The sequence below is a fragment of the Opisthocomus hoazin genome, chromosome 6 (assembly GCF_030867145.1).
Source record: "Opisthocomus hoazin isolate bOpiHoa1 chromosome 6, bOpiHoa1.hap1, whole genome shotgun sequence".
Taxonomy (NCBI): domain Eukaryota; kingdom Metazoa; phylum Chordata; class Aves; order Opisthocomiformes; family Opisthocomidae; genus Opisthocomus; species Opisthocomus hoazin.
The window spans coordinates 55,244,971-55,387,002 of NC_134419.1; the positions used below are offsets into that span (position 1 = coordinate 55,244,971).

A 142,032-nucleotide genomic window follows, 5' to 3' on the forward strand; every position below is an offset into this window, starting at 1 on the left:
AACAGCCAGTTAGAAAATGTAGAGAGGGCTAGGGAAGCAACATAGCACAGAATTCTGAAAAAACTTTTAATTTATTAAATCTGCAGTTTTCCAAAATATCTTTATAAAACCCCTGGAATATCTGAAAAACACCTGTAGAGCTGAAGTGCAAAGAGCTTTAAAAACAGCAGATGGTTTGTTACAGAAGAAATGCGTGAATAACAAAAAGATAAGGTTTCCAACACAGAAACCACAGGAATCAGCATTGAAGACTCGTGTGGGATTACTTTGTTTTACCATCAGCTATGCTGATACCGGTTAGGTGTTTGGAAGGAAGGTGCTCCAACACAAGGTTAATAAACACCCAGGCATCCCAAACATCTCACTGCTTCCTTACTGTAACAAAATTTAGTTGAGAATCTCTCTCCTCTTAACTGAAGAGCACCCAAAGGATTTTAAACAGTAGCACCAGAATGCTTTGTCCGTCTTGTTCATGATGTGTTCTGTATCATACCTCCCAAGTCACAGCAAGTTGATGCACACGCGCTCCGCAACAGTAGTCCAGAAAACCCCCGAAATTCTCCCAAATCCACATGTTCCCACAGAAAATTGCACCTGATATGTCGGTCTACACAGTTCCTTATTTCTTTCCTTTCTTGGCTGCAGTCTTCTTTCTTCCTTTTTTAGCATTGTTCCCGTATTTTGCTTCCAGGTGGGCCAAAAAGTCATCCATTTCCTTTTTTCGATCTTTATTTCTGCTCTGGGGGAGAGGAAAAAAAAAAACCCAAAACCCAAACCAAAAACTTTTACTACTTCCCAACACAGATAATTCAAAAGTCAGATAACTACGTATCTCAGAATATATTGAGCAGGGAACACAAACTACAAGAGGTATAGTACTGTCAAGCAAAAGCCTACTTGTATGCTCTAGACTCTATACACAACTTCCAGAAGTACCAAGAAAGAGGTAACGAGTACCGATAAAAAAGGTCATGACAAGGCTAGGAAAAGCAAAACAATTTCTAGTCTGGACCCAAAACTCTATTACAATTTGAGGAATGAGTAAGCATGAACATTCTAGGAAACTCACTGGACAATAAGGAGAAACAGAAAACATTCCAAACGTACACAGTATGTTTCTTTCCTCAATCCCCAAGACAAAAAAGCAAAATAGTAAGACCTATCAACTTCTATATACTTGTGGAATCCCTCAGAAAGAAACAATCATTAACACTCTCTGTCCAACTGCCTAAAACTAGAAGTTCAATATTTTTACTGGATATGCAGAAAAGATATTAGAATAACTTTAATTTTTAAAAAGACGCAGGTAACAAAATCCATACCATGCTCTATTAACTAAAGTACACAGATAGTTAACATTAATGTCAGTTTTCAACCTCAGGAACTCAGAAGAGTTGCAAGGATCCAAAATACAAAGATGCTCAGGGAAAACACAAGTATAAGTCACTACCATAATTATCTTCAACAGACACAAAATGCCTTACCTGAATCAGCGCTTTCAAGTCATCATCTCCATCACCAAGGCCCAGTTCATCTTTACTCTTTTCTGCCTCTCTAGCTTCTTTTTCTGCCTAAAATAGCAAACTAGTTTTTTAAAAAAGTATTTTGCACATCATTTGACAAAGTCTTATAGTAGTTACTGAGCATTTTTTTTTTTTGCATCTGTATACAAATAGCTGCAAGGAAACACAAATGGTTTCCAAGTTTGGCTGCAGATGAGACATCAGTGAAAGAAAGCCCATTCTGGTTCCAAAATTTAGTAGAGTGGGACAGTTTTTTGCTGTGTCACAATGCTGAATGCGATGTCCATCCCCATCACTGTTCCCCCCCACCCATGCTTTTCCTTTTCCTAGCAGCTATCCCATTTTCTTTAACTTACAGAAAGATTATTGTCATGAGCATATAACATATTCTACAAAGTGTCTAAAAAAACCCCAGTTTGGAGAACTTGGGTTCCATTTAGTCCAGAATGTTATTTCCCACTTGCCAAAAGGCAAGCGTAATATATTTCCATCCCATGTACACTTTTTGACTCCAGCAACTCAAGGCTTTGTAAACAGACGCAGGGGTTTGCTAAACTGTAATAAGCCATTGTGTTTAATAATGGAATAGAAGAAAGAAGTAATAGGCAACAGCCCATTACAACTCGGAAGCCTTTCACAACAATTTTTTTGGGGGGTGGGGGTGGAGAACACCGGTGACTAAATGTGAAAGTCAAAGATTCTGACCGAGATCTGTAACTCAGCAATCCTGTGGCAAACATTTGTCTTAAGAACAAGAGTTTGTTCTTAAGAAAAATTTTCCTAAGAAAGAGTTTGATTCATTTCTACCAAGGGAGATTAAAAGCTTATCATAAATAATGCTTCTCTTTGGTCCCTGATTAACACAACCTACCCGCCTCCTCCTTGCAATCATTTTCTGCTTAGACTCTTTCACAAAACCTTTGTAGGATGGGACTTCTCCAGAGTCGATGGCTTTCGCTATGATTTTCCTTATTCTTGGTTCATCTGTATAGTCCGCACACAGCACAGACTCCATTATTCTGTCCATGTCACCCTCAAAATCCATGTACGCTGCTTTAATATCAGCTAGCTCTTCCTCGGAATCCTTATAGCTCTTTTCGAAGTCCTCAATATCTTTTACAGTGATCTGAAGCAGAGAGGTGACGCTTCTTAAGTAACAGGATTTATTCACCAGGAGGATGTCAGAGACAGCGTGAAAACGCCCCACCCCAGTGTTTCGCACAGCGCTCGTAAGGGAGACACGGCCACAGCTCCGAGGAGGTGGGCTTCCCCCTCCCGCAGGCCCTGCCGCCCCGCCGAGCCCCGCGCTCACCTTCCTGAAGAGCAGCCGCCAGTACTCCCGCCAGTCCCGCTCGCCCCTCACCGCCTCGCCCTCCTCGTCCACCGTGCCCTGCTCGTCGTACACGGCGCGCTGCTCCGCGTCGCTCAGGACGGCGTACGCCTTGCCCAGGATCTGCGGGGACAGAGGGGCCGGGCGGGCGGTGGGTCATGGGCCGGGGCCGGGGCGGCCCGCCCTCCCTGCCGCCCGCGCTCACCTGGAACCGCCGCGTCGCCTCCTCCTTGGCGTCGGGCGCGGCGCGGTCGGGGTGGACGCGGAGCGAGGCGCGGTGGTAGCCGCGGCGGATCTCCTCGGGCGAGGCCTCCCGGCGGACGCCCAGGACGCGATAGAGGTCGGGGGAGCCGAAGGCGGCCTCGCACTGCTGCAGCAGCCCCATCCCGCCAGAGCCGCGCGCCAGCCGCCGCCGCGCCGCCCCCTCGCGCCAACGGCCGCCGCGCCGCGCCCGGCTCTCGCGAGAGCTGGGGCCGCGCATGCACGGCGGGCTCGGTGAGGGCCGCTTCGGGGCTGCTCTCCCTCGGCGCCTGGCCGGGCGGCGGGGGGCGGCCTTTGGCGCCAGTGCGGGAAGCAGAGCCCTCCCGCGCCTGCGGGAAGACGGTTCCGTGGTCTGGATCCGCGTCGCTCCCTCTCGGGAAGACGCTGGGAACGGAGCGAGAGGCTCCCCCCGCCTCTGAACCCCCGCCCGGGCTCGGCGAAGGGGGGGCGGGGGCATCGCTACCCCAAAAAAAAGTCCAGGGCCTCCTGCGTGGCTTTCCCGGTGCCGCGGGCAGACATGGACCGCGGCGGAGCCTGCCCTTCGCACAGGCTGACTGCTGAGAAAGCTCGCCTGCGTCACAAACATGGGGATTCTCCAACGCACCTGTGAGACGGCGTCACAGAGACACGCAGGCCCCGGGGAAAAAACAAAGCCGCTCTTCGAACTACCTGCCTGTACTGCCCCCAACCCCGAAGTTCTAACAGGTCATGCGCCTCCTGTCCCTGCCAGGCTGGCTGCCCCAGAGTCAGCAACAGGAAGGCAAAAGGGCTGGCAGGTATCCAAACAAAACCAGGGAATAAAAGTCCAATAAAGATACATTTATACAAAACTTGTATGGTCTTTAATTAACTGCAACAGAAGTGGTATACACAGGTCGATACGTACAAAAAGATGCATAAAACACAAGTTAGTATTTTACATTTCTTGTGGCTTTTGTTGAAATGGAGAACATGACTCTTCACTACCAATACCACGGAGGGAATAAACACAGCAGCAGTAACTCAGATTTCAGCTCTTATTTACAGAATTTAGATGGTAACAGTGTAGAACATTCTTGCTTTCATAAAAAATATCTTATAAAAGCTAGCTGTCATCTACTATTACTGGAGAGTTCTGCTGATGTCAGTATCACTATTCACAGCTTGATCACCCAGTTACCGTCACACAGTTCAGGCTACACCTGCCATGATTATTTCAGTCAGCTCCGAGAGACTCCAAGTCCTCTCCCACCTCATCACCTTCTCTACTTCTCCAGCAGGCCCTTCATCGGTTTTCCAAATTCCAGTGCTAATGCTGACTGCAGCATTAACACAGCAGGATAAAGACATGACAACCAAAGGGGATTAAATATAAAATACCTGACCAATTTATTCCTCTGATTTTTTCAATTTTAATTTTGCCTTTTTTTCATGTGAGGAAGCTTTGGCTGTTTCAGCTTTCTTTGCAGTTTCAGCAGTTTTCTTTTTTGGCCCTTCCCTTCTGGAGCGTATCAGGTCTTCACGTCCAAGTTCAACCATTTTTGCTTCCCAAGACTTCATTTCATTGTTGTACCGAACCTTATCATCTTCAGCAAGCTGCAGGTATGGCTGGAAGAAAATCAGGTCTCGGTAGTTACGGCAGGGGCTTTGTCTGGATAACTGCTATGTCACGTCCTCCCCTTTGATACCAATGTGACTTAGAACAAGACCTGTGCAGTGCGCATCCCAGGTGTTCACTTTCATCTCCAGACAATTCAAACCACATCAAACTTGCACAAAACTACAAAACCTTAGCACTGAATTATCGTTATGTCAACAGATGGCCATTCCTGAAGAGGAAGTTTATTCAATACTGCTAACAGCTAAGGCTTTTTATTCGAGTACTAGCTTGAGAGCATCGCCTTCTGTAAGGAACAGGAATAGATCTTTCTGCAGAACTATTTCAGATTGTTCTTCTACAGAAAAAACCTGAACCTAGTGCAAGTTCTATGTGCACACTCCAAACAATCTGGAAGAAGGGCATTCAGGAGGTAGGACAGTAAGGTACAGAACACATAAAAATCTGGAGGTTTAGATTAGATTTCAGTATAGCAACCCTCTGATTTTCATACACCCATCTGCAGGTTCCTATTGCAAAACACTGAGAAAGCTGGCAGAAACTACCCCCGCGATAATCAAAGTTAAACTACTGTGTGCACATCACTTGTAGCTCACTCACATTTCATCAACACTGTGAAAGAAATGGTCACTACTGGAATAAAGTCTTTGAAGTCTTGCAGAGGTGAGCTGGGAGCTCCTGAGGCAGCAGGAGCCAACAAGGCAGCTTCTGTGAAACACCCCAAGGGAAACAAGGGGTGCTCCTCTATGAAGGTGACATGGCCAACAGCCCGGATGAAATGCCTCTGCACGAACGCACACAGCATGGGAAACAAACAGGAGCAGTTAGGAGCGACCGTGCTGCTAGAAAGCTGTGACCTGACTGCCATTGTCCCTGAAGAGTAGCCACAAGCAGGTCGAAAGCCTGTGGGCAAGAATCAGAGACAGAGGCAACAAAGGGAACCTTGTGGTTGGTGTCTACTACAGGCCGCCTGATCAAGGGGAGCCTGCTGATGAAGACTTCTTGCTCCAGCGCCAGGCTTCGCACTCGCAGGCTTTCATCTTCCTGGGGGAATTCAACCACCCTGACATCTGCTGGAAAAGTAGCACAGTGAGCCGCAGGCAATCCAGAAGACTCCTGGAGTGCATTGAGGAGAACTTTTTAAGCCAGGTAATTGGCACCCCTACCCGAGGGGATGCAATACTGGGCCTGATGGTCACCGATGCAAGTGAGCTCATCGGTGATGTCAAGACTGGAGGCAGCCTGGACTGCAGTGATCACGCACTGGTGGAGTTCACAGCCCTGAGGGATATAAGAAAGGCAAGGAGTGTAGTCACGACCCTAAATTTTAGGAAAGCCAACTTCCAGCTCTTCAAGGAGTCAGCAGGACCCCCATGGAAATGGTTCTCAGGGACAGGGGAGCAGAACAGAGCTGGCAGATCTTTAAGGACACTTTCCATGGAGTGCAGGAGCTGTCAGTCCCCAGGTGTAAGAAGTCAGGCAAGGAAGGGAAGAGACCATCATGGCTGAGTTGAGACCTGCTGGTCAAACTAAAGGGCAAGAGGGAACTGCAGAGGCAGTGGAAGCGGTGACAGGTATCCTGGGAAGAGTTATAGGGATGCTGCCTGGTTGTGTAGGGAGGGGGCCAGGAGGACCGAGGTGCAGCTAGAGCTGAACTTGGCAAGGGATGCTAAGAGTAACAAGAAGGGCTTCTGCAGGTGCGTTAACCAGAAAAGGAAGGTTAAAGAAAGCGTACCCCCTGCCAATGAACAAGAATGGCAACCTCGTATCAACAGCTGAGGAGAAGGCTGAGGTACTCAACAACTGTTTTTTGTCCCAGTCTCCAGTGGCAACCTCTCTCCTCGCCCCTCCCGAATCGATGGACTGCAAGATGGGAACCAGAGGGGCAAAGCCCCTCCCACTATAAAGGAAGACCAGGTTCAGGATCACCTGAGGAACCGTAATATACAGAAGTCTGTGGGACCTGACGAGATTCATCCCAGAGTCCTGAGGGAACTGGCTGACGTCACTGCCAAGCCACTCTCCGTGATATTTGAAAGGTCATGGCAGTCAGGTGAAGTCCCTGGTGACTGGAAAAAGGGAAACATTGTGCCCATTTTTAAAAAGGGTAGGAAGGAGGACCCTGGAGTCTACCGACCTGTCAGCCTCACCTCTGTGCCTGGGAAGATCATGGAACAGATCCTCCTAGAAGCTATGCTAAGGCACATGGAGGACAGGGAGGTGATTTGAGACAGCATGGCTTCATCAAGGGCAAGTCCCGCCTGACCAACCTAGTGGCCTTCTGTGGTGGAGTGACTGCATCAGTGGACAGGGGAAAAGCAACAGATGTCATCTATCTGGACTTCCGTAAGGCCTTTGGCGCAGTTCCCCACAACATCCTTCTCTCTAAACTAGAGAAATATGGATTTGATGGGTGGACTGTCTGGTAGATGAGGAACTGGTTGGATGGTCACATCCAGAAGGTAGAGGTCAACAGCTCGATGTCCAAATGGATGCCAGTGACAAGTGGTGTCCCTCAGGGGTCCCTACTGGAACCAGTACTGTTTAACATCTTCATCAATGACACAGGCAGTGGAATCAAGTGCACCCTCAGCAAGTTTGCAGAAGACACCAAGCTGAGTGGTGCAGCTGACACGCCAGAAGGACAGGATGCCATCCAGAGGGACCAGCTAGAGAAGTGGGCCTGTGTGAACTTCATGAGGTTCAACAAGGCCAAGTGCAAGGTCCTGCACCTGAGTCGGGGCAACCCCCCAGTATCAATGAAGGCTGGAGGATGAAGGGATTGAGAGCAGCCCTGACAAGAAGGACTTGGGGGCACTGGTGGATGAAAAGCTGGACGTGAGCCATCAATGTGCGCTCACAGCCCCGAAGACCAACTGTATCCTGGGCTGCATCGAGTAGTGTGGCCAGCAGGTCGAGGGAAGTGATTCTGCACCTCTGCTCCGCTCTGGTGAGACCCCATCTGGAGTCTTGCATCCAGCTCTGGAGACACCAGCACAAGAAAGACACGGAGCTGTTGGAGCAGGTCCAGAGGAGAGTGACAAAAATGATCCGAGGGCTGCAGCACCTCTCCTAGGAGGACAAGCTGGGAGATTTGGGGTTGTTCAGCCTGGAGAAGAGAAGGCTGTGGGGAGACCTTGTAGCAGCCTTTCAGTACCTGAAGGGGGCCTACAGGAAAGATGGGGACAATCTTTTTAGTAAGGTCTGTTGTGACAGGACAAGGAGTAACAGCTTTAAACTAAGGGAGAGTAGATTTAGACTGGATATAAGGAAGAATTTTTTTACCATGAGAGTGGTGAAACACTGGCACAGGTTGCCCACAGAGATGGTAGATGCCCCATCCCTGGAAACATTCAAGCCCAGGTTGGACGAGGCTCTGAGCAACCTGATCTAGTTGAAGATGATCCCGCTTGCTGCAGGAGGGTTGGGCTAGTTGACTTCTAAAGGACCCTTCCGACCCAAAGCATTCTATGATTCTATGAAAAGTAATGACAATATTTTCAAGACACACAAAGAAGATCTCAAGAGTATTCTCCTCAGTATTACATTTTGAGTAACCAAGTTCAAAATCTTGTATGAATTTATTAATTTTGACTCAAGTTTGTAATTTTACAATTAGTTCAGAGACTCATCAAAATCCACTGACATACCTGCTTTTGAGAACTGGACATTTTTCGCCATGCATCAAATAATTGCTTCAGCTTTGCCTACAGGATATAGAACATGCAATAGATTATTTTAACAGCAGACTGACCATAGAGGGTTACAGATGAATTCCATGCTAGTGAAAGCCAAGTATAAACCAATGTAAAAAAGCACAAAGTCACATGAGCTTCACGTATCTTAACACAGGTCAATAATAAACAACATGGTTCAACAAGTTGCTGGGCATCATGTGAGCCACATTTACAGATAATATAAGCACGAAGCAGTTTAAGTTACTTAGCCTGCCATAAAGGCAGGCAGACAGAACAGCTGAGCCAATTCATAGCAACATGACTATATCTCACCCTGCATACTGTTTCCATGTAAACCAAGCCCTAACTTAAGCCAAGCCCACACAAGTATTAACCATCTTCACAGGAAACTTTGTACCACTTCAGGAGTATTTTGCCGTGTGTGTGTCAAACCGGGCCTCAGCTGATTGGAGATGCCTGCCTGGTACATAGAAAATCAAGGAATAAACTATTTCCACTGTCCCAATTTACTTGCTGCTAAACATGTTGACATCCTAATTAAACTGGTCTTCATTAACACTACAAGATGATTCTGCAAGCATATGTTTTCATGACACTGCATTATCACCACTTCCCAACCAATGACATGCCAGGGTAAGGAAGATACTAGGCGTACAGGGGAGGCCTCCAGTGCTTCAAGGACTGTAATCCATCAGTGTAAGTTGTATCATCCCAAAGCTCAGTTCAGTGCAGAACTTGTGACTTTGCTATGGAACATGCAAGAGTTCCTCAGCGTCGACTGTGCTCCAGGAGGTACAATAACCACTGTTACAGAAATGGTAGCAGACCACCTCAACCATCAGAAAAACTAATGTATTTCTGCATCAAAACAAGGAGAAGTAGCATTCTCTCCTTACAGAAGGAACAGATACAAGTCTGTAACACTGAAGTGCAAAAAATAGCGTGAATATGTTAAGTCTGTATACCCACACAGCAGTTTATAGAGGACATATCACCAGCAGTATAGCCAGATCACCGCAGCCTAAAAACAAAATAAGCTAAGCAAAACAAAATCCAGATAGTGAACTACCGAACAGTTTCTTTGAAAAGTGACTGAATCTAAAACAAGTTTTATGAATACAGTAGATCTACTTTAAAAGACAATCTTTCCTGGCTTACCGCAGGTGAAATCCCCTCACTTTCTTGAAAGTTTTCTGACACAAAAATGTTAAAGCCACTACGAGGTCTTTTAGGTTTTCCAAGCACAGTCAATTCCTTTAAAAACAACAAGAAAAGTTATTCAATCTACCAATCATGCATTTTTCCAAAACTAAACTTACCATTGTCTGTATAGTTCATACAATTACCAGACTCAAATTTATTTTTGGTGTTTTATTCTGTAAACTGGACTGTATGTCAAGATGTTCTCACCACTTGTCGAAACTACTGCTAAACTACATTAAGAAAAGCTAACAACTTGAATTTTCACAGACATTACAAAAAAACCATTTAAAACTGATTCTTACTTCAGTCAAGTCTTCCAGAAACCAGACTCTTACTAAAGTCTGCTCAGTAAGGAAGTCATGACGACAGGTTTTTTATTATCGTTGTAAGGCTTCGGTTTCTGGTGCTAAATACTGTATGTTTGCAGAGGAGGGCAGATCCCCAACTTTGTGGGAGGTGAGAAGGTGGAACAGAGCCAGCAGATTTCCAGGGAAACAGAACTAGGTTTGTGCTATCAGAATACTTTGCCTACAGGGATGATGGTGAGAGAGGGAAAGTACAAGTCATGGATGCAATTACACTTGTTGTTTTCTCCAGCCTCAAGACATTTCCCCTGCAGCCTGGGTGCTGGAAATTAACTTCTGCTTAGGTATTAGGTATGCTAGTTAAATTTCTTCTGGTGCCACACTCTTACAAAGGATCAGAAGAATCATTTGGATTAAAAACTTCCTCTAAGTAGGAGTCTTTTAAACCAAATTAATTTCACTTTTGCCAGTTAGGGCAATGTCACACCAGCAGTTTAATTCACAGAAATGAACAAGCAATAAGTAACCCCTTCAACTGATTTTGCCACTGGACAAAGCATAATATTGTACCCTTACAGATGGTTCTCTCTCTCAGGATTTGTATATAAACCAACTAAAAGGGAATATGGAAGATGCTCTGTATGAAGAAGTCAATAATGGGACACTAACAGACACACCTCTATGCAGGCCTAGTTCAACACGTCAGCAGCTACACAGGTAGCAAAGTGGCAGAATCCAGTGAAAGGAAGGAAGAAAGGCTACTTCAAACAGCTACTACCCTGTAAGAGCCACTGAAGTAACAGATACAAGGCCTTCGTGAAAAGCTATTTCTGGATGTCTTCCCAACCAAAGCAAGTGGTGCTGATTCAAATGTCTTATCACCTATCATTACTCAGGCAGCTTTAGGAATAGGAAGAAAGAAGCATAGAGCTTTTCTGTTGCTCTTGTATTTCTAAATATGCCTCAACTCTGCTCTGAATACTAGACAAATAGAATTCAGGCTCCTTGAGAGCAAAGAAACTTGAATTTTGAAATACTTACTCTTTTTGCCCTGAACGACCTTCTTTTTGCCAGTCGTTTTCTCCTTTCTTCTCTCAAAGCCACAGCCTGGGCTGGAGATAGCTGTGCTTTATATGCGGCCAACTGCTCTTGATACCTTTGCCAGTCTGTCTTTCTAGCTTCCTCATAAACCTACAATGCAAATAATCACCAACTTTAAACAAATGCTTTCAGTCAGAAGCACCTGACCGTTAAACTAGTTAAGACCTCCAACCTACTAACAACAAAAATAGACTACCCTGGAACACAGTATTTTTGAAAGCAAAGTAGCAATTTCAGATCTGTTTGATTAGCAGAATGGATTCAGTAGAAGTCAAGATTCAAAACCTGGGTCCTTCCTACGAATTATCTCAAGTTAATCTGATAACATTGGATGCATCTTCAGACGCAGCTCAAAGCAGTAACAATCTTCCATACAGGAAGCAAAAGCTGAAGCTTGGTCGAGTGATTACTCTTCAAGTGCGCGTACCCATGGCAGCACACAAGCGCTCCAGTCACTGAACACATTCCTACACCGACCGACACCAGGTACAGAAGCATCATAAAATCATGGCCTTGGTCCCAGGGCACCAAGAAGAGTTGAGCCACGCTACCAAGCATCCAGGTAGACATGAAAAATGACCACCTTGTTCTCCATTTCAGACATATAAATGAAAAAGCGTATTTTATACCAAGGCACTTGAAGCCAGAAGTCCAGAAGGGATGTAAGAACGCCTGAAGTCTACTGAAGAAAGATATTACTCCAGCTAGAAAACTGCAATTAGTTCCTAACTGGATCTAATTGCTAACTGCAATCAAGGACGAACAGTCATTACTTTGCTATAAATGGCACCTATATGCAGTAATGATTAGCAATTCAGAGAGTTGCTTTACATTATCCCTTGAAACTGCCACTCCTACAGAAACTTCACTACCTAGGACAAAAAGTAAGTTTATTAGATGAAACAAAGTAACCTGCAAGTTAGGCCTCTGGTCACTATCTAAACATCAGAAACAAAATTGGTCCTTTCATCAAAATTAACTGAGGTTTCACCTAACTTACACATATGAAAGCAGAACATCTTTACAATACTTATGTTATTAAATGTGTAATGCACACACACACAATTAGCATTCAAAAAGAAATGAGATATTGCTTCCCAGCCCCACAGCCACATAGAGCGATAGCTGTGTCGTTTGTTTCTCTGGCAACAGATTAAAAATGCTAAAACTCAGATCATGTGTAAAAGTATCAAAGTATCTTCCCCTGAGTACTTCAAAGCTCACACTTCTCTTCAGAGTGGTTTTTATATCTGAACCTTTGTACACAAGTGCTTTTTTACTGTGTTTTTTTTTTTAAAAAACAACAATCCCACCCCACCCCCCAAAACAAAAAACTCAAAAAACCCCCACACCACAGACGACACTGAAGCAAGTAAAATAACCAGTAAGACACTACAAGAGTTCCAAGTACCCAGGGCAAAGATACAAACTTACCTGTTTCTGTGCTGCTGGTAACTCCTTCCAAGCATCTGCTATTTTTTTAACCAGCTCCATGTTGCTCATTTCTGTATATTAAAATTAGAAAGCAAGAACATAAAGATCAATATTGTATTTTTAGTAAGCTTCTTCAATTTTTCCTAAGGAAAGCTGTCACTAGTATCTTTTTCCTGTACAAATACATTTTTCTCCTTTCATAAAACTAACTAACTTACTGTGGCAGTTAATGGGAACTGTAATGGGGGGGGGGAAGTCCCTGCAGTTGGTTCAATTCAAATGAAACATGCAGTTATAAACTCAAGCACCATTTCAAGACAGACAGCTATTACCACTCCACAAAAGTTTCCCTTTTGACTTGGGTCCTCTTCTATACAATGCAAGATAGTCTGAACTTGGGGGGTGGGGGTGGAGGGGGTGTGGAGGGAGCAGGGAAGAAAATAAAAGTAACATTTCCAGTTCTCAGTTTTTTGGCAAAAAGAGTCTGCTGGATTCTCTCTTCAGAGCAAACATAATGTGACCTTATCCACCTGATATAGCACATACGCTTGATCTTTATTTAAAGTCCTTTATTTGCAATATTATTCAACAGAAGTAATGTTAAAGTAATTACTTTCTTCCACAAATTTGCTTTCTTTTTCAGCTGACTGCCTTTGACTCTGGCCCTTGTGCTATGGTCATCTGACGACGTTTCCAGACCTGAATTTGTGAACGGGAGAAAAAACCAAAACCCAAACAATAATTAAAAAAAAGATATAAGCTTTTATTTTCCTGAAAAACCCTTTCCAGGCTTTCCCTCTGATTCATGCTACAAGAAAAAAAATAGACCTTCCTCTGCCCCACCTCAAATGTAAAGTTCAGCTGGCTCAACAGTGGAAAAGCAGAACTAAGCTCTTACCAGTAACCTGACCTCCAGAATTCTGGAAAAACAAGACAGATGGGGAGTTTTTAATCCAAGCAGACCAATCTTAAAACCTTTGAAAACAAGATGCTTTGCCAATGGTAAAATAAAAAAGAAATTATCAGGTTATTTTTGAATATTATCTCAATGGGAAAAAGAAAGCCAGAAATTCTCAATTTGTGTGTGAGATACAGTACATATTTGCAGATCATTTGAATTTTGGAAACATGCGGAAAACACTGGTGTGTGGCACATAACTACAATAAGCTCTGCAAGTTCATTTCTCAACTTTTCAGACTGTTGAACTCCTGAACTACCGAGCAAAACAGGATATCAAATGGTTTTCCCTACTTAATTTTACCCCATGGCTTGTCCAGGATGACCATAGTTCTTTAAACTTTTTAGCATTACTTTCAACAGTATTTTCAAAATCAGTGCAGCTTTCCACATTGCTGCTAACATGAGTGACTGCATTGCCTACAAATTAAGTTTTTGATAATAAACATATTCACACATAACCATTTTCCTCTAAACACATTTACTTTTTCTTTTTGTTTGATGACACAAAGCTGGGAGGAGTGGTGGATACACCAGAAGGCTGTGCTGCCATTCAGCGTGACCTGGACAGGCTGGAAAGTTGGGCAGAGAGGAACCTGATGAAGTTCAACAAGGGCAAATGAAGGGTCCTGCACCTGGGGAGGAACAACCCCATGCATCAGTACAGGCTTGGGGCGGACCTGCTGGAGAGCAGGTCTGTGGAGAGGGACCTGGGTGTCCTGGTGGACGACAGGTTGACCATGAGCCAGCAATGTGCCCTGGCTGCCAAGAAGTGCAATAGTGTCATTGGGTGCACTAAGAAGAGTGTGGCCAGCAGGTCGAGGGAGGTTCTCCTCCCCCTCTACTCTGCCCTAGTAAGGCCTCATCTGGAGTACTGTGTCCAGTTCTGGGCTCCCCAGTTCAAGAAAGATGAGGAGCTACTGGAGACAGTCCAGTGGAGGGCTACAAGGATGGTGAGGGGACTGGAGCATCTGTCCAACAAGGAGAGGCTGAGGGACCTGGGCTTGTTTAGCCTGGAGAAGGCTGAGAGGGGACCTTGCTTATAAATATCTTAAGGGTGGGTGTCAGGAGGATGGGGTCAGACTCTTTTCAGTGGTGCCCAGCGACAGGAAAAGGGGCAACAGGCACATACTGAAGCACAGGAAGTTCCAGCTGAACCTGAGAACTTCTTCATTCTGAGGGTGACGGAGGATTGGAACAGGCTGCCCAGGGAGGTTGTGGAGTCTCCTTCTCTGGAGATATTCAAGACTCGCCTGGACAAGGTCCTGTGCAGCCTGCTGTAAGTGACCCTGCTTCGGCAGATGTAGATGACCCACAGAGGTCCTTTCGAACCACTAACATTCTGTGATTCTCCAGTATACATTGAGGCAACCCAGTATATGCAGTTTTTAAATCACTAAGCTTCGTAATGAAATCACATACAGCTTGTTGTATCAATAGTGTGCTTCAAATACACAGGTATTAAAATAACTGAAAAACACAAATTACTGTCAACACGTACTGCTCTGGCAAGTCTTTTTTCCTAACATTTTAAAAGTTACACACAGAGGTTTACTTTTTTTTGAGTGAATGGAAGTATGGAAGACTAAGCCAACACGCGCACAGGCGGCAAGCCTGGCCATACCGAATTTACTTGTGGTACGCTACGGATAAAGAGCTGGTTTCCACCTCCTGGAATCGCGGCAGCGTACTTTCTGACGTTTGGCTTCACGCAGTAACGCTCTGTTCAAGCTTCCTTTCTAAACCCCGCATTCTGGGGGGACAACACCGCAACCTGCAGCGGCGGCAGCTTTACAACGAGACCTCCGGCAGGCTCGGCGCGTTAAGCCTGCGTGTTCCCAACAGCAAACCAACGCCAGCGGCGAGCCCTCCCGTACCTGAGCCCCACCGGGCCGCGTACCTGGGTTTTTTTCCCTGAGAGCAGAGCGGTGTTCCTTCAGGAAGCGGAAATAGGCCGTCAGGGGCCGCTTCGGGCGCTCATCCGAGCTGATCCCCCGGGAGAGGTACCCCTCCGCCCAGCCGCCGCCGGCCCTGCACACAACGGCACCGAGGGTTACCGCCACAGGCCCCCGCCCGCCGGGGCAGGCCCACCCCCCGGCCTGCAGCCCCAATCCCGCCCCGCTCGCACCTGAGGAGCCGCCGCGCGCCGGTGAGGAGGCCCGCGGCCCGGCCCAGCAGCGCCAGCGCCGCCGCCATGCCTCCGCCCGTGCGCCCGCCACGCCTGCGCGCCGCGGAGGCGCGCCGCCGCCGCGCGGCACCCTGGGAGAGCGGCCGCCGCGCGCAGCCCGCCCCGCGGCCAGGCGAGGGGATTCGCTGCCCGCGCCGGTGACGTGCGAGGGGGGGCGGGGCGGGCGCGGCGTGGGCCAAGGTGACCCCCGGGGCGGGACGGCAGTCGCGAGGGTCTTGACCGCCTTCATGGCAGTGCCGGGAGCTCGCGCGGGCAGGGCCGGCGGGCCGCCTTCGGGGCGGGGGGACAGGCCGCGGGGAGAAGGGGGGCACGAGGAAAGGGCCTGCCAGCCGCCATTTTTTCTTTTTAACCTCAAAGTAGCAGTTCCGTGGGCAGCGTCGGCAGCGGGGCTCAGTCGGAGCAGGAGCAGCGCTGCTTCCCTCCCCCCGCGCCTTCCTCCCCAACGCCACCTGCAGCCGCAGCCTTCAGCAGCAGAAATGCCGAACCGCCGCGAGGATCCTAAGAAGCGAAGACTTCACTTCGTGCCTCTAAAACAGCGCGGGCGTAAGGATTTTATGTTCTTCAACCCCTATGAAGACGCTGTAGGCGGAATGCCTTACTCGTTGTTGTTGGTCTCCTGTTTTGCGATGAGCCTGCTGGCTGACACCGTGAGGGAAGGTCACTGCGGTGCCTGTGGCCAGCTGAAGTGACCATGCTTTCAAACCGCCCCTCCTGCAAACCCGTAAGCTTTCCGAGAAGCAAGTCAAACGTCCAGTTTCACACAGTTCAATACACAGAACGCAAACATTTAAGTAACTTCTAGTACAAACACAGTACTACTGATCTAGAAAAAATAACAGCTCTGGGGCCACATTCTGATGGTCGAAGTTTGCTACCACCATTTTAGCAGTGAGTCTACACAACGGCTTTGGCTTCCTCGCTGCATTGGCCTAGTTCAAGTGTAATGAAGCACTCAGTAACAAAACCCCCCACATTTATTCAGCTTACCGTCTGAAGTGAACAAGTATTTTTTAAGATCAACAGAGCCACTCTCCATCAAGCTTTTGTTTCAGAAGTCATCACGACATCACAGAAGTGACATTTCCCATACGTGACCAGCTTCCACCATTTGGGTCAGCAAGCGTGAAGATAACAATAGTCCAGTGGTAGGAATACAAGCTCCTACTGTGCACGCTTCTGTCACACCCTAAATTCCAGTTTGGCATTCATTACAGAAAAAAGAACCAAATATATTTCTGGTCTTAAAAAAGCATTTTATGATGACAAATTTCCCAACTGCAAGTCCCTTTTCTTTCATGTGCAAGGTACAGAAAAAAACATTAGTCACACATTTTTATTTTCAGATACCCAAGAAGAATGTACAGTAGGAAATCAAAATTTTTCTGATTTTAATCTATTTTACAAGAAAACACTGCCCCTCTCCAGCACTACTAGTTTTACACATGCATCATCTGAAGCAACTGAAGTGCCCGTTAGTGGAAGAGCTAGCTTCAAGTGTGAGAAAGTGACTGTAACATTCTGATACTGCAAATACACCACTTCAACTGAAGTGTCTGATGTTCACACACTTGTGGTATCTCCTCCACAAAAGCATATAGATGTAACATGTCATTAAACTAGTTGAAATCCTATATAAAACAATGGGCATAGCATGCTAAATTAGGCTAAAGCTAGCATAAAAATTAATTGCAAACAGTTCTAAGTAGTACATGATGCATGGCTTTATTTTCCCTTTTGTCTACAAGACACATGCAGACTTAACATTTTGATTCTCTAAGGTTAGAACAAGCACTTTCAGGATATGCACGATTTAAAAAAAAAGCCAAGACAAGTAGTAGAAAATGCATTTTATTTATATGGAAAAGGCTACATTTAGATTTGTAAAAGGTCTGTGACAGTGTTATGTTGCCCACATGTCAAAAATCAGTTGTGAATAGCAACAAAACGGTTACATATCTTTCTACATAGCAGTGCAATTAGTTCACATTGCAATAAAATTAAGTCAAGTATGCAACAGAATCAAAACCAAGTGTTTCTCCATGATCAGCATACAAAGAATTACAGTGCAAAGATCATTTTAGGTTTTAAGAAATCTGCAGTCAGTCTTTAGAATATCCTAACGAGTGGGATACTCCAATTATTTTCATTACTAGCAGTTGTATCTTGTCAATACTGTGCACAAGCAGGTAAGTCTAAAATGAAATGACTTACATGGGAAATAAAATATTTAATCTATACAGTAAAAAAATACAAATTATATAAGTGAACTAACAAAATGAAATTTTAACACACTTATGAAACAGACAACATACTTTAAGGACACACATACAGTATTCATCACATAAAAACAGCTACATTTTCCAGCAAAAATAATTTGGTTGCTTTACAACTGCATTATGGATCTTGTAGTCTGAAGACGCAGATGTCCAACTCTTAAAAACCGTAATAAATGTCTTCTGCAAAGCATACAAAGAGGATAAATATTCTTATCACAGTCATAAGGTTATTTTTGGAAGTTTGTTCTCCCTTGCTCCAGAAACACGTTTACATGGGTGAAAAAAATTCAAGGGGCATCAAGATACATCGAAACAGTAAACTGTGCTCCATTTCCTTCTAATTTTGAAAAAACCCTAGCATTTACAGTACTATGTGGTATATGAAAAAGTCTTCACAAGTTTACATTGCATATTTCTGAGTCCATTCTCTTGCATGTCTGTTGTATCTGTACGTGCAGAAAGAAGGCATTACAGTGAAGAGCTGTTAGTGATACATTGACAACGGCCATGTATTTACTTAATACAGATGTTATTGAGCTTTTTGCCTCTTAGCATTGATTCAAATAATGTTAAAAAAATCTAAAAGCCAAGAAACATATACCCACTGTACATTCAGTTTCTAAGGCTACCCATCAAAGCTATTTAGACTCAAACTCAAAAAACTAATGTCACAAGTTTGTATTAAAATGCCTATTATTGTGCATACTTAATTTGCATTAAAACCACAACTGGTTCCCTTATTTGTACTTTAACAGGAATTTGTTGTCAATTATTCCCAAATGTGTATGCTATTAACAGTCTAACAAAGTTCACACATTTTAGTTGCATAAAATTCAGTATAATTAACTGGTTTGGAAAGGGTGGGAAGAGAAGGCCCAGTGTCTTTTTTCATTCTCCATTCTGTACTGTCATCTGCATTCAGAACTTGAAAGGAAAATCTCCTGAAAAGCGTTTTTGACTAGATTTTAAGTCTTGGGCCCTTTCCTTCTGGTGTCAAGCTGATTAGCACTCCTAAAGGTAAATATCCTTAGAGAGTCAGTAACTTCCCCCCTGGTCCTTGCATTGGTTATACTCTACTCTTCAGTAGATTCACTTTCTTCTGCGTCCTCCAGAGAAAATGCTGACAAGTTTTTACATCTGTTTCTTAAGATCAGTATAGCAAATCATGTACTAATTGGTTTTCTTCTTAAGAATATGCTACAATGCAAGTCTTCGGATTTTTACTTATACTACCCACAGATAAATGCTCAGGGGTAACCAGCCATATCTTTCATTTCCTAAATCCAAGATGAGATTAAAAAGAACTTAACAGGTGATCAATACAAGATGTTAAAGCTATAGTCAAGACTATATGTTCTCTCACTTTCTCTAGCAATGATTAAATTTCGAGTTTTGGAGAAATATCTCTATTTCACTTCCTTCACAAACAGGAGGCACAACAACTGAAATCACTATCGAGTAAGTGGGTGGACAAAAACTGAGACACAAATGGAGAGAAGCTGAGGCACAACACCCTCAACTTGAACACTATCTGCTTTGCAGTACAAGCTACAGAGTTTGAGCACTTTCTAAGTGGATTATGCAATTTGATTGCATCAGACATCAAACTGTCAGAAATAGGCCATTTTAAGAATCCTTACTCTAAGGAGAGAAATACTAGACCATAGACTTCCATGCAACTTCTACATTGCTCCTTCTCTATCAAGTCCTCAAGGTAAAAGCAATGCTCAAATATTCATGGACCTGTGATACGTGATGAACCACAGGCCATTAGCATGCATTGCAAGAAGTCTTCAATGGCTCCGTACGCAAAAACTAGGTGCTAAAATACTTCTCAGCCAGTTAACCAGAAAATAGAAAATTCTTCTGGATATCAGAAACATTCCACAGAATCTGAAGCAAAGAGTCTAACAATTAAAATTGTTAACAGCAAGGTTACCAAAAAGCAGCTGAAGTACCAAGGATAAAAAGTCTGCCCCAAACTAAATCCATAACCTTTCCCACACCCTGAAGCAGCAGTCAGATAAACAGTGGTGGTTAGGCTGTCTATGAATGTGCTGCATGGCTATGACTATTTAATTTATTGTCAAGGCCACCAGAAAACTTGTGGCCGATTCATTTTGGAGAAGTTTATTCCATTCTTGGCAAATTAGGACTGGATGTATTTGGAAAACCTTAGAGACTCCTTGTTACTATCCAAAATTGATCTTGTGTTTCAGTCCTTAATCCCCCATACACCTAGAAAATCCACAGGTGCTAAAACCCTGTTGCCAAAGACAGCACAGGCCATGCTGTTGGACTGCAGACTACACCCTGGATTGTGCTCAAAATACCTATAGCAGCAGAGTTCAACAAAATCTCCCAGTGGTAAGCAAAGCAGCATTTCCTTCCTGAATCACAGGTTCTGTAACCTTTCTCACGCATAAAGTTTTTAAAGTTTGTAAGCCCAAGAGAAGCAGGTAGGCTGATATATCAACAGAAAGCAGCAAAGATGGAAAATTCTCACACAGGCAGTATTTCCTCCATGGAACCCTTTGGAAATCACACAGTCTAATCTGTAGAATAAAGGGCCCGAGCTTCCTGCCACCCACAACTGCAACAAGCTCTTAAGAAATCAGCACATCACTTTGCTTAGATATCCGCAGATTCTGCAATTCAGAGTCGGAGTACTCAAGAGAATCACTCTAAAGACGTAGTGCTCTGAAAAGAAACACCACTATGCCAAAGCACCAGGCTTGCCAGTGATCTCTAAATCCTGTTACCTGATATTGTGAGGGTTCGGCCATGTATGTAGTTCTAAGACAGCACTTCAAAACCCTCCTTAGGTGTGATGTACAACAAGAAGTCAGCAAGCCTTAAACTGAACTTTGGGAAATTCAGGTGGTTCCGCACTATAAGTAAAAGACCCCAGAACAGATGTTCCAGTCAGTAAAGTACTTTTAGAGTTAAAACTTCTCAAATCACAATCAAGTTTTGTCCAGAAGCATGTAATACTTCAGTTATGTGCTGTCCGTGTTACCTTTCCAGGTATCCAAGATCAGAAACTGCCTGCAAGTTCTACAGCTATTCTAGGAAGTAAAAGAGGTTCTTTTTCTCTGTAAGATGCTGCAAACTGCAACGGGACAATGGTTCTTCACACTAAAAAGAGCTCAATATTAGTCTATCCTATATTTATAAAACAGTGTCAAAACCATGCTTGTTGTTCATACCTAACATCTTACTAAAGGCACGGGTTTTTGCAACCAGAGTGTAACAGTAACAACAAACAACTCATATTTGGGAAATGATTTTTCATGCAATGAATATAAAGACAAAACACAAAAGTGTGAAGGTTTTATGCAACTAAGTACAAAAAATTAGTAAGCATCCAGCAGTTGTGTATGCCTACAATTTTCTGCTTGCCATTCCACTGATAGGTATTTTCAAGACTTAAAAATCTAACCCCGTAAGAATCTATTACAAGACTATCCTTATAAGATAGAAGGTAAGATGCATAGCAAATAACCATCCACAAGTATCACACACACAATTATGTATATGTTATACTCACTTTTCCTTGTCTGACTTGTAGATCTGTGCAATATCCGGTACTAAAGGATCATCTGGATTAGGATCACAAAGTAAGGAGCATATGGACAGTAAAACTAAATAAAAGAGACACTAGATTAAACAAGTTAATTTGCTTTATTTCTGTAATCCTTTAATATATTCCAGTACACTGAAGGAGGGTGGTGGGAGATTAGAAAGAGAATGCATATTAGTGTTCAGCTTTCACATAGCAGTTCTGCTCAGAAATGTTTATACAGCATCATTTTTCTAGGTCCTCAGTAAACAACACCTGATACTAGCCTAGAGAACTTGCAGCCCATGGACCTGTACCTTTTGTAATGATTTCTCTCCCATGTTTTAACCTATGAACATTAAATAAACTACAGACTACATACTTAAATATAAATATTTGATCAAACTAAGCCCTTCCATCTACAATTATTTAAGAAAATTGATATTAATATTTCACTGCCATGCAATACTCTATTTGTGCATATCCTTCTCCCCTTCTGTGCTGACAGTTACTCTCTCCTTCACATGAACATTTCACTTAATTTGATATGTGTGACTTCCATTTTGGTAAAATATTTCATCAGTTTTATATGCAGGTATTCACTTACAATTCTATATTCATTTCCTGGTTGAACCAAGGACATTTGATTTTTCTAATAGTTTTGGTCTGTACTTTTCAGGAAATTCCTATTTTTATACTCTGAATTAATATAAATATAAGAGTACACAGTTAAACAGTTTTAAATGTGTTGTGAAAGGAAATTTGATGCTGCCGCAAGAATCTGCTGGAGAATAGGATTTTTTTTTTTCCCCTTGCTTTGTCTTGTTATCAAAGAGCCTAGACTAACACCCGTTTTCAGCTGCAGCAAGTTCAACCACTTTGTACTGACATACTTCATTTTATTAAGTATCATATACACCAGTAATATTAGAAAACTGGATTAGAATACTTGGTCACATCAATCAGAGCTGCTATCAGTATGTTGTAATCATTTGATTCCATAAAACAAGAACTATAAAGGAGAAACTTCCATGAGCCACTGAACTAATTTCCAGTTTATGAAACATATGATGTGCAAGTACATCAAATCAGAACACATAAGACCAGACTGCTCCGCTCCATAATGAAGGAACACTTGGTAAGTAAAGACACAGGAAAGTGCTGAAGATATAAAAACTTAAAGTTTTCAGTTGTAAATGCCAACTGTTTAACACTATGTAAGTGCAAACTTTCGTTTGTTAAATACCTTCTAAATAAATAGAAATAAGACTTTTTTGCTCAGCAATAAACCCACCAATTTCTGTGGAAAGTTGATACCAACAACACACAAAAGTAATTCATGTCTTCAGCAACTACTTCAGAAAACAGTATTAAATTTAGATTTTATTTAGCTTGTGAGATTAATGCACAGGGTTGTTGGACATGAGCAGAGGTTGCTTTTCCAGGGAGGTACAGCAATTGCACTTGCATAGAGCAATTTCCATTGGACAAAGACTAACAATTTTTTTCCCTTGCGTGTACACCAAATGCAATAACACTTCTAAAAAAAGGCACACGGTTTAGAGAGCTCTCAAGCACATAAGCAAGATGTGACACTGTTTAACCTTTTGAGTCACATGAGAACTTTCTGTAATATGACTAAGAGTGCACCTAAGCATTTTGAAGATGGGTAAGAAAAAACAATGATAGCACCCACATTTTAAGCAGCTTTTGAAGTGACACAAAATGCTTATGATAAAAGAATTGCTTAACTGTTACCTCAATGTTCCAAAAATCTAGTGTTCAACTTAAGAAAGTTTAACTACATGACTAGAATATTTTAATTAATCTTTTACTGATGACTTTGAAAGCAGCTACATTTAAAAATACTCATCTCGGATAAATGCAAACCAGAACAATTTATCTCATTTTAAAATAAAGTGTAATTAGGACCTTAGCTCACACAAGGATGCTCAGGCAACCCAAAGAGCCATCAATAAGCAATCAGGTAAGCCCACACACATCAGTATAAGGGTTTTCCAGTTACAGCCAAATTCATTTGATTTGGAAGCCCTCTTCAGCTGTTTCTCCCTAGTTCTGCATGCACAGTCAACTATAATACCGAAGTTGCATTTCAGGCTAATTGGACATTTATTATCTTACTCAACCTGTTTTAGAATATTTCTTCACCATGCACGTAACATTTTATGTAATGTGACAGTCCAAATAAACTATGCAAAATCTTAGATCATAACAAGATTTCCAGTGGAATTTGCCACTTCCCTAACACATGGGATAAATGAATTCCCACTGCCACCCTTCGACAGTGCAGTAATACACAAAAAAAGCGCCATGGCACTGTATGCAATTTCATAAATCCATTAGCAAATCTGTGAGTTTACCTTTCGATACAGTCAGAGCTGGTGACCATTGCGATCTCAGGATATCAAGACAAATACTCCCATTACTGTTTATGTTTGGGTGGTATATTTTTGTTGTAAAAGCAATCTGGAATAAATAAGTAAAATCAAATTCTGTTTATTACATTTGGAATCCTTCACATTGTCGCTTCAGTTCCAGTCATACTAGCTCTGCCAACACAATCTATTGTACAATCTTAACTGTTCACCCACTGTGAAAATGTATCCTATTGCTGGTTGCTCTGGTTTTAACTTCCAAAATTAAGCCTCAAAGAACTAAGACACAGAAACAAAGCTTTGACCAAAAAAATTGCCTAAGTTTTGAGAGAAATGACTTACCTTTGGTGGTTTGAAAGGATAGTCTGTTGGAAAGTGTACTGTGAGAAAAAATACTCCTCCTTGATATGCACTATCAGGCTGGAGAAAAAAACAAAACAAACAAAACATACAAGTATATTTCAGTTATTTTGAAGCTTCCCTTCTGAACACAGATAAACTCCCAAAGCTATGAGTGTCTCAGAAAAATCCATTTTTTCCCCAGTACATAGACCATGCTATGGGCCAGAGCCCACTATGAGCTGTGTACTGGGAAGGCACAGAGGGAACTAAACTGTCCCACTGGGCCTGCAGACCTACAGTAGAGCCAACCATGGCTACTACTGCAGTAGCGCAACATGGCTACTGAGCGCTGCCCTTGTTGGGGAGTGAAAGGCAGGGAGAAGCGTTTGACTGGTGGAGCTACAAAACTGCCGATCCATCACATCAGCTCCACTGCACCAAGGGGAACACAAAACCCAGAGCAGGTCTTCCAAATCCTGCCTCTGTGCAACACTGCAGCTACTCTGATCCTCCTCCATCCTTAAGCTACAAATATACTTACCTTAAGAAGTGGTTTCTCTTTGCAGATGCAAAGAGTAGGATTTTCCAACATAATTCAGTTGATCATGATGACATCAGGGAGTTTTAAAACACACAACATCTTTGTGACCTGTACAAATCTGTGAACATGCATTTTGTTAGAGAACATGTGCACAGGTTTACGTCCAGGTTGCACACAGTCAATAGAAATAACTTTGTTGCAGTCATCTGTTGAAGAAATCTTTCATTTTTATTCACTAGAAAAGTGAGGGGGAAAGTCTCAATGCTAAATGACAGACAGCAGTGCTTCCATTTCTGATTAAGAGAAGGAGGGGAAAACAAAACAAATCTTTCTCATTACTTGGAAAGTTTAAAACAGCAATATAGGAACTCAATTCAAAGCTACAGAAGATGAAGTTTTTGGGTTTTCTTATGGAAGCAAAGGAAGACTGGTTTTTAAATAAAATGTTTACATTGGAAATGAGCAAAAATTACAGTTTTAGAGATGAATATAAGAGGTAAAGTCACAAATGGTCCACTAAGACATGTTGCCTTACATGCTCAAAATGCAGACAGTGTTGCAATGTAACGCAGGTTATATATAGTATTGCTAAGAAGTCAGCATCAGGTAACATCGTGAGAGATTGCCATTGTACTTCCAATCAGGTTTGAAATGAGCGCTTGCATGCATACTAAATGGATTTGTCAAAGTTAAAATAAGCTGAAAATGAGAAGTTCAGTGTCAGAAGGCAAAGTGAAGTCACAGTATGCTTTGTAAGGTATGTAAAACAAACTGATGATGCCCATAGACAGGAGAAGAGGCTACCTTACTTCCATACATAGGAAGTGAATTCTGAAGGTAAGCTTTAGTCCTATGCTTCCCTCAGGCCGTCAGGAAACCTACGGGATATGCATCCCTATTCCTTATATTATAAAGACAAAGTATTAACATGCTGACTGTGTTTTCTTCTTAGCAGATATGGCTGATAAAGGTTGGCAAGAGATGGTCTTTCTTATCTTTAACTAGAGAAATCTGAGGAACATGAAGAAAAGAGTATTTTCCACTACGGAATATGGAACATGAATTGCAAGCACTAATTTAAAAATGGTATTTAAGTTGGAATTTATGTGCTAGTATTTCCCTTACTCAGGTCATCAGAGTCATTCAGGACAGCGACATTACTGGTGGCAATCAGCACATAAGCTTTTGTTAACTGCTAACTTCTCTGCTGTTTTGCCATTCACCTTTAAGCAGCGCAGAAGGGCAAGGGTCAGAAAGACTTTGTATGTGAAAACAGAGTTGTTAAAGGGCAAAAGCGTTAGTATCCTACAGAAAAACTTGCCACAATCACTCTAGTTGCTGCTGGGCCACTGACAAGTTGGACAACAGACTCCAGCATACCACTGGCAAATTAGTAACTGATCTTTCACTGCTTCAGAGCAGCTGTGCTGAAAATGCAGCAAGTCTCAAAGCAGACACAATTCCACTTTTCTCCACCATGTGATGCTGCATCTTAATAGATTAAGTATTGTCTCAAAATTTCAACTCGCACAGTGATTCAGCTCACCATCTGAACCAGAGACTCTTCTTTCCAAATTAATAAGTCTAAAAGGAAAACACTAGGAAAACAAACTCCTTACCATGATATTAATACACACCCTTCCCTCAGGTCATGTTCTTTATTCTTTTTGCTAAAACCCTTTTCAGTTTTATTCTTAGGCTTCATTGTCCTTTTTTATGTCATTTCATTGACAAGAGTCATAAATGAGGTCTTTAGAGATCTCCCTCAAGCCAAGGAAAGCAGGCCTTTCTCACACAAAATCCAAAAGTACCCACAATTGCTGGTCTACAGTTTGCAAAAGCCAAGCCTTCTGTTTTTGCCAGAGCCAGCCATCAAACAAGCTCCGAAAGCCCCCCAAATCACCGTGTGCAACTCCACTCCTGTTTACAGTCACCAACTTTAACATTGTATTACAACCCACTCTTCCTCCTTGCAGACGGATGAATCTTCCAGAATTGAAATTATCATCCTTGGAAAGCTTTTCACTTGACAGCCCACACCACCAATTCAAACACTGCAGTTAACTGATTAAGCACTGCTAACTTCGTGAAGAGGATGGAGTTTTGAACAGCTGCAGAAAGAAACTAGTACCAGACTATTAAGAACAATACCACCCTAAATATTTAATCTATACACAGAACAGCTGAATTTGACTGTCAAGTTGACAGAAACCCAAATGAATCCTTCCACAACAAAAAGGGAAACAAGGCCTACTTTCCAAGGGGCACAAATTATATACTTACAGGTCCCATAATTGTTGCTTGCCAGTGAAACACTGAAAGTCAAAAAGATACAACAATTAAAGATTTCCTGAGCTTTTTCGTAGCCGAAAAAAGGTCAACTGTGACAATGTACTCTGAGGAGCTTACAGTCATCTCCAACAGGTCCAGCAGAACAGTGGGCCGGTGGGTCTCGCTGCAGATCACTTAGTTCCTGTAAGAAACACATGAATATTTTAAAGACAAACACATGAAAATACACACCACTCGGCAGCATCACTTCAAAAGTAACACCACAAACAGATTTTACTAAACAGACCTGTAGCATTTTTAAAGAACTCAACACTTGAAATGTCTATTGACATTGAAAGTTTTGGGGGTTTTTTGCCAAATAAGTCTGCAGCTAAAGACAACATTGTGCTATAAATTAGTACCTGAAAGTGTTTAAGAGTTATAGCCGAGTTCATAATAAACTGGATATACTGAAGTACAGACAGAAAAAAAATGAGGAAAATGAAGGGTTTTTTGATTTCTCTTTAACCCACTGCTTAATTTAGAAATTTATGTGCTAATCTGACTGTCCCTTTAGCTTCTGATTTTACAAAAACTTCTTGCATTTTCCTAGTCTATGTACACTAGCTAAGTTAAACTAGCTCATAAAATGCTTGCAGTCCGCCTAAAGATGATGTATAAAGATAACAAAGGTTCCCCAGTAAACCAGAAAACAAAGGAAAAATATTAGCTCTACACCTTATTTAACATACCTTAATTCCCTGCATGAATTTGGTTTTTTCCAAAATGACTACTAAAAAAAAAATAAGCTGAAATTTAAAAGAAGCATTTAAAGAAGCTTTTGCAGGTCCACTGATCTATTTCTCTTACAGAAATCCACACACTCCCAAATAAGTGAAAATTATTACTGAATTAAACAAAGACAGCTCAGCTTTTCATCTGATTTATCATCACTATATTAAATGCAAAACAAGCCAGGCATTAACGTTGGTTCATTTTCCTTGTTTAATATATCACTTCTGATGTCTCCAAGCTGATAGGAACTGTGCTGCGGTAAGTTTAACAATTACGTGTAAATATTTCCACTGAAATAAGCTAAAAGATGTGTACTAAGCCACTGCTCATAAGCGAGCCAACTAATTACTCAAAACATACACATTTAAGTCAACAATAGACATAAGCAGGTCTGCAAATATCTCCTTGATTTTAGTATAAGGAGTAACCGTGGAAACATTTCTACCCGAAAACCATTAGTCAAGACAACTACTTCCAGAACCGAGGTTTAAATTGAAATTAAGTTTAAATCAAGTGTAGAATTTGTGTATGCAGCATGATCAGACCTTACGTACAATCTGAAGGGTTAAAACTCTGCACTTCTCAACTGCCATGATATATTTATCCATTTAATCATCCAATATTTCAATATTTCAACTCACACAGTTCTCTCTGAGGGACGCAATTTACCACGGAGCCGGCACCTAAATTCAGGCACGCTTCTTACAGGTCCACTCTTGGCCCGAAATTCAAAGAAAGGCATTGCAACATACCTCCAGCCAGGTAATAGTGTGGTAATATTACTATTTGCTCTGAAGTCATGCCTCCCAATCTTTGTGGTTTAAAATAAAAGAGACAGTTCTTTGACATATATACTGAAATATTTCAGGTTGCCAACTAATGTTACTTGTCTGCTCTCAACGTTATTCTGTTGGTGAAATTGTATGCTGGTCCGGAAACAACACTCCAGGCTAGACTTTGACGAGTAAAGGCAATCGCAAAACCGTTTAAAAGTGCAGTTCCCTTTTTAATCGCAGGATTCAAATTTCACTAAGGGAGTGAAACAGAGTACCAGTGATCTATGTAAAGCCAAGTCCTTGCCAGTACAAGAAGGGAGTCAACAAGTTTCAAATTTCCGGGAGTCACAAGAGTTCTAACAAACATTACCAGCAGCTGAGCAGTTACAGCCACTGTCTATTCTAATTTGCAATTTCAGAGAAAACCCAACAAGATATTAAGTCCTGTACACCCACTAAAAAAGAGCCAGCTACATGAAATTGTTATCCAAAACAGAAAACTCAAAGCCAAATCATGTGTTTTATAGCAGTCATGGCTGATTACTAAATTAAAGGCAATGACAGGAAAAATACATAGCTTAACTCTTCAGAAAAACCTCTAAAATATATGCAAACATTCCTTTAGGCATATGGAACTGCCAGGCAAGCACTTCACTCTGGAGTCGCAAGCCTGTAACAGTACTCTTCGTTAGATGTTTTCCTCAAGATCTTTATATACCCCAAAGGCACACAAATTAGTTTTCATTTGTATGTACACATGCACTTCAGAATTGGTAGGAACGGGGGAAGTCTCCACAAGTATACATTTTCAGTTTGTTCAGGCTAAAGGCACTGATATTTGTCCATGATAAAAAACACAGGTTTTTAATCATACCTTGATGAGACCCAGAACTATCAACTCTTGTTATTAATATTTCCTTAATAATGATGAAGAAAAGGCTCTCTTCAACCAACTTCACTAAATGAGAGCAATGTTCATGGATACATTCAGAGACCTTTTGCAACCAGGAAACATAAAGCCAGACCAAACTTCAAAATCCTGATAGAACAAATTCAACCCATATTTTCCAAACACAAGAAACAATGTGTTGAAGCTCATGTGGTTTAAAAATACAAATGGTAACATGATCAAACTTTGTAAATGGAGTTTGTCTGACAGTGTTAATGGTTTGAGCCTTTACATACAGAAGCTCAGATCAAGCTGTAATAAAAACAAAGAACTATTCAGCTTTGTACTATTAAATATGCTGTTTAAGCTTCATATTCCAAGTAAAATTTTCTGGAGAGCTTTAAGATTTAGGCTTCAAGCCTTCCTACACCTTCTGAAATGGTGCAAAGAGATAGTCAGAATGTCCCCCGTGAGTCAGACTGACTTGCCAGTGTCCAGAGCCGAACATCGCAGGACAGTTTTGATGATTCTCTAGAGCAAGTAGATGTTGAAAAACTGCTTCATGACTTTACATATTCACAAAAGAATGAAATGTTGAATACAAGAATTCTCTATACAAAGCAGCAAAGATACTCTTCACAAGTAGGCCAAAACCTTGCTGTGTCAAGAGACAAGGCTTAAGAGTTACAAAGCACAATGTGCTGAAACCTCATCACAAAGTCCAAGAGAACTAAATGTAAGGCATTACACAACCAACACTAAGGACTTCCCTTAATTTTAAGTTAACTGGTTCCAGCAGTTTTGTCCACGTTTTATGGGTTCTCACTATATAGTTACATGATGCTGGTCTGGTTACTTCATGGCCTTGTCTACACAGGTATTTTTAGTTACTGGTACAGAAAATGCTGGTGCAAGACTGATGTACGTAGGCTAACAAACAGGATCTATAACTCAGAGCAGTGCGGATTCAGTTTCAAAATAGAAAGTCCACACTACAAATTGCAGTGTACACTGGTGCAGTATCTTTTACGAGAATACACAAACCCAAAACTTTGTTGGCAGGAGATGCAAACTCTGGTGAACGTCACCACATAAAAGGATCTATCGAGTGCTCCAGTATGTGCCACACTATCCTGGTACAGCCAGAATAAACTTGTACAGAGAAAACAGCTAAGCTGAGGACAGTGGTAGGAATAAATCTTCTAATCCTCTCAAACACAGAAAATATTACAGAGTAGAATAGAATACTGGTAGTTCTATGCCTCTAACTGGTGGCAATCAATGGGTGCTACAGCAAACTATTTCTCCTGTTTGTAACTACACAACGGCAACAGAGCACAAAAGTAAGCAGGATCCATGGCCAGGTGTAGCTAATACAGGAATATCAGCATAATGCTACAAATGCTAAACAACAATTACTGGAGATGGACACAGCAAAGCCTGCAAATTATCACCTCTCATGGCACCACACACTGCAGAATAGCTCTATAGGTGGCATGAGGCAAAAATTTTAAAATCCAGTTTAACAGATGTAAAACACACACTATAGTACGCTATAAATGCTGGAAAAATTTCTGAATGTGCAGAATAGTGCTCTTTGTCAAAGTATATAATACAGGATGTATTTCATAAAAGTATAAAGTTGGTGAAGACTGGAAGGCCAGTTTAATGCTTACATGCCTCATTAGCAGTCAGGCTTCTCTCCTAAAAAGCTACGGGAACAAGATTGTAAAGGATGCTTTGATAACAAGGAGATAAATATTCTCAGCATAGTAGCCATGGACACTCAATTGCTATAAGCATGAGTAGTAACCAAAAAAAGCCCTAAAAACATCTCTTTTTTTTCAGTTTAAAAAAAGTCAGAAAAAAAGACTGCAGACTATCAGAAGACCAAAATAAAGTGCAGGCAGCATCACTAAAAGCTATTTTAATTCTCTTAAGCAACACAAAACCACAACCAGAGCTCTTTTCCACACTGTTGTTTAAAATATAGGTTTTTGTGCAAGAAATGAAGAACATTGCTTGCCAGCTATGTTCTTCATTTCTTGCACAAAACGTACTGTAGACCAGACTCACTTCCTACCAACTCCACGCACACACTGCTGCCATTATATTAATGTTTGGAACCATCTGTCAAAAAAACGCAGTGATTACATTTAGACTAGTTAAAGGATTCTCTGTTCTTCATAAATTTAGTAAATGTAATGCAAATATTTATCATAATATTTCTCAGTATAAAGTCTTAGTAATAAAGTATATATTTATACATTGTTTTAGTGCAAAAAAATATTGCTGTGATATCACAGCTGATGTTTTGAAAGCAAATTAAAACATTTTATATTGCAGATCCAAAAAAGAAGTTTCCTTAGTATGTTTATTAGCATCCCAATACAGCATGTGACTCGACAGCTTAACGTCAAAACCTAAACCACAAATATTGGCAAAATTTTGTTTACTGAGTCAATTTACAGTAACAAAAGTTATTTCAACATAAATATTCAAGTTGTTATGTCCTGATAAGTCTACCCATATAAGAAACATGCATACTGAAACAGACATATAGTTGACATACATAAATGTTTGAATGCTTCTATTCTGAGTGGTGCGAGAAAAACAATCAAGCACTATGTATCAACAAGATAAAAAACAACCGCTATGTTCAAATCAGTCTTCAAATGTGTCAGAAAATAGTTTGTCACCAGTTTCAAAATCTCTTCTAAATCAGTTTTTTTTTATGCCTATAACAAAAGTGCATAGTGAGTTTGTATGTATTTCAAAATAGCCTTAGCCGTTAACAAGCATAACATCAACCCCTCATTAACACTAGAGGAGCACCCAGAAGTACAGGATTTATGATAAAACCAATCTCCTCAACTGTCATACTGAACTGACGGGACAGCAAACTCGCAATTAGATACATAAACAAAGGATTCGGAACAGGAATCTCAGAAAAATGGTTCTGCACAGGGTGGATGGGCAGAACTGACCTACACACTAATTTACATTACCTGACAGCCTGAATTATTTTCTACTTTGCACAAAAGCCATGGTGTCTCAGTTTCCAGAGGTGGTAACAATAAAAGCTTCTTCGCATAACATCCCTTCCCAGCTAAAACCTATACTACTGGTTTTGTTTTCATAATTTGCCATGTTTGGAATTTACAGTGCTCACAAAACCCTGTGTTATTCTTCCATTGGTGCGTCACAGTCTACAGAGGAGCAACTCTGGCCCAAGGAACATTTATTCTACCTCACACACAGAGCGCAGTCTAAAGTTTTTGACAGTAGAGAAATATACTGCCTCTCTTTCATGCTACAGCTGATTAAAGCACTGACAAGTTAAACTAATATAGGCTCCTCAGGTTAAGACAAGTAAGAAATCCCCATCCTTCCAAGAACTCTGAGATTAATTTGTGATGAAGGTGGCACAGATCGCTGTGCTTACACCACAGGACTTCATGTCCTCAGTGCTCTTCCACCCTCAGCACTAAGTTGATACACTGTCATGTGCAACAATCAGTTTGTTCTTAATTCAGTTGCTCGTATTTTAAGAAAGCTCCCAAGCACTATACGTCTTTCCATTATTAGCGTACATTCTTGAAGTCTGCAGGCTGTCCTCCTTTGAGGAGTCCCTCAAGGCAGATCCATGAAAGGCAGGATCACAATGGCAGTATGATCAAAATGGCAATATGCAAAATTGGGAGTCCCAACCAGTACAAGACAAAAAATGCTTCCTACCATTTCTACATTTCTCAGCTTTGCTTCCTCTGTAGGCACTATAATCCCAAACACATATATTATCAGAATTATTGTGAACAAACATTCAAGTTTGCCATGAAAATCCCTTAGCTGGTTAAAGTACAATTCTGAACCACCTAAGCTTAATTTCAGACAGTATGTCTAGACTGACAAGCTCCCAAGTAATTGTGTTTTCTGACAGCACTTTGTTCCCCAAAGAGTTCCTCTAGGCACTTTTTGAATCTATGAAGTCCCTACAGCATTTCCTCTACTCCAGATCTTACCCCTTCCCACCCTTGAGATACAACATAGCTATCAACCTTCATAGCCAGTCTGAAACATCACAAAGTTAGATGGAATAAACACACCTGCATGCAAATACATTTCATAATTTTCAGGAAAGTTCTACATATTACAGTGACATCAAGATAGTTTGACTTTTCAAACTTTTCCCCTTCACTTATCTTTTGATTTGAAACAAGCCTGTTTCCTTGTCACTTTTCTACTGCTGCAAAGGCAGGCTGCTGGTCAAATCCCTCTAGTAGTATTTTTTTTTTTATCCTGGAAAGGCAGGAGTTAGTAACGAAAGTAGTTACTGAAACAAAGAAGATCAGCAATAGTCATTCCACAGCAAACTAGAGGCAAGAGGTAACCAGTTCTTAATCTAATCTCAACTGTTCTGGTAGGTCCTCCCCCGATATCACTAGATGTTTTGGACAGAAGTTATGCGTAACCACGAAAACTACCTTGAAGTCAGCATCTTGGTAAGAATTTCTTCATTTTCAGAGAGCAGAAACAGAACCTAATCAGGCTAACAGGATGAAAGATACTCTTTCATAAATAGTCTACCCATAATTTCACACCTGTTGAACACAAAGCTTTTAAATGCCACACGTGGCTTTCCAATACAGATGGAAGTCTCTAAAGCAGAAAGAAAAGTGAACGTGATAAGAAAAAAATACGGATAACAATCCTATTCTAGCAGGACCTCATATGGAAGCTCGCGAACTATGACTCCATCTCAAAAAATACTGTAAGACTACTAGACTTTCCACTTGCTCTTTGTCTGTTCACCTTAGCAGCATGAAACTGAGCAAGAGGAAAGAAAAGGTATTCAGAACAATCCGTTTCTTAGAAATGCAAGAGTAAGGAGATACTCGAAGAAAAGGTAAGAAATTAAAAAGATGAGAAAACACAAGTGTTTCCATAATATGTAGAAGCACAACAGAACAACAAGTTCAAATATTAATAAATGACTCGAGTCATTTATTAATATTTGATACAATGTTCAAATGGAACATTCATAACAAATACATGATACTCAGCAACAAAAATGTCCCTTAACTACTAGCAATGGCATCATAAGATTTATAGCCTGAGACCTAACTACCAACTTCTGCTAGAAATCCGTACAAATCACTTCCTATATATTGTAAGGTATCCCAAACCTGCTTGCTGCAGGGTCAGCTTGTCATTATAGAACTCTATTTCTGTAATTTTCCAACAGCACAAGGGAATTCAGAACAAGAAATTACATCACAGTCACGAAACTAGAATAGCACAAACACTGACTAAACATGGTGCATCAACAGCAACAAAATACCACGTATTCTATAACACAGCCAATGCACTAACATTACCTCAACTTCTATGTTTACCATCTGTAATGCTTTTTTTGTCTGTACTGTACAATCACCAGGAGTCGCCGAAAAAACAAGAATCTAGAAATTTAGTCCACAATTAAAACCTGGTCATTTACAAATATTATCCAAAACCTCTGCGACTGCGATACATTCAGAGGTCACATGGAGTACTGGGCTGACAGCACTTCCTAATGTGGAAGCAAGCCTCACGCACAAAGCTGACCAAGCCGCGCACACACCGGCAGGGCGACATTTTTAAACAGATATTTTACTTACACCTCCACCAAAGATAAGCCGCCAACGCAACGCCGCCATCCACCCCCTGCTTCCCACCACGCGGCCGTACCCTCGGGAAACGCCTCAGGCAGTTCGTTAACGACAATTTAAAACACTGACTGGGGTTGGGGGGCCTTCGGGAGGGCGAAGAGTCCCGAAACCGCCGGGAGACCGACAGGAGCCACCCGTTCCTCGCCTCACACCGCTCCGACCGGGCCAGCCGCGCCCCGCACCGGGCTGGGCCCTGCTGCCCCCGGAGGCCGCAGGACTGGCCCCGGTAGCCGGGGGAGGGCAGGGGGGGCACGACCGGAGCGACGGAGAGTAGAAGGACGGACCCCAGTCGGAGACAACGCGGGACGACGAGTCCCGCGACACCTCCCGCCCAGCCGCGGCCCGGCCCGCCGCCGCCCCCGGGCAGCAGCGGGCCCTTCCCGGCCCTCCCCTTCCCGCTCCCGCGGCCCGGCCCCACTCACCTTCTGTATCCGCTTCAGCGCCATGGGAGCGCGGGGCGGGCGGCGGCGGGGAGCGCGGCCGGCCGGGCAGGTAACGGCATCTGCGCGCGACCGCGGAGTCGGGGGGGGGGGTGGGGGGGAGCGCGTGCTCTCTGGGCCCTTTGTGTCCGCCTGCGCAGCCCGGGGCCGCGCGCGGGGCGCGCCGGGAAGTGCAGTGCGTGGGGAGCGCGGCCGCGCTGCTGCCCCCTGGAGGCCGGCGGTGCGCACCCCGCCCCAGCGGAGCGCGTGTACTTTACGCCGGCGCTGAGCGTGTGCTGCGTTGGGCGGGCGGGCTTTGTTTTGATCTTGTTCTGTCCCCGGGAACTCTGCGGGTGGCTGGGAGACTGAAGTGCTGTCAGTGTTCAAAGAATGAAAGGTGTTTGAAGGTCACGTCCTTTGCAAACCAACGGCGCAGCGTCCCCCTCATGGGCCTGCGCAGAGAGGAGAGCCCTACTTGGGAAGGCCGTCGAGCAGATCCTAGGCTTCCAAGTCCTTCATCAGGTGTAGGGCTCTGATGTAAAGACTCTCATGTCAATGCCCGCCTTTGTGAGGTTCCAGGCGGCTGTCGCTCAGCAGGTGTCACTCTTCAGCTCCCCTCTCCACAGCTACACCGGGGAGGGCTCGTACAGCAGCATACCCTCAGGGGTCTGCAGAGCCCTGGTAACCACGGCGGTCCGCAGCGCTGCTAGCGGGGGCCAACCGCAAGGCCACGCCAAGCCGCCGTCCCCTGAGGGGACGCAGCGCCGCCCATGTTATGCTCACAGAGCCCTCTGCAGGCCTCGGAGACCACTTCACCCTCACTGAGGGTTCTGCGCCCGCCGCCAAGCGGCTCCGCGAGGCCGCCTGGCCTGCTTCTCCCCCGCCACGCTCCCAGCTCTCGCAGCCCCCGAGCACGGCTCCGCCCCGAGAGCCCCCTTTCTTCGCGGGGAGGCCTTTTTAAGGGCGCGCCCGGCCGCCATCTTGTGGGAGGGTGGCGAGCTGCGCGTGCGCGGTGAGGCGCGGAGCTGCGCGTGCGCCGCAAGCCGCGGGAGCGATGGGGCTGGGGCAGAACTCCGCCGTGCGGGGTAGGGGCGCTCTCGCGTGCCGGAGGTGGGGGGGGGCCGCGTGCACACCGCGGGGGCGAGGCGGGGGGGGGAGGGTGTCCATTCGTGCCCCGCCGGGCCCTCGGGGACGAAATGGCGGCGCGGCCGCCCCCTGCGGGGACGCGGGTGCCCCCCGGTGCGGGCTGGATACGTGCGTAAATAAAACCCACCTCGGTCGGCGTCTGGGGAGGGTGAGGGTCGGCGGCGCGGCCCCAGAAACCCCGCCGGGTGAGGGCCCGCGGGGTGTCGAGCTCTGCGCCGGGCCCTGGCGCGCTTCGTCCCGCGGAGCCGGTGCCGGCCGCCCGCCGGGCTTCCTGCGTGGTGGGGGACAGCCCGCTTCAGGCTCCTGCTGTTCCCCCTGCTGCTCCGCTGTCGGGCTTTGCCTGTGTTCGGCTGATGTGAAGCCATCGGGCGTAAATGTCATGAAAACCTGTGCATTTTTGGGGTTTTACCTTCTCCTCGCAGACCGGTGCTGCACAGTCGGGGTAACGGCGGTCCCTGGGCCGTGCAATGATTGACCTCAGCGGTGCCTGAAGTAGTGCTGTGTGTTTTAGATGCAGTTGGGCCAGCGGGCGGGATGGATGAATGGAGGACAGAGTGGAGAGCTGAATTACCCGTTTTCTTCTAAAAAATGAGCTTCACCTGCATGGCTGCGGTTTCCAGTTGCAGAGTGGCTCATGGTTTATGCCCTGAAGTCAGGGGACTTCATCCAGAGATATTTTCTTTGGGGGGGGGGTACAGTGCCGGTACAGAGGATGTTGGCAAAGGCATCATCATGGTCTAAAATGTGTTATAGTGATCAAGGCTGTGTTTATTAAAATAATCAAACCAGAGCCCCCAGGATGACTTGATAATAGCTTGCAGCCAGGTTGCATTCCCAACGGCAGCTTACTGTCACTTGTAAGCTTGCAAGAATTAGAACAGTTTCTATATGCTGGGAATTGAGAAGAAAATTGAGGCGAAGAACATGCTCCTAATCAAACCGAACGTACCCTCCTTATCCCAGGAAAGCAGGGGAACAGCCGATCGGAGCAGTCTGGAGAGTGCTTTGTTTAGGAAGAGGTGGCATATGGTTAATGTGCTTTGTCTCGAGATTAAACTTGGATCAGCTCCTGGCAGGTCACAGCTCTGTCCTCAGCTGGTGTGTCACTCAGGCCGATAAATTTTAGGAATCACACTAATGCCTTATTCCCTACTGAAAATGAGACACCAGAAACTGCCCGTATTTTTGTGGGATTTAATTGCTGGTAGTAACTGGAGAGTTAATTGCTTCTGTGTATGTTGGTGTGTGTATTTGTTGAAAACCCTTTGGAAGGCAGTGAATAGTGCAGCTGGTGCTTTTTGTTGTGAGTAATCATAGAATCATAGGTTAGAAAAGACTTCTAAGATCAAGTCCAACCATCTGCCCAACACCACCATGCCTGATAAACTGTATCCCGAAGTGCCACATCTACACGTTTTTTGAACACCTTCAGGGACGGTGACTCAACCACCTCCCTGGGCAGCCTATTCCAATGCCTGACCACTCTTTCATTAAAGAAATTTTTCCTAATATCTAATCTAAACCTCCTTTGACACAACTTGAGGCCGTTGCCTAATGTGGTTGTTCACAGGTGTGACCCCACACTGGCCACAGATCCAATCACCGTGACTCATCTTTTGCTGATTATCGGCCAGATCCAACAATCTTTCTCCCTCAGGTGGCCTCTTTACCTGCTGGTTTCAGTTAAATTAAGACTGTCAGTCATAATCCCATTTGTTGTGGATGCTGTGAAGTGGCAGAAGTGACTTTATCTGCTTGACTGGTTGGCTTTTACTATTAGGCTTCCTGTGCAGCCAGTTATCCTGGATGACTCCGCAGTAGGTGCATGCCGTGTGTTTCTCCAAGCATGGCCTGCAGAAAGGTGGCCTTTCCTTGTGGGCAGTTGCACTACTGGACGGTCGTGAATGATTTCTTGGGACAATAGTAGCTTCTTCACTGACAACAAAAGGGGGAGAATAAAGTCTGAAAGTTGTAGGTGCTTCTTAAGCCAGAAGTACAGATTTTCATATCTGGAGTTTTCACTTGTAGCTGACTTTCAAATAACATGGACATTTTTTAAGCAGCAGAGAGGTAACTTGAAAATTGTCTCTTAGGATGGTCTTGGACTAACTTTGTAGAGGTGCAGCTATTGCCCGTGTTGTTGCCAGTTCTTGGAAAGTAAATTGATATGTGTCGTAACGAGGATCGTGCATTCCTGGTGGAGCCAAGACCATCTCAATTTCTTCATGCGCTTGTCAGTGCAGATGGTAAATATGTTCTTCCTGCAGATAAAATCTGAGCTCTAGTAGATTGTAAAACCACATCTGTAGCCTAGATCTGGAAACATCCAGAAAAATTTTCTAGCTGTTTAGGAAAGGAAAGGAAGAGAAACTTCGTGATCCGCATCTCTTGTTCATTAGGATATGTCCAAAGAATATAGAAGAAAACAAATTCCCGCCATCGGCTTGTTGCTGTTCTCATCTTCTGATGTTTTGTTTACTTCTATGTACTGTCTGCTCCCCTGGGATTGCATTCTTTAGAATTCTGTTTCGTTCTTTCCATCTCTTCCCTTCTCTTTTCTCCTTTGCATGTTAATTTTTCTGGAGTTTTACCCAAACCCTTTCCATTGTATTCTGCTTACGACATTGAAAAAAAATTTCTGCTGTGTTACACAGGCCTGTAGTGACTTGTAACATTGTGTTTTGGTATTATACCTGAATTTGGATTTGTTTAATAATCATTCAAAAGTTGCTCTTAGTGGTTTTATTTTAAAAAGAAATAAAACCCCTTGACATTCTGCATCAATGTCACTCTGTTAACAGGCTCCTCTTCAAGTAATGCGTGCGTGACCTTAGGAGTTTGGCAGTGAACTGTTGAATTGGCACCAGAGGCCTCTCGAACCAGAGTTTGGAGTATTTAAAAACTTCTGGAAAGTGTTTTCCTCCTAGGTACAGTTTTATGGTTACCTTAGTTTGAAAGATGAAATGGGCATTCCAGCTCTTTTAAATCTGTTTGTGAAATAAAACAACAGTTGACCACAAAACTTACTGCCTCTGAAACCTTGCAGGATGATATTGTCATGAGAGAGAGAGAGTCCGTTGTTAAATTTCACTAGCTTTCATAAATCTACATGATGTTTATTGAAGCAGTGCTGAAATTTAAAGACTAGACTGCTTGAAGAGCTTGGATTTCATGTATTATTGGTTGATACAATTTTCCACCCTGATACAGGTCCAGAGAAGTGATGAAAAAAAGCTGGTACAGTAAAAAAGGCACTATGATCTATTATAAGAAAAAATTATCTTAAACTCTTTGAATGTATACAGTCTGTATACAGTCTGCCCGTGTGTGTAATAGATGAATCTGGCCCTCCGGAGGAGAGGTAGAGGGTCATTGAAATACAATTATGACAATTACTTTAAATTAATGATCTCTGCTTTTTGAGCTGGATGGGCTGTGGATGGTTATGTGGTAGGTGGCCTAAGGGATGGTCAGAGGGATCTCTGTTAGCTTCAGATGTGCAGAACAGTTCTTCCGAATGTGATGCAAAGCTGCTGAATTTTAGTACAGACTTTCCTGCTCGCACTATGAGTCATAGAATTATTTTTATCATCAGAATCTTTCCTCTGCTGATTTGTTAAGCTGACCTGGACTTTTGGGTAGGCAGATCAGCTTCCGTAAAGTGAAGCACCTTAAAGGGTGGTTCAGTTACAGAATCACAGAATGGTAGGGGTTGAAAGGGACCTCGGTGGGTCATCTAGTCCAACCCCCCTGCCGAAGCAGGGTCACCTACAGCAGGCTGCACAGGACCTTGTCCAGGCGGGTCTTGAATATCTCCAGAGAAGGAGACTCCACAACCTCCCTGGGCAGCCTGTTCCAGTGCTCCGTCACCCTCAGAGGGAAGAAGTTCTTCCTCATGTTCAGACGGAACTTCCTATGCTTCAGTTTGTGCCCATTGCCCCTTGTCCTGTCACTGGGCACCACTGAAAAGAGCTTGGCCCCATCCTCCTGACACCCACCCTTCAGATATTTGTAAGCATTTATAAGGTCCCCTCTCAGCCTTCTCTTCTTCAGGCTGAACAAGCCCAGCTCCCTCAGCCTCTCCTCGTAGGGAAGATGTTCCAGTCCCCTCACCACCCTTGTAGCCCTCCGCTGGACTCTCTCCAGTAGCTCCTCGTCTTTCTTGAACTGGGGAGCCCAGAACTGGACAGAGTACTCCAGATGAGGCCTCACTAGGGCAGTGTAGAGAGGAAGGAGAACCTCTCTCGTCCTGCTGGCCACACTCTTCTTGATGCACCCCAGGATCCCATTGGCTTTCTTGGCAGCCAGGGCACACTGCTGGCTCATGGTTAACCTGTCGTCCACCAGCACACCCAGGTCCCTCTCCACAGACCTGCTCTGCAGCAGGTCCACCCCAAGCCTGTACTGATGCATGGGGTTGTTCCTCCCCAGGTGCAGGACCCTGCACTTGCCCTTGTTGAACCTCATCAGGTTCCTCTCTGCCCAACTTTCCAGCCTGTCCAGGTCATGCTGAATGGCAGCACAGCCTTCCGGTGTGTCTACCACACCTCCCAGTTTGGTGTCATCAGCAGACTTGCTGAGGGTACATTCTAACTCTTCATCCAGGTCGTTGATGAAGAAGTTAAACAAGACTGGGCCCAGTACTGACCCCTGGGGGACACCACTAGTTACCGGCCTCCAACTAGACTCGGCACCGCTGATGACAACCCTTTGAGTTCTGCCATTCGGCCAGTTCTCTATCCTCTTCACCGACCACTCATCCAGCCCACACTTCCTGAGCTTCCCTAGGAGGATATTATGGGAGACCGTGTCGAAAGCCTTGCTGAAGTCAAGGTAGACAACATCCACGGCTCTCCCTTCGTCTACTCAGCCAGTCATGTCATCGTAGAAAGCTATTAGATTGGTCAGGCATGATTTCCCCTTGTTACAGGAGTCATCCTTGGTCTTCATTACAGTCAGTCTTTCCCCTGCGTTTCCTTAAGGGAATGGATGCAGTCTGTCACTATCCCCTCATCAGTTATTTAAAAACATTGGTTAAGGCTTGATACATTGGTGACATATCAGTTGGACAATCCTTGCAACTGCTACTTCTCTGAAATCCCCAGTGTGGGCAGTCCCTCTGTTTTGCCTGCTGCTGTTGTAGCTGCACTTGACATTTCATCAGAAATCACTGTAAATTTGTCAGACCCAGCTTGTCCCTGAATTGGCTTCCTGCCACTGCCCTGCTCTGCCTGGGGACACGTGCTCAAGCAAGAAGGGGAAAGGGTGCTGCACACTCTCTGTGGTGCCTTTCCTTGGGACAACCTGCTGCCTCTGATTTAAGATGTGTCTGTTCTTTGGATTAGTTTGGGCTGTTTTGCTAAATTAAAGCAGATTTTCATGGAAACCCTGCTTTAATTTCACCTCCTCACTTCTTTACCCTACCCTATTAAAATCAGTGCATTACTCTGGCTAGTTTGAATGAGGGGATAAAGAGGTGAGAACTCACTGGATAGATAGGAAACACTGAAGTCACAATATGATCTCTGAGGCTTTTATTGTATTAAGGCGTTTGGGAGCAGGGAAACATGCCCTAAATTCTTTGATGTTAAAGATGGTTTTCTGTATGTCAGTATCACCCTGTTGTTACAGGGAGGGTTTGTCACTCATTTGCAGGGGAGGTCTCGGTGTATGCTGGTCTCTTCTGCTTCATTTACTAAGAAAATGAACTCTGAAGGATTTCTGCATCTCTTCCTCCTTAACTAAGACTCTAAAGGAGAGCCTGCCTTCCCTGATCTTACAGGCCTGCAGACGTTGTACAGACATCTGTCTAATTCAGTGTACAGCTACATCCAGATCCTTGTGGATCAGCATAGTACATGTGAGCTAAAGCAATGTTTTAGCTAGGAAAGGGCTTAATACGGATTTTAAAAAAGGCTGTTAGGGCAGGAAACCTTCTTGATCCTTTTAGTGCAAGCTCACAGTGGCAATACAGCAAGGCAAGGTAGCCGTAGCAAGAACTAACAAAGCCTTTTTGTTTCTTCTTATCCTTCAGAGTTAAGGTAGTAAGGTCTCTTGCCCCAAAGGTGCCATGTGGCTTGGCGTTTGGCTTCAAAGCAAACATTGAAGGGCAAGGTAGGAATTACCAACTGGATACTGTTTTGGTTTTCTTAAGTTGTGTAAATGTGCTAAAACTTCAATTCCTGTTTGATTTATTTGTCTGTAGTCAGCCGAACTCTGTATGCACATGTTAGGAGTACGTGTGTGAGTAGAAGTGGTGGATAAAAAGCAAAAGAGGAGCAGCTGTCTGCAGCTTTGAGAGAAATGACTGGGGCTGTCACCACAACCAGAACCTTTGGGCAAAAGTCCAGCATATTTTCATGAGGCAGAGAGCAAACAATAGAGCCACAAAAAAGTAGGAGAACACCTTGCATAACAGGAAATGATACCAAGTGAGCGAGACTGCAAAGATTTGAGAGATGTCTAGAGAGGGGGAAAAAGTGAGGATGGGAGGTGATGGAAAGAGGATTTTTTAATGGAAGTTGTCTTTCAGATAGTCGGGACCTAATCCAGTTAAAATAAACTTGTGCTATGATTCTTAAATATAATCTTTTTGGATCTGTATTCTTTCCTGTACACCATAGTAGGGATTTCATCTAAGCTGGCTTTTGTTACTCTTCTGAAGTGGTAGTATATCAACAGTTTCCCCATTGCCAAACAGCCGTTAACGTTTTTAATTGCAAGATGCATTATATTAAAAGGTACTCAGTACCCATACTTGGGGGGGTGGGGAGGGTGGAGATCCTGCTTGGGTTGGTGATGCTAGAGCATTCTTCTTTAGTGACTTCCCTCAACTGAAACAGTTTTTTTGCTGCTACATGGTGTACTTATGGCTGGTTTAATGTGCTGAACTTGGAAGCAGTGTACTACTGATGTTGGTATCACATGTTCCCAAATAAAAGGTAAAAAAAGAAACAAAACCCGAACCCTGCCAGGTTAATCCTCACTCTTGTGTAGAAGCGATTGGAGTGAAGGAGAACTCTGATCAGGAGAAAGGAGTATGTTAACTAGGTGAATGTCTAAAGAGTATATTTTTCTAAAGTACTGTACCACTACAGAACAAAAAGATCTGTTGGAAAGTAGTTGTTTTTGCCATAACCATGAAGACATTTACTGCTGTGTAGTTTTAGTGAATGTTGTGGCCCAAAAGTGACAGTCTCTCTTTTTTTCTTCTCTGTTGTTCTAGTTGAATGGATTGCTGCAGTCTCCTTAGCTGCTGGAGCAGCTGCCATTGGGTATTTAGCTTACAAAAAATTGCTCTGTAAAGACAAGTGCTGCAAAGCAATGGTGAATCCACATATCCAGAAGGATAACCCCAAGGTAGTCCATGCATTTGATATGGAAGATTTAGGAGACAAGGCTGTGTACTGTCGTTGTTGGAGATCTAAGAAGGTAAGAGAATAAATGGTCCAGTGTCATTCATGTGCAAGCATCTTTCAACAAAACTATTTTCAAACTGCTCTATTTAGAGGAAGCTAACTTCACCTAAACTATTCTGCAGTGAGATGTAGCAGTATTTTAATGCATAAAAATATGTATATGTGTGCTGTCACTCAGAGTAAAGCCTGCAGATCAGTGCTAATAGCGAACAACATGTTTCTGTAGCTCTGAAGAAGCAGATCCCTTGAAAGGAGAGCCACTGTATGGAGCAATCAGTCATGAATGACAGATAACATTTTGTGTGCTGCCTTTGCTAATACTGAGGCTTATACAAAACTACTGGCCCGTTGGCAGTAGGAGCTCAGGAACAACAGTCTGAGAGGACATTAAACACCTTCCACCGAAGAAAGTTGGAAGCTTACTCTGCCAGTCAGAAAGTGCCTTGCTACGAGTTCATAGTGTTAATAATACAGATCTATTCCATTAAGGAGTCTCTTGGTATACCATAGCTGGTGTCAAATTGTCACTTGCAGAGAGTGCAGAATGGTTTTTGGAAGAGCCTGTCTTGCACAGATGGTGGTACGGTGGTACTGATGTTCTGTCCTGAATTTATTGTTGTAATACTGATGTGTATGGTAGATAGCTGCCTTTTCCCATGTGAATGAATACAGTGGTGAATTGTTTCCAGCAGTGATGGAGGTAATCTAAAAAGAAGTCATTGTGGTTAAAAGCTTTTGAAGAGTCTAGACAGATGGACTTAATGCATTTGTGCCTTAGCAACTCAAAATAGTTATATGGGTAGTCCTACAGTAAAGACAGTGAAATCAGGATGGCATACTATAGGCTTCTATTTTTGAGTAATTAAGAGTTTGACCTAGACACTGGTTCAGCTTGCATCTGAAATTGGGTTGCCTCAGTTGCGTAAAATTAGTGGTAAGCATGATACATAGCCTTTCAATAACACTAAGATCAGATTTAAATCTGAGGCAGAGATGCGTGACATTTGACGTAACTGAGATTGGTGTAATTTATCTGTAGTGGTAGTTCTGGGATCTGTAGTGAGAGAAAGTGAATTGTCTGAGTAGTCCTTTCCATTTACCACTGGCACACGTTTAAAAGCTTTGTTTAGAAGTCAAGATGCTAATGTGTGGAGACTGAAACAATACAGACTTTCAAAGCCAGATACCTAAGGTCAACAGCCTCTCCCATCAGTGAATAGAATACTAGACTTCTCAAGCCTTAGACATGGGTCTAACTGGGCCACACTCTGCAGTTTTCCAGGTACTGTAACTTTCGGTTCTTGCTGTTGTCAGATCTGACTTCAGTTACCTTGCGGGTGAAGGTAACTCAGGAAGTTACACATTTGTAGCTGTATTTGGTTTTACACTAAAAGCACTACCGAGGATTAAACAGCATCATGACTTGATTCTGAAATAGTCTTGTGGAGATGGGATTCTTGTCTTTGCTCTGTCCGGAGTCTGAACTGAAAAACAAAGTTCCCTGCCATTGCCACAGTGTGGTCCATGGGCTAAGATACATATCTATGATTATATGACAGGGAAGTGTGTACATTTACATGCAGTGCTGATGGGTGTACAGCACGCAGGTATCATGCATGTGTATAGCAGCATTGCCTCTAAATTTTTTGTCTTAAGTCTCCACTGACAGCCAGAATCCAGCATTGGAAGCTGCCACAAGGGTTACAGCTTCAGAAAAGAAAAAGGGGGAGGAGAAAGGCTGCTCTGAGTACCTGCACTTCATTTTAGTATTTGAATTTGGATTTACTCTGGGTTGCATAGTGTAGGCACTTCCTTCAGGGCTTCTGCAATAAAAAAAACCCCGAACGTGAAACCTTGGTGTTTGTAGTTTCTGCTTGCCACTCGGTTTTCTAAAGAGAAATGGAAGACAGCGTCTGATTTTAGTGGTTGCATTGCAGATCCTGCCAATATTCTAGCTGTTGTTTGGTACTGTCTTTTTAGTGTGACATGAGTCCATTCTTGGAACTCTGATACGAAATGACTTGTAAAGGCTTTAACAAGGTCAGTGGAAGATTTTGAAGGCATTTGTTTTCTTTTACTGATGCTTAACAATGAGTATTTTAATCAGCGTGTTGTACTTCAAAGACTGCAGTTTCCAGTTTTGCTGCCTTCCTCTTGCCCTGAGCAGTTGGCCTTGTATGGTGGGTAGCATGATCTTGAAGATGATGTGTGTGCTGCTTCTCATCGTCAGTTACTGCCAAGCCGTAATAAAATATAGAGACATTCTTCATCTTCTCACATGCTTATCATCTTTGGAAGTAGTTAGCTAGCATTATTTGTTTTTTACAGTTCTCAAACTAAGATCCTGTTAAAATTTGTAAGACAGTGTTTGTATAATGGCAGAATGGTAGAATGTGTGTGCGTCCAATGCAGGGAATTACAATTACTTCAAAAGCAATACATACCCGCTCTGTTTTTGTTAAATAAGTAGCCTATGGGGATCTCTATTCCCATACACAGCTTGTCCTCTTGTATGACTGTGTGAGCACTTCTCATCAGATTTAGCCTCATCTGAGGCATGAGGCTGTTAATAGAACCAGTAGCGTCAGGAACCATAGGATACTTCGTGAGCACTGATGGTGTGCATGCACTACAGCTGGCTTCACAGGCTGTTCCTCCTGGATGAGGAATAACAAAACAGTTGGACTATACCACGGTGTTTTGGAATAACTCCTGAAAAATGAGCAGGATTATTTTCAGTGGTGTTTTTTTTTTGTTTTTTTTTTCTGAAATGGTATACTTCAGAGGCTTTTTTGGTTGGTTTGTGCTGGCCAAAGTCTTCATGGAGTGCGTGTGTTCAAAAAAACTACATGTGGTATCTTCAAATAAGCCTGTCTTGGGATGTAATTAGCTGTTAAAGTAGGTGGTAGGTAGTTCTTTAAATGGCCCTTTCCTATTCAGTATTGTGCTCTGCAGGCACTTTGTAGCACTGCTTGTCAGGTTTTGTGGAAGAAGCCAGTGTTGAAATTTACCAGTACAGAGGCAAGAGTTTTGTCTTAAAATCAAACTGTAATTAGTCTAAAGTTAGAACATTTGTTTTCTTACTCTGCTGCATTTTTAAGTGTGTGAGCTGGGGGGGTGAAATTAATTTGCTTTCTTTTGCAATGACCTGCAACTTCTGTCTTCTAGATAAGTATTAGTCCCTGGGCTGTAGGTTGAGGAATACCACTGCAGAACATCAGAATAAATAGTGGTAGAGAATCTTAACCTATTTGGTGTGAAGGGAAATAAGCTGAGCTGTCCAGGTCACTGCACAGTTCCCTCAGGTTGTAAGCTTTGGCTGCTATTGCTAGCCTGCTTTATCTTAATCAAGGATGAATATGTTGTCAGGTCCAGGATCCATCTATTCAGTATCTGGTCATCAAGGTGACCAAGCGGGTGCTCTGGAAAAGTGTTGGGGTTTTTTCTGAGAAGCTCAAGTCTAGTGTCCCAGCTTCTGGGAGCCAGTGGTTCTGAGACCAGCTGACCCAGAGCATGAGTTCAGAGCAGACAGAGTTGGTAGCTGTTAAGGATGTCTCAATGCTATCTGAAGCCTATGAATCCCACCATTTTTGTCAGTTGCAAAATTGAAGTGATGATGTTGCTGTAGCTGGACTTTGGGCTTGCCTCCTTGGGCCATATGAGTTGTTAATGTCTGATTGAAGCTGGGTCAGTGCTTCCATGATGACCAGTGGACTGTGGTATTGCATGGAAGAACAACTGGCCCAGGAACATCTGGGTTGGAAGCTGATCAGTGTCCCAAGAACATACATTCTTATTTGCTCGGATTTTTTCCATGTATCTGTCAGTACCTACTCATTAAGTCACAAATGACTGATTTGATTTGATGTTAAAGTTCCTGCATGAATTAGCTTACGTGAGTATTCTCTGAATGCAGAGAATACAATACAAAAATGTTTCTTTATTCAGAAACATCACCTGTCATTTATAGCATGGGTTTGACATTTTGTAACTGTGAAAAACAAAAAAAACCCCACCTGACCTCTCTTCCCCCACACCCCACCAGTGCTCTACAGGGCATGTGGCTCTGTTTTTAGAGCTCTGAGAATTTTTTTTGCAAGTATATTGTCTTCATTATATTGTTTTCATGGAGTACTTTGAAATCTTTTATTCTAACCAAGCGTGGGTGATAGGGTGTTAATTTTTTTCAAGGGCTATGACTGAGGCATGAACATTGGGATCAGTGGAGCGTTGAAGACTGATTGTAACTGTACTGCAAGGGAATATTGCTGTTGCAAAGGCAACAGATGAATAATGCCCAACTCTGATTCCCATTACTTCTAAGCAAACGAAATAGTTACTGAATGCAAAATACCGGTGTGTGATTTCTGTTATCATCTCCAGAGTTTCCTCTGCAGAGGAGGCATAGGCCTGAAAAAGCGTCCTTGAGCAGTGATGGGATCTAACCTCACTCTTGTTGCTTCACAGAATGTCCTTTGGCTCTTGCATGTGAAAATTGCTGCCAAGGAGCAGAGTGGTTGTGACTGGTCTGGAACCTGGGCAGTTACAGTTAACCAGCAAGACCCCCTGGGTCTTGCTCTGATCAGGCTGTTCTGGGGGTTTTTTTATGGAGCAAACATTTCTTCAAATTACTTCCTCAGTGCTACCCTTAAAACCCCCTGATGAATAGCCGTGTTGGTTGAAGTGCAGTTTATTTCAATGAGCAGGTCAGAATCCTAATGTGGAAGCCAGCTTGTGCAAAGGGACCTTTGTGTTGATGAGATGAGCTAGCTGTGTCAGGATGAAGCACAGGCAGCTTGCTACTCTAGCTGCCTGGAAGCAGCACTACTATGTAAGTGTCTCGAAGAGATGAGCTAGGGAAACTGTCCTTTTTCTCATCATGTGCCATGGAAAACCAGGAAAAAAAATTCAGCTTTGGATCTCCTCCTGTTTCTCTTCCTCACCCCACTTGTCTTCTGTAACTGCATTCAACTCTGGCTGTTGCCTAGGAAAATGCAGTGTGGGGTGAGATTAAGAGCGAGATACTCCAGGTAGGTTACAGTTGAAGGTCAGTTTAGGCTGCATTGTCCTCATGCTGGCCTGAGGTAGGAACACCAAATACAATGGAGTTTCCTTAACAAGCCTCTCGTCCACTCTGTGCTCACATGGACAAAACTAGTGTTCAGCCAAAATTCAGGGAGACCTGAGACAACAGCACAAAAGTTATGGTCTGTGGTCACAGTGGATTTAATGAGAAGACTTTCTAATGAACTTTCAACCCAGGTTCTTAATTCTGACTCTGGATGTGCTTTAGATGTGTTTATTCTTTCTCTTTTCAGTTCCCACTGTGTGATGGCTCTCACACTAAGCACAACGAGGAAACTGGTGACAACGTTGGGCCTCTGATCATCAAAAGGAAGGAGGCATAGAGCATACAATAGAAGCTACAAAATGAATATCTGACAAATCCTCTGCTCACTTGTAACTGGGGGAAGAATCACAAATTCTTTGTCATGTCACTGAAAACTTTCCAGTGCAGTATCTACATGAGGCTTCAGCATGTGTATTCTCTCTGGTGCTTGTCTTGTTTTAATCACTACAATGCATAATTTACTCAGTAGTCATGGTTTAAATTTTGTCCTGTAAAGTGTGTGTACCCTCTCATTGAGTATGAAACAAAAATGACGCACAGAATGTACTTCAGCAGAAAACAGGTATTCAATTATTTTCAAATACATGTGTACTACTCTGAGTCTATTCAGTAGAAAATGTGTTCAAAAGGTAGATCTTAATTCTGGACAGGTTCTAAAGTCACAGGTCTGGATAGATTTCTGTAAAAGGCAGCGGCAGGAAACAAATCATGGTGCCAAAATGCAATTTAACCTCCGGTTATGCTGCATTTTCTGCAGGTGTCATGATTGGCCTGTTACACTACTGTTCTGTGTGGCTTCTGTTAAAAAACAAATTTAAAATTGCTAACTATGAACAGACAACATAAAAGGCTTAAAGCACGATGGGGCTAAAGGGCAACTTTACCTTGATTTTACAGCGCCGTTGAAACTTGACCCTACTACCGTATGCTATCAAGAACATAATACCGGAACGGCAGACCTGTATTTAGAGTAGGACTAGGAAGATGGTCTCTGTGAGAGCTTTCTTAATAGGCAAGTGGAATAATAACCAAGTGCTCAAAGAGTGATGGGCAGGGGGTGGCAGGGTTTTCTTTGCTGCTAGAAAGCCTTAGTTTCACTTGCAGTCTCTGGCAGTGAAGCTAACTTCCCCAGACCACAGGACACGTCTCTAGGGGAGGCTATACTGAGTTATTCCGGAAGCTAAAATAAAAACTAAAACCCCACCTATCATTACTGTCTGCTTCATCATTGCTCTGGCTGGTTCCGGAGGACTCTTACAGCTGCGGAGGGAGGAGGCGCACCTTACCTACTAAGTGGCCTTAGGCTCTATGTGTCTTAAATAACTCCTGCCTCCCTGGGCTAACTGTTAACGTGGTTCAGCTAATTTTACTAAAAGAACTGACATGGACAAGGAAGGGCTTTAGTGACAGTTAGAAACAAGGGGGAAAGGAAAGATGAGACAAGGAGAACTCTTGTCCTCCTTTTGTATGGCCCTTGTCTGACACGCTTGCATTAATGGGCATCATGATGGTTTCCTTAAATAGCTTTGATTTATCTACATGCGAAGGAATATAAATAAAAACCCAAAGAGTGGGGTGGCAGAGGCCAGTTTTGTGTTAAACCCAGTCCATGAGTGTAGTAACAGCCTGTATAAGATTGAGCCCTCAATGTTCTAGGACTGAGAGACTGACTACCTCAGAGTTAGAGGAAAGGCCTTTTCGAGAAGCTGACATTGTTAACCTGGACCCTTAAGGACTCTTCCAGACGATCAGGGCAGTAGAGGTTTTATTAAATTTTTTTTTTTTTAAGGTGTGGTTGGCATGACTGGTTAAGATTGAAGAAAATATTTTGCATATTCTCAGTGTGAGACTTTCAGAGGCTGAGGTTTTAGCTGAGTGGTCTGAACTGTGGCAGAAGGCACAAAAGTAGAGACGGTAGCACAGAGGCAGAGAAAAGAGGGTTTGCAGGTGGTTTGCTATAGTAGGGGCGACTACTGTCTGTGAGAGACCTCTACTTGTAAGAAGTTGCAGTAAAATACATTTAGTTTCTATCCTTTCTTCCTGTCTTGACTGTAAAGATGCTTGATATTTTTTACTTGGCTGAGTACTGATGCAAATGGAAAGTTGTTTTAACCTTAAATTATCAAATACATTGCTTTTATCCAAAACAAAGTTATTTCTGTATTGTTAGAACATGACACTGGATATTTCTGTATTTTTGTCAAATACACATTTGAGCTCATCTTAATCTTGAGATTGTAATGTCTGTGTTATCTCGTGGGTGTGCTGTTTCTTTCAGGGGAGAGTTACGCTGTGAGTAGTGCTGTATGCCAATGCTGCTGTAATCATAAACCTGTGTCTGGGTTGGATTTTCTTTCTGAGACTTCTTTTCCTGTTAGCAGCAAAGCCTGACTGCTCTTCAAGGAATAAAAGTTCACTGAAAACTGCATTAATGTTCTGAGAGATGAAGTCCTGAAGTTTCATATGAGTCTCCCAAGTCATAAAACTATTCCCTGGAGTTTGCCAATAAAACATTTCCTGAAGTTTGGGAGTCAGGGAAGTGGGCTCCATGAGAAATTTTTGTTCCTGGGAAGCAAAGATGCAGAGTCTTTGTTGATTTACACCCTGGTGAGTGTGTTTTGCAGAAGCGTCTTGGAGATCCAGAGTGTGTTTTGGAGAAGCGTCACGTTTCTGAATATTGACACAAAGTGGTTAAATCTTATTTTGATGTATGTACAATTTTCTGTACTGTACCTAGTGGTACAACTGATGGTTGGACTTGATGATCTTGAAGGTATTTTCCAACCTTAATGATTCTGTGATTCTATAAAAGCTCCTGTTAACTCAAATATGTGAGCTGTTTGAACATGAGAATGAAAAGAGATGCTTTGAGGAAACAAACTTGCCAGCAGTCTTGATGAGCATCACAGAGAACACTTCATTTTTTTTCTTAGTACTTTTTTCTTAGAAAATCGTGTTCTGATAGTCTGAGTGCTTGCCTGCTGCAGTGTTTTCTGAAATCTCTGTTCTTTAGTGCTTTCCTCAAATAATCTCTAGAATATGAAGTGAATTAGTTAGAACTTTGCCAAGTTTTAACCATAAAGAAATTCTTCTGCAAATGTCCAATTTTCATATCGCACTGAAACTCCTACTTGAAAATGTGGTACAAATCCTTCATATTAAATCAGTGAAGGATTCCTGTCCCAGAGTAAAACTGTATTTCTGTTCTACATTGTTATTTTTCAACATGTAAGTGTTCATTAGGAAGGTAAACAAATTGAAGTACTGGTTCTGCAGTAACTGAGCGTGACTCATCAAAATCGTCTGAATGTCAAATAGTCAAGCACTTCTAGAATCGGCATTCTTGAAGAGGAGACAGCTGTAAGTTGCAGGTATTTTCTGCACATTTCCTCCAAGCGCCGTTAATCTACCGGACAATTTCAAACGGTGGTGGCCGGCCCTGCAGTCACACGCTGGTCCACTAGGAGGAAACCAACGCTGTGCAATGGGCGCTCCTTCATGTGGGCAGTGCTGCTTTGAACGGGTTGTTTATGCATACTTATGTTTATGTGTATTTGTTTCCCCGCAGCATTGCTTTATGTATGAGCCCAGGCATCTGGAAGTGCTGCATAAACGTGTGGCACTAAGCAGCTTTTCACGCACGGAGGCTCACGCACTTTGTATGTAGGATTTGTACTGCCAGTTCCCTGACAGCCAGCTGCAGAGCTGACTGCAGGCCTACTAAGATTTTTACCGAGTTGTTGCACTTTGGACCTTGTTCTGGTGCTGTTGGGGTCTGTAAAATTTATTTTGCACAGCAGTTGGAGTGGGATTTTCCTTCAACTGTAATATGGCTAGTTAAAGGCATGGAAACGTGAGTCACTGCTGTATTCACAGTGGCTCACTCCAGTAACGGAAGAACATGTTATAATAGCAGGAAGGATAAGAACGTAGGCACGAAACTAAACATTGGTGTTGCAAAGAAACCTTCTTATCAGCTCACTTGTCTTTAGCCATGCCGAACATGGAAGTCTCTTACTCAATGTGGGGTTTGTTTCAACTCCTGAAGCTTCAAGGCTGACAGAACCCACCCTGAGCCCTGGCTGGACCAGCAGTCTCCCCGGCTGGAGCACAGCCTCCCCGCAGCACGTTGGCAGCGAGGGGATGCGCCTACACGGCTGCCAGCAGGCTGAGTTTATCAGTGCTCAGCATCTCTACGTCAGCCCAGTCAGAACATTTCACGTGGACCCGTTCCCCGAAGTGCTTTGTGCACCCCAGCTTATTCTGCCCTGGTTTTCCTGCATTGATGAGTGGCTTCTCTGCACTGGCGGGAGAAATTATCTTTTTCCTAGAGCCGTTATTAATTTACAATGGGCACCGGAGGCTGCTGCTCGAAGCCTTCTGCATCAAGTGGCAGATGGGAGGAGAGCATGAGCTAGAAGATTTAACACTATGCAACATTGCTAGGTGTTAGCAAAAAGCGATAAATTACAGGAAATTATGTGTTGCATTTCATTATACCTCTTAATAGAGCAAAGCATAAGACAAAGGTGCTGTTCATTAGCTCTTGGGACTAAGCAGTTCTGTTAGCCAAAAATGTACCCCTTAGAGCTGAAGGGGTTATGTGCCTCCAGCAGACATCTGTCATTGTGGTTTTTTCTTCCTGAACTGCTAGTGAAATCGCACAGTACTGGACAGAAGGCAACGTGCACTCATGCCCTGAGTGCCCTGTTAGAAGTCTAATATTCCTCCCCACCCACCTTTGTGAACTGTTTAATTAGATGTGCAATTATAATAAATAGAAGGAGTATTTACCGGTACACTCCCTGAAGTCAGTAAAATCACAGTTGTTTTCGTGATTGTAGCAAAGCAGAATTCAGTTTCTTGTGCAGTCTAGATTGGTAAGAAAGGATTTATTGGGGTTCTTGAGCAACTTTGTTTTCTTTGATACATAGATAAGCACAGAGAGATCATTTCTTTTGTTATTTTTTTCCTGCTGAAGCCTGAACCGTCCATCCTCTCCGATTTAACATTGCACTGCCCTTAATCCACTCTGCTTTGCATCCTTTTAATCATGCAGACTGAAGTTTTCTTTTGGCATTTTTGAATGCATGGCACATTTATACAAAGTAAGTGCCTTCTCCTCTCCGAGAGAAGCCTGTGCAGAAAAGAGGAGCTTCCTGAGCGTGCCAGAAATTACAGCTTTAATGTGTGAAGCATTCAAAATTTAGCACACTGCAGGGATCCAGTAGCTGGAATGTTTTTGCTCTTCAGTCATGTCAGCTGGCAACAGAAACACAGCAGAATGAATGATAAGGTCACTGACTGCGTAACTTTTCTCAAATACTTTTCTGCAGCTGGCAAATATAACCATACATGGATAAGATGTGGTCAAGACGCACTGTCTGTTCACCGCCAGGACTCTTGCTCGAGACTCGGGTACCAAAACAAGGGCCAGAACAGACTTTCACTTCAGTAATTATTAAATTTGTTGCTCTTTTCAAACAGTGTGATCTTGCTCTTTCAGTCTCATTCTTGGCTCCAACATTTGCGTGGGTTAAATTACTTTTTAAGGGTTGAAATTCTGTTGCTTTGCAGACGAAGTCTGGGAGTACAATACTGTTTAATAGAAGAGACTTTTTAAAATGCCAGCTGGCAGTGGGTTTAGTCAATAAATAGGTGTTTAATTTTACTGCAGGTGGAGGCAATGTAAGTAGCCTCTAGGGAAAGATGAAGAGGCATTTAAAATAAATCGCTTGGCATGTCAATCATTTTAAATCTGGTACCAGGATTATTTTAAAGCATTAGGATGTGACTGGTAAAATGCCATCATGCATTTGTAAACCCTGAGCAACTCTCTGATAGAGATACAACTCTGTACTTGGAAAATCTTTGTTTAGAAGGACAAAGGGAGTAATCTTTATCTGCATGTAAGCCATGAGACCAGGAGATGGTTACTAAAGACTTTGTTCAAGCACAAATACGGGCTGGGTGGAGAGTGGATTGGGAGCAGCCCTGAGGAGAAAGACTTGGGGGTGCTGGTTGATGAGAAGCTCAACATGACCCGGCAATGTGTGCTCACAGCCTAGAAGGCCAACCATACCCTGGGCTGCATCCCCAGCAGCGTGGCCAGCAGGCAAGGGAGGGGATTCTGCCCCTCTGCTCTGCTCTCGTGAGACCCCACCTGGAGTCCTGCGTCCAGCTCTGGAGCCCTCAGTACAGGAAAGACACGGACCTGTTGGAGCAGGTCCAGAGGAGAGCCACAAACATGATCATAGGGCTGGAGCACCTCTGCTATGAGGACAGGCTGAGAGAGTTGGGGCTGTTCAGCCTGGAGAAGAGAAAGCTCTGGGGAGACCTTACAGCAGTCTTCCAGTACCTGAAGCGGCCCACAAGAAAGCTTGAGAGGGACGTTTTACAAGGGCATGTAGGGACAGGACAAGAGGTAATGGCTTTAAACTGAAAGAGAGATGATTTATATTCGCTATAAGAAATAAATTCTTTACGATGAGGGTGGTGAGGCACTGGAACAGATTGCCCAGAGAAGCTGTGGAAGTGTTCAAGGCCAGCCTGGATGGGGCTTTGAGCAGCCTGGTCTAGTGGAAGGTGTCCCTCCCCATGGCAGAGGGGTTGGAACCAGATGATCTTTAAGGTCCCTTCCAACCCAAACCATTCTATGATTCTATGATTCTAATGCCTGTTTCAGAAAGAAGCACAACTTCTTGCCCATGGATGTCCAAGCACGCACATCTCTCATTGCTGTTTTCTAGGGCTGGAGGCAGCTACAATATGTTTCGTCTATTCAGACTCTCCACAAATCATGGTTTAGTTCCACCTTCTGCACCAATTAATTAATGGTATGTTCCTGTTCTCCATGAGAGACCAGTCGTGGAACCCAGACTCAGTACATGGCAGGCTGAGGCTAAACATAGCAGCAAAATGATGCCTTTTGTCTTCCCAATGCTCTTCCTGATGTTGCCCAACATTTTGTTGGCTCTTTTTGGCTGCAGACATACATTGGGCTGATGATCTCAGACAACTGTCAACAGTGACTTCAGGATCTCTTTCCTGGGCTGTGACAGCCGGTTCCAGGATCAGCACTGAGGAGCTTTGGTTTGGATTATTTTCCTCTACATGTATTACCTTACGTTTATCAACACTGAAGCTCCTATGCCAACATTATGCCTTTCTTTCAGTTTTGTGAGATTCTGCAGGATTGCTTTGCCATCGGCGTGGCGTTTCACTGCCCTAAAGAGGTCATGAGCATCCGCAGACCTAGAGACTTCGTGCACGCTTCCTTCTGCGGGTCATGAATGAAGATCTTGAATAAAACCAGTCTCAGCACCCACCCACTGCTGCCTCCTCTCCACCCTAAAGCCCTTCCATTTGCTTCCCACTCTTTCACCTACTCTCAGTCCAAAAATGAGCATTTCCTCCAAATTCTTTGCTCAGTTTCTTTAATGATAAAGAAAAAAGTCCAATGACTGTGAGGAAGTAACTATTGAAATGTGCTTCTCACCTTTATAGTCCTTGTAGCTTTCTAATATAAAAGGCTTCCCAAAATTTACAGCTCTGGTTCTGTTTGTAGAAAAGGTGATCCAGAAAATGCACAACTGCCATGAATTAACCTCACAGTCATTTTTGAAACGTACTGTATTATCTCTGGGGAATGTAGGTTGGCTATTGACACCATCCCTTTGTTTTCATCCTGGAAAACCCCAGATGTACCTGGTTGCCAGGGAGGAGAGTTTGCATCAGTCAGAGCCAAGTAAAATATTAATCATTGTCGGACCTGATGCCTAAGTGGCAAAACAGGAGCTAGGAAAGAAAGCGAGATAGCACTGCTGAGTTTTACAGCTACGACAGACCAGGGTAGTTTAGATTTTCCTTTACTTAACAAGAACAAAAAAGACAGCACAGAACTTCTGTGAAGTTAACAAAGGACTAAAAGCCCTGAGCTATTTTAAGAGGGCGCGATACAGTAACGCTTTTGCTGTGAGATGGTGAGAAAAAAGAACTGCAACACAGCTACAACTTCCACACTGCTGTGATGCCTGCTGGACGCTGAATGAGCAGGACGGGCCCTCCTGCTCACAGAAGCACGGCTGCAGATGCTCTCGCCTGTCCAGCAAATTATTGGTTCTGCGGATCAACATTTCTCATCAGGACCAGACGTAAGGTCCGCATCGGCTCTGTTGCAATCTGTTCGTCCGGCAGGAGCTACGCAAGCGCGGCCGCCCGCTGCAGGAAGTGGCTCTGTGGGCAGCGGGATCCACATCTCTCGCACAGACCTCACGCAGAAAACACGGCCCCCTCAGAGGAGCAGTATTTTTGGCGAGATGGGGAAGAAGTGGCTGTGACCCACGTGAAGGGACAGTCAAAAATCCAGCAGTGCTTGTTGTCAGCATACTTCTAGAGTACCAATATTTTGTCCCAGTCCCAGCCCCACTACTCTTTTGCCAATGCCCCCCTGCACTTCCACTGAAGTATGAGCTTATTTCCTGTACTAAACTACCGTACGCGTCTTGCGGTTAGTTATTAACTAGCTGTTGTGTTTGAAAAAGGGCTTTATTTCAGCAGAAAGTGATTCTTTTGTAATCCTCGCTCAGTTCGGGGGAGCTCTGCAATCTGCCGGCGAGGCATCCTCTTGCAGCACAAAGCAGTTTGTGCAAAATACATGTGTGCGTACTATCTTCTAGGCATTGTTAGTCTTCACATTTTCATCAGACTGAGTGAGGAAAGATTGATTTCCAGCAGCGAGAGTAAAAGTAATCCAGAATTAAGCACAATTTTGCCAAATATATTTTGTTGGGGGGGGGATTCCTAACCACTTGCCCCTTCTTTAGGAGCTGCTGGCAGCCTCTTTCACTTTCCCTTCGAGTGCAATTGCACAGCCCGGAGACGAGACCTTTCCTTGGGAATCTTGCTGGTAGGTTCAGCTTCCAGTGCAAACTCTTACAGTATCACACTCTGTGGGGAAATTAATTATTTGTCATTTCTGGTATTCTCTCGGTTTCACTTGTTTTATTCTAGGAGAAGTTCCCAGGTAAGATTAGTGAACTCCATGTGCTGAAGCATGAGGGTGGAATGAGTGAGCAGAGGATAAAGCCTTGCGTCACTTGCTTTCTGCGTAAATCTGACTAAAGCAACTATCAGGGAAAAGGAAACAGTGTTTACTTATTCCAGTTACTCATGCTTTCGTATTTCTTTTAATCCCCTTCCAGGCCCACTTCTGTTAGCTCTAAGGATAACTAGAAGCTATTTGTTCAGGACTAGGTGCTTGAATAGTCTTTAAATTCCAGATTTTTTGCCTTTTAATTCCATTCTTGTTTCCATTAAGATTTCGAGTTCAGGTAGATCGCAGCGTTAGACATGCAAGTCTGAAATGCCGCCCATGTTCTTCACTCTGTGTTTAGGCCCAGACCAGCCAAAGTGTCTCACGTCTCTGCAGGGGGAAATACTTTTCCGCAAGGCTCAGGCTGGCATCTGAACCTTGCAGCAGCTGCTCCTGCCGAGACCGGGAGCCTTCTCTTCGCCAGACACGTATCACTGGTGCTTTTTTTTCACTGTACTCCTCAGTAATTTTTTTTGTGCAAGGGTTGACCAGTCTGTGGTATTTCTCTCCCTGTGTCAGCAGCCCTCTGGGAAAATTCCACGTTGGGGAACTGAAGATAGGAGGTTACACTTGCAACCATCTGACTCCTAGTCTTTAGGGCTGGACAGTAATGACTGATGAGAAGGGGATATCAGGGAGGGAGAAACGTAAGTTTTCTGACCACCCTTGTTACTTCAGAAAGGACCTTGCTGAGTTGCCACCACTGTCTTCCCCATCTTACCCGATTAAGAGAGTGAAACAAATTGTTCCTTGAACAATGAACTAACGAAACTCAGTTTTGATAGACTGATACGCTATGCTCCTTCCTCTCACTCTTCAATACCCTCATTTTCCCTGTGACCTTCCTGTTCCTTTGACACTTTAATTTCCCCTGTAAATCCCCCAAATTGCCATCCAGTTCTCCCAACCACCTGCCACGTCTTCCAGCTATGGGATGGGGAAGAGGCAGCACATAATATCTGAGCTCCCCGCATCGTCCTTCCTCTGATATCAGCGCTGATTCCAGATAAATACCAGCCCGCTTTTATAAAACCTGTGGGAACGCCGTCTATCTGCTAAAATTAATTTTCCTATCTCCAGCCTTGTTTTCCCGTTCCTGTGTCCTACTAATGCTAAACACAACTTGATACTGGCGGATACTGTGGCAGAAGCCCAGGTCTAATACTCACAGACTACTTTTACACAGGAAAGAAACAGCGAAAAGGCAAGGCGGTAGGCGCAGGCTGACAAATAGCGCTGATGTATGCCCTGGATAGAAGCAATGCCAATCAAGCCTCCTGGCCGGGCAGCGGGCTCTGGGGTCCTGCGAGTGAACGCCGGGCTCGTGCTTCCCTTCCTCTGCCCGTGGGGAGTTGAAATTCAGGCCAGAGATCAGGCCCTCGCCCAGCTCCGGTGCGGTGCCCGGCCAGGCGCGCCCAGCCCGGAGGCAGGACCGGCACCTGCGGCGCGGGGTGCGGCCCTGTCGGGCTGCCCCGGCGGCCCTCGCCCGCCCGCCGGGCCTGGTGCTGCTCACCCGCCTGAGGCTGCTCCCGCCGGCAGCGCCTGTGATCCGCCGGGCAGAAAACCAGCAGAGCTCGGGGTGCCGGTCGGCCGACGCAAAACCGCAGCGGATTTGAGGCGTATCGCCCGTCACCGGGAACCGGCCGGGGGGGAACGACCCCTGCCCGCCACCGCCGCGCTCTCCCGGGAGAGCGGGCCGGCGGGGGCTGGCGGCGGGCCGGGCGGGCGCGGGGGGTGTCACCGGCCACCCTGCGGCTCGCGGCCGGTTTCGCCCGCGCTCGGCGGTGCGCTAGGCCCCGCTGCCTCCGCAGGCGCCCGCCGAACCCAGGCGCCGCCCGCACCGGCCTCACCGGGCGCCGGGGCCCGGGCGCGGCCTACCCCCGGCGCCCCGCCTCGCTCGGCGGCGGCGGCCGCCCGTGCCCCGCGGCGGGCGGCGCCGGGCCGCGCCGGGGCGGGAGGTGGAGCCGCGTACGGGGCGGGGCGGTGCCGCGGCCAGTCGCTGCCTCCGCGCGGGGTGGGCGGCGCGGCGCGGCGGGGCGCGGTGCGGAGCGGAGCGGCGCGGGGTGATGGAGCGGCGGGCCCTCGCCGCCCGCGCCCCGGCACGCAGCGCCCGCTGAGGCCCGCCCGCCACCGCCGCCGGAGCGCGGCCGCCCCCCGCCTCCCGCCGCCACCCTCCCACCCCCGCGAGATGGCCACGGAGCCCCCGCGGCCGGCGGGGCGCCCCGAGGCCGGGCGCGGGCGCGGCGCGGGCGGCGGGCGCGGCGAGGCGGAGGAGGCCGCGGCCCAGCCGGCGCTCGGCGCTTCCCCGGGGCCCGCGGCGGCGGGGGGCCGGCGGCGGGGACTGAACGGCTGCGTGCCGCTGTCGCACCAGGTGGCCGGGCACATGTACGGCAAGGATAAAGGCGGTGAGCGGCGGCGGAGCGCGGGCAGGGGGGCGGCGGGCCGTGAGGGGCTTCCCCCCTCCTTCACCGTCCTCCCGTTCGTCTTAATTCTCCCGGACCGGGCTGCGGCGGGGCGCGTCGCGCTTCAATTCTCCTCACGTCCCGCTGGCGGCGGCCGGGGGGTGTCGGTGACAGGCGTCGGCGGGGGGACGGGACGGGGACGGACGGGCAGGCGGCACCTCGGGAGTGGCCCGCAGGGCTTGCCGCCTCGGTAACTGCGCTCCTGCCGCCGCCTCCCGGGCCGAGCCGCCGGCACCTGTTCGCCCCCCGGCGCCGGCCTCGCCGGGCGGGCGGCAGCACTGGGGCTCGGCGGTCACCTCAGCGCGGAGGGCTCTGGGCCCGGGCCGGCGGCCGTGCTTCCCGTCGCGGCGAGGGGCTGGCGGGGCTCACCCGCGGGGCGCGGGGGCCGCACGGAGCCGTGTCGCCGCTGCCCAGTATCTGTCTCGGGCAACGGCCCGTAACGACGGGGTAGTGGATGGGCACCTCTAAGCTAAAGGGCCTCTGCAGTTCGGCTTCGTTTGAACAGGCACCCTTTTAGAAAAGGGGGAAGAGGTCACGGTGTGCTGGTACCCGCAGAACGTGTCTTGAAACTATGCTTTATCCAAAGGGAACCCCCAAACCGATGGCCTCCAGAAACTTCAGCAAAATACCAGTAAGCGATTTACCGACCTGGGGTAACTGCAGTTGCTTGTGTATTTGATGGTAGAGTAAGTCTGAACCAATGGCTAGTAAGTGGTCTAGTAAGACAAATATCGTGAGGATACAGTGTTTCTGAAGTGTGCCTCCGCTGTGTTTAAATTTCTGTTTGAATTGCAGGGTGGGGAGTGAGGTGTTGGCCCTTCTGATGAAGGTGCCTTTGAACATAGGCAGTGGTCAATGCCAGAGCAAGTGGCCAAGTTAACCTTGCCAAATGGCATTTCCCACCCTTCCAGGACATCTCCTTTGGTGTAACTCCTGTCTCTGAGCGAAAGGTTAGGTATATACCCATTCAACTCTCAGTGTGCCCTTTGGGAGTAGCTGTGACGAGTACCTGCTGTCATACTGCCTTTGAACCCTGTCGGGAGGAACTATCTCTGCTGAACAGGCCAAGGGCTGAACTTCAGAACCACTTCAGCCATCAGTGAGTGGAATTACAGCGCTAATGGCACTGTGAGTTTGTCTTATCTACCGCCTGCGTCTGTGGCGTGTCTTGCTGCAGATAATCTCCATAGCAAAATAATTCTTGTCCCTTACCCCCGCTGCAGCCGGTGCAATAAAACATCGAGGGAGGTGCGTTGGATCCTTGGAGTTCCTCATTGTTTGTGTATCATAACATGGGGTGGGATCAGGCAAAAGAGGCTCACTTCAGGGAGAACCTCACCTTTGCAACGTCAGTTGTATCACAGTTGGATCAAGACAGCATGGGTGATACACCATCTGTATTGTGGGTGCAGCTCGAGTGGATTAGGTAAAGCTAGCTCCACTACGTCTAATGAGCAAGACCAAGATCTTCCTGCAGAGGTACCACCACAGTTAATGATCTCACCTTAGAAACTGAGTTTTATGTTTAAATGAAGACGAAAGCTGCTCTGGCACTCACAACTCTCTCGTTTTTGTAACAGAATCTTCTCGTTTTATGTCTTTACAGATGTTTTATGTAGGAGTGCAGGCAGTCAAGCTGCTAAAGATACAGGGTCATGTATAATTCTGCAGTGCTGCTCCCCGTAGTGTCTTTGTTGTGAAGCTAGTGGCCAGATGTTTGGATATATATAGTTGCTAATAGCACTGGTAAGGACTATCACAGACAATCTATATGCCAGAATCTGAGAACTTTAAGCGTGTGTGAGGAGACCAGTGGGTCTTCTGCCTTCTCCGTTCCCTTTTCTGCCTTTTCCTGCAGGAGTCACCCTTCCTGCTGTTTCCCGTTCTGCCTTTTTCTGCCAAACTGAACCTCCAGCGTTTTAGAAGCTGTAAAGCCGGTATGCCTTTTTGTTGGGATACCTCTGTTGCTGTGCATACAACATGGCAAATGTACCTTGAAGGTTGTACCCGGCTGGTGTTAGTATCTGAGCTGTTTACTGATTAAAGCTCGGAGCCTTCCTTGTTCTGCCCAGCTTCCTCCTGCATGTCGCCGCTGTCCTCTGCACTCGACTTCCCGTTTGTCCCTGCATACAAACGCGCAGAGGACTTGAAGGTATCTGAAGTATTTTTTAACTATTGTATTTTTTTGGTTAAAGTGCGCCTTAAAATTTCTTTTCCATAGGGTTCCCTCCCTTCCAAATAACCTTTTCATTTTCCTTTTGCTCCTTGTGACTGTTACAGCTTTGCAAAGAAAGGGCTTTAGCAGTCTCCCTTCATGTACACAGAGACCCTTGGCTTCTGGGCATTACGACTGACCTTTTGTTGAATGTTGTGCTCGTAGTGCTTCCCCCAAAACAGAGTAAATCATGTATAGTAGGTAAGGTAACCACCTTGGGTCATGGCTTAATTCCAAAGGCAAGTGGAGGGAGACGGGTGCTGGTGGGATATGCCACCTGATAGAGCCTGCCGCACCTGGCTGTGGTTTGGTGCCTGTCCTGTACCGGCAAAGTGCTGGAGGTCCTCAAGCCACAAGTGGGATCCTGTAGCTAACGGAGCCGTTCTCTTCCGGTGTGACTTCTTTGGTCGTGGAAATCCCAAAGCTTGTAACTCTAGCTGCTGTTTTCCTGATACGAAGGTTAAGATGGCATGTACATACTGGTCAGTCCTTATTAGATACCCTCGGAGAACAGAGGATCTTTTCTAAAGTGTATGTTTGCCGTGTTTGTGCAGAACAGATTTTGTCTATAGAGAAATATTTGTGAGATACTGCAGAATTTTAATTTTGGTATAGTTCTGCTGCTTCTTCAGAAATGTTAAATTGCTTATTCATATATTGAAACAATACTACTCCCCATCTGTGCTGAAAATCCACAGGAACCCTAGAACAAAACCATGACCAACATCCATATGTTAGTATGATCTGCAGGTGATGGTATCTCTGGTTGTTGTTGTAGATCAGAGGGAAAGTTACGGAGTTTTCATCTTTGTGGTGAATGTTGAAACACGAGTCTTTGGTTTCCAGGCCTGCCTCCATTGCAGTTACAGAGTAGGTGCTCTAGTCTGTCAAGAAAGCCAGAAGACAAGGGAACTTTAGACAATGTGATGTTATATTAAACTCTTCAAGTAATATACATCAATACGATAGTGTATGGGTTCTACTGCCAGGAGTATTTGCCCGGTCTTTCTACCTTGTAGATTGTCTACCTGTCATCAAAGCCAACATGCAGATTTTGAGGAGTATGTGTTGTAAAACCTTTTATAATGTTGTGATTTTTAGTAATTCGCATTCAAAACACACGCCATTCAAATACTTTGTGCACTTTGCTAAGTGGTTTCCAGCACATGTAGAAGGGTACGGAGAGGTGGTGGGGGAAGAAGCTATTGTGTTTTGAAGATGTTGCAGTAGCCTGCATGTTGTTGTGTGGCAATATTTTTCTAGTTCTGGAAAGTGTACAAAATCCAACTTTCAGCAAGCAACGTGACTTGAGAGCTGTTATACGCAAATTTTTAAAACCATCCTTTGTTCATTGGCACAGCCAACTAATGAAACAACTTTTCTAAGTCTGGTGGTTGTTATAAAGTAGATATCTTGGGCTCTAAAGTTTTTGTTTAGTTTCCAAGACTGCACAACAGAGCCCATTCAGTTGCAGTTACAACTGCAAACTCTTCTGGGAGCACAAACCTCCATGTTTCCTCAAGTGGTAAGCTGAAGATGGAACCTGTTTTGGATACAGTTGACATTTTTGCTTCCCTTCTAAACAAAATAAATTGCTATCTGAAAAGGTATGAATAAATCTTAGGAGAAAATTTCCTTTCCAGAAATGTTTTTTTCTTTTCTCCTTGCAAGTGATGATCTTGAAATTTAGAGCACATTTCACATGGATGCAGTTACTTTTCTCCATTCTTGCCCATATCCATCTCTTGAGTACCCTCAGATATGCAGTTGCATTTCTTATGTGGCTACTCAGCAATATTGTTGACTGGAGAGTACATTAAGGCTGTTTTGGGAGGATGTTTTGGGTTTTTTTGGTGCAGGCATTATGAAGGCGGTTGCCTGGCTGAGGTGAAATTCTGCGTTGTGATTACGGGTGGTACAAATAGTAACATCTGATGAGCATGGAGTACTATAGGGGTGCTACTTCTAGTTCTATAGAAGTACTATTTCCATGCCACTAGTATAGAAATACATTCACAGGACATGTATTTCTATTTTAGCTAGTGAAAAATGCATTAAACTTGGTACTAACTCCTGTAACTTCTTGGCATTGTTGAAAAAACAACTTATCTGTTGTTTAAAAAGGGAGTGTCTATGTAATCTTCTGTAGTTGAATGTATGTTTTTTTTGGGTGGAACTTTTAATGTCAAATCCCGGTACTGTGTTGGCCTTGAGCAGAATTAGACCCAGGAAATCATCTGATGGCTAGAAAACGAGGAATGCAAGCAAACCTCTGCTAAGGGCTTTATGTAGGAGCTGCTGATTTTGAGTCTACTGTGCATGTACTGAATGCAGTACCATTTTGCAAATAGGCAGTCCCTGTTGGAGTATTTGCTATTTCTGAAAAAGAGGGGAAAAAAACCCCGAAAAAACATAAAACCTGCATCTTTTAAAACTAAGCCCTGAATTAAATGCTTCTCTTCTAGGTATACTGCAGCATCCAGATGGGACTGTCCTGAAGCAGTTGCAGCCACCACCTCGTGGTCCCAGGGAGCAGGAGTTCTACAACAAGGTGAGAATCCTGCAGCGTGGAGGGAGCTGGCTCACTGCGGGTGAAATGATGGGTGTGCTTCCTGGAGAAGTACATCCTTATTATTGCGACTGGGAAAGTGCAACCTAGATACCTGAACGGTAGGTCACCGACAGCCCTGTCATGCTATCTGTGTGCTGTTGAGAAGTTTCTCCTCTTTGAATGTCTGTCCTCATGCCAGACCTACTTCACTCACAGGCTTTAAGCTTGCTTGTTTGCTCATGGGACAGCGGGGTTTTCACAGCATCTAAGATTTTATTGAAAAGCCTTGTATTATCTCTATTATCTCCATTGATGATTAAAGGGTAGTATGTTTCATCTCATCTTTCTTGTGTTGCTGAGTGTCTCAGAGTTGGTTGCATCTAAATGTAGCATGTCTTGCATGTCTAGTCTGGTTTGTTGCTAGAAGTGTTGCTCTGTTCACTGTATTAAAAATGTTCACTGTATTAAGACTCATCTCTTTTAAAGTCAGTAAAAAACGAAACTCTCCAGTTGTTTTAACTTTAGTTTGTTGTATTTTTCCTATGCTCATCTTCAGTTTGCTTTATCAGTAACTTTAATAACACAAACCAGGAAAGCTGTTGCTTGTTTCAGGAGGGTAAACTGTTTAGAGCCTCTTTCCCTTACCGACCTGTCTGCCTGTGATAGTCCCATCATGTTTTTTTTTCTGTATCAGCTTGATATGTCATCCGTTCCCATGTCTTATTAGGTATGAAGAACTGTGGAAGTCTTCATGCAGGATGAGAGAGGAGTCTCAAGACCCTCTTTTTGTTGTGTTGTTTGGTGTGTTTTTCTTTTTTCCCTAGAATGGTATTAATTTAAGTTACCAAAAGAGCTTATGTATTTTGTGGAAATGTCTCGCATTAAAACTGACTAAGCAACGTGCTCTGAGCGAACAATGTGTTTGCATTACTTCATAATTCTCATGATGGGACTGCTAGACAAAACGGCAGCTCTTGAGTTAGTAGGAGCTCAGCAGGAGCCAGTTAAAGTTAAAAGTAAATATTTTTCTGGGGTTTCTCAGTGACTGTCATTTAGATGAGGTTAAGAAAGGTGCAGTCCAACCTGAGCGGTAACTCTTCAGTAGAAGGAGAAAGCTTCAACAGAGTCCTTTGAGTGCCAGGCTACTTACCCTTCTCTGAAATCCTGAGGTATGGACGGTAACGTGCGATCACTGTCTGAAGCCAGCGGGTAAGAGGGGTAAGTTTGAGCGTTGCTTGGATGTTAACCATTCACAGCACAGGCTTTATCGTTTTGCCTGTTGTTTAGACTCCCATGGCAAGCCATGAGCAAGACCCTGGGCAAAATCTTCAAGAAGGACGTCCTTATTAGTGCTCTTGTTACTATGCCATGTCATAGAGGAAGAAGTCAGGTCTCAATGTTAGTAACTTACAGAGTTGGCTTCAATTATGTCTTCCAGGGCCTTGCCAGGTCGCTTCTGACACTGAATTGTTTTGCTTATAAGCTACTTGGGAAGGGGGTTGGGCGATTCCTGAAGAATAATGGAGAAAGGCAAAGGTGTATACACAATTAGTTGTGCGTGGACTAGAAGGCCTGTTTGTGGGAGAAGGGAAGAAAAGCAAATGCATGTGCATTATGTAGGTGAAAGTAGAGGAGAAAGGTCTTGGAGATTTGTCACTTTTCTCAATGATTAACTACTATTGTGTTTGCTCTCAGGCAAGAACCACGTGATGCAGGATATAGGCACCTAAGCACTGCATATGGCTGATACAAGATGAGGATTACTGCGGATAGTGAGGCTCAGCATAAGGTGCAATTTCATGTACAGCTTGAGCTGATACAACAGCTCATTGCTGCCAAGAGGGAAAGGCCTTTCTTCTCAGTATTGCCATTTACCTTGTGCCATGCTGGTGCTCTTTGGACATCAATGAACAGATCTGACTTATTTAAAAGGTGGCAAAATTTGCTTATGTTGGTAGTCTTCTGTCAGTTTTAGTGATTAAACTGATAAGCAGTGGGAGCAACAGCACGACTGCCCTGTTTTGATGACTGAGCTCAACCCATCTTGTGGTCTATAATCAAAGAGACATTGGAGTAGTCTAATGAGCCTCCAGAGAATGAGGGAAGGAGAATTTTACCACTCCTTGACACAAGCGCTTGTTTACAAGGCAGTCAGATGCAGGAGATGGTGAGAAAGAGTGCAGAAATGAAACAAGTAAAGCAAGACTGATGAATCCCAGGCTGTCACTTTGTCAAGACTAGACAGCAAGTCCGTTGATAAGATCAAACCAGAAAGTTACCCATTAGTATATGTGGATTAATTGTGACGTTTTAAATTTCTGCACCCATTTTTTCATATGTGCTTGTAACTGTTTTGTCTGTAGCGATAGATCAGTTATTGCTTCATTTGCATGCTATCTTACCCTGGCCTGAATTAAGATTGGTACCCTAGTACCTGGGCCAGAAACAAGTGGGGATTTTTACTTATGGGTAAAGCAAACCTCCTTGGCTGAAGTAACTGAGAACCTTAGTAGTGTATGGTAGTAGGAAGATGAGGATGTCTCAGTTTCAGCTGCACAAGTCAGTTGGAGAGCAGCTGTCGCAGGTCTGAGGCAGAAGTGTCTTCCAATAACCAGCAGTGACTAGGATTTCAGCGTGCAGTCTGAGTGCTCATGAGCTGAAGGTTGCAGGAAATGTGTCATGATAAAAGATAATGAGGCATGAAGAGACACGTTTGACTATGACTGATATGGTTAACCTGACACCAAGTAGATACTATCTTCTGTCTGGACAAGACAGTTGTCTGTTCTGAAACTGCTGGATTTGCTTTCAGCTGGATGTGTGAACATGACAGAGGGCCATAGTCTGCGTCAGCCAATGACCAGAAGATTTTTTCCCTGGTTATTGATGGGTTATTTTCTGTTGAGCACAAAGCTGAGTGCTGACTGGTAGAGCCCCAAAAAAATGGGCTTCCACTTTGGAATGGAAACTTGCGCAAGACACTGTAGTGCAAAAGACTAATAGTGGTCTGAAACCTGCTCAGAAGTGGGTGGCAACTGGAAGTTTTGAAGAATTTCACAGGTCTCTGTCAAAGTGGAAAACTGGAAAATCTCTCAAGTAATTCCTACTCAGGCCGCCATTAGGTTACTTTTCTGTTTTCCTGATAGTATATTTTCAGTTTAGCAGTTTAAAAAAAAACACAAAACCACCCACCCTCTAAGTACCACTCTTCTTTCGTAGGAGATTATTTTACCAAGTAAAACAAACTTTTATCTCTACTATAGCAATATGTGTAATTCTTTACTGATGAGGAAGTGGCTTGTCATGATTCTGTGTTATGAGGAAGGGGAAAAATAGAATATGACAAGATTATCATGAATACTTTTGATGATAAATTGTAGTACAACAATGAGCTGTTCGTAGTCATTGTTAATAGCTTGCTACGTATTGCTTAACTTTTCATCGGAGTGTGACTTTCCAGTGGTAATGTCCACTTTCTATTGAATTCTGTGAATAGGAGTAATTATCAAATCAAAATAAGAACGTTTAAATTTTGTTGCTGCGAACTCCTTTTCCTATACCTGAGGGCATGAACTTCTTATAAACATAGGCTGCATAACCATGGAGTGTTTTGCCAGGTCTTCTGGTACCCTTCTCTGGGTTAAAAAAAAAAGGGATTTTTTTTTTTAACCTTGAATGGCTACAGAATACTTTGTTTTCAATAGGTATGAGCAGCAAGAGAAGGAAAAAAATGGAAGTAGAAGGGTTATGGTTTTTTAAGGACTATCTACACTGATGATCAGTTGTTTTCATCTAATGGAAATACTTGGTGAGAACGTGTAGATGGAGACACTCTAAAGGACTGCTTTTACAGGAGTTTCAGGAGGGAGCAGTATAGAGAGATGCTGAAATGGGAAAACAGCATTGTTTGAAAATGCAATATAATATATTGTGTAGTAGTGACCCATTTCCATTAAAAAAAATAAATTGATAAAATGCAGTGTGTGTTTATGGTAGGCTGCCTACACATGGATGCTAAGAAATCCACAAAAGCAGGCTGCTACTTGGTGTGTTTTAGTGTTTGGCTTCAGCCTGCTGTATGCTGAGATGCACTTACACATGCTGAAACAGCCTGATTTAATTCAACAGTGTTGGGAGAGGGAAGGGAAGCAGCCTATCAGCCCTCCTATGGTGATGTCTTCTGGCAGATGAGTTGGGAAGTGTGAGAAAAGCGTCCTTTGAAAAGGTTAGTGCAGTCGCTGTATGAGGTAAAACCTCCCTGCTTAGCTGGGTGCAGAGCTCTTCTCTCAAACGTGCTAGGCTGTACCCGAGAGCACTCTGCACTAGCATAACTCTCTTTTCCCATTTCAGAGCTATCCTCTTCAGCACAGAGTTTCTCTTAATTTGTCATGTCAAGAATGTAGAATTGCAGAAACGACTGTCCTGTTGGTGCCCCAAAGAGGGGGAGGAAGCTGGAATGTCAGGCTTTAAATAGGGCAGCTGCTTTTGCCGGCAGCAAAGGATAGAGCTTGGGCTGCAAGTATTTAAAACTGAGGAAGGGAGAATTTGCAGTTGTTGAGGTTACCTTCATGACTACAGTTTCCTACAAGCTGTGTGTTTAGCACTAAGAGATGGAGTGTTTCTTGTGTTCAGCAGAACAAAAGAAGGTCACTGTACTGTTTTGAAATGGCAGCTCTTTCACTTCTGATTTCTGGCGTTCGCTCAGTTGGGCTGTAAACCTCTGTTACTGTGTGTACCTGTTCTGGGCATGGCATACTAAAGTTTTAAAGGTTGCTAATGAACTGGGATTTGTACTTAACGGATCAATAAATGTTCCTGTAAACTTTTATTTGAATTGCCCTTCTGCTCTGCTACAGTGACTGCGTGAGGCTTGGGGTATGAGTAGTACACCTTCCCCGCTCATCCTGGCTGCCGAAAACTGTCCTGAGAAAGCTTTTGCAGCATGGACAACTTCCAGCACTTAACTTTTTTTTCTTTTTTTTTACCTGTTTGCTAATGGCTGCATGTCAGAGTTGTCATAGCTGGTTCTCGTGATGTTGCCAAGTCATGGCTCCAAATAACATACTTGCAATACTATAAGGTTTCCAAGGCTGTTGTAATGCAAGTCTTACCCAAATTCTCAGATACTCTTGTCCCAAAGTGCAAGGGTAATTTTGAGGGGTTGGAATGAAAAGGTGGATGGGGTTCTCCCAGTCCCAGCTCAGCTCTGGTAACCTTCTACCTCTGTCCCAATGCTTGGGAGCCAAGGGAGCTGATTCACTCCATGTAGCATTGGGAAAAGATACCAGGGCTAGTCACCTGGCCCTTCTGGATAACAGATCTTCCACCCATTGCCAACCAATGACAGCTCTGTTAACTGCTGTAGCAGTAGTCTGAAAGTTCAGGGTTCAAGCCCTGCTGACATATAATATGAATGCAAGGAAGCTGTTACCGCTGTAGATAATAGAAATTGTTTTTCACTCTTATTACATGTCCTGAAAACAAAGCCAGGATGTAAGAGACGCAAATAGCTCCAGCATGTAAAAGAGATTTACGTTAGTTAGGTGAGAGTCAGGCAAATGAAAGCTAGGAAGTAATGGTTTCATGGTTGCCCGCACAATTGTTGTTCTGAAATTCTGTTGGATGCATTATAGTTCAGCTTTCAGTAGGGCAATGACCTGTCTTTCTGTTTCCCCTAAATAACTTACTAACTCATTTTACAACCTGACATAAGGCAGAATTAATATTGTTTGTGCAACTTTTGCCATCTCGCTTGTAACAGTCTTTGAGTTCGTGACCACAGTTTGATGTGCTAGTAAAGACCCTGTTACGTTAGTATTCCTGAAGCCTTAGTTCCTTGTGCTTCTGTGGTTACAGAGGAGAAATGTGCAGGAAGCATGCCTGTTTGGACCATGATCAATAATATCCTTACTGTTAGATTTATTTTATTCTCAGTAAACTGCCACTACTCCTATGCCGTGTCTTTTCACTACTGCTTGATGCTTTCTTCCTTTTTGCATTGTCTAATTTTAATTAGTATTCCAGCAGCTTCAGGCAGTGCAGAAGACTTCTGGTGACTTCCCTCCCCCTCCATGGCATAAAATCAAGCCAGCAGCCTGAAAGATGCATTTTGGCCTGGAAGCTCTTGCATAGAGTTGCAAGAACTGACTCAAAAGGCTCAGCCCCCTTTCAGCCTATATAGCACAAATCATGATAAGGCAGCCTGTGTTCTGTAAACTGTTCTCTGTTAGTGATGGAAAAGGAGAGGGACTGGGGAGGCAAAGTATGTCTTGCTTCGGGATGAATTACCTTATTTTGTAAACTCAGTTAACTGGTTTTATAGTCTTAGATGATTATTCTTGGCTGAAAAAGGAGTGCTACTATTGTGTACTAAAATATCCTTATCTCGTGATCAAGTCTTCAGCTAAGGTTCTGATTTTCAGTCTCATATGGACAAAACTTGGAGAAATAGGATGCATGGTTCTCTTTACATCTTATTTTGGGGATGCAACACCTTCCCCAAACCTTTCATTACTACCGCATTCGGAGCTGTAGCTCAGTATCCTGAAAGGTTATCTTTGGCCATGTCTTGTTTTGATATATCCAGATCTACTGCATCTCCAGAAGAGGTAGAAGTACTGAAGTATACAAATTACCTGTTTGCAAAGGTGGTGAGTGCATTCTGATACAGTCGATTTCTGCTCTTGTCATCATTCCTCCTGCTGAGAAACTCTCTGGGAGGGGTTCTGTTTTGCTGGGGAAATAAGCGAATTTAAGTTCCCAAATCAGTGTGTGAAATTGCCTCACACTCTAAACCAAGAGCCTGGACAGAAGTATTTAATAAAAGGGAGCATGTGCAGTACTCCTCAGATAATGAGAAGAAAATGGCTTTTTGACCAAATTGTGAAATACTGGCAGCTTGTGTTCAGATCTTCTTCGCATTAGGAATTGTCTAGGAGAGATGAAGAACGAAGCGTAGGTCTAAGAATCTGCTGAGTTCCTACTGCTGTCCTACAAACACTCATATTTTTTGTACTTCAGATCAATATTAAATGACTGAAAGCCTACTATACTAGGACAGTAAGACTTAAAGAGTGTAGCAGATTTTTGTGACTGTTGCACTCTGTAGCAAAAACAAGTTTGGAAGGGATGCACTGTGCAGTAGAAGGTTAATCTAGAAGGGTCTGGTGAGCATCTGTTCCCTGTACTTCTTGCATATTGTGTGCTGCAGAATAAACTACAACCTGCTGTAATAAATCTAAGAAAACCTCATAAAAGGAGACAGTAAAAGGCCATTATTGTAATTTGATTCTATCAGGGAACTGCTTGGTCGAGTTGGTAGCAGATTGAGTAGTCTACAGTCCATGCTGTGTAAGTAAGCAGGAAAAAAAAATCTAGTTCTCTTATCAACCTGCTTTTGAGGATTATTCCTACCTGAGCATAGATCTGACTGAAAATAAAGCAGAAAAGTGTAGTTTTAAGGTGCATATCCACACTATGTTAACTTGGATTAAGTTACAGTACAGTGCTCCTGCCATGCTAGAGGGTCATGCAAGCTTTCAGAGTGGGTGAAGTATTGTTGAAACTTCAGTTCACTTATGAATGTTTCATAATATGGATAAACTTACAAAAGGTATGTTGGTGTTATACTGAGAACACAGTACTTTGTGCATTAGAAGTTTATTTAAAAGTAAGATATGGTTGGTGGGCTGCCAGTATGGGATTGAGTCAAGTGTAGGTTACCTCCTTGAAAGAAAAGGAAAATAAATTCAGTCTCTGAAAACAAGAATTCCCTTTTCCAGATTTAAAAAAAATAAGAGGCTTATAATATGAGAATATTGCATAAAGCCAGGACTGTGTATGTGTGGAAAGAGATGTGAATCACTAGTGTGTATGGTGGAAAATAATGTGATATTTTGGTGTGTTCTTGGTCATACAGGTAACAGATTAACCATCAGTAAATGAAAAACTCAATTATTTAAAATTAAATATTATGTTGAATGTCCCACTGTGTATATAATGTGCTTGTTAAAATTCCTGTAATGTCTAATACTTAGGGAGCAATTTGGTAGCAATTATTTTTCAGTCTTTGAGTATTTGTTTTTCTGAGTGTGTGTATTATATAAATACATATGTGTGTATATATATAAAACACACATATATATATATGTGTCCATAAAAGTCTTCTTGACAAAGCAAACCAAGCGACTTGGCTCACCATGCCTGAGAGTAACAGAATCCACTCTACCCAGATTTTTTCTCTGCCTGACTGGAGCAGGCTCTGATCAAAGGCTTCCTAAGGTTTCTTAGGGGTGTCATTACCGTTCTTTTTTGGTTCCTCTCTGTCTGCAACCCCCTCAATGTTCTAGCACAAGTTGGCACTGTTTTTCTTTCATGCCAGTGGTGAGTAAGGAGGTTGTTTGCAGTTGTGGGAAGGAACAGCTGATATGCTTGTCCAGCAGCCTGGTGAATGAAAGGAAGATGCGGGCTCAAAGTTGATTCTGTAACTTCCAGTTTTGCCCAGGCAGACATGTAGGTGAGACTCCAAAGAGTTAATCATGCAAAGCAAACAAAAAAATACCTCTACTTATTACAAACCAGCTATTTTGATGTTAGTGTATCTTCTCTAACAACTGAAATCCCCTCTACTTGGCTAGGAAACATCAGAATAGCTTTTGGGCTGTTATTTTTCATCCTTGTGGAAGGAGCCATTGCATACTGTCCCAGAATCAGAAGCCATCAACTGAAATACCTGTTAGTACATGCCATTCTTCTCTGTCCATTTAAAAAATTAATGAAAATAATAAAATAAAAAGAGTATTACTAGCTGCCTCTGGGTTGGTAAGTGTTCTCATCACAAAGTAGAGCCTGTTGCTAGCAGAGGAGCGTTTGATGTAGAAACTGAGACTATAAATCTGATGTAACATTTGTGGAGTGGCCCTTGAAATGATTGTTTTGGAGACCTGACTGCAGGTGGGAGTTGAGTATTCTGGAATGAGGGGTAGGATATACTAGGAGAAGGTAAAATATATAGTTTCTGGTAAAATACAAATAATATAGGTGAACCCAATTGTCAAAATCAAGGGGAGCACAAACAGGTGTTTGTAAAGGGAAGGTAAAGACATAATTTTTGTTTTCAGGGGTTGTTTAGGTGTACTTAAATGGCAGTTTAAATGGAGTGACTTGGCCTGTCACTTGGGCAATGTTCCAGCTCCAGGTGCTCAGCAGGCTGTGGGATCAGCTGGATGCTGACATTGCTGCAGGGGAGGGGATGAAAATGTGTGTGGGACTGGGCTAGCCCTGGCTCAAATTGACTTAAACCACTGTGAAACTGGACTTTTATGGTAATGCTGCAGTAAATTCTTTGCGAGGGCTGCCTCTTGCAGTGTTAGGAAAAAACCAACCCAACATATGTCTGCCAGGACTTGTTTCCCCTTTCTGTCTCTCTGAAATGTAAAATTAAATTTTGCCTATTTAAGTATAACTGCTTCAGGGTTCCTCCCATCCCTTGTTCTCTCTTACTCCCTAGCTTGAATCTTCACCTGTGATCAGATAGCTTTCCAGAAACAAAGGGTAATGCTTATTAATGTTCTTAGAAAGTGGGACAGCCGTTCTGGCTTATTTTCCCTTTTGTCCTGTTCTACCATTTCACTTTTCTTTCAGTAATTCCAGTGATAATTTAAACTTAAACTCTTCAATAGTTGGAGTTGCTTAAAAAAATCTTACTGGAGCAGAAAGTTTGTATGAAAACACTCTGGCTGCTGTATCTGTTCAACTTGCTTTTGCATCTGCGGGGATTTGGATGTGTCAAGGGGGTAGTTTCTGAGCAGGTCTGTGTCTTCCCTTAGATGCTAAGCAGTATTCATGTTGGACCACGTCGTGCACTGCAGCAGCAGAGCTGTCTTTTGGCACAACAGTTGTAAAGATAGATGAGAAAAGTGATTGTACCATACATCATGGGAGGTATGAATTGGCAAAATGACTTGAGTTTTTTGCCTTGAAATTTGCTGAGTCTCTCTGGCTGCTGGTAGCTTGAGTTTTTGCATTGGGTAACTTGAGGACAGCGTCACTACAGCTCTGTTGAGTGAATGGCATGTGTTGTCAAACTAAGAAGGAAGGCTAAGAGCAAGAAAGAATGGGAGAAGTGCGTTAAAATTGAAACTTCCTTATCAGATGACCAATGACTGTCTTAATGATTTTTTTTTTTTTTTTTTTAGGCTATGTTCTCTTATTTTGGCCTATAGTGGCAAGTACGTAATGTGAACTCTGCTCCAGTCTGTCGTATGTGCACATTGGCATAACTGAACCAAAGGAACGTAGATTGTGGAGTAGAGACTTTGATGTGCAATTTGGACTATAGTCACCTAAGAGTCTCATAATCTGTATAGGAGGCTGCTTAACAGGTGTTTGTGCTGTTACTGTAAGTACAATCACCTACACTTCCCTGGATATCTTCTGTAAGAGTTGTTTTTTTTCTTTTTTTTTTTTTTAAGAAAAAGATGAATCGGGTTGTGGTAGCTGAGGGATCAGACTTTGTTGCACATCCTGAAAGAAGAATTATGTTTGACTTGGAGCTCTCAAGTTCATTGAAGAGTCCAGCTCCTATGCAGTTGAAGCTGAACGTAACACCTGACTGTGCTAGTGAGTCGTGAACGTAGGAGAGACTGAAGGGCAAGAGGAAGCTCAGTTCTGTGGCAAGAGATTTGTGGTGAAACATGGGTCTCTAATTTTGCAATTTTGACCAAGAAGGCCCTGATGGCCACTATCTGCTCTGTGCTCAGCTGGGTGGCTTGCAGCAGTTGTAGGAGTGTGTGGATAAAATAAATAATTTAAACTTGCTTTGTTGTTAATCTTTACTTGCCCAGGAATCTTGTGGGATGAAAGATGAGATGGGAGTTGCTGTCTTTTGAAGAGGGAAACAACTCTTTTCTGCTTGTGATGGGGTAGCGTTGCGTGCCTGCTGACATCTTTCAAAATACGTTATTGCCTTGCCTCTGTAGTAAGTGGTTATTGGAAAGAAAGAGGGACTGGATGGTCTGTCTCTACCCAACTTACCTCTGACCGTTTCAGAGCGACTTGCTGCGTATAATATCTGTGGCTCTTTACTCATGGCTGCACCATGGTATTTGTTTAGCATTGCTGCTGGTGGCTGTGCCTGACTGCTGCCTTCTGGTTTCTCCTTCTGTCTGCTTAAGTTATGAAGCTCTGCCACGTCCTCAGAAATGGGTCAGGGTTTGCTTTGCCTGTTGTAAGGATAATTCCATGCCTGGGGCTGCAAATCTTGCTAGGGTCAGCTTAAATTTGGCGATATAAAGCATGTGGAAGTGGATAAAATAAGATCTACTGGGCTTTCGGCATTGTTAGAGAATGACTGGTTGATAAACATGACCAGAGAAGTACCTCTTTGAAAGGCTTTTGAAGCTTATGTTCACAGCCTTCATTTTTTGGAAGGTAAGATGCCTAACTCCTTGCTGTATTTATTTTTTTTCCTGACTCCTGGAAGAATGATGTGATTGCCACAAGAGTGCACCATTCTTATTTGAAAATCCATTTCTGTGATCAGATTGTAGGAATACATCCTGATTTGCTTTAAGCTTTTTTAGTCTTTCTGTAGTTGTCTTCAGTGAGAATAATGATTACAATCTCATGTATAGTATGACTGTATTTTGGTTACTAAAATAAGCCGTTCTGTGTAATAACATTTAGTATAACAGCATTCACAAATATTTAACATTTGGAATTATTCTGGTATCAGATATTTCGAATATAAGCAGAGCTGGCTCAATTCCAGGCATATTTGTGGAAACGGCTACTGCGGACGCTCACAAGTCAAAACACGATGGTACTGCTTTGAAAAAGAAGCAAGGGCCATCCGAGTTGTAAAGCAAAGTAGTTATGGATTGCTAAAATCACAGCTGCTGTTTCAACCTCAGTTTTTTGGCCCTTGTACTTGCCTGGTGTAACTGGGTGATGTAGGAGTCGAGGGAAATGCAGTGTGCGCTCGGGTAATTAAAGTCTGTAATGTAATGCAGACACATTGGAAGACAGAATTAAGGTTGCACTATCATCTGTAAATCTTGCATTTGCAAATTTGAGTGCATAACGTATTAACTGCTCCCCACCCCTCAAGAACCCCCCAAAAACTGCATTGGAAACTAAACTCTCTGCCTGATGTTGGCAGCTGGTTGTGTATCTGAGACTCTGCAAGCTATAGTGCTCCTGCCTTTAGGGACAATTTATGATAGCCGGAAACAAGAAAAGGTGATGCTTCAGACTGACATGCCTACTCTGGCATTTAAAGTTTCCTACTCAAATAGCTTTTAAATAAATGCAAATTTAAAATATATGTTATTTTAAATCAACCTTTTAATGTACTTTAGAAGATTCTCTTTGGACTACATTTCTGTCAAAGTGGTATTTTTAATCAGCGCAATTAAAGACAGGTCTGTACTGCCAGAACTAGTTTCCTGTTGAAATTTAAACATTTTTTACCCTCCCTCTGTCGTTCATGTGACTAGCTAGTCTTTAGAAAACAAAAAAACCCGAATGTCATGCTGCTTTAAGTAAGGAAAAGAACATTCCCGTTCTCCCAAGCAGCCCCTGTTTGCATTAAAAAACAGATGAATTTGTTTGGATCAGACTTACCAAAACAAACAGAGTGTACTTTGGATTAAAAACTAATGGGTGGTAAATTTGCCTCGGAATTAAAAAGTCCTCAGTAACTGGAAATTATAACTTCATGGTGTCTTTTCGACTATCTGAGCTGCCACAGGACATGTCTGGGGCATATTCTTCCTATGAGTTAGTTGCTGCAATTTGTAATGGTCATGTTGTGAGCCCTCCAAATGTCAGCATCCTGTTTACTTGCTTTTAAGTCCAACAGTTATTACATTTTTATGTCTCCAGTTTGTGCTATTGGAAGAATGTAGCCTGTGATATGTAGAATGGATACCTCCCCTGCCTGAGCTGACGCTGAACTGTTTTGCAGTTCTTGACTTGTTGGAGGAAGACATTATGTACAGTTACTGGTAAAACAGAAACAACTTAATATGTGTCAGAGAAATTGACCTGTTGTTACATTGGGGGGAAAAAAAAAAGCACAGCTGCTTGAAATCAAATTGGAATTTTGCTGATATAAATAAAAACATAATGGTTTACTTCTAAAGGTTGTTCTGGTAACCTGTCTCTTCCATGAATTTCCCAGCAATTTTGGCACCGATACGTTTTGGGACGTGAGGTGAATGGTTATTTCCCATGTAATTTCATATATACATTTATATTTGGCATTCCAAAAGACATCTAAATGTGTAGCTTGCTTCCAGGTTGTATGAAATGAGAAGAAATGCCCATGGCATGGGTGCTGTTTACAAGGCAGAGGCGGTTCTCTCCTGCATCGGAATGAACATAATTGCTGAAATGTCTGGTTTTGTTGCTTTGCCCACACCAGATGACTTCCGCTGATCTTTATTAACTGAGTGCTTATTCTTCTTTGACATGCAAATACATTACAGGCTGAGATTGAGGTCTGTATTAAGGTCAAATAAGTGCTTTGTGTGTGTTACATCAAACTTGTAAAGGGAGTTTATTACTGTTTCTGGGAGCAAGATAACTTCTTGAGAGACAGAAATAGTGCACTTAGTTTTGTTATGCTGAAGTAATGGTACTGAACATTACTGTGAGTTTTGTCTCCATTTAAAGTGTTTTGTATTGGTGTATTAAAGGATAGACTACTTGGGAGATACCACTCCTGCAGCTCTTTGCCCCATCTGGCCTTGACTTTGGGCTATTACACCCCATTATAAATTATCTGAATATCTTTATTGTATCCTACTATTAGAAATACACAGGAGCGTATTCATAGTTACTTGCTAAGTTGCTAAGTTTAATCGTCTAATGTTGAAAGCAAGAGTACTGTCTCTCTTTAAAAAACAGAAGTGATCTACTGACATGTCACTTTCTCAGTCTTTTTGCCAATAAATTAAGCAAATGAGTTTTTTTGTTTCCCTGTTTTTTTTTTTCTGTTGCATTTAGTGTTTCTTCTGCTTGTCTGCTGCACTTTTTGCTTCCATCTCTCTCCTCTTTGTCCTGTCCTAAATACATATACTTGCTCCCATGTAAAGGCTGTGGTACTCCGTGGTGGTTGCTGCCTCTCAGATCTGCTTAAATTCACTTGGGAAAAGAGTGTTTGTGATGGGTGCAATGCAGTTCCCTGTCTTGGCTATAAGGTACCGTGATGATGAACTAGCACAGTAAACAAGAACTGGTTTTGTACTACTTGTCTGAAAATACCCACAGCATGAAGTAATTCCACCAGTCAGTGCTTGGAGTCCTGGCCCAGAAACAGTTGTCTGTATGGTGGAGAACAGTGAACTTTCCTACAAAAGATAGCAGTGGATGAGTCTGTACCTCAGCATCTGCATGCTGCTAATCTTTCACTCCTGCTCTTCTTTCCCACCCTTCATTATTTTTTTTTTCTTCCTTAAACTAGTAAGATCAAGCTACATGGCAGTCTTCTGGGGAAAGCACTGTCTTCTGCTGGTGACATCTGAGGCTCAGCAAAGAAGTGTTGCATAAATAAAAATAAACAGCAGCCACTGATCCCAAGGACAAGCAAGGGATTTTTGTCTTAGAATCACAGAATCGCAGAATGGTAGGGGTTGGAAGGGACCTCTGTGGGTCATCTAGTCCAACCCCCCTGCCGAAGCAGGGTCACCTACAGCAGGCTGCACAGGACCTTGTCCAGGCGGGTCTTGAATATCTCCAGAGAAGGAGACTCCACAGCCTCTCTGGGCAGCCTGTTCCAGTGTTCTGTCACCCTCAGAGGGAAGAAGTTCTTCCTCATGTTCAGACGGAACTTCCTGTGCTTCAGTTTGTGCCCGTTGCCCCTTGTCCTGTCTCTGGGCACCACTGAAAAGAGTCTGGCCCCATGCTCCTGCCACCCACCCTTCAGATATTTATAAGCATTTATCAGCTCCCCTCTCAGCCTTCTCTTCTTCAGGCTGAACAAGCCCAGCTCCCTCAGCCTTTCCTCACAGGACAGATGCTCCAGTCCCCTTACCATCCACGTAGCCCTCCGCTGGACTCTCTTCAGGAGCTCCTCATCTTTCTTGAAGTGGAGAGCCCAGAAATGGAACCAGTACTCCAGATAGGGCCTCACTAGGGCAGTGTAGTGGGGGAGGAGAACCTCCCTCGACCTGCTGGCCACACTCCTCTTAATGCACCCCAGGATCTCATTGGCCTTCTTGGCAGCCAGGGCACACTGCTGGCTCATGGTCAACCTGTTGTCCACCAGGACACCCAGGTCCCTCTCCAGAGACCTGCTCTCCAGCAGGTCAGTCCCTAACCTGTACTGGTGCATGGGGTTGTTCCTCCCCAGGTGCAGGCCCCTGCACTTGCCCTAGTTGAACTTCATCAGGTTCCTCTCTGCCCAGCTTTCCAGCCTATCCAGGTCACGCTGAATGGCAGCACAGCCTGCCGGTGTATCCATCCACTAGAGCGCAAGAATATCAGCATTGCAGCTTGTGTTAACATGGAGGGAAAATAGGCCTAGATGTACAGTTACCTGTAGTCCTCAGAGGTGATGCCAGCTTGTCAAACCAGGACATGTGAAAAGAGATCAGCACCCTGTGATGTGACACTGTGACTTGTAAGATACACACCCAGCAACTTCTGTATGCTTTGGATAGCAACAGTACTGGTAAAGGGTGCGGTGGTAGGTGTATGTCAGTGTTTTGCATCACGCTGTGCACTTATTGGTCTGGTTTGAGTTTTGAGGATTCAGCCCCATCCTTAGGTTCTTTAAAATGGGGCTTATACCATGAGCTGGTTAAAGGAATGGGTCAACTTAAACCCTGTAGCGTGAAGGCAGTGTGGATTTGGTTGTATCACCTTCTCGGTCCCTGCCCAGTCACAGTGCTGGCATAAAGGTGTCAGAATTGTGGCTGGTACAAGCCCAGGAGAGCCCCAGATTGGATGTGCCTGAGGGGCTATGGAACACCGCTGTGCAGCTGAAGCGCACTGGTGGTTGGAGTCTGGCCAGTTTGAAGTTTCTGTGATGAAACCTAAATTTGGCACAAACCCGCACTGACTAATTTTAACATTCTGCTTCTGCATGAGGCTCTGTCTAGAGTGACACGGCATCGGTGATCATAGCCGAGGCTTGTCTTGAGGCTCTAAAATAGTATTTGGACTTCAGGTCTGGGGTTTTTTTGTCTCCGTAGATGTATTAATATTAAAAAGTTGAGAGGATGTATTTTACAATACCTACCCTTTGTAGTTTCCATCGCAAGATATTTTCCCACCATGGTTAAATGTTGAACTGTGCTGTAGGCTGTCCCTTAGGTCTGTAACTAGATCTTCAGGCAGGGTTGGGGGGAATCTGATCAAGAGAACGGTTTCGAAACCCTCTTACCACCACCACTGCAAACTGGTGACAGTCGTGCGATTCTGTAGCAGATAGTATCCAAGGCTTCGTTTTAATTCTGCAAAGAATTAGTCCTTCAAGAATATAAGCCAGCTGCTGTTCCCAAACTGTTCTTGTTTTTCTAACAGAAGTTGAAAAAAATGTTGAAAGCTTTAAAGCAAATGAAAAGAAACATATTTGAAATGAGCATTGTCTGTGTGATGTCAATAAAGGACGAGTTGTTTTGGAGGAAATACTATCCAGTCTGAGCTTGTGTACTTTACCTGACATAACTTAAGAAGCTTCAGATATACAATACAATGTGGCAATCCTGTACATCCAGGATGGGAGAACACCCTTTTTGCTAAATAGGCTTCGAAGCTTTTACGTTATAGTTTCATTTTTATTCAAGTTAAGCCATATGTTTTTATGAGTTAGAGTTGATTCATCTTTTCCACTTTAAAATTTGAAAGAAAGGAATCCATTCATTTATGCTGGACTGTGATAATTATCATCTTCATCTTGTATGTTTTTTAAATGTAAAGTAGAAATATTAAACATATGAAAACAAAGACACTAAGAAATTATAATTATGGGACAATTGGAAGTATAAAATGAGCGTTTTAAACCGATGATCTCCTCACCCCTCCCTAATTTATTTCAGGTTTATGACTCCGACTGTTGCGACAGCATTCTTCTGGAGCTGCGGGAATATCTGCCAAAATACTTTGGTATCTGGTCACCACCTACTGCACCAAATGGTACTGTTCTAATTTTATCTGTTAATCCAAACCTCCTGGAAAAATCTTCTGGAGACTGATTTTTGGCAGTTGTGAGCTCCATAGGGTTTTTCTGGTTTTGTTTTGTAGCCCAGTAATGTTCCCTCTAACAACTAGTTCCACTTTGCAGTCCTCTGGCTGGATCAGGTCCTTGGGGTCTTCCTCCCAGGGGAGATGCGGCATGGCTGTTTGTATGGCAGACGTTTCCTGAGTAGGTGGACCTGATGCATATTGCCCTGGAGCTGCTGCTGTGGTCTGGGTCATGTCGGAGGAGTGGGCTGGTTGCACGTTTACATCTGGTCAGGCCATCAGAGAAAGAGACAGGCTGTGTGAGTGTCCAAGGAAGACAAAATGGAGAGATTGGGGCCTAAGGGAGGCGTTCAAACTGGAATCTGCTGCTGGATATCCAGAGGTTGGATCTCATGGCCATGCCGTATCACACAAAGCAATTACCTTGCTGGGGAGCTCTGCTTGTCATCCTCTGTTACTGGTTTGAATGTAACAAAGCTCTGGTATCTTAACTTTGTGCTTGTATAGCATTGTAGGAGTCAGGAAGAAAAAGATATTTTGGGACAACTGGGAGATTGTCTCTTCAAGATAAAATAGATACTATTGATGTACTTAGAAACTAGTTTTTCTTCTAGAGACTTATTCACACTGAGGAAATGCAGCTTCTGGAACATTCAGAAACAGAAGGATGTGGTGGAGCCTGTTTAAATACATGGACACTAAAACTAGATGCTGTGCTCCTTTAATATAACTCTGTCTTCTTTTGCTTATGCTGTCACTTGATAGACTTGTTTTCCAAAGAAAGTAGTGAGACGGTGTCCAAAGACGTTGTCTAAACTCCGCAAAAAGAAATGAAAGGCGGACTGTGGTGGTACCCAGCACTTTCTTGGCTCAGATTTGCCTTCACGCTTTCTTATTTGGCTCTAACTCAAATAACTCTACCGGAGCTATCTTTTTCCTCGCCTCATAAGTTTGTGTGTCATGGATCTCACTTAACGTCCCCTCCAAATTGCAAATCAATTTTTTCTATTCACAGTAGGATCTTAAGATGTAAAAATGTGTGGTCTAGCCAAGGTATGGTAATTCAACACTTCGCTAGTTTACTTTGGGAACTCACTAGCACTGTGCATCATGGGGCTGAATTTTGGCAGGTCTCCACCAGTAGACCAGACGTAGCCAGTAGGAATAACTGCTTAAAGGGAGAGTAACTTTTAGTTTTGTTTGTTTTTACTTCTTGAAAAGACTGCGCGCTGTCAGGAGCCCTCTTCATAGAGAGCTGTGGCGGGGGTTCAAACAAAACACTCCATTGCCAACTCTGTTATCTGTAGCATTAATGAGTTTCGTGTAGTCTTGATAGACATCGAATCCATTGGAAATGATGGAGTTTAAGAGAACACGCGCGTGCTGGGTACATCCAAAGCTAAGAAGTTAGCCATTCACACTGGAAGTCATCTGTTGTTTAGCAGGTATTTGCAAATGCAGTTTTGCTAATGCCAGGTATGAAAGAAAACCTCTATGATGCATTTGTGTGTGTGCATTGGTACTTGGCACCAGAGGTGAAAAGAATCGGCAATGTTGCATTTAGACTGCATAAAAAGTAGGAAAACAAGTTGAGAAAAGAAGGAAGAGGGGAAGTAACCACACAGAGGAGGGACATGGAGAGGCCATTTTGGGGTAATTGGGGATGGGTTTGTTATCTGTCCCACCAAATTACCTATGGATTAAGCTCTGGCTCAAAAGACTGAACAACATGCTTAGCTGCTGTGGTGCATCCCAGTGACATTAGATGAGGGTATCTAGCTGCAAGACAGGTGTCTAGTTCTTAAATATAGATTGAGGATATATTTGTAGGTTTTTGCAGTCTTGACATTGGAAGCCTGATGTTTCTTTTGGCTGTCGCTGCTCTGCAGACTCTGGGGACGCAGCTCCATACATCCGCTGCGTAGTGAACCCTATAGTTCCTTATTATTGCTAAATTGGGCATAGGTGACTTCTAAGAAACCAAAAATAAAATGAAACAATCTGACAGTTACCAAACTATGCTTGCTGCAAGTTCTGAGCTATATATAGTTTCTCAGAGTGTTTGCGCGGAGGAACAACAGCTTGCCTGGTTTGCCAAGGCAGAGACAGGATGGCCATTGGTGTCCTTGTTTCATACAAAGTTGTATTATTTATGAGATAAGGAAGAAGGAGGGCTCTTTGGTGAATGGTGTCTTGTACATGTAGCATCAGAGTTGTTGTCTTGGGTAGAGAGTTGAGAGTTTGAGTAGGTTCATACAAACATGAAGAGAGTTGTAGGCTTGTGGTAGGGGCAAAAAACCCCAGATTAGCTTAATTGCAATGGCTCTGAACTTGATCTGTGACTGTCTCTGAGCTTCCATGTGACAGGTAAGCGGAACTGTGGTAAGTAAGGTAGACAAAACAAGGATTTTATTTTCATAGAGAAACAATTAGGGAAAAGCATCAGTCTTTATGCTAAAAATGTAGGTAAGTGGATGAAATTGTCAGCTAAAAGGGGTGACGTGTTGAGTGTAAATGAGAATATAGGAAGGGCGACAGGAAAGATGGGCTGATATTCACAAGATCAATAAAAATTTGTAAAGTAACTGTCCTGTTATGCTGAAATACAATAGCTAGTACTACTGCACAGGAGCTGGAGTTAGAGGTGGGTGCCACTGCGTCTCTCTAAGCTAATCTAAAATTGGAGTGAAACAATTTGATTTGAACTTTGGGTTCACTGGCACTGTGGGCATTTGGAGTTTATTAATAAAGAAATGGAAAAGTTGTTATAAAGATGTAGGAGCTGTGATAAGCTTTTTATATCTCCTGCTGATAGTTCTGTTTTTTGCTGCCTACTTGTTGCTGCTACATATTATTTTTAAGTAACTTTACTGTTGCTCATTTCATACTGTGCTCTAATTTTTGTTGCCTAAACTGAGAACAGTGTAGACAAATGTAAGCCTGCTTCAAACCTTTCTTTTCTTCCCTTGTTGCTGGGAGCAACTGAGACTTTTCCCTGCTTTTTCATATGTTTTGAGAGATGTATTGTAGGTTATGAAAAGAAGTCAGATGCCTCAAGTTATTTTGTCGCTTCTGATTCCAGTGAGGACTGAATGCATCAGCATGTACGTGCTGAAGTCTGCGGTGGTTCATGCCATGCATACTTCCTGAATATTGGTGATCTTTTGGTTTGCCTCCATTGGGACTGTAATAAAATATGTAAATAATATGTCAAGCTACATCTTCCTGCCTCCTTTCCTGCCACTGAAAAACAGAAAGGGAGAGGGCAAGCCTCTGAGGAATGATTTGTTTAAATCCTCGAAATATATAGTCAGGATTATCTACAAAAGCTAAGATACAAAAATCCTTATGAATACTTTTCTCTGCAGGGGATTTTAATTTAACCTGTTTTTAGTTAGTGAATGCATGATTTTCAGCAGCACTCTGGGTTAGCAGTGTGCTACATACTGATTTAGAAAATCTGAACTGCTTGAAAAATTTGCAATTTTTTGTTTAACAAAACAGGGAGAGGAAGGAGAGTGCTCTAGTTACCTAGGCTCAGCGGCAGACTTGATGACCTTGAGAAGGGCACTTGGGGATGAGAGCGCCTGGCTTGGAGAGGTAGAGCAGTGCTACCTGCCGATGTCTGAACCTGAAGCTTACTGTGTTTGCCTCAGTCCTCATGCTTCGAGATGTTGTAGGAGTGACTGTTGAAACTTGTGACGTGTTCTGATACTGTGCTTTTGGGGTCTGTTTCAGTAGACCGTAGATCTTGAACACAGTGCGAATAGGAACCGAACAGTGCCAGGAAAAACAAAGTGCGAACACTTGGTGCATTTTTCTGAAACTAATGAGAAAAAATAACTTGGTATAATGCTTTATCTGTGGTGGCATTGCTGTCCCTGCAAGGACAGAGAGCTTTTTGAGAGCAGGGATGTGCACTGAATAAATGTAACATAATCTTAATTCTGAGCTAGCAGTTAGCGAACGATGAAGACTTAAATGATAATTCCAGAAAGTAAGAGAGAGATGGGTCATTTCTGGATACTTCACGTGCTTTGCCAAGTCATTAGTATTTCCCAGGGTTAGTGTTAGCTACTAAGTTATTTTAATGCTTATTTTTTTAAAAAAATAGTAATTAATACATTTTTAGGAGGTCAGTAAGGGAGATATCTCGCTTAACAGATCTGAAATGGATGGGGAACTAAGTGACAGATACTTAGAACTTTTGAATATTTTGAAGGCGCTGAATGTTGGTGCTTAAAAAGAGGGATTTGAACCAGTGGAGTAGAGGACAGTGGGATGACCATGGGTGCTCTGCAAATGCCTTTGATGGAAGGAGCACGACTGTCTTGCCTGCATGTTGTCTGAAGGGAAGTGCACTAGGTTTTGGGAGATTTAAATTCTGCTTTTTAAGCTGGTTATTTTTATAGGTTCACTTTTTGTTGCATTAGGGAAGTAGATGTTTTACACTATATACAGTTATGTTTTAGGGTTGATAAAAAATTACATCTAAACAATTTAAATAATTTATGGTAACTTGCAATTTGTATAACTTTGTTTTTGCAACAGTTTGAGTCTGGAAGTGCTCACAATATAATCCAAAGCATTTTGGAGTTGGTGGTGAAGGACTGCAGCCATTTTTTGAGGTGTTTTTGTATTTATTTTGTTTCCTCACCTCCCATGGCATACCTCTGGCTCAGTGCTTTTGAGAGCTAAATGCTGAAAACCTTGAATTTCACTTAGTTTTTTTCTGGATTGTTTTAGAGGGATGACACAAATCTATTGATCACAGTGATTTCTGTAATGTGCAAAAAGGATAGGCGTGAAGGAAGATGCTTACTTTTTTTACAGTTTTTGTTTTAATAACAGATAGCTAACAGGTTATACAGACTCCCCTGGATTCTGTAGTGGTTCCCCAAAGCCCTGCAAAAGCTGGGCTGATTTCTGACTGAATTAGACCTGTGTATAAAAACTTTCAATAGAAAAAGTGGCACCTGCAGTTCAGGTGATGCAGAATAAACTTTCTCATGGGGAGAGTGTTTGTGCCACTTCTCCTCAGGGGATATCTAGTGAGCAAATATTGAGTATGTTTGCTGTCTGTGGCTTCTCAAAGTAAGTATGAGTTACTTTAGTTTGGATATCCCTACAGCTGTAGTTAACAAACCTGGTTTATGGGTGCGCTAGTATGTAGTGAGACTGTCTTTGCTGTAGCTAGATTGATTCTGTAGCTCAAAGGACATTGAAAAGTACTGTGAACTGATACAGTGAGTTAGTAGAAGACTGGATTTTTTTCAGTAGTGTATTGGTTTGACATACTTTCCTGAGAATGACTTTACATTAACAATATGCTTAGTCCTATTTATACATGAAGCAGGCATCTAAGGATTAAATCAAACCTATGACTGATACACATGTACTTTGGGGAATTGGGACATTCGATGTTGTAAAAATTGAAGCTCCAAGTAGGACTTATTAAAGTAATAAAAGTCCCTTTCATTTCTTATCCTTAAGAAAGTGTTTCTACTTACTCTGTAGAAATGGAACGTTGCTTATTCCCTTTATCTTGACTCTAACTGGTTTTGTTACCTGTCTGTACAGCTATCAAAACAAGGCACTTTGTCCTGCTTCCCTCTTTAAACTTGAACTGGTTTTGCTTTCTTTGGCAATCCCACTTTAGATTATGCTGCAGGTATGGGGAATACTATAACAGGTTTGTGTATTCGGATTGCGTTAAATCCAAAGAAATGCACTCGTGGAACAGGCTGTACTTGAAAGAAAAACAAACCGTAATGTGAAGTGTGTGGCTGATAACAGGTGGATTTACAGAAGTGATGTGAAGAATGAGATGCGTGTTGATGCCATGCTGTGTGTTGTCTTGGTGCGTATTGTGCTCTGGCACGGGCTGGAGATCTGCGCGAGCCCCCTCCAGGCAGAGTTGTCTCTGAGTCAGGCAGCTACAGAAGCTTGTTTTCTTCTTGCGTTCGGACAATCAGTGCTGTAGATCATGTTGGAAATAGTGTCTTACCTGCACTGGAGAAACACATAAACCAGTTTGACCAGGTTTTTGATACTCCTATAAATCTTCAGGCACTCCAAGGGCTTGGGGGTTTTTTGGTCCACCCACTCTCCCGATGGGGTTTTTGGAAATGGATGAAAGGCAGCCTAGGATTCGAGGAGTGTTTTCCCTAAAAGGTGTGCTGTGAGAAGTGAGTACAGATGGGAGTAGGATAAAAAGGAAGAGAAATGAGATGCATTTAGGCCCCTGTAGGGCAGGACTCTTAAATGTTAATTTTATTTTTGAAATGACAGAAAGAAAAATTGCCATTTTAATTCTAGCCCTTTCACACAGAGAAAGAAAACACCATCTCCATTGCAAAACCAGCCATGTAGTAACCTGCATTTGTATGTGCTTATTAGTGTTGTTTGAAATATGTTAATGGCTTAATAAAAACTATTATGAATTTCATCTGTGCAATCATTTGAATTTGAGTGCTAGGTTAGTGCAGTTTAATTGTATACAATTTTCTAAACAGTCAGGCATTTAGAGTTTAATGCCAACGGAATTTGTGAGTGTCAATGACCATGATTTAGTCTGTGTTCAGAGACAAATTCGACTCTTAAAGAGCTCGCGTGTTGTTAAGCCTTAAACAGTTCTCCTTCCTCCACAGAAGCTCAGCAAAAACTATATAATTACTTTGCTTCAACCCATTGTTTACAAAAGTTTTGTCTTTTTAACAGATACCTATCTAAAACTGGAAGATGTGACCCGTAAGTTTAATAAGCCTTGCATAATGGATGTGAAAATAGGTCAGAAAAGTTATGATCCATATGCTTCAGCTGAGAAGATACAGCAGCAGGTCAGCAAGTACCCGCTGATGGAAGAAATTGGCTTTTTGGTACTTGGCATGAGGGTAAGAACCTGTTTGGTTTTCAGATTCAGCTTATACTCTGGCCTGTTGTCCCGCAGCAGATACAGTGCCTAGTTTTTCTAGCAAATGACAGTCCTCTTGAATTTTACCTAAATAAAGCGTTATCTAAATATGTTGGTAGTACTGGTATCAACTGTTGTGTGAAATATGTTCCAAAACTCTGCTCTTGTTCACAACAAGTGTTTAACTTGGCCGTGTCCCTTCTGGGAATCTATTTGCAACCTGGGTTCTGTGTATGTACACAACAAAGGGGTTGGGACCGACCACAGTAATTTAAAACTGAATGTAGTTGCGATTAATTCTTCTCACATAGGAGATATTTCATATTATCAAAGTATTTTTTTGACTTTTAGGCTTATATCGGAGATTTACACACTGAACCAGTCTTTATAATAATTAATAAAAAGCTGTATCCTTGCCAAATTTTTCATCTTGGTTTATTTTCTAAATAAAAATATTTTTTACAGAATTATTCTATTTAGGGAAGAGTAGGTTAGCTCTCAGAGGTGATGCGTGTAGTTATAAATAGCTGCTTACATTCTGCATTTAAAGAAGCTTTCCACCAGAAGAACACGTCTTTCGATGTTTACATCATTTTGATGCTCGAGGAACAACTTAGTTGAAGGTTAGTTTGAGATGGATAAAGCCCTGCAGATGTCCATGCTAACTTTATTACATTTCCTTATATTAGGTGACGAAAGATGAAGACTAAATATTTGTATATTGGCTACTCTAAAACAGTGTAAAGAAAAGCTGTACAGAACATTTATGGATCAGTAGCATAAATGTGTTGGTGTCAGTAATGAATTCCTGATGCTGTACATTTGAAGTCCTTTTTTCTGCTATGATTAGCGCAGGAATAATTTTCTTTTCGATAGGAGATTTCTGTTTTCCTTCTCTCATACACAAAGCCAGGGCTTCTCAAACTCTGCATCAACAAACATAAATGGCTGAAGACTTTGATAAGCTTCCCCTTTGCTGTTAGATAGCAACAGCACACAGATTGCACCATTGTTTGAAATAATTCTAATATCTCTGCAGTGTTTTGTACTTAATTGCCTAGGCTCTCAGCCTTAACTCTGTCTTGAGATAAGCTTTTACAGCTATAAATTATAGTGGTCATGAGTTGTAATTATGTAAGCCTATGAGAACGAACGTGGGAGTTGAGTCAAAAACCAGTCAAACAGTTTAGATCACGAAGGAAGGCTGGAGATTATAGCTTTGGATTTGGCTTATGTCGTTACATAACCTTTCTTATCTGATGTATAAAACAATGTACTTCACATCCTTTGTTTCATGACAGTGCAACAGGAACGAATGCCTGCTTCCACGGTATTTTTGCTTGTGACTGTTTTTTTCTGACATCGTCGTTTATTGGTATCTTTATCCTGTTGTAGAAATTCTTTTGATTCCCTAATTCAAACTGTAAGTATAATGATGGTTCCCCGAAGCATTGCAGTTTCCCATCCAGTGTTTAACTAGGTGAGATTTGTTTTGTGCCTTTGGTACCAAATTGCATGTTGGAAGTTATTTTCCAAAAAGAATTCAAAAGGTTCCTCCTCCCCTCACTCAACACTTAGCGAAGTCTAAATTCACAACGCATTTTCTCTGCTCAGCTTGCTGCCTCTTGATTGTGGGGTGCTCTCTGCCTGTCTGCTTGCTTTATCTTTGCGTGATTCTGGCCAGAATGTAAAATGTTCTCCTGTATGGGAATTACTGCCTGTACCCGCTAACATACTGGGTAAAGGTTACTAAACATGGACAAAACATGGTATAACACAATTCAGAACGTGTAGGGTTTTGTTTTTAATCTGTCTGTTCAATGATATTTTTAACATGGGGCTGGGCTTGCTTATGAAGCGTCTGTTTTAGAAGAGCAAGAGAGGGCCAGGAAAAGTAGAAAATGTAGTTATCTATTTTTTTAAAGCAGGTATTGTATAAGCTGTCACAGATACAAGCAAAAATATGTTAGTTGGGGGGTTTTTACCACAAAATTTATTTGTAGTGGCTTTTACCCCAGAAGCCATTGATACAGCTTTTTTTATGCCCTGGTAAATAAGCAGTCATCTGTTTATCTATAAAAATGTGTATGGTTTGTCCTTAAAAGAAGCGAGCCTCCGATCTGGCAGAGCTTTGATTTATGTACATAGTTCTGGCATTTGGCATGTGCTAAACTATATTCGTCTTAATGCACAGACTAGACAGAATAAATGCATGGAAACACATTTAGAAAATAGAGTCATCTCAGTAACGTTGGTTAAAAACCCAGTTTCATATTTAGTGGAGAGGTTCCTTTCTTTAACAGATGAGAACATAGATTTGTTATGAAAGCTGTGAGAGTTTAAATATAAGTTGGAAAACTAAGGTACGGTTCCAATAGCAAAAATACAAGTTGCAGGATGGTTTCAGTAGTAGGCATATAAATATATAAGAAATATCTTCGCAGTGCATGCAGTATTAAAAATAGGGTATTTTGTATGCTGCTGAGTACAAGCAGAATGTGTGGGTTGTGATCTCACTTTGGATTCGCAATCCATTCGGAATCCTCAGTTCCTAATTTCTGCAGGTTTTCTTTTTCTTCAGAACATCTTGACTGCAGTATCACATAGTCCGTAAGATTTCTGAAACGTGTTTAAAGCACAAACGAGCGATTAAGTAACTTGACCAGTATAATCCATCATTTACTTTCATTGTTTGTGCCTATGAACTATTGCATGCAGTAATGCAGATACCTCATGAAAGCTGTTTTTACAAGTGAATTTCCTAATCTACAGCACATTTTTCTCCAAGATATTTTAAAACTGACTGCAGCTGAGACCATTTTATGAGTTCTTTATGAACCCTTTCTAGTATCGTGGAAATTTTCATCAGCTCTGATGTGTTACTAACAAGATTTAGGAAGGGAGGAATAGCAAAGCTATTAAATCCTGCATCTAGTGTTCATATTCTTCCACAGTAAAAATCACCAGGACTGGAGTTGTTTGCATTTGGAAGTCTAATTCAAGCTTTGATGTTTAAAAAAACACGAAAACAAAACAAAAACTAAAAAAAGCCCCAAAACCAAATGCACGAAATGATAAAAAACCCCACCCTTCACAGCAAATGAAAGAAACCAACCAAAATCCCTGACACCCCCCCCCCCCCCCTCCAAACAAGCAAGCTCCCCCCAAAATCTGGCAGTGGATGTCTGCAGTGGTTGAAATGAGCAGTAAACCAAGGCTCTGGGTGGTTTCTCTGTGCTGCTGTGTGGCCTCTGTGCGCCACCACCGCCTGCGCTTTTCTCTCTCTCCACTTGCACTCCCCGGTTCTTGCAGCTGAGTCCGGCTCCTCTGTTTCTCAGTCTGACGGTGCCAAATCCATGCTGCGGAACGGATTGCAGCAATTCCTTGGAGTCCGGTGTCTGCTGGTGGATTGAAGGGTGTGTTTCAGAAGTACTTCATTTGCAGAGTTCAGGAGTCTCATCTGTCATCCTCCTGGGCGAGTTCTAGCAGATGGGTACCCTGGCATTTTTTCCCAGCATTTTTTCCTTGCATGAGAAGACTCGTCATGTATATGACAGCTGGTCCACTTGTTTCCTTATGGCTGATAAGATTTCCTGTGTGTTAGGAAAAAGCTGATGATGGATGAGGTGAGAGATGGCATTCCCTACCCCCCCTTTATATAAAAAGGGGGCATAAAAGAAGTTTATTCTAATGAGGTGCTCCGTGGAAGTTCCGGGAGTCCAGAATTATGTATTAAGCTGTTTTTAAAATGGTTCATGATTTAACTGCAGTGTTGTTGTTTCTTTTATTTAGGAGATTATTAGTCTGCTTTTTCATTGAATTAGTTTCAACATAATTTCATTCTAGAACTTATTTATGTAAAGACCTTATAAAACTTCATATTGATTGTCAGAGCATTTGGTGGTATATTTAATTATATAAAGCACTCTGTCAAATACCAAAAGAACAAAGAAAGAAGTAAAAAAGACAGAATAATATATATATGTATAGTCTTAGAAGCAGGGATGTATCCTTCCTGTGCTGAATTTTCAAGCGAGCAGCAAGCAGGGATGTGTGTACTTACATCATTTGTGGTCTAGTAACAACAACATAATTTAAAAAAAAGAGAGGGGGAGGTGTTTAGCTAAATGGATTTAGATAAACAGGCATGTTCACAGCAGCAGTAATAATGTTAGAGCATGGCTGTAAAGCAGTAGTATCAAATAAGAGAATTATGTTTAAAAAAGTTCTCCCTTTGTCATTTTTTCTTCAAATCCTTATTTTACTTTTGTTTGGAAAAAGGAGAAGTAAGACTTGTTAAAACTCAGTGTTTGTCTTCTGCTGTGGCAGGATCAGTCCCTGAGAGGTCACAGGACTGTGGAGAAACCAGAGTTCTTCAGACGTGAAGGAAACCTCGGTGTTTATATGGGGACAGTCGTGAGGTCCAGGCAAAAGGCACCCAGTTGTGAGTGTGGGTCTCGGCCTGGTGCTGGAGTTGCCCCTACAGAGGTGGCGAGCTTGTGCAGATGTCGAACACCGTTGGGTTAGCTGGGGTGCTGCCTGCTTACCCCCTGCTTTCGGCTCAGCTCCAGTTTTGGCAGCAGGCTGTGGTACTGACCTTCAGATGCCAGTTACGAGTGCAGAGGTGCCTTGCTGTAAACAGAGAACTCTGTGTGGTATTTAAACACTCGCTCACTCTTACCTGTATGAGTGTAAAATAGGGGCAACTTAAGTATATACATGGGAAAAATACAAGAGGTGGACAGCTCAGGCCTTTGTCCTTTGAAGTCTGGATGTCTCTGCATCAGACCGTGTGTCTCTAATCTTGATGTCCTTGCTTAGAAGACCAGGTCCTGGGCTGCCCTCATGGGGCGTACGGCCGAGCAGGGAAGGGCACCGGGAGCCCCGTGGGAGAGCGCTTCCCAGGCACAGGCTCGTGCGAGGGAATGTCAGCAGTGCACGAGTCTGCATCATGCGTGCAATCGAGTTGGCCATCGCTCTCCAGGTGCCCCTCTGTAGCATTGGACAAGCCTGCTCAAAATATTTTTTTTCCAGTGTTGATAATGTGGATTAGTTAATACTTTTTGCAGATGTGAAAGATGTCTGCAAGTTACTTAACAGAGATTTTTATTTGTGATAGCAGTATCTCCACCACACAGGCTAGTCTTAATTAATATGTGTTTAAATTACACTTTCTGGAGTTAGGGATTTGCTGCAGATAAGTATTTGAACAGTGTAGGTATTTTTCTGCCTCACCATGGAAGTCAGTACTGAATTACTGTAAATAACATTACATAACATTACATATTTCTTTTCCTGAATCAGGTCCTCAGCTTAATGTCCTAAAGCTGCGGTTGCAAGGCTTCCAAACCTTGAAAGGGTTGTGTTTTTTTTAAAGAGCACACTGGACCAACTTTTTATTTAGCTCAAGGTTTCCCTCAGTTTGAGAAGTCAGATGCACTAACCGTAATTGTAAAAAGGGTGCCAAAAAATATGCATCTGTATGCAAGCAGCAATAGCTTAACACCCCGTGGGGAACGAAAGCCAAATGCAGGCTGAGGAAGTCCAAAGATAATTTGCCTCGACAGTTAATCGTCTGGATTTTTTGACATGGCACCTATACTGGGTGGCTACTACTACTAATGAAAAAACTGAACCTGTTCACATGCTGGATTCCAGTTCTGTTTATGCAGAAACCTCACTGAACGGGAGCTGCTTGTAGGCTCAAGGAGGAGCCTGCGCATTGTCAGGTGAAACAGCTCGCATCTTGTGTAGTAAAAATGCATGGATGTCACTGAGGAAGCAGGAGTTTTCTTGAAGGCGATGTTTTGGAGATCAGATAGAGAGTTTTCTTTGTCTTGCACTGTACAGTGAATCCTTGTGAATACAGAACAAACATGTGACGAGCTGTGGCAAGTGGACAAGAAATGGATATGTCGAAATATTTTCTTGGCCATTGTTAAGGTTACAGATTTGACTGACTTGTCATCGTTTTGACAGAAATAGGGTAGTGCAGGCAGCTGCAACAACAGGGACACAGAAAAAGGTTGGTTCAAGGGCAAGTATCCTTTTGGGAAGGGTTAGTAGCAGATTAGTAGCGGTGATGGTGTGAACAAAAGCGTGATGAAGCAAGAGGTCCATAGACTAGGAAGTTGATTTTAGTTTTTTGCTACTACAGCACAGCCATCCCTGTCTTTTCGGGGGGGGTAAGGGGGGGTAGGTGAGTGTGAGGCAAGAACTGATGAAAGATTGTGTCTGTTTGAACTGGAGTTTCTGTTCGTCTGCTTTCAGTATGGGGCTAAATGTGTTTGTATATGGTTGAGGGTTTCCAGGAATGTTTCACATAGTCACTTCCTTAGAGTTGAGAAAAGGCTTGATGCAGTATCGAGAGACAGCTCGTTGGCTAACGTGGAGAATACTTTCACGATTACCTATAGATGTTGCCCTTTAATGCTGTGGGCTGCAGCCAAGCCCCTTGGTAACCACGGGTATTCTGGGTCTTTGCTTGTTCACAAGATAGTTAAATGTATATGTTACACTGTTGGTAGGTGTGTAGGACTTGGTAGTTTGTCATCAACCATTTTGTGTAGTTAAAAATGCACTGTTAATGCAAAACATGCGCATCTGCCTGGGTATTTTTAAACTATATGTAGAAAGCCATTTGGGGGGAATGGGTTTGTGCAAATTATGAGAAGAGGTACGGTGGCTTCATGGGAAACCCAGCTCGGAAGCATGGAGGGCTTATGTGCTGCTCCAGCATTTCTTTGGAAAACAAAATGAACTTGCAGATCTTAATCGGCATTTTTGAGCAAGTGCCCATGTCACAAAAACTGTTAGCTCCTATGGGGAAGAGATAAGGTTCTGGTAAACAAGTTTATTTGTTCAGGAGCGTGCTGCAGTGCTGATGTATGGAGGAAGCTGTCCCTAGACAGACTAAACGAGAACATTTAATATTATTAAAATGAAGACACAGATAGTGAAAACTTAGCTGTAATTGTCAAACTCTTGATCCTCTTCCTAAGCAATACATTTTTTTTATTCTTGTTTTATTTAATCACCGTTGGCTTGTGGCTCTTTGAAAAGTTTTTCAAAGTTTTTGTGACTTTTTTTTGAAGTAACTTTGGTACCTTAAGTATTTATATAAATAATCTTTGGGTTCATATGATGTATGCTATATCTCTTCTGTGTGCTTTGAAAAAAACAAAGTGGTGAGAAATGATCATTTTCATGAAACCAAAATCTCACTCGTCAGATGCTGTTTTAGAATAACTCACCTCTGCAATTTATAGACATCAGAAGCTCAGTTTCTGTAAGTATTGTAACACTGGAAATAGGAATCGTAACAGCAGGAAGTTTCACCAAGTGAGTTTTAAACATTGAGGCTTACAACTGTTTTTTCTGTAGAATAACCGGAATTATTTACTGCCTCTTCAATTTGTGGTTGATGACAGAAATCAGTTTCCACACACTATTATTTAAGCTCCTCGGGGACCCTGAATTTAATTACTTCCATCTTTGTCAAAATAAGAGCTATTTGAGACTTTCCTTCCCAGCTACTTTGCGAAGCAGGAGTTATGGACCTGTGTTTTCGTACTGTGCTCGTCGTGGGTTGGATGGGGGAGAGAGGTTTCGGGGTGGGGGGCCGCAGTGGAAACAGAATTTTTATTTTTTAAATTGTTTCTCAGGTACTGCTCCTTTCTGTGTGCTGATGTTTCACTGTTGTGGACTTTCTCTGTGGGCTACAGCAACAAACAGACCCCAAAGGAGGGATCGGGGCAGGCGGCTCATGGGTGCTCCCCGACTTGTTTCTCGTGGGATCCTCTCTCTTTATGGCGGGTGAAGGGAGGGCAGGGTGCTGCGGGCAGGATGGGTGCCGCAGGGTTGGGTGGTCTGAACGAGTGCCAAGTGTGAAGTTTCTGCCAGAGACAGCTGCCTGCTTGGTAACACCATTATTTCTGCAAATAAGAATTGTCTACACTCTCATAAACAAATTATACTTAGGCCTGGGTGGCTGGCACGTTCCTGCTATGGAAATTATTTTGGTTAGAGAGAAAATGTGTCTCTGTGTAAAACATTACTGAATGAAGTTGTTAAGCTTGGACAATTCCTGATCTGGACAAAACTGTACCCATATGAGTCGCCTCCCTTTCAGGCGAGAGCTGATGTATGACTGTCAGTGCTGGAATGGAGCTTTTATTCGACTGCTGTCATTTACTGAGTATAACCTCATTTGTGCCAGCAATTATAGTTTCAGATGGGTCTTGTGGAGTTGGTTCTTCCTGGTCACATCATAGTGTTTCGTACTGTTTTGCTGCTGTGCTTAATATTTTTATAGTTTTAAGAACTGGAAAATAATTGCATTGAATTTTTGAGCTTGTTACGCCTTACGGATTTAATATTTAACATGAGTTGGAGTATGACAGTTTCAAGTCCTGGCATTGATTTGCAAGTCAGGTGCCACGTTAAACGTTCTCACGCAATGGCTGTGGTGCCTTTTGCCAATGCGATGATGTCGTTTCCCCTGCAGCAAAGCGATAGCTCAGACCCCGGGTGCGAAGGGGAGGGTTTTGCAGATGAGAGTGCTAGCGTGCAGGGCTGGCCGCTGCAAGTGCTGAGAGCTGTGCGAGGGGCGGATGGCACCCGAGGCTTTGCAGCCTGTGTGGAGGTGTCTCGTAGCTCTGCAGAAGTGCTGGTCGTTTGAAATGACTGCAGAGTTACCTCCTTGTTTCCTGCAGGTTTACCATGCCTCTTCCGGCAGCTATGAGATGCAGAACCAGCACTATGGAAGGAGCCTGACAAAGGAAACAGTAAAGGACGGTAAGGGAATTTGTGTGTCAGGACTTGGTGCTCTGGGATATTTTTTTCATTTATTTACTTAGTTATAGAACTTTATGGAAAAAGTGGTCTGTGTGTTCCCATTTTAACAGTCCATTTTTTCTCCTCTTGTCAGATGGGTCTTCAGCAGTTTCCTGTATCATTTGAACTACCAGTTGTTCCTAAATTAAGTTTCCAGTTGGCTTTAATATCGGTGCAGTCTATAGGAATTTCCTCGTCATGTGTCTGTTACTCCTAACAAGGGGATGATAGTGGTAGAATTAAATTTCTTTGTGGCTTTGAGAGGATAATGAACTAGAAAACTTTTAGAAGCATTTAATGTTATGTTTTTTTATTTCTGGTTGTCTTCTGTGAATACATCCTGTCTTCTGTATTAGAAAGCTACCGTAAATGCACCTTTCAGTTACAGTGACCTTTTCGTTTGAAGTCCATCCATGTGTTGCTCTACATAAAAAATAAATAAAAACGCTGCTGATGCCCAACACTACCATTGTATGTCTATGTGGTGGTGATGACCATTTCAAACTAGTTATTAATTGATATCTGTTCATCTGTCCCCCACCAAGAGACAGAAGGACACATGCACAAACACACCTCTCTGGAGCTGGGACTAACTTGTCAGCTCTGTCACTCATGATAAAGAGCTGCTGGAGCTTCTTTATCCCTGGAGAATTGAATGGGTCCCTGCCCAAAACTGTCCAGATGCTTACTAAAGTGACATGGGGAGCAGGAACAATGGTCATCTATTGTTTGGTACATGGATTAGTTAATTTTATTTACAATCCAAGCCCAATCTGTAGTATTATACGGTCGGCCTTATAGGGGTGACTGAAGGTGCCTGAGTTCCTCGGTTCTCTTCTGAGTTAGTTAATAATTGCCTGAAAGGAAACTTTGTGAATACCATCTGTTTCTTCAAATCAAGAACTATTCCCATCCCAAAAGAAATTTTTGTTTTCTTTTCAGAGGTGAAAATAATCCCAAAACGTGTCTATTTCTTGCAGGCATCTCAAAATTTTTCCACAATGGGTACTGCTTGAGAAAAGATGCAATAGCTGCCAGCATTCAGAAGATTGAGAAAATTTTGGAGTGGTTTGAAGGGCAGAAGCAACTCAACTTTTATGCAAGCTCATTACTCTTTGTTTACGAAGGTTCATGTCAGTCAACAACGGTGCGGTTGAGTGATGTCACCTTGGCAGAGAAGAGAGGAGTGCCCAAAGGACTGTTATCAAGTGGAGACATACTGGAGTATAATAATAATATTCATGTAATAAATTCTACAGAGAATGGAAAAATTGAGGCCTCTGTAAGTAAAGGCTTGTCCAAATTTTACGCACTTCACAAAAAGGCATATTCTAAGAGGCACCACAGTCAACTCTCACTAAAAGTTGAAAACTTGGAGCAAGACAACGTGTGGAAAAGCAGCACGTGCATTACTCAAGAGCATCTGAACGGAAACGTTATACCCCAACTGGAAAAAGTTTTCTGTCACATGCCAGCAGAGATCAAGGAAAGACCAAACGTAGAAATCCGAATGATAGATTTTGCTCATGTGTTTCCTAGCAACACAAAGGATGAGGGCTACATTTATGGTCTGAAGAGTTTAATCACAGTACTTCAAAATATTTTGGATAGCTAAATTCTTTGCTATGGTTTTTACTGGGGGCCAATGATAAAGAAGAGCAGCAACATGAAGAATTTCTGCACTTGTAACGCTGTATAACTGGGTTTGTATTGTTCTATATTTGTCTTTGTACTTTTGGTAGAAGGGTTTAACTTTTTATAATCTCACTCAGGAAAATAATTGATAGTTAATTAGGGAGTGTGAACAGATGAAAATACTGGAGAATTAAGCAACATAGGTAAATTAGTAGAATGAAATGTTGGCTTAAATCCAAGGAGTACAGTTGTACTATAAGCAAGGGTTATGTTAGTTCCTGTGATGACTTTAGCATAGATAACATTTGCCCACTTAGCCTTGACACTGAGCCCTATCTCCATTAACAGGTTTTTAGAAAATGGACTGAAAACTCTTAATGTGCAGAATTGATGTCCTCAGTACTGCCCTCTCGTGTTTACTGTATTTGAATAACTGGAGTTAACCCTACTTTGAGAGAAATCCTTTTTTGAGTCAGTAATCTAACCTGGAAGCCAGTGTATCAAAAAGTGTTTTTCAGTGTCACGGGATGATACTGCTGTTCTTTCAGCCTTGGTGTGGGCGCTTTGCCTCTTGGTGGTTGTCTGTAGCCGATGTTCACCATAGACAAGCTACAACATAATTTGTGTTGAGGTGCTAAGAAAATGCTGGAGTAAAATATTGGTTACAGGCTTAAGCTGCACAACTGCCAGAGAGACTGTTTGTTCCTAAGAAACAGTAAAAGAATGCAAACGCGAGGTGTTCCAGGAACTAATTTGGTTTAGGAGATTAAGCCGATCTGTTAATGGAGTGTCTGATGTTGTGACTGAGGGGCATGCCTCACTCCTTTGTTCTCATGGCCCTTCTCCAAAAAAATGCTTTTAAAAGCAAACTAATTGAATGGGGAAGCAAAGCATTTTGAGTAAGCATACAGAGATTTCCTCTAGCCGTTTGCCGCTTGTATTTTTGCAACAAGCAATGCAGGCGTTTCACATTGCCACTGCTGGGGAGCACCGACTGGAAGGGACGAGCCATACAGGTGAAGGACCCTTTGCTGTGAAGATCTCGTTCAGCCCTGGAGCAACCAGATGTGCCTCTGCGTGTGTCAGCGGAGGTGTGCAGGTGTGGCGCTCTTACCCTGGGCTGTAGCCGGCTTCCTTGGTTTTTTTAACAACACACAGGCAAGCAGTGTAGTTTGAAAGTTGTCCCACTTCCTTGTTTTTCACAGGAAAAATTCAAGCTTTCATATGGAATATTTGAGGTCTGGATGACATATCCAAAGCATTTTTGGTGTGTCTCTTCTGTGTGCTGTGTACGTGGCTGTCCTACCATGCCTGTATAGCCAGCTGTACAAAAAGTCAGGACGGAGGAGTCTTGCCATCTGTAGAGCGAGATTTTAATGCTTTAAGCAAGCCCCAGAAGTAAAATGTTTAAGAATGGATTTGATCATTGGAAACATACATCTTTTACATGTGGACTTAATGTGACACCGTGGCCTTGCTGCTCTCTCTGTATCATGTTCTGCACTATGCACTCATTTGTGTCTTTGCAAGTTCTTGATTTAACATGTGTTTTCTATATCAGAAAGAGATAAATACTTTTTCAAACAAATATGTTGTTTTAAATAAAGCTGAAGTTTTAGCTGTTTGAGAACCTGAGTTAATTGGAAGAAACAGGGTATTATGTGTAGAACTACATTGTTTAAACTTTAGAGCTAATGTTGGCCAATACATTCAAGAATGAAACCAATCTGTTAGTAACAATGTTTTTAAAGCATGGGAAAAAACACTTGCAGGAGGGACAGTGTTATTTTGTTGAAAATTTTATGCAAATTATGGTGAAGGCTGAGGGGCGAATACCAGGAAGATGAAGTATTTTTTTCTACCTGGTATTTCCATTGCACCATATAGTTAATATATTCCCAACTCTCTGTGAACTAATTTAAGCCATATTCTAGGAAGAGTCTGTGGTTTTGCTTGGTTTGACGCTGGTTTCTCTGTTACGGTTTTGTTGTTCTATCCTGTAAATAGTCAACACTAGAGCAGTCTAGGCTGGTAGTGGCCTTGTATGATAAATTCACAGTGTTTTATGGAAAATACAGGGGGAAACATTTATACATCTGAATTTTTGTCCTGTGTAATTCATCTCTTCTGGATTTTAATCCATTTTGTGCCGGAGAAATGACACATCTGCCTCAAAGAAGTCAGTTATTGGAAAATGATCCGTATGCTCTTAGTATAAGCACATTCTCCTGTCTCTGCTTTAAGATAAGTCTTCAGTGTTTGAATGCTTTTTAAGTATTCATTGTTGTGTTGACTATGGCAGTATTTGTAATGCACCTGGAATATTGCTAAACTGTCAGAATATTTTGAATTTAAAAAAATAAAATAATTTTATCATTTTTTTTTACCGGTAATTATTATGGATATGTTTCTGTTAATTTAAAATGTATCTTGAGAGATTACAGTATTTTTAATTGGAAGCAATGTAAATAAAGCTTGCTGAAGAGGTGTTTTGGCATAGTACCAGCTGTGAATTTAAGCCTGCAAAGGCATTATATTCACATTGTTCTTGCACATTTTAGATTTGGTGTTTGTAGTGTCTTGTATCTGATCAGATCTTTTTCAGTTTAGTTGGAGATGTATTCGCAGAAATCATTAAACAGATGACAGAATTAAGTAGAAAATGAAGAGGGAGACACTGGTCACTGAATGTAAACGTTGCCATCGATCTCTCTCCCTCTCTCCCCCCCTCCCAGTAATGCCTCTCTTGTTCTCTGTACGAAGCGTACAGGACAGGCGACAGTTATGTGGAAATCTTTCTGGAAATGGTAACAAGGCTTATAGGTTCTGCTGTCCCATAAAACTGAAAGCAGGTCCCTTCCCCAGACTGGTGTGGTGTGTCTGAGTGCTGATGTCATTGATGAAACCCATCTGTTTTGATTTTAAGCAATAACATTTTGATTTAGCAGAATCGATTGTCAAAAGGGAAGGTTCATGGAAGCATTGTTGTTGGTGTACTCTCTGAGAGTATACTTTTCTGAAGTCTTTCTGCCTAGGTGATTGTGAGAATTGTGTGTAGGCTTACCTAATGAGAGCTTGAATTGTATAAAGTTTTATAGAAAAGCATTTACATATATGGTATTTTTGGACATGGGTGGAATTTATTGCATAAATTACATTGGAAATTACTATACCGTTATGAGATGTTTAAACTATTTTAATCAAATCATTTTATGAACTAAACCAGAGACTTTACGTATAGTTGTGATTCACATGAAACTTGTACTGGTTTCCATTTTTCTTCCTGCTGTAATGCATAGTCAAACTGTTCTTGTCCATAACCCTAGAGTTTCATGGAGAACTTTTAAAGCACTTGGTAGATTAGGAAATCATGAATTCCCTTTAGTTTGATTAACAGAGTGCATACAATCTTGAAATGCTTCAGTGACTGTGATTTTTTAAGTGATGCTAGTGTGTTAGACATCTCGAGCTCCAGTAAAACTTCCTCAGCTGTAGAGAGCTCCTGCTGATCCGAGTCTGGATTACGCAGCATTTGAAGTGGGCCTTTTCACATGGAACAGCAGCAGTGGCAAAGGGAAGGCATCACCTGCGCTGGGCACGTCAGGCGGGGTGCTTTCAGCCTGAACTTACAAATCATTGCAATTGCTTTCTCATTTCGTAATGTGAAGTACTATCGAGCGTGGGAAGACAGTGGAAGGATAGAGAGTTGCATCCACATCTGCTGTTTAAAGTTCTGACTAGTTGTTCATGGTCCCTCCTAATTTTTTTTTTTTTCTCCAAGTAAGCTTTCCTGCCGGGTGCCACCTTCAGCCCTTGCCACTGGTAACCTTCTGTAGCATCATTGTGGAGTGATTTAAAGTGAAATTTTTATTTCCTAAAAAAATTATGCACCATACCTGCTCTTAAAGTGCAGGTACTGAAAAACACCATCAAAATGCCTCAAATACTGTGGGAAATACAATTTTGCTTTTGCATTCTTTCCCATGAAAGAGTGGGATTGGAATCTTAGTGGAGAGCTTGTCCATGGGAGAATGGATTGTGTTTTTCTGTGTTTTCAAGAGGACATTTTGGGGGCAAGGTGAGTGACAGCCAGACTGCTTGAAGTTTTCTTACTGCAGTTAATATTGAGGTTTGGGTTTAAGAAGGTAGCATAGCGGGAAGTGGTGAAAGTTCCCGAGGAGCCCCGAGTAGGACATCTGGTCCGTTCTGCAGCGCAGGTAATAGCTGCAGATAAGATCCAAAGGCTGCAAGTCTTCGGGTATCTCAGAGGGAGAATATGCCATGCGTATTCACCGAGTGACAACAGACCGTTGTAGGATGTTAGCTGGGAAGTACATTCCTCTGCGTAGCCGTAGGCCAAATACTGCCCGTTTGCCATGTTCACGGCAATCTATAAATGAAGGCTGCAGAGAAGGTTGTCATCCAAAGGACGAACGTAACTGAGCAATGTTTGAAAGGGGAAAAAATGAGAAAAGCTAAGGATAGTACAGCAGAAAACACACTTCAAGAATTATCTTTTACTGTACTCTAGTGCTCTAGTGGAGATGGGCCCTGTGTATTTGAAGTTTAATTTCTTTGTTATATGACGTTCAGCAGCAAATAGTCAGAACAAAGATATGTTAAAACCACCCTAGTATGAATGATGTGCATTTGTTCAAATAGTTATTGTATTTTAAAAAAAAAAAGTGACCTATGAAGTACCTTCCAAATATGATGTGTTGCACCTGACTATAAATGAAACTAGAGTGCACAAAGGCACTTTAATACACTGGGAACTGTACTGGAAGATAAATGAAAGCATGTGAAATTGCACCTGATGTGTTGTTAATTGTTTTTAAAATCTAAAATTCTACATTAATTGTGCTTGATGGATGAATGTGTCTAGTCTGGTCTCAGTTTCTTTGATTCAAGTGTCTAAAGCTGTCACTCAATCTCTAATTTGTATGTGTTTGTAATTTCATTTGCTATTTTTTGCCATTATTGGACTGCAGGGGGTATTGTTAATATTACATGTGTTTATTTTGTAGAACATTGTACTATGCTATCTACCAACTTTTGTAACTTAATTATAAGTGATATTTAGGGTAATTCTAATAGCTGTATATTTGGCAAATTATTAAAATTTTCTGCAAGTGACTTGCAAGTATAATTGGTTTCTTTCTAATACAGGAAGATTATTTAGGAAAAGTTTTCTTCAATATATATGCACTGATTAATCCCTCTTTCTTTCTCCTCTTTTCTATGTGCTCCATAGTGGGTGTTTACCTTGGATTTACAAGTTTTTCTTTACCACTGTATTGTTGTGATGGCATCCATTGCCATTGTTTGTTGGGAATACCTGCTGTGGTATACAAGAGTCATCTCTATAAAATGAAAAAAAAACCAAAACAAAACCCAAACAAACCCATCCCACCCCCCCAAAAAACCCCCCGAAACAGAACTTGTCTTTTTTTTTAACAGAAGTCCATGCTTGGCTGTGTTGCATGTGAATTGGTCAGCGTTGTATTTGATTTCCGTAGCAGTCCACCAGTCTTTTCCCCGAAACCTTCTTCCCTGCTAGGAAGTGCTTCTCTGAATGGAAGGAGGATTGCAGAAGACAGCTAACTGAGACACAGGATAAAAAAAAAAGGGGGGGAAGGGGGATTTTTAATAAATTTGGGACAGTTCAGGCCTTGAGGAGCAGATAGCAAATGGCTATTTTACTTCAGAAGAATCGAACCTCATGATTGCCTTTACTGTTTGATTTACTGTTTGAAAGCTGTGAAAATCACAGCTTAAGGGTGGTAAAGCTGGCTTGATTTTTCTCCTTATCCTTTCAGAAAAGGGTGAGTAGTTGGGCAGTAAAAGGAAGGCAGAGATGAAAATGTGGAAAAGCTCCACTTTTCCTTAGTGCTTTGTGTTGTAAAGCAAGAAGGATCCTGTGAGTTGTCCCCAAAGAGGACTTAATCTGAGCTGTGTATGAAATCTAAATGGGGCAGGAATTCAAAGCAAGCAGATCATCCTCTGCAGATTAAAGGCTGTGAAAATAATATACTCTGTAGACTGAAATCTTTCCAAATGCCCTGAAAGGGACAGTACTGCTGTTAGCCACCTCTCTGATGACAAAATTCATGGGAAAGAATGTATTGTTTCTGTTAAGGCAGGCAACAGAGCTATTGCTTTGCAGATGCGAAAATTAATCAACTGATGGGCATCATTGTTGTAATTATATTGGAACAGTTGGTGCCAATTAATAGTATTTTCCAGCTAAGAGATAGTTGTGGACAATGGCTGCAGTCATTTTGGAATATAGAGCATAGCAGTCTTACTTTACATCATACCTTTGAGTACATGAATGCAATTGTTTTATGCAGGACATCTGTATCTAAAAATTCTGTAGTCCTTTAAACTCATGCTGGAAAACACTAAACAGGTTCATGAGAGGCTGTGTATGTTGTTGACTGCAAGCCCTTTTGCATCTGCAGTCAGGTCCCTAATTCTGAAAGCCTGCATGAACAGCCCTCCTATTTCATTGTAAATCTGTTTGTTTTGGTGTTTCTAGGATTTTTGGGGTGGTTTTGTTTTATTTTGCTTTTAAAATGTGTTGTCTTGCTTGTATACCAAAAGCTTTTTCTTAGTATTGTCCTGTGGGTCTGCGTAGCCTTCCTGTGGTGAGAATTGAAGAAATTATCAAAAACGTGGTGAGGCTACAACTGTGGCAAGGAACAGAGTTCTGTGAGTATCTTCTTTTTATTGGGTTTTAAATTTAAGAAATCTGAATGGTGGCTATACATTGAAGATTCCTCTAAGGAAAACACCTTTTCCTTGTTTTAGAGTGAAGGAGGACCCATGCTCCTTCGTTGCCTGCTCAAATTACTTGTCAGTGGGGTATCACCCAGTTGGGGGTCACCCCATCTCTCTGCTGTCCCCTTCCTTGTCCTATGTGAGGGTTTGAACGGCTGCACAGTGAAACCTGTCAGGGAGCTGACGTGGCTGAAAACTGACTCAGATAAAGAAAGTTACATGTGGGGAGATGCAGAGGGGAGCTGGGGAACTGCACAGAGCCATCTCCCCACCCCCCCACCCCCCCGCAAGGAAATCCCATCCAGGATGGACGCGGAGTTTGGGCCGTTTGGATACAGCCCTGTGTGGAGAGCGAACCTGTACTCTCCGATCATAAAGACCTGCTCGGGGTCTTTGCTAGCACAGCTACTGGGTTTACTTTTTTCCCTTCTCTGTTGTACAAAGCGTGACTAATGGCTGACGGATGCTAAACATTACAGTCCCGCTCTCGCCTCGCCCTGGGCGGTCTGTTCCTGCCCCCTCTCCGGCTCAGCCAAGGCTTTCTGCAGCGAGTGTGTTTCACCAGAAATGAATCTGACACATAAATCACTAATTTTCTGCTGTCTTGACTACCTTGATTTGGCTCATTTTTGGGGAGACAGGTGCCTCTTCTGGGTGCAGGGGAAGCAGTGAAAGATTGTGTCTGTAGAAGGGGAATGGGATTGCTAGAGAGCCATTAAGAAGGCTTACCTTTAATATCAGACATTTCATCATCTGTTGCTGCTCTGCTATCCTTGCTTGTACTTTTCATCATTCTTGCCAGCCCCAAATGCAGACTTCCACTAAATGTAACTTATTTTAGTTTATGGATTAGGTTGCCATAAGATTTGAGGATAAATGTAATCTAGAATACGAACTGTAAAATATCTGAAGTCAGTACACAATTTTCTTCTGGTTATCTCTACGCTTACTTTGACCCTCAGCAGAGCAAATAAATCTACCTATATTCTGTGCAGCACATCTGAAGGGCAGCCTGCAGCCTGCTGCAATATACGTCCCCACCGCCGGCAGTAAAGAATCGGCGTCAGCACGCAGTTTGGTTGGTGAAGCGTAATGAGAAATTGAGTGCAGCCCATTTTCCTGCAGCCATATAAGCTTTTCAATGTGGCTAGCAATAAAAATTTGATTTTGTTAGAGAATTCAGTGGATATAATTTGGGCAAGCAGATGGGAAACTATCAAATAGATACTGTGCCAAAGTACGAATTTTGCAAAATTCCTTTATAAAAGAAAAGCCAGAAAACAACCAGGAGCAGCTGCAAAGGAAATACTGACTTCTTGGACTTTGGTCAACACAAACCATTTGTTCTCAAATATTGTGAGTCTGCAACTGGAGCAGAATCTCCTCTAGGATATATTGGCATCCTTTTTGCACACAAAAAGCCATGCTTACGGCCTCGGGCTTCTCCAATACCTGTTCATTGTAGGTTAGTGGGTAGGAGAGGTAATGCCTCAAAAACATCGTGTTCAGTAGCAATCAAAAACCATTGGGAATTTGTGTTGGATCTCTATTTGATCCAAGCAGAAAACAGTGTTATGCTATGTAAGTCCATAAATGCAATGGTCCTCCTATAGCTTAGATACTCTGTGTGGTTTTCAAAATATTGATGAAAGGCGGAACTGTATGGACCTCATGCAGAATCACACGGCCTTTTGTTGGGTCTTACCCTGCTTAAAGTCACTGTGGTCTCACTTAGCTGGGGACGATGCATCTCCTGGGACCCTGCTCAGGTCACCCAGAGCATGTCTCCTCTCCAGCTCCAGTGGTCAGAGCATCTTACTCCTCCATTACACTACAGTTGTTGCCACAGGCTTAAATAATAAGTATTAATACTGTTTTGTGCAACCTTCTTTGGAAATAAAAATAATGTTCTTGTGAATAGACATCATGGCCTCAGCCTGCCTGCTTTCTTCTCTGTTAAATCTGATTTTTGCTAAACTTGAGTACTAAACTCATAGTTTTAAAATGAACTAAGAGACATATCGTAATTGCTTTTGTCAGTTAAACTGGTTTTATGGTTTGTATGAGGAAAACGGAAGCAATAAAATGGAAAAAGAGCAATCCAGGCATCAAAGCAACAGTTATGATCTGTCTGGGTCAACAGATGTATTTTTATGAGTTTGTAATTATCATAGCAAATTAGAAAAATGTACTGCATTATAAAAAGACTTGAGAGCTAGGCCACTGGCGCAAGCGCTTCTCTTTGCTTTTGCATTGTTAAATAAATTAAACCAAAATCATGGCCCATACATATCCTTTTAGTTAAATTATAGTTATCCTTAAAGCTAATCAAAATGCTTGTAACTGGATATTTTTAGTCTAATTAAAGCCCAGCAGCTCACACAGGTTTGTGGGAGGTGCTTCTGAAACAATCTGAAGGTTTTCAGCAGCCTAGATTGAGCTCTCTGAAATCCTGGATCTGACATAAGTAATTTTAGTGCTAATGACAGTTCCTAAGTTTAACCTAAGTTTAGCATTTGCTTACTTATAGCTGTGAGTAATAGAAATGCAGCGCCTTTATTTGTGTTACACCTTTGTGCAGCCACTGAGGGAGAGGTACCCTTGGGGAATGTAAAATACACTCCTTTCCAGGGCTGGCAACTTTTTGTTGAGTGGCCTTTTTCGAATTAATTGTACAGAGGGAAAGATGATTGTAAAAAGTCTCCAGTGCTGTGCTTCCCCTGCATCCCTCCTTAGTCAGGGCTTTTACAGACTTCAGCCGACTGACTCTAACCACATGTGGGCATTTAATCGGCTTGAATGGACTACTTCTTCTTCCCCTGTCTGGTAGCTTTTCAGATCCATTTTCAGTATTTGTACCCAACATTTGGAGCAAGGAGGCTCCAGGTCTCTCCCCTGTCATGGTGGTCCCTTGGAGGCGGATGATAACCAGTCAGGCTCTGTCACAGCTCAGCTTTCACATCTGCTTGGGGCTAGACTAGAAGCACTGGTGTTTTGACACTATTGAAACTCTGTCCAGAAAAGAAAATCATAAATTTCTTGATCTGCAAAAGCCATTGTGCCTCTAGGAAAATAGTGAAGACACAGAAGTCCTGAATATGCCTTTGATTTATGCTACGTTATTGACTCTTTTACATTTTCAAAGCTTCCATCTCACCTGGTGCTTGCCAACACAAAAGCAACCGCGCTGTGTCTCGGAGCAGTCAGCAGGACAGCCTGTGTGTTAAGTCTGAGAAGTCAATCAGAAAGTATGTATAATGCAGAATTTTTCACCAGCAGGAAAGGTGCCACTTTTAGTCCTCAATTATGTTAGCTTTGTCTAAATGAAAGTGGCTCCTAGGGTATAGAAATCAAGATAGAATGGATAATCAGAAAAAGGAGAAGGGGGGAGAGCCAGACAGAAGAGGACGAATGCATTTGCAGGGAACTTGGAGTTTTCCCTTACAAAAAAGTGCATTGAAATAAAAGAAGTTTAACAAAAATAAATGTTTGTTTTGTGTGGAGCATACCCTGTAAAGGGGTAGTAATAGAAACTAGAAAGAAACACCTACTTCTTCACACTAAAATAGAGCCTGGGAACCGCAGAAGGGCTCCCTTAACCTCATGTGTATTATCCTTAAATCCCAATTCTGTCTCTGCCCATGGGGGCCATTGCATGTATTCCACATGACTCTTGATAAAGTGGAAAACTGAGTTCAGTTTTTGCCTTTAAGTGGCTCCATTTTGTACAGAAAACTCGAGGTATTGCATTTTGGTTGGTGTTACTAAATGAAGAATGTTTGGGTCTGCTTTTCTCGGGACCGTCGGCAGGAGCTTTCTTTCCTCTTGGAGTAAGTTTGGAGAAAACCCTTTTGCTCCTCTGGTCGAATTCAGTGCCATTTGCAGTTGCACACTGCCCCCCTACTACCGAGTCCTGCCAGGTATCCTGAGAGTTTGGAGGCCTACACAATGGTCTGCAGTGTCCCCCTAAACCAGCTGCTTCTCTGGGTGATGCTAGGTGCTGCTTTGGGATGTGCCCCTTGTACCCAGCAGGGATGGTGGCATTCGGCATTAGGCCACACTGCTGGTTTTGTTCTCTGTCCGCCTCCTTCCTCCCGTTAGGACTTTGCAGGGGTCAGACTAGGGGAAATGAGCCTTTGGGTTTCCCCTGCAGGGTCCCTGGGGCTCGTGTGATCAGGACTGGGGCAAACAAGGGAGGCTGGGACGTTCACGGGATTGCTGGGCTCTGCTGGCAGCCCGGCCTAGGTCCCCACCGCTAGTTTTGGTGGTATCTGCACAAGCATCACCGATGTCCTCTGTGAGCCACAGCTTGGCGTTGCACACACTTTTCCTGTTTCTCAGAGCTGAAGTCTTTTAGTTGTATTTTTTCAATGCCTAGAGATGAGTGTCCAGTTTGTTTGTGGAAAGCGTCCCGATTTCTGGTCCTATTTTGGCACCAAGCCCCTAAACCAGAGTTTCTAGTGACCCTCCTGAGACTCTTTCATTGCTTCAGGGTTTTTTTCTCTCTCCCTGCCTTTCCTTTAACAGGAGATAAACCCACCACCACCAGACAGCGTTTAATTCCACCATTGTCACTTTTTTCCCAAAACATGTAAAAGTAACTCTGGCTTGTGTACCACCACCTATCTTAAACATAACAAATACCCCATGCAGCTTTCTTACACATGGCAGATGACTGGGATTTTTTAGCAGGTAGCATCTTCTGCATTTGCCCTGGCTGCAGATCCCAACTGCAGTGGGGAGGCCCTGGAGCCTCCCACATTCCCTTGCACTTTCTGGCACTGCTGTGGCCCCATTCTTACTGAGGATGTGAATATTTCACCAGCACGGGAAGATAAACTCTGGGATGGTTCTGGACGAAGACCTGCAAAAATCATGGCAAAGGTCATCAAAGGCTGATCAGACTAGATTTTTGTTCCATGCCGGGATCATCTGTTGGTGATGATTGCTTTTTTTTATTATTTTTACTCAGATGCAGACAGCATGAGCTCTGCACACTTCCGGAACCTTTGGAAAACTCTGTGTATTTGTGTTTCAGCTGTGTGGTATCTTTAGCCGCCAAGTAAGACATCCCAGAATCAATGCTCCAGTTACCTGGGGAGGGAGTGACAACACTTGTCAGTCCTGTGCACAGCAATTGGGTTAAAGTGGAGACTTGGTTAAATAGGGATAAAATTTTGGACTGTCAATTATGAGGGTATTTTGCAGAGGGCCAGAGCTGGAAACCCTCTGTTTCTTGTGCCAGAGGCAGGTGATGTTGAGGAGGTTGGGCAGCGGATGACTGCTGAAAACTTCCCCAAATTTCTCACCCCTGCTTGGAGATCTACAACTATTTTCTCTGGTAGTAGCAGCCTAGATACTGCCGACAATAAAGCAAGCCGCTCTGCCCCAATAAAACGCTAGAGACAGTGCATTAAACCTGACTGGGAGAGGTTTACTACTGCATATCTCTTGGCTTTATAAACGTATATTAGAGAAGTGATTCTATACATTAATGGGATTATTTCACAAGACACAAAGAAGTAATAGAGCTCTTATATCAGTGAAGCTGTGGCAAATAGTCTTAGGACTAATTAGGATTATAAGCAGGAGCACTTTCCCCAGGGAAACTCATGCACATGCTCATGCTTTGATATATTGATGTGTTTTTAAGGACACAATGACACAAAAGGTCTATGATTCCCTCAGCTGCGTCATTGTAATAGATATGTATTTTTAAATGAAAATCTGCAAGGGTTATGCTACCTTGCAAAATAACATAGCTAAAAAAGAGACCCTCTGGAAGATAAAGGTATGTATATGGGAAATACCAGTTCCTCTAGGAGGAAAGGCTGCTGGCTTGAATGAGAAAAGGATGGGAATGAAACCCCAAACTCCCCATGCAGCCCCATGAGGTGCCAGGCAATAAAGGGACGGTGCCAAGGGAGTGGCACAGGATTGGCAGCCGGGAAGTGGGAGAGATCCCAGATTTTGTCTCCAGTTAAACCTTCATTCTCTCACCCCTCCAGCTGAAGCTCCTTAGTCACAGTTTGCTCAACAAACTGCCCCTTAAAAGTAGGTTAAGGATGAACTTACAACCAGCAGCCAGGGTCAAGAGACAGAGGGTTTTGACCAAGAGGGCACTGGCTGCTCCCTGCGATGGTTTCTCTCGCCCCCAAGGATGGTGGCAATGATCTTCACCAGCAGCAGGCACAGCAGCCTGGCCATGAGGAGGGACCTCAACCAGAAACCATGCCAGAGTGTCTGAGAGCATCATGTTAACCTGCTGACTTATGCAAAAAGAAGGAAAATGCTGTTTTTTCAAAATCCCTCTCTTTAGTAGTATAATAGTGGAAGTTGAAATAACAGGATTGATTATTTTCTTTCTTTACAGAAGCCTGGGCTGGGTCATGGTCACTTTTGGAAGGAGCTTTGGAATAATTTTCCTTCTTGTTCTAGGACAGCTCATTTAATGAGTGGCTCTGGGTTTTACCCTCTGGCGGATAGTTTGTGTACTGTGTTAGGAACAGCATATTTCACAAAATAATTGCTTTTGTAGCTTTTTGCGTGTTCTCAGCTGAAGATGCTGCCCTAAAGATGGTGCATGTCTGTGTAGCAGCAAGGATGTTAGGGGCTCCAGCATGCAGATCTTAGATCTTGCCTGGCCATCTTGTACAGTGGATGCAATACGCTGTAGGTTTGCACCACCAAAGACTTCTTACTTGTGTGGAAAGACCCAGTTTTAGTTACAAGAGAGCTTCTGAGAAAAGACAGTAGTTGGAAAGATGGGGGGGGGGGGGGGCTTTCTGCCTTTTCCCCCTTTACCGGAGCCCCTATCTCCCTCGCCTCCAATGGATGGGCTTGCAGGGAGCTTCCCACCCCTACCACCATTTGAGGAGAAGGCATTTTCCTCCCTAGGGCTCCTACAAATGATTAATCACAGCAACAAGATGCTGTACAGGCAGAGGTAAGGTAGCCAGTGGAGCCCATTCTTGTCTCTTCTGGGTTGGGCAGAGTCTGAGCTTTGAGCCCATTCACTTACAGGTACATAGAGCTTAAAATGAAGCTGTGAAGTTTTTTTAATTGCTTCAGATGGGTCCTGATTCTGAATACAACACTTCCTGTTCCCATCACCAAGCAAGCGTCTGGAAGGTTTCCATGGCTGGTCATCCCTAGCTCATGTCTGCTCATGTGGGCACAAGGCTGCTGAAACACCTGACTGTGGAAGGGAAGCCGCTTGTACTTTAAGGAAATCCAAAAGGTTGTGAAAGGAAGAAAAATAGTAATGCAATTGCAGGCCTTCTGGCTGTTTCATGGTACTTAAGATCATTAAGAAAGGTGCAAAATAAAACAACTAATTGTGGAAAAAATGAGACCGTTGAAAGTCATTTGGATTTTCTTTCCTTCTCTGATCCTCTCATTTTCTCTCCCACCACTCCTTCCTGATTGCTCTTCAAATAGACACAGCACCTGTTTTTTATTAAATAGAGGAGGGCAGAGGTCTCTACATCAGTGCCAGGACACATACAGCTCGCGATGACACGAGACCCTGTTCCCACTCTGTGCACAAATGCACTGATGTCTGGGATTATTTTGGAAGCAGCCAAATAACCTGTTAAGCAATAACTGCCTTCATTAAGCATGCAGTGCCACCTGCTCTCCTAGCTAGGATGGGGAAGCAGCTCCTTTTGGGCTGACTGAATCGCATTAGGGTGATTCAGTTGATTTTGGTGGAAATATTGGCTACAGCTGCTTCAGGTCTAACTGTAGATGGCCTATCCAGCAGCCAGCCCCCTCCTGTAAAAGCCCCAGAGCCCTCAACTGGGTAGGTATTGCAGTTTGGCTCTCTTGTGTTTCTAAGTCTATTGGCAAGAAGTTGCTGGAAGTCTGTGAAAAATATGAAACCAGTTCCTCCTTCTGCTTTGGTCCCTTACATTGGTTTACAGGGGGCCTGAGCATGCCCTGCTGCTGGTCAGCCATCCCCTCTGACCATGTCCCGTGCAGGGGACATGCTGCAGTGGAGTGTCCAAGTGCACCAGGGAAGGAGCTCCATGATGCAGAAAATGCAATGCTGAAATAAGAAAGTTCCCTGGCACAGATGAGTGCTGTATAGCAGAGGTGAGATCTTCCCACATCCTGCCCATCTCCCTTTTGCACTCTAGCTTCCTCATCAAAGTCTTCCTTGTGTTTGTTTTTGTTGGGAAACAGCAAAGCACAAAAAAAGCCCTCTAAAGAAAAATACTTCCTTTTCTATTTCGTGTTATTGGTTTTTCATCTTGTGACCAGATACAATTTATATTGGCTTTCCTGATGGACTTGCAAACAGGGTGATTAATGTTTACAAGGTGTTTTTATTTCATTTATGCGTTTAGTATGGGGATTTCTCTTTAAAATCCACCCAGAGGAAGTCTTTGGGGATTGGATGGCGCACAGGTGAAAAACTGATATGGGTCCTCCCTTGCAAAATGCATCTCCTTGCTCTGCTTTGTGTATAAGGGAGGTTGAAAGAGCCAGTATCGGCATTCAGGATTAAATATGTGAATAAAGTGAGTAAGGGATCAGCAGAGCTGGTAATTGCTGGGAAAAGCTTCTGCTTCCTGGTGAGAAGTTGAGGGAGCTACTTACGGCTCTGCTAGAGCTTGCAGCAGGATTTCCAAGCTGGCTCCAGCAACAGAAACTCTGGAGGGAGCTGTAAGTACAGTGTTTCACCACAGCTTTTGTGTTCCTCCTCTCGGCCAAAACTGAGCTTTAAAGAGGTGATGAGTTGGGCATTTGAATGTGGGTGTATCTCTGAGGGATATGAAAGGAAATTTTTTATCTTGCCTCTGCTTCTGTAAGCTGCAAATGTAGTAACTTAAGTCGTTGTAAGCAGTACTCACCTGCGCTTTTGCTGGTCAAATTTAAGTGGTTCTCAGCGTACAATGCCAGCCCTGTTTTCTGCTTTCTCTGGAATGAATAAACGAAAGGGTAGGTAAATCTACAAAATACAGACAGCAGGTATAGCATTTTTTTGGCAAAGGATTTTCATGGCTTTTGAGTGTTAGTGATGTTATTGGTGATTATAGAAGGGGAGGGGTAAACGGAGACAAAATCGTGAGGTGTATGTTTGTTGGAAAATAAAGCTGACAAAAGCTGTGCAATGTTTATAAACTACTGGGAGGGCATTTTTTTGCGGGCAAGTGGCTGCTGAGAAGCCATACAACCTCAAATGCAGGGAGACAAACATTAAAAAGAGCCTTGTCCAAGGCTTACTCTGAGTCCGTGTGGATTTCCTCACCCATGGGAGTCCTCCCCGGCCGGCTGCTGCCTCGGCCTGCTCTGTGCTGGTTCTCTTGGTACAGTGTGAGGAGAGCCTGATCAGCAGCTCCTGTTTTTTGTTGGTTTTGGGACAGCTCTGTTTTTTCCAAGATGTCCTGTCCGCTCGGGAAGCCTCTTCTTTCCTCATGAGCAAGGGAATAGTTTAGGTTGTCTGTCACCCTTGAGCCTGTGTGAGGAGCAGGACTGGTCTTAGGAATCCCAGTTCAAATCAGAAATGCCTCATGGTAAGAAATGACCTATTTCTTCTGGTGAAGCGGTGCTCGTTTTTCCCAAAGACTTTTTCAGTAAAAACTGCAACCATTTTTTTTGATGGTAAATATGTGTTTGAGGGAGGCTTTTGCACCCAGAGAAGTGGCAAAGCCTGGGACAACGGGGTGGCTGATGGCGGACGGTACCGACCTGTTGCTCGGTCCCAGGGGCCCTGAGGCTCGCGGCTTTTCAGTGTTGTATTTACCCACAAAACAAATTTGGTTTTGGATTTTCTACACCAAGGCGCAGTGTCTGGGCCCTCGCTCTCGCCGCGGGATGGCGGCTGCCGTGGGTGCCACCCGCCCCGTCCACGAAGCGGTGCCCTGGGCTGGGGCTGTCCCGCGCCCCGGGGCCGTGAGCGGGCACCGGCTGCCAGGGCCGGTCCTGAGGGGCTGCCCGACTGAGGGGGAGCAGGCGGCACTCGGGTGGTTGGGGCACGCAGCGTTCCCGGTGTGCGCGAAGCTCGGGCTGCTGGTAAGCCAAACCTTACTGCTTCAGAGCCGTTGGCTCCCTGTGACTTGTGTGTACGTGAGGAAATAACTTGGGGGGGGGGGGGGGGGGGCAGTGGACCATGAGTAGTGGTGTCTGAGGTAAACCTGAGCAGCGGTGCGGCGGGTGAGGCTTTCCTCAGGGTGCGCCTCTGCAGCCCCTGAGGTGAATTTGAAGCTCGCTGATGCTCAGGCCCTTGTCTTCACTGCGGCCTTCGAGGCTGGCTCGTGGGGAGTTTGTGTTCCCGCTGGCTGGGGGGAACTGTGGGCTGAGCTGAAGGACGACGGAGAATGGCTGTCTCCAGTCAGCAGGGCCACCCATGCAGGGGTTCTGGGGGCAAACCGTCCTCTAGAAGCCACTCTAGGAGCAGCAGCAGGGGTAATTTGCTATTCAATTGTGTATTGCACGCTGTGTGCACAGGTCATCTTGGCCTATGCGGCAGAAAATTATTCCTCAACTGGAAATGAAAGGGAAGCGAACATGCACTGTCAAGTTTGTAACCTTTAGGATATCTGATGCCTTAAGGTTTGCAAAAGCTGAGGATGTGGCAAGTCTTACTCGAAATGCACACAAGAAATCATCCCGAGGCCTGCACTCTCGGTGAGCACCAGCTGCCGCTGAAAGGCGGCTCTGGCTCCACTGTTACCTGGGCAATGAGTGGTTATGTACCTGCGCTCCTGACACCTCCTCTTGCTTCCCCTGTGGGCCCTCAGCATGGGCTCTCCTTGTGAAGAGGTGGCTTCTTCTCATGTTTTCAGTCAGCTCTAGTTGAGCCGATGCTCTTTGGCACATGGTGGCATGTGCCACGCACAATTTGAAAAAAAAAAAACCAACCCCCAAAATACCCACAAAGGAAAAGAAGTTCCCAGATAGCAATGTACTCGCCATCTACGATGTGTAGCTATGTAAAAGCTGCAGGAGGAATAGTAATGTCTTCTATGAGTCACTGTGGACAAAGTGATACACCCGTTGAGAGAAAAAAAAAATCAAAAAATCTTCTTGTCCAAAATTTGATGGAACAGGACTTGTTGGGATGTGGGAGAACCAAGTCTCACCCACCTCCATTCCAAAACAAACAGGTTTTCAAGGCTTTATCCAGTTGTTTTGGAGGGTGGCAATCTTGATGTCAGGAGCAAGATGGCTCTAATTTGGTGTTTGTAAGTTGCTTATTGTTACCCCACTGGGTAGCAAGCAGGAGCAGGGCAACAGCAAGGCTAGCAAGGATACTGGAGATGTAAAACTACTCTACAAAAATAAACATAGTGTCAAGCATGTAATATTTTTCTTTATGTGCAAGGGTTTCTTTTTTATGTGTGTGAGAGGGTGTTGCTTTATTTGCTGTTATGTTATGAAAATGCAGCCATCAAAAAGGTAGAGCCTGGAGCTCATCACCTCAGTGTCCTTTTAGCAAAGCCAGCCTTCATCCAAGCTCAGATCTACTTTGAAGTCCTGGAGTGAAATCCGGCCCAACTGCCACCAGTGGGAGTGATGTTGTTGACTTTGGCAAGCTGAGGGCTCAATTCCCGGTGTTGATCTGTTAGGCTTTGCCTGCACTTTGTCACCTTCTTCCTGGCTGTCACCTGTTGCTGGAGACTGAGGAAAGTCAAGCACAGGTAAAATTAGGCTTCAGGACTGAGAAAGCTGCTGCCTGTTGTCCTCATGACCTTTCATGCTGAAACAATGTCAGGTGAGACTGTATCTTGCAGAAGCAAAGATTTTCAAATGTTAGTGGGTACTGTAATTACTTTGTAGTGCATGACTATGAAATGGGGCTTTAGGGCTGTACCAAGATGGGAAAAGAAAAGCCCTGACCTGTTGTTCTTAAAAATCTTAAAATGTTATTTTAGGCTTGTCTCAAATCTAGTTCAGGCTTAATTTTTTGGATTGGAGCTGAAATAGGTGCTTCTGCAGCGTTATCAGTTTCATGATAACAAACAGTGGTGCAGCACTAGATGTCAGTAGTGCTTCACCAGTTTTTGTGTTAGATCTTACAGCCTTTGTTTGCTGTTTGCTTTTGACACATGGATGCGCTCTCCTTCCATATTTTCCAGAATAAACAATTACAAATATGCAGTCCTTCAAAAATACATTTTATTTTACTTTGTTGTCCTAGGTGAATAACCATCTTAGGTCACAGATTTCCAAAAATGACATGTTTTGTGCCATTTCAGTAGATCATGCATAGACTTTTTTTGTTCTTAGTGGTCAATCTACAGAAGTTACATCTGGGCTTGAAACTTGGTAAATATCAATCTGGTTGCAGTTGCTCATTAAAATTCAGGTGTGAGAGTTTCAAAAGCAGTTCAAACACTACCAAAGAACTTAGTGAAAAGATACCCTATGTCTAAAAACTCTGGTTTAGCTGCATATCTTTATTAAACTTAAACTAGACAACTACCAGCCAGATGCTTTAATGAAGTGTCTTTTATCACACTTCAGGAAAGCAAACATAGAAAGGAAGTAGCATAGTTGGCTGAAGGACTCAGATTTATCTTCTTGAAATGCTATAAAGCAGAAGACACACTTTCATGGTGATACTACAGTTTCCCAGTTCAAAATAGTTAATAAAAAATACTACAGCTAGTGTTGCGACAGAAGTCAAATAGTACAGCCACTTCTTGAATCTCCTTCCTAAGAAATATTTAATAGGTTAACGTAAAATTTCTGAAATCAAATTTCTGTTACTGGAAGAGTTTCTGGAGATCATAGTTATTTCTCAAGGGTATGGTGTTGTAGAGTTTCAACTTGTATTGAATAGTTACGCTGTTTGCCTTCAGGATGGAGTTAAAAATGTAAGTATGTCTTATGTTTATTCTTGTTTTCTTCCTTTGAAGTCGCTGTAACCCTTTAGGGCAGGTGCTGTCCTTGTGTCCATGCTGGGTAATGTAATGGGTTCAGATCTCAGCTGTGCATCTTGGATTTTCCAAGTGTGGGGAGGAGAGATGTAAGCTTGGGAAAAAAGCAAGCTGTGTATAGAGAGAGTTTGCTAAGCTCATTAGATATGCCAGAGGAATCTCAATCACAGAATGAAACTTCAAAAATTGCTAATTTTCCCAAGATACCAAGAGCAGCAGTCTTTCCAATAATACACACTCCTCATGCATGCATTGGATTTAATGAGATGGAAGGACATTCCTCATTTCCTCTAACACAAAAGCTGGGAAAGTAACATGAAATAGTCAGCTGGCAGGTTCGGAACAGACAAAGTAAGTCTTTTACACAAAGTTCAGTGAAATTGGAGAATATGTTCCCACAGGGGATTGCAAACAGCAAAAGTTCAAATATGCTGAAAAGGGCAATAAAAATTGATGGCAACTCAGCTGAGAGCTGTTGAATAGAGCCAGATCAGGGACAAGGAGTTCAGGTATTGCTGAACCACGGAACAGTATGGACAGGGTGCAAAGCCGTTGGTAGAGACTGTGTATGGGAATTAGCAGATGTTTGACCGATACACATGGGGTTATCAAGCCTGGGACGGGAGGTAGAAGGTCTCTCTATCCCTGCCACTAGTCCTGCTTTCTGTCTTAGTGTAATGTAACAATATGAATTTTGTGACAATAAGCATCTAGGAAGAGACTTCTGCTGGAAAAAACAAGTTATCCCCATCCTTGCTGGATATTAGAAAACCGGCAGCCTTAGACACAACTCCAGGGGAAGCTGACCTGCATGAGTAACGTATTGTTTTTAATAGTATTAGTAAATCCTTAATGCTAAAATAAAACAAGGAGAAAATAACAGTTCTTTGTAAGGGAATGCTTCCTTTTAAAGAAACGTTATCATCACGTATTCTGTAACTGTGTGGTGTAGGTATGCGCGTCTTATCTACACTCCTTATGCTATCAGTTTTAAGACAGAAGAGCTGTAATATTTGCTTTTGTGCTATCTCTTTGCCTTCCCTTTGGGAAGTGTGTTACGGTCAGCTACAGTTGTCACTCCAAGTCAACTAGCCTGAAGAGTAATATTCCTTCTGCTGAAATATGTGTGATCAAAATGTGACCTTTTAATCCATTTATCTCTGTTTCTGAGATTTCTTTTAAAAATAGTGTTTCTGTGTACCAGGTTGGCTTTGGTCTGCCAACTATGTAGGCTAAGTTCTTTGTTTTTATTCTGGGTTGCCTTCTGTTATGGTCTGTACAGAGTGAGAATTGTGGAAAACCAGTAGGATGTTAGTGGTGTTATGGAACAGTGTAATGCTCTTGAATGCAGCCCCAGCTTAAAGAGTAATTAATCCAGGGATGGATGTTTCTCCTTCACCAAGCAACTTAAGGCATCCTCAGGAAATATTAAGAGCAGAAATAATTCATATGAATGTGATGCGAAGTGTCTGTAGAAGCCCCTTATCAGATTAAATTACTATGTTTTAGCAATTTTGGTGCATAATAATGTTTTTTTCAGTACTTGATCACTAGGCTATGAGACAGTTTCTGGGGACAAAATTTAGCTGTTTCAGTTGCTCCAAGTCAATATAAGTAAAACCTGCTGTAAACTCACAGAAATGGCTTAATTATTTTACTTACTTTTAGACTGCTCTATTGGTTTGTGAGTGTGGCTACATCAAGTAATATTACAAAAATGTGCTCAGCTGGGTTTTGCAGGAGGTGGTGTCACACTGAATTTTGCAAGCATGGTGTTTCGCTCTGCTTTGCAGGCTACTCTGAGAGAAGTAAAGCAAGGATTAAGAATACAGATGTGTGTTCAGAAAGTACAGGTGATGGGCACAGGAGCTACCAAAATAAACCCCAACACCTTCTGGGTAATCCCTGAGCAGGATAGAGAAACTTGACAAAGGCTGTGTTATACGGTAGGAAAAATCCATAGGAAGTTAACATGGAAGAGAGAAAAGGCTTTTTAAAATATTCCTGTCTCCTCTGTTCAGCAGAGGAGTGAAAGACTGTGCTGTGTGTGTGCTTGTGGCTGTAGTGTCCCTCTCCTTTTTGGCTGGGAACCCTCAGGGTGGGGTGGTGGTTGGTGTCTCTCCAGTCTGTCCCCGTGTGTGCCTACCAGATGTGTGGGCAATTTGGGAGCTGTAACTTTTTTTCCCCCTTTCTCCTTTTTTTCTCTCCTCCCTCCCCAAAGAGGACATGGGGTATGGGTGGCTCGAATCTGCAAATTCCCGTCTGAGCTGTGTCACTGTTGGGGGACTTACAAGGGCTTACACAAAATGATCTTTTAAAACTTCAAAATCTTGCTTCTGCCTGATTGCACTGCAGTTGTATAGCAGCTCTGCTGGGCTTTACACCAGCCAGTAACGAAAGCATTGACTCTGTCCCTTGCATCTTCCAGTCTAAATTGCGGGCCAAGGTTAGTATCTCTTGGCTAAGACAGCAGAGTAGGCTGTTTGTAACTGCTGTTGCTTTTAAGACCAACAGACCCTGTGATCTAGAAGAGAGGCTTTTATCTTCATTCTCTGTGCTGAACCCCGATACAAAGTCAGGCTGTATCCTGGGGGCAGACTAGGCTACTTTTGATATTGCTGGGTGCAGTTCTTATGAACCTGGACACTTCTTGTGTTTATAGGAGTCTATAAATAGACATACTGATTGAGCAGACAATACGAGAAGTATTTTTTTTGTGGTGGAGAAGAGCTGAGAAACAAGCTACTAAGTACAAAGTATAAATGGTGTAAGGTTGCTGGAATAAACTAGTCATTTAATGACCTATACAGAATGCATATGTATGTTTCTGTATGTTGTATGCACAATCCATTTCAATTGAAATAGGCATATGTAGGAGAGGCAGCTGTTCCCAGAGTCACGGTCCTGTCTCGATCTGAGAACAACTGTGACCACCAGACTGCACAAGGTTGACATTTACACTGGGGGAGTGGTAGCTGGGGTGATGTACTCTGTTATTGTCCAGCAGCAAAGCTGGGTACTTTTAATCACTGCATGAAGAGAAACGTGGTGTCACTTTGAAAGATAGCTGTATTTGGTTCATGAGAACCCTTGTGAAATCTTATTGTCCACCTGGCAGTGAACATTACTGTCCAGCCCCTGCAAACTACTGTCAAAGACTAACCAAAACCAAAGAAAAAGGTTAGAAAAGCCTGTCTAAATGTGAATTTAGGAAATGCCTTTATTATAATCAGTTATTGCTCCGTTTAAGGTGCTCTCATGAAAACTTGAGTGTGTTCTGTGGCTATGGTTGGTGGCATCAGCTGAACTGGATTTTGCAGCTAAAGGACAGGAAAGTAATTTTTAAAAAAACTTTAAAAAGTCTGTAGGTACTCTAAGTACACAGACTTTCTCTGAAAAAAAGTACAATTTGCTTCTGTGGCATTATTTCCACTACTGGGAATTGGCTCAGGTGTTACTGTTAGGCTAAGGCTTCGCAGCTCTACTTTCCTTCTAAGGAAAGGAAGACCGATAAAGGTGACTAGCTCTATCCTGCCCAAAAATAAATAGTAGCACTTCTAGTTAAGAACAGTAGAAAGTGTTGTGAAATGTTAATGTGGATGATATTGGTGTTAAAAGATCATTAAGACAGACAAGCATTGCAGATATGAAGGAGATATTATACACTTGAATTAATCTGTACAAACAGCTTTAACTGAGTCGTGCAAAACTATATTTTAGAATAAGACACTGTTAGCTGTATGCATTGCTGGCATGAGTATCTGCATGCTTGGTGCTAACAAAGTAGGTTCTATAAATGTAGCTGTGTAAGTAAGGATTTAATGTAGTTTAAAGTGATTTCAGTGAAATTATTCACTTACACTTATTCACTTTTACTGAGGAAAAAAGTGAGAAGAGTATCCCCATATATTAAACAGCAAACCTGAATTGAAGTGGCTAGACAGCTGAATTTTTAAAATAGGAAATGAAGGTAGAGATCCTGTATAATTTCTTAAATTGTTCCCTGAAAGGTGAGCTTCATCCTGTCTGCTAAAATAGGATTATGAATCTTAAAAGGATTAAATTCTCTTATTTCAAATCTCTTAATGAATTACGATTAGTTCTAGGTTTTTTTTTTTTCTCAACTTCTGTTTTTTCAGAAAAACAAGTAACTGCAAAGGTAAGAACCTTTTCAGATCTGTGATGGTAAAGTTAACCCTGTGATGGGCAGGTCTGACCACAGTGGACCCATCGTGGTCTAGGCAGATGCAGTCAGTACCACCGAGGTCTCCCTGATGTTGGCATACCTTTGAGATCCCCTCTCACCTGTTGCCATGGTGGATTATTTACCACTGCTAATTGGTGCTTTTTTTGGTCATATTGGGGAAATGACATGTGTTGCGGCGATGAATGGTAGTCAAGAATGAAATAGGAGAATGCTTGCTGAGAAACCGTTGTGTTGGTGCTGGAACCCAAAATGAGTCTGACTAGCTTTGTGTGATTTATATGAAGATAGGGCTGATGAGGTTAAATGTTACCTGGCTGTCTTTGAGTTTGCTCTGGAACTGCAGGCAGTGATTGCTGAGGTCATTCCTACGGCCCCCTGGCATTTCTGGGCACAGCTCCTGTGCTTGTACACTGTACCTCCTGCTTTGTTATACATCAGCTTGTCCTCTCCTTGTAAAGTTTCTGGTGGGGTTTCCTACAGTCACACCAGAAGTAAGAGCAGGTCCTCAAGTAATAGCACCTTCCCCTAGATCTGCTTAGGACCATTCTCGAGAACGGTCACAAAAGTCTCCATCATCACTTTGCTTGCACAAGAGGCTGTGGGATCTCTCTCCCTGGAGGAGTGTGTGCTTCACCAGAGGTGGTGAATTTGCCAGTGACCTCCTGCTGCATATAGTTTTAGAGATGAATTTCCAGTGGTGTCCCAGAAATAATCCATCAGCATACACAGCCTGCCTCAAAAGGCGCTACTGTATCCCAAGAGGCAGAGTGTAGGTTCACACCAGCAGTAAATCATTGTCTGGTCAAACTTAATGCGGATGGCAGATTAAGCATGGTATCAGCAGGTGCCATGGTGTGCTCCTTCTCAAACCTGGACGACTTCTGTGGTAGGGTGCTGAGAGTTTCAGGGACCTTCTCCTGTGACTGGTCTCAGATAGGACTGTTTGTATATGCTGGTTCTCAAATCTGTAGAAATTCATAAGGTATCTGAAACTTTCCACTGGCCTTCAAATAGCATTTACAAATTTTATTGTGAATATTCATTTTATTAACTTGGCCATAAAGTATTCCAATATTTGATATGGAATTTAATAAACCACAGTGTTAAAGTAAAATTATTGGAATAGAAACAAAGTAGATGCAAGTCTTCATGAAGGAGGATGATCTGGAAGTAGTGACAAAGACAAGAGGTCACTGTCCTCATAGGAAGAAATCAGGTGGATTGGGGAGGAAGACATTTTTGTACCGTGAGAATTGTGCTTGTTTTGAATTGAAGGGTAGGAAGAGGTTAGTGATATACAAATTGTGGCAGAATGGAATATAGAAACAAATAAGTAAATTCCCTGATTAGGACACATGTGGTCCAGAGGGGCCTTTGATTCGGGAGGTAAAGGAGTGCTGAGCTGATAAGGGGACTCACGCATGAGTCAGGAGAAATGTCTTTGTCCCTGGTTTTGCTGTTCACCCCGCACCTCTGTGCTTCTTTCTCCTTTCATCCTCTGTCTTTTGTATTTAGAATGTGTTTCTTTGTATTGGGGTCAGTCTGCTGGAGAGTGTGGGTTCATTCAAGACCTTGGCCTGGGACTGCAGACACTTTTGTCATAGAAATAAATAATCTTTAAAATGCACAGGGAAGCCGTAGAGCATTAGATGGAGGTGACAGTCTTTTGTGCCATTTTTGATAAGCTGGCAGCAGTGTTCTGCATATAAAGAATTATTTTTTGAAAAGCAGCCTGCTATGCATTGGGGGAATCAAGGGTGGCAGCAGCAGAGATTTGGAAGAGGCTTTATGGTGTGGTGTCCAGCAAAAGAGCGTTTGTGAACCAGGCTGAGTGTTCCTGCAGACAGAGCTAACCAGCTATTAGCCAGGAGAGCTATGGGGCTGCGCTGAGAAGAGTTCAGTGACTATTAAACTCAGCTGTGCTGCAGCATCCTGTGGATGAATGCAAGTGTGGAAAGGCTTGCTCACAAAAGATGCTCTTTTTAACAGTTTTAGATCTGCTAATTACTAGATATGAGTGAAGATGATGGGAGTCTTTGTTAGATTCAAGCCTACCTCTCCATAGTGATGTACTGACATAACTAAACCTGGAGACTTTTGTGTTATAGACAAGAGAAAACTACATAACTCCTCAGAACTGGTTTTTGAAAATGAAAGTTTTAAAAGCTGGTTTTGTTATAACTTAAAAAGCAGAAAATATCTGCGGGTAAGGAACGAAGCAAGCTTATGTGCTGTTGTGAAAAGAAAATTGAAATCTGAGTTCCTTGAAGCAGAGACTTTTAACTTGAAAAGAATTCTTTATTTGGAACAGGATGGGTGTGGGGTAACAGGACCCACCAGGTATTGGCATCTCCTGCAGGCAGATATACATCCATGTCCTGCCGGTGAGGTGGGCCAGATGGAGCTTCCTTACCTGGGACCAGCACATGCAGAGGATATGGTCTTAGTAAGGGCTATGTGACTTGATGTCATGGTTTAGCTCCGGCTGGCAACCAAGAACCATGCGGCTGTTCTATCACCCCTGCCCCTGGTGGGGTGAGAAGGAGAATGGGAAGAAAAAGGCAAAACTCGTGGGTCGGGATAAAGACAGTTTAACAGAACAGCGAGGGAATCGAACATTAACAGTAATAACACCGACTAAAAGAATACACGAAACAAGGGAATACACAGGATAATTTTCTCACTGCCTGATGACCAGTGTTCTCCCAAGCAATGATTAACCTCCCCCTGGTCAGCTCCCCCACTCTGAACAGAGCATGACGTCGCATGGTATCTGAATACCCTCTTTGGACAGTTTGGGTCAGCCATCGGCGCTGTGTCCGCTCCTGGGTTCTTGTGGAAATTAATCCCATACCAGCTGAACTCAGGACACTTGTGCATGTCAGTGGTTCCCCAGCCTCTGTGAAATTCGTATTATATCAGGATGCAAGTAGTATTGTCTTGCCTCCAGGTTGGAGTAGAGAAAATGGTCTCGGAAAAACTAACACAACTTCTTGTACTAAGACAGAAGATGCTCACCCAGCAGCTAACTGCCATCTGCCTTTGTTACCAGCCCTTTCCTGCTGTGGGAGCCTTAGATTTAAAAGTCATTTTACTGCTGAGGTCTTTCTGTACAGTAGAACAGGCTCTCCATAAAGCACAGAGCAGCCTTTCTGACAGCTACTGTAGGAAATATCACTAGGAAATGTAGCCTGAGGGTCTGAGTACTCTGGGAGTTTTTTGGTAATGATGTTATTTCCAGAATAAAGCTACTAATTTTGGCTCTCGGCTCTGCTTATGTTCATTAGGCAGATTTTGGGCCTTGAAATATGTGCTCTTGAATAAGAGAAGGGTAAGAAAGGTCAGTGGGGAAACTGGAGAAGAATGGAAAAAAGGTAAAACTTGTAAAACAGAGCAGAGTAGTAGTGATGAGGTGGTGGAGCTGCCTGCTGTTTTCAGGCTGAGGTTACCAGGCTGGGAAGTGAGGAACAGCTGAGAAATGAGCATCAGTGGTGAAGCTGCTGAGGATGGCACTAAGGGCATCCCACTGTGAAGTCCCTGACAGTGGGTGTGTAGGGGGTGACAGTGGAAGGAAATGTAACCCTGTCTGAGAGGAAGGATTATAAATGAGGGTCTGGAGCTCTGTGAGCAGGAGAGAAGACCAGCATTTTTTTCCCTAACACTTTTGCAATTGTTTCTTGTGCAAGTGTTTTTTCATTTCCAACTTTTCATGAGTGGTCTGACAGATGTGAAAGGACTGTGTTGGAACTGTCAGGGTACCTGCGGCTGATTAGTAGAAAAGAGCAGTTCTGCCCTTGTCGGCTTCACCTATTGATTTGAGTCAATCTGTGTAGCAAAGGGTGTTAAGGAAAGGCTCTGTGGAGGGTCCTTTTGTGGGTTCGCTTTTTTCCTGTTGTCCTTCTGCCTTTTTTTAACCTGCATGGAAGCGTGGGCAGCAATCTGCGAGAAAACCATAACCTGAAGCAATGAAGCTATTTTAAGATTTGTCTTGAACTTCACAGCAAGGTTATATCTTCACTGCCTGAATTAAGCTGGTTTTCATTTTGATGGTGGGCCCTTGGCTCTTATGCAGTTAATGTAAGGATGGAAGTCGCTGGTATTGCTCTACAGACCTGTGGAGAATTGTAGAAAGTTCTCTGAACAAGTACTTTACAAACACTGCTGAATGTGTCATGTATTATTTCTAAAGGATGTGCATTATGTTCACTTAAATATGACATGATCTGAACACAAAATAAATTTTTAGTGAGCCCCATTTAGAAAGAAGTAAATTTCAGTAAAGCTTTTTCCAACCTGTCATGCTGGTAGACTAGATATCTATTTCCCTTGGTTAACAAATCCGCTTAAATTGGTATTCTAACTCTTTCTGAGTGAGCCATTACACATATTAGCTGTTGCTCTTGGTAGTAATATGGGATCCTGTTTGCACATAAAGTGCAGAGAGATGATTCACTGCAAAATTATGGAGATGCCCTGTAGAGAGAAGCAAAACTGGTGTTCCCTCTAACCAGTGTTTATTATAAATCTGAGTCTCTCAACAGCAGTAGCAAAATACTGAAAGCACTTCCTGAACAGCATTGTGTTAGTTGTATGTCTTGATGGAAGATGTTATATCACATCTAAATCCCAGCGCTCGGGGTAGTTATTCAGTTTGTGTGATTGACTGAATGAATCTCTATCTGCTTCCAAAACTATGAGCACAACAGTCTTTCCTTTGACACAGGTCTGTGCCTGCTAGTGAAGATGATAGTGGTGAGTCAGGTGTTTTTTTTTTTTGTGGTGAGTTAAAGTTTATCAAATACGTAAATGTAGCTCACTGAGATTATTTCCTATAAAGGTACATGTATATTTCAGATGTTTTTGTGTTCACCAAGATTTGTAGTGCTCTAGGAGCTGTTTAGGTATAGAAAAATCCCTAAGCCCCATGGGTAAATCCTACTGATTTTTAGTGATTTATAGCTGCTGGATATATAAACTATCAGAATATCTGTTCCACAAACTGTCCCAACAAAAGTTATGGTGAAAAACACTGTTGGAATGCAATAGGGATGGTAAATATGTGTTTCAGAGGAATAGCTGCATCATCTGCTACCCTTCCCAGGTAAAAAGAATGACTAGGTGGCGGATTCACCCTATGCCCTTACGTGTAAAGGGAGAATGTTACAGAGCAAGGTTTTCCTTCTCTGGGTACCACAGGCCTGATGAATTTCTTTTTAGCCACCTCTGTATTATGTGTGATCACACTTAGGAATCTGATTACTTTTTGGGGCATTGGAGAACTCTGGATACTTGAGCCCTCCTGAGCTACCTGAGAATAAACAGCTCCAGGTCTCCCCTTACACTGAGGAAAAAGCAGTGTCTACCAGCAGGTGTGCTCAGCCTTTGCCTGCCTTTGGGGACCAGTTGGGTTTGAAGGTTTAGTATCCTGGGACTGTCACAGTGTGGGTCTTATATTTGGTGTCATTTGGTTCTTAAAGCGGGAAGTAATGGATGTGGAGTGGCTGCTGTGGCTTTAGATGTTTAGAGGAAAATTGCGTTTTGGGAGAAAAAGAATTACAAGTCAATAGCTTGCAGATAATCTTACATTGTTCCCTAAAAATTGGATACGTCTTATAGCTACTTCTGTAGTGTATTTCTTCTGGGTATGTGTGCTGCTGCTGTCTGTATCTTAGTCCATCTTGTGTTAGCTAATGGAAAGAATGATGTTGGAGAAACTGCGTTTGTTGCTTTCACAGAACTTCTTGCTGAAAGAAGAGTAACCATGATGAAGTACTTAGTGGAGTATTTCAGGGTAGGAATCAGCCCAATATTTGGATAGATACAAGAAGCTAGTTAAATTTGTAAGGAAAAATACTGCTGCAATATCTTGAATAATCTTGGGTACAGCTCCTCTAACAATCTGATAGGGAGTTCAAAGAACTGCTAAAAAAATAGATGACTTTGAGAATGTCAATGGAATTGGGAATAACTTTGTTCTGAAAGTTCAATTTGATTTGCATATGCAGTTCCATAATCAACATGTCTGTATCTCCTCTTATTTAGAGCTTGAGTGTATTTTATTCACTGTACTATGGCTATATCTGAGCACTTTTCTTTGCATTAGTGTTTCAGTATTTACACATCCTAAAGTTCCATTGAGTTTGGGTGGAAGCTGGGGAGTCTCCCTCCAGTGTGGGGGTGGGAGTATGTGAAGAAACTATAACTGCATGCAGCAGGAGATATACTTTGTACCAGAAAGCATTATTTATATACTAATGGAAAGATCTGTGGTTCTGTGCAGATGTAGGCAACCTCAGAATAACTTGTGTCAGCAGAATCTGCCTAGAATTGTTCTTTGCCTTGCAACCACAAAGAAAATATAAAGATGCTCAAAAAACTGTTGAAGACTTTTTCTGCTACAAGTATTTCAAGTCCTTTTGTTGTTAGGAAGCTAGGCCATGCCAGGGTGGTGCAGTGCTTGAAATGCACTATCGTAAATGGCTATCCCTCCAGACTGACTACGGAGATTTTTTTTTTTTTTTTTAGAAATAAATGTCAATGGTAGGACTTTGCAGACAAAACAATATGTTTATTTCCCCTTTTCCCTGCTGCCTTGTAATAATGAGCAGGCATTGATTATTCCGCCATAAAGAAGAAGTGGAGAGACTGTTTTATGCTTTCACTTTTTATGTTGGTAAAGCAAAACAAACCCAAATCCAAACCACTTCAGAAGGTGCAAGTCCAGGTTAGTTACTTGGAGGTGCTGGTATTCATGCTGATATTGGTTTAAGAGATATCTATCTTGATTGCTCATCTGTCAACTAAGCCTTGTCTGCCTGTGGAAATCCCAAGGCAAATGCAATGATCTTCATTAACCTCTTCTTGGACCGTGCTATAGAGCAGCACATGCTAACAAGAGCCATGTGCCAGCTCTGTGTTTTTTTTTCAGTAGAAGAGTAAGACTGAATGAGTTGGTAAGCCAATATACTCCTGCCACATCACCTCCTGGGAACTGGCTTTCATCTCTCCAAAAAGGGGCAGCCTCCCTATGAAGAGGAGGCTTGTATTCACAGCTGTGCTTTGCAGCTGGGCAAGCCACCGCAGTGGCACTGAAGGAGCAGCTTAGAGCCCAAAGTTGGCAAGGATCTTATGTGAGGCATCTGCCTATGGAAGAGACCTCAAAGAAAACATTTTTTGCGTCATGTTTCAGGAAAGATCTCTGAGCCAGGAATGACAGAAAAGTACTTCCTAGCAGGTGGCTTAGTGTTACTGTTCCACAAATAACCTGAATTCTGGGGTGTACTCATGCATGTCCTTGTGTCATTTTGCTTGCTTTTCGCTTATATGTGCTTTCAGGAAAGAGCACTGGCAATAGAATCATAGAATGTTTTGGTATGGAAGGGAGCTTTAGTGGTCATCTAGCCCAACCCCACTGCAGTGAGCAGGGACAGCTTCAAGTAGACTAGGTTGTTCAGAGTGCCATCTAACCCAGCCTTGAATGTTTCCAGGGATGGGGCCTCCGCTACTTCTCTGGGCAATCTGTTTGTGTTTCACCACCCTTACTGTAAAAAATTTCTTGCTTATATCCAGCCTGAATCTGCCCTTTCTTAGTTTAAGGCTGCTGCTCCTTGTCCTATCATATTGTTATATTTGCTTTGATATGTGTCTATCCTTGAAAAATCAAAAGAACTACTAGAATCCAAGTGCAGTGTGTTGTCACAGCACAATAAATTGTGATGCTAAAGCGTGTTTTGAAATAGTTAGTGTGAATTGCCTGTTAATGTTGCGAGGGGGATCAAATGTGAACCTGTTGCAAGTGTAAACTACTGCTGTTTTTGGCACAATCACATTTTTAGATATACTGGTGGGATTGTGGCTGGCTCTTGGTATTTGTGCCAAAGAATAAATTTTAAAAGAATGTTGAATTGAAATGCAAAATTTTACCCTCTCATCATTGTGCTGGTAGACTATATCAGATGTACAGCTATGCTCAAGTACCCTATTTTAATGTGAGGAGGTCAATGCTCCACATACTAAGTGGAAAACTGGTATGGGGTAGCTTCTGTGCATGTGCTATAACTTTACAGTACTTTATCTGGGTGCCTGAACTTCCTTGTGCTATTACAGTTGTACTAACACTCAAACTTTGTATTTCTAGTGTGATGAAAATCCTTCAACACTTCCCATCCATTCCAGACTGCAACAAAAAGCATCTGATTTCCTAAGGTTGAAAGGCTAGTAACTGTAGGCTTTTTCTTGTTTTATAAAATTTGTGTTTTGTTATTCACTTTTTGAGTAGCTATGTTTGTTCACTTCCACTTCTGAAAATAGGAAGTGCGTCCTGCACATCTGCATGTCCCCTGAAAATTCAGACCTGGTTTTGAAATTGGCCAAAGCTGAAATTGGTTTGGAAAAACTTGTTAGAGCTCATGCAGGTGGAGGAGCTGACTGGGTGGACACCCTGTAGGCTATTCTGTGAGCTAACCCAGGGTTGCTGTTAGAAAGCTGTGGCCCTTGGAGTGAAGCCCCTGCACAACATCTTGGACAATTTGCTATTTTAAGGTGGCAGAAGGACCGTGCTGCATGCCTGGCTGCTGTAAGAAAGAGAGCTGGGTATTTCTGCTCACTGCAGTGGGACTTTCACAGTCCTGCAGTCTCCTATTTGTGACTTTAGTGCTTCTAAGTACTTTTTGCGGGATGCCCTCCTCCCTGATGTGTGCTGGTTTTTGCCATGGGAGAATGTCCCCTTCTCCAGTGCAGTGGTTTTGTGCAGGCAGCTAGTGAAACACTCTGCATGTTTGATACTTGAAATATGCCCTGGAAGGGCCATTACCAAGCCTCAGGTTTGCATTGGCTTCATGCTGCTCAGAAGCCACAGATGTATGTGCCATGCACACTTCTGTCCTTATATCTTACCTGAAGCACGCACAGCCTAGTTATGAATCTCTTGAAACACTAGCTCCTGCTTATCTGCCTTAAAACAAGCAAACAAAACCATCCCTCCTACCACACAGAGCAGGCTAATGTAAATGCCCCTTAAACTAAAAATGAGAATATATGAATGTGAATCAGTATTGAACTAGCCAGATTCAGATTTCATATTCTTACAGTGCTGTATGTAAACAGTGTGAAACTGTAAGAATATTAAAACAGCCGGCTATACTTGGCAACATTTATTGTGACAGAATAAAATGGCATAAACTGTCTTTGAGATCAGGTCTTTAAAGCAGAGATGACTCTACAGATGAGCCTTTAAAAAAGGCCCTAAACAGCCCAATAAACCCATCATTTTTTTGTGTGCCACTTTGTATCACAGAAATCTCGCTCTTTTCCTAAAATAGCCTGTATCCTTGCACTTGGTGCGTCGAAGTGCATGTCACTTGGTAATGTTATCACAGCAGATTTCCATAATCCTTGAGCAATGCTGCCTTTTGCTGAACTTCTCTACAGTGCAGTGCCTATACCCAGTTACACTTAACTTCACTGATCACTAGCTTTTGCTTAACCTAATGCTCATAATTTCAGGAATTCACTTGATGGATTAAAAAAGCAGAAAAGGGATTCAAGAGCCAAATCTGTTATGGAGGCTGGAATAGGAATCATTGACTATTTTCTCTCGCTACTTGATGTTTAATCTAACATCAAATACTAAATATTTATGTGATGCTGAGGTATTAATAAAGAGAGTGTTCATTTGTAGGATAATCTCTTGTAGGACCTGCTAACACCTAATCATCTCAAACTTAGAATCCTGCTCTTAGAGCAGACCTGGTGTTAGAAACTATTTGTCTTGTTGGAATGTTGAAAGGTAAAATTTGGGGCTGGAGCACTGTTATGCACCACAGGTTGCTGCATTTTTATCTTCAGTGATGTGTTTTCATGAAGGTTATTTAGAAGGATATTGGTGTGACTGTGGCTTTGCAGGTGGGGACAGCAGGGACTCCCACTCCTACCTCCTTCCTGTGGTAACTGTAGGAGAAGGGGTCTCGGATGCAAAGAGTTGTGGGTTCCTCCTGTCTGGGCTTTCCTGTCTCCATACGTATGTGCACGAGGATTCCCAGCCTCTCTCTTCTCCGATTCTCCATGTTTCCATTTGTGCAGCCCTTCATAGGCATGAAGGCAATCCAAAATGCAACTTACATGTGTTGACAATTTAATACTCCCATCCACACTGTTGCTTACCACGGTATTTGTATATTGTGTCTGAATTGACCAAACATTTTTGGGTGGAAAATGTCTGTTGTGATGGGATTAAGTTGCTTTGGTTACAGCAACTGAAGGCCTCTATATTCCTTAGTTAAAACCCCCATTTGCAGACTTCTTACTTCCCTGACAGTCCTTTGGTGGATGAGCCCTGAAAGTCCCTCCTTGTTATGCTGATGTCTTTTGCATGTGGAGCATGCATCCTGTTGCATGTGGATGTGTGCAAACATGCTCCTGCATGCATGTAAGGCTCTACTGAATAAGAAGTGTTTGTGGACCCAGATCTCTGAAAAACAGTGCTTCATTTTTCTGTGTGGCATTTCATTTTATTGTCGCATGGTCAACTTAGACATGTTGCTGGAGCTCTGGCTCACTGTGATTATGTCTCTTGTAGGCTGTGCTCAGTACATTGGAGAGCTTTGCATACCAAAGAGCATGCAGCCGTGTCTTCTAACTAAGATGATGACTGGCAGAAAAATTTTAGTAGTGCTTAAAGGAGTGGTAGTGATAGGGACAGCTATTTTGACACTACAAATGTGATGAATTGAGAGGCTGTTTTTGAAAAGATGTGATTTGCATCAAATGGGGTCCATGCATCTGTCTTGGTGCAAGAAAGCTGCACAGAGGTGTCATGTTGGCAGACCTTTGATAATGTCTATTCTCATTTTGGTAGCTTTTATGAGAGCTTGTTAAAACAATTGAGAGATAGTATTTTCTCCCTGGAAGTACAGATTCCTGCTGAACACTAATGTTTTTGTGATGTGTGAAAAAAAGGGCTCAATATTAAACCAATGCAAAATCTCAATTGAAAGTACTTGTAAAATTCAACATGCTGAGCTTAGCACTGTGCTTCAACTGAGCAATATGTGATTTATCTTTTTATCTCAAGACATGAAGTTTGCCTATTTCAGCTTGTTTTCTTCAGTGTTTAGCAGTAAGATCAGCAGAAGTGCCAACAGAGTTGAAGTGGCACAGATGAGACCCAAGAGGAATGAGATGACTGAACTGTCAGTGTGTGCTTCAGGAATGTTTCTGGGCTGCAGAGTTGTGAAGCATGTCGACAGGAGATGAGCAAAATGGCACTTAATTGCTAGATTAACCTAGGTAATGTTTTCAGGGACTGATCAGTGCTTCCACTGGGGCAGCTCCTAGTTCACCCCATTTATTCTGTTGTGTCAACACAAGTCATTGTATTTAACCCCTATACTCTCTTCACTGAGCCTCAGGGATGGGTGTTGATAAAAGTATATTATAAAGAATCGTATTTGATTTGAAAACACAAGGAGGTGGAGAATATACAGGTTCCATGGACAGTGGTGTTTTTCACACCCTGATGGCTAATTGATAAAGTTGTTTTAAAATACTTTGCCTTTGAATTTGGCTTCAATTTCCATGTGCTGGTTCTCAACCTTTCTCTGTTAGATTAAAGTTTCACTTAGTAACCAGTGTATTCTTATAAAAGTACATGTTTGTAATAGGTTACTTGTTTCTTGCTAAGTTATAATCTTTTATAAGATTTTCAGCCCTTTAGTTACCTCAGCTTTGAGACATTTATAACAGCTGTTGAATCCCTTTCTTGAGATTTTTGCCCCTTCTCTGCCTACTCTGTGTGTTGGTGTGTTTTTTTTTTTGGTGTGTGTTGCTGTGTTATCCTTTTGAAGTCTGTAATTGTTTTCTGATTGGAGTCAGTCGAAAACAGATTTCAGTGCAGTTCCCTGCATATCAAACTAAATGAGTAACAGCAAAGACTGGAAACAATTCCACTTGCTGAGATATATTTGTCATGTGTTGGCCAAGTATTCAAAATATCAGGTTTTTACTGGCTCCCTGGCTGTTACCATGATACAAATAAAGAACAGAAATATTGCTACGGGGGGGGGGGGGGGGGGGGGGCACAGGGACGGGAGATTAAAGGGTTCTGAGTGACACTAGATGGTGCTCTGTATCTACGTGGGCATCACAGAGTGCTTGTGCCACTCTCAATTCCTTTGGCAGTGTTTAAGGCTCTTTAATCTATCTCAGATTTAGTCATGATCAGGTAGGACAGAGTTTGTTACTCTGGAAAATATTGTTGGTAGACTCCAGCATTAAATACTCACATGAGACCACTCAAAGTATATCTTACTATCTGTGAATCTTAAAGTACTTTTTTTGATTATTAACTGATTTCACTGGGTGACAATGAAGCTAAGTGAGCAATGCATCTACTTTTTAGATCAGTAAATTAAAGTGCAGTTAGATTTATTGTCTGCCGGAGGCCATGTAGCGAGGCAGTGACAGGGCTGGGAATAAAATCCAAGAGTGCTGGCTTGCAGTTTCCTCTGCTGTGTGTTAGATAATGATTCATTTGACCAGTCTTTGTAAATAAAATTGGAACTGAGAGGCTAAAAATGAGATTTAAGGAAAGTCATTGTTTTGTTATAAATTATAAAGATGTTAGCCTAGGTGTGAATATGTGAATGTCAGATGTATCTTAGTATAAAAGGCATTAGCTGGATATAACTGGATAGTCCCTAATTTAGCTATTGTGAGTCTACTTGTTACTGGCAGCACCTGCAGACAGGAAATCTCTAAATTTCTCTCTTCGTATTGCTTTTTCTTTCTCTGTCTGATTGGGATGGAACAAAACTTACCCTGAAGTTTATATGCTAAAGTTACTTTCCTCATTCTCCTCTTGCTTTTTTGGGATTTCCCTGATTTCTGCCACCGAGGACTGGCAGTCACAGCCCTCTTCCCAGGCAGGTGATACCTGGTTCAACTAGGAACAGTGCTTCACTTGTGAATATATGGTCACTAGGAAATAATGGTGTATCAGACAGCTAAATTAAGTATTGGAGGTTGTTGCTCACCCTGTGTTAATTGAAGAAAACTGTGAGAGGCAATGGAGGATTTCCAAGGTGTTCCCTGGCTCCCTCGGTGTTTGATGGCTATGCCACCTTCTGTGGTCTCTGAAGGTGCCAGAGCTTGGTCTTGTGCTGCAGAAGTATTTCCAGATCCTATCTGTCAGAAGGGTAAGAATGCTCTATCTGTGGAAGAGCAGCTGGTGGTAGGTAGCAAATTAGTCGCACTGGAAAAATGGCTAATAGGTTGGAAATCATGTGGAGAAGGCTGGCTTGATGGCACTGATCTTCCCAGGTACTTGTGGAACAAAACACAGTTTGTCAGCAGATGCTATTGCAAGTCAGACTATGGGAAAGGGGGCTGGTTACCATCTGCCTCTGTGCAATGGAAACTGGACTTTTCTTTGCTCTCGGTCTCTGTGAGTGATTACACTAGGCACAAGGAATAACTTGTATATCATTCACCAAGGGAAAAACTGAATTAGCAGTCTGTATTTGGCATAAACTACATATTTTGAATTTTAACTGTATGCTTTTGAATGTGAGTGTGTGATGCTAACCAAATAATATTGTCTGGTTTGGGACTAATGGTGCATTTAAACAGCCTCATCAGTGCAGTTGACTGAAGTCATTAGGAGATGGAGAAAACCTTGCTGCCGTTCTGCAGTGGTGTCTCAGGGTGGTTATTTTTGCCAGATCCATTGAAACACATGGCTACATCCAGACCTGCTGCTGTGCAGCCATCTAAGCCCTGTGACTGTCTGACATCCACCAAGCCCCAGATGTAGCTGCATAACTGAAAATTCCTCAAGCAAATGACCTTAACTTTTCAGAAGTAAATTTTCAGCAATTTGGAGCCAAGATTTTTTTTTTTGTTTTTGTTTTTGTCATGTTTGCTTAAATTGCTGCTCTTAAGATTCTTCCCATCTGCTAGTGACACTTTCGAGGGTAATGCATCTTGCTCTTAGTACAATATTATTATGAAAACTGCAGGTTGGATATTTGCAATGCAGTGGTCAGGTGTTTGCAGCTGCTATGGTTTAGAATGTCTTTGCTTATGTAGTATTTTTTTAGATAAATGAACAGTATAGGTTACCAAACTAACCATATGATAACATTTCCATAGATCTAGTCTTTTTCTCTAGCTTCTTGATAGAAGTTGACCTAAATAGTAGAGAAGGCTTCTTGAAGAGGATAATAGGGTGGAGAAAGAACTCAGTGGTTTTGAATGACATACAAAAGCTGAAATTATAATGAGCAGGTGAGAAACATAGTGGCTTTATGATTGCTATATATTTCCCTGTCACTGGAATTGGAAATGTAACTTCTGTCTTGAACAGTTTTATCCACATTTCCATCTGAGTTATGGTGAGGGAGTAAGTATAGGTTTAAAAAGGAATCCAGAATGAAAAATAGTGTTACAAAGCTGTATGCTGTGGGAGTTCAATGGCAAAATTTTCTGTGCAAGTCTGTAGAGACTTAGTGTAAAAGACTTGATGAATGGTGATTATTATATCAGTCCAATTTCAATGCAAATGTATGGACAGCCTATTGCAATATCATTACAATTCTGTTACAATTTGAAATTACACTGAAGTATTAGAGCGATTCTTTGGAGGCTGTGGTAATGAAGAAATTGCAATGCAAAATCACCATTGTAGGATAATAGTTTCAGTGCAAATCTGTAGATTAACTGTGATTTCATATCACTAGACAGGCTTTGTCATCATGTAAAATAAAAAACATCTGGCTGAGAAACTTAATATAATGTTGGGTTTAGGACACATTGGTACAGTGATAGAGGAGTTGAAGGCTGTCAGGTGCTGTGAAGCTGCTAGGACAACATCAGCCTTGTTGCTTGTAGCAGTTGTAAACTCCTCAGGGAGTTATGAAACAAAATTTTTATTAGTGTAAAGCTGCCGCGGAGTGCAAGATTTCTACTTGGAGGTGTGCCTTGCAGACATTTCAAAATAGTCTGGGTGTCTGTGCTCACCAGCAGAGCTGGCCACCTCACCCTCAGTGTGTGAGAAGGCAGGAGCATGGCATGAGGTGTGGGAACTGGCTTTAAAAGAGGAAAAAAGCAATGGGTTTGAGCTACAGACAGAGCTGCTAAGAGTAGGTGTTGGGAAGACATTCTTGAGGGCCAGGAGAGTGGAACACATATGCGGAAGCTTCAGCTGGCCTCCAGAGGATTATTTGCACTTCTCCATTTCTTGGCTGTCTTCTTCCACCAGTTCATCTGCTTCTGCCTCTGACATTTCTCCTTGGATATTTCTCTGTCAGATTAAACTTAACACAGATAAGGCTGACCACCTGAACCTCCCTCCTGCTCTCTGGCGCAGGTGACATCACTGCTGTCTTATCTGGCATTAGGCTGGCAAGCCACGGGTCACCTGTGTTCATCCCTGTTGTCTGCTGTGGGTATGTAAGCTGCTGCTTCATCCGGTTCCTCTTTCTCTAGACCTTCTGCAATCTGACCCATTTTTTCCCCCCGTGCAGCTGGAAAGGTTGTGTTTATGTAAGGTTAATCAGCAGCAGTGAACTTGCTTATGACCTGCTGCCCTTCACCCTCTGACTCCTGCCTGCCTCCTCATCCTTCACCTTATTTCTTTTCTCTTTAGCCTATCTTTTTTCACTTGTAAAACACTTCAGCTTTTTAAAATGTTGCTCTGAGCTCATGACCACAAAGCGGCTAAAAACAGTGCCCCAAAAGCTCATTTGGTACAAGTTGTCGACGTTTCGGAGAGGGTTTAAGCCCAGGCACTGTACCTGCTCTCTTCTGGAAAAGAGGCCTCATGCAAGAAAGCAGCTTGCCTCAAGCAGAAAGTCAATTTCCTTTTGCTTTTTGATTTTTCGTTTGTTGTGTCTGTCTTTCAAGAAGCAGGCGTGGACTGTTGTAACAGCAGATTCAGTCCATCTCAACTGCATTTTTGCCTTGCCTCAAAAAAAAGATGCTGCTGTCTTTTGTTGTCTTGAAGATTATAGAGTGGGTCTGTTGCCTGCTCCATGAAAGAAGAAAGATATCTGCAAAACAGCATCATCTACTGCTAAAGGAAGAAGAATGTTTGCATGGGAAAGGGTTTAACTTTTCCTGCTTTTTTGAATTTTTATGAATTCTCCACCCCCCCCCCCCCCCCCCCCCCCCGCGGCTCTGCCTGTAGTGGTATATAGCAACCATGACCCTTTTATCCTTGAAAACTCAGACAATAGATAATAAAGCTATAAAAGGAAAGGGTTATCCTAAGATTTCTGGCTTCCTAAGGCCATTTCTTCCATTAAAATTAATGCAACACTTTATATGCTTTGGTGTTAACACTTTCCAAACGATGTTATGGAACCATCCAATCCCATGAGCAGGTAGCGTGGGTAACCACTGGGTCTCACTACATGTTAATCTCTTTGCTGCCCACTCTTCTAATGTTTGCTTATGGTATTGAGTCTATCAAAATTATTACTTACTTTCAAGATGGGCTCTGTTTCTGTGCTGAGGTTTCCGTACAGCAATTAGCACAGTGTGACCTGATCTTCATGGGAGATTTGGGAAAGTAAATTGAAAGAACAAGCTTATAATGGAGAAAATAGGTCATGTTTTTGACACATGGAGGCCAATCATTACTGCTTTTAGGGCTGATTGATACTCTACTCGCTCTTCTAGTGAACGTCTTGGTTTTTTTGTGGGGAGTTTCAGCAGCTTTCTGCCAAGTTCCTGTTCCTGGACTCATCTAATCATATTGCATAGGCTTGATGCAGCTAATGCTTTGTGCAGTGCTGCTGAAACCAAATGAAAATCAGTGGTCTGTAGCTCTCCCTAAGCATGGACTCCCTCCTTATGCTGCCAGTAATGTATTCTTGTGCAGTTCCTCACATGGAGGTACTAGCTACAAAAGGCTGCAGTAAAACAAGTGCAACAGCAGCTGCTCAGCAGGGGAAATCCAATTGCTTTGCACGGGGCAGCTATAACTAGCGTGGCATTTTTGATCGCTGCAGACACTGATTTAATTTTCACCAAGGCAGCCCTAGTCACTCTGGTCTCTTTGCAAGATACTTCTTTCCTTCCAGCCTTAGATCTTTTTTGGAGTTGAGACAGGTGTTGAGGAGAAAACAAATGCATAATAAAGAAGAAAATGTAGCAAAGCTGCAAATATAGTAAACCACTGCAAATAAAAAATAATTTTAAGAGTATGATCTGTAGGAAGTGAATAAAACATCAAGGGATAGTAACAGTACTCAGAGAAAATTGGTAAGTTAAGCCGTCTCCTCAGTGAAAGATAACAGAAGTGAGTTAATAAGGTAAGGCAGGCATAGGAGAGAAAACTTAAGCTCTTAACTTTTGTTTTCTTGAGGAAATGCTGAATTATGACCCACAGAAGTGAAAACTCATTTTTCTAAGGGAGCATCATGGAAGAAAGAAGGTTGCCACTAATGGCTTTTTTAATGGAAAAAATTTTATTATTGGTCAGTCTAGAATACTAGGTTATGGAGTGAAAATTGAGTTCATGTGTTCCCTTAATTTTGTGCTTTTCTCTAAACAACTTAAAAGTCACAATCTAATAATTTTATAACATAATTAAATTCAGAGTAGTAAAAATCAGAAACAGCAATTTAAAATAGTGTCTTACCGAATTGTACCAGGATGAATACATAGAAGCAGTGTTTTCTGGACTCCCCACGACGTAACGCCATTTTACATTGGCTCTTGTTTCATGCTGTTAAACACTGTATTATTAAAACTGTCTCTATAATTAACATCAGACATGAACAACAGCTTGATTGTGGGAGTTTCTTCTTCTGCCTATCTTACTAGGAAGATTTGTCTCTTCTTGGAGTGTAAGGGCCAGTAGAGCTCTGTTTGGCTAAAAGTATGGGGTGAGAAAATATTGGTTTCATTCACTTTCCTTCACAAAGGGAACAAGAAAGCCTTCTACAGGTATGTCAGTCATAGAAGGCAGACTAGGGAAAATGTGGGC

The 142,032-nt window shown here is 42.9% G+C and overlaps 5 protein-coding genes across 11 annotated transcripts; 2 read left to right on the forward strand and 3 right to left on the reverse strand.

The window, feature by feature from the left end:
* Positions 1-619: 619 nt before the first annotated feature.
* On the reverse strand, positions 620-3,271 carry DNAJC9 (DnaJ heat shock protein family (Hsp40) member C9). The gene is made up of 5 exons (XM_075423201.1): positions 3,059-3,271; positions 2,836-2,976; positions 2,395-2,649; positions 1,485-1,571; positions 620-739 (listed from the first exon to the last, which is right to left on the reverse strand). Exons 1-5 carry the CDS (start codon positions 3,236-3,238, stop codon positions 620-622), a joined length of 783 nt encoding a protein of 260 aa, XP_075279316.1. The 5' UTR covers positions 3,239-3,271.
* A 658-nt stretch (positions 3,272-3,929) lies between these two features.
* On the reverse strand, positions 3,930-15,620 carry TFAM (transcription factor A, mitochondrial). Its single transcript, XM_075423202.1, has 7 exons — positions 15,539-15,620; positions 15,311-15,441; positions 12,453-12,523; positions 10,959-11,108; positions 9,568-9,663; positions 8,362-8,418; positions 3,930-4,701 (listed from the first exon to the last, which is right to left on the reverse strand). Exons 1-7 carry the CDS (start codon positions 15,604-15,606, stop codon positions 4,483-4,485), a joined length of 792 nt encoding a protein of 263 aa, XP_075279317.1. The 5' UTR covers positions 15,607-15,620; the 3' UTR covers positions 3,930-4,482.
* Positions 15,621-17,430: 1,810 nt separating this feature from the next.
* UBE2D1 (ubiquitin conjugating enzyme E2 D1) lies at positions 17,431-35,680 on the reverse strand. Of its 6 annotated transcripts, none has more exons than XR_012764269.1 (8): positions 28,425-28,527; positions 27,125-27,188; positions 26,999-27,030; positions 24,175-24,252; positions 23,818-23,923; positions 21,425-21,518; positions 20,637-20,765; positions 17,431-18,320 (listed from the first exon to the last, which is right to left on the reverse strand). XR_012764269.1 is itself a non-coding variant. In XM_009934918.2 (8 exons), the coding sequence occupies exons 4-8, from the start codon at positions 24,764-24,766 to the stop codon at positions 18,275-18,277; spliced, it is 375 nt and encodes a 124-aa protein (XP_009933220.1). In that variant the 5' UTR covers positions 24,767-24,833; positions 26,999-27,030; positions 27,125-27,188; positions 28,534-28,756; the 3' UTR covers positions 17,431-18,274. The 6 variants fall into 6 exon arrangements, 5 of the variants coding, with proteins under 5 accessions (XP_009933220.1, XP_075279321.1, XP_075279320.1 ...); XM_009934918.2 differs by lacking the exons at positions 20,637-20,765; positions 28,425-28,527 and adding exons at positions 24,716-24,833; positions 28,534-28,756; XM_075423206.1 differs by lacking the exon at positions 20,637-20,765 and adding an exon at positions 24,716-24,833 and having other exon boundaries at positions 28,423-28,496.
* Positions 35,681-36,549: 869 nt separating this feature from the next.
* CISD1 (CDGSH iron sulfur domain 1) lies at positions 36,550-51,696 on the forward strand. 2 transcript variants are annotated; one of them, XM_075423208.1, is made up of 3 exons: positions 36,550-36,658; positions 43,945-44,150; positions 49,456-51,696. In XM_075423208.1, exons 1-3 carry the CDS (start codon positions 36,628-36,630, stop codon positions 49,543-49,545), a joined length of 327 nt encoding a protein of 108 aa, XP_075279323.1. In that variant the 5' UTR covers positions 36,550-36,627; the 3' UTR covers positions 49,546-51,696. The 2 variants fall into 2 exon arrangements, with proteins under 2 accessions (XP_075279323.1, XP_075279322.1); XM_075423207.1 differs by lacking the exon at positions 36,550-36,658 and adding an exon at positions 36,744-36,827.
* Positions 51,697-60,550: 8,854 nt separating this feature from the next.
* IPMK (inositol polyphosphate multikinase) lies at positions 60,551-105,299 on the forward strand. The gene is made up of 6 exons (XM_075423209.1): positions 60,551-60,767; positions 65,505-65,590; positions 82,636-82,732; positions 89,501-89,673; positions 98,408-98,489; positions 99,509-105,299. Exons 1-6 carry the CDS (start codon positions 60,551-60,553, stop codon positions 100,141-100,143), a joined length of 1,290 nt encoding a protein of 429 aa, XP_075279324.1. The 3' UTR covers positions 100,144-105,299.
* The last annotated feature ends 36,733 nt before the right edge of the window (positions 105,300-142,032 follow it).

Coding starts and splice junctions, on each gene's coding strand:
- DNAJC9 (XM_075423201.1), bottom strand. CDS start 3,238: ATGGGGCTGCTGCAGCAGTGCGAGGCCGCCTTCGGCTCCCCCGACCTC. Junction 2,650..2,835: donor GGCGGCTGCTCTTCAGGAAG/GTGAGCGCGGGG, acceptor TCTCTGCTTCAG/ATCACTGTAAAAGATATTGA. Junction 740..1,484: donor ACTTGAAAGCGCTGATTCAG/GTAAGGCATTTT, acceptor CCTCTCCCCCAG/AGCAGAAATAAAGATCGAAA.
- TFAM (XM_075423202.1), bottom strand. CDS start 15,606: ATGGCGGCGGCGCTGGCGCTGCTGGGCCGGGCCGCGGGCCTCCTCACC. Junction 9,664..10,958: donor GGTCGTTCAGGGCAAAAAGA/GTAAGTATTTCA, acceptor TTGTTTTTAAAG/GAATTGACTGTGCTTGGAAA. Junction 8,419..9,567: donor GTGAGGGGATTTCACCTGCG/GTAAGCCAGGAA, acceptor TATATCCTGTAG/GCAAAGCTGAAGCAATTATT.
- UBE2D1 (XM_075423203.1), bottom strand. CDS start 28,523: ATGCCTTTCTTTGAATTTCGGGCCAAGAGTGGACCTGTAAGAAGCGTG. Junction 21,519..23,817: donor AGCTCTGACTGTATCGAAAG/GTAAACTCACAG, acceptor TCTTTTATTTAG/TTTTACTGTCCATATGCTCC. Junction 18,321..21,424: donor TACAAGTCAGACAAGGAAAA/GTGAGTATAACA, acceptor CTGCACGTACAG/ATACAACAGACATGCAAGAG.
- CISD1 (XM_075423207.1), top strand. CDS start 36,770: ATGGCGGCGCGGCCGCCCCCTGCGGGGACGCGGGTGCCCCCCGGTGCG. Junction 36,828..43,944: donor CCCCGGTGCGGGCTGGATAC/GTGCGTAAATAA, acceptor CTGTTGTTCTAG/TTGAATGGATTGCTGCAGTC. Junction 44,151..49,455: donor GTTGTTGGAGATCTAAGAAG/GTAAGAGAATAA, acceptor TTCTCTTTTCAG/TTCCCACTGTGTGATGGCTC.
- IPMK (XM_075423209.1), top strand. CDS start 60,551: ATGGCCACGGAGCCCCCGCGGCCGGCGGGGCGCCCCGAGGCCGGGCGC. Junction 60,768..65,504: donor GTACGGCAAGGATAAAGGCG/GTGAGCGGCGGC, acceptor CTTCTCTTCTAG/GTATACTGCAGCATCCAGAT. Junction 98,490..99,508: donor AAAGGAAACAGTAAAGGACG/GTAAGGGAATTT, acceptor TATTTCTTGCAG/GCATCTCAAAATTTTTCCAC.